Source organism: Carassius auratus, chromosome 6, assembly GCF_003368295.1.
Source record: "Carassius auratus strain Wakin chromosome 6, ASM336829v1, whole genome shotgun sequence".
Classification (NCBI taxonomy): domain Eukaryota; kingdom Metazoa; phylum Chordata; class Actinopteri; order Cypriniformes; family Cyprinidae; genus Carassius; species Carassius auratus.
In genome coordinates, this window is record NC_039248.1 from 22499263 (window position 1) to 22621158 (window position 121896).

At 37.6% G+C, this 121896-nt stretch overlaps 8 protein-coding genes across 12 annotated transcripts in view; 3 read left to right on the plus strand and 5 right to left on the minus strand.

Annotated features, from left to right (window-relative positions):
* jade3 (jade family PHD finger 3) overlaps positions 1-10303 on the minus strand; it is a 10579-nt gene extending 276 nt beyond the window's left edge. The window contains exons 1-12 of the mRNA XM_026265658.1: positions 10048-10303; positions 6886-6948; positions 5679-5738; positions 5500-5579; positions 5253-5410; positions 4981-5171; positions 4684-4895; positions 4139-4306; positions 3796-3912; positions 2441-2899; positions 1759-1876; positions 1-999 (exon numbers count right to left, since the gene is read on the minus strand). The exon at positions 1-999 is cut by the window's left edge and continues 276 nt beyond it. Coding sequence (XP_026121443.1) covers positions 155-999; positions 1759-1876; positions 2441-2899; positions 3796-3912; positions 4139-4306; positions 4684-4895; positions 4981-5171; positions 5253-5410; positions 5500-5579; positions 5679-5727 — 2397 coding nt within the window. The 5' untranslated portion in view covers positions 5728-5738; positions 6886-6948; positions 10048-10303 and the 3' untranslated portion in view covers positions 1-154. The remainder of the gene's footprint in view (positions 1000-1758; positions 1877-2440; positions 2900-3795; positions 3913-4138; positions 4307-4683; positions 4896-4980; positions 5172-5252; positions 5411-5499; positions 5580-5678; positions 5739-6885; positions 6949-10047) is intronic.
* Positions 10304-11848: 1545 nt separating this feature from the next.
* LOC113101542 (protein XRP2) lies at positions 11849-17620 on the minus strand. Its single transcript, XM_026265659.1, has 5 exons — positions 17307-17620; positions 14044-14712; positions 13105-13219; positions 12934-13019; positions 11849-12835 (listed from the first exon to the last, which is right to left on the minus strand). The coding sequence occupies exons 1-5, from the start codon at positions 17481-17483 to the stop codon at positions 12752-12754; spliced, it is 1131 nt and encodes a 376-aa protein (XP_026121444.1). The 5' UTR covers positions 17484-17620; the 3' UTR covers positions 11849-12751.
* Positions 17621-19612: 1992 nt separating this feature from the next.
* Positions 19613-58557, plus strand: LOC113101558 (sodium/hydrogen exchanger 7-like). Of its 3 annotated transcripts, none has more exons than XM_026265662.1 (16): positions 19613-20006; positions 23804-24006; positions 25031-25108; positions 29951-30027; positions 31051-31163; positions 31337-31442; positions 31806-31947; positions 32321-32426; positions 32917-33005; positions 33626-33739; positions 34627-34738; positions 35166-35319; positions 44094-44157; positions 50345-50427; positions 52222-52327; positions 57128-57387. In XM_026265662.1, the coding sequence occupies exons 1-16, from the start codon at positions 19718-19720 to the stop codon at positions 57137-57139; spliced, it is 1848 nt and encodes a 615-aa protein (XP_026121447.1). In that variant the 5' UTR covers positions 19613-19717; the 3' UTR covers positions 57140-57387. The 3 variants fall into 3 exon arrangements, with proteins under 3 accessions (XP_026121447.1, XP_026121445.1, XP_026121446.1); XM_026265660.1 differs by having other exon boundaries at positions 19615-20006; positions 57247-58557; XM_026265661.1 differs by having other exon boundaries at positions 19684-19884; positions 57247-58557.
* A 409-nt stretch (positions 58558-58966) lies between these two features.
* LOC113101594 (carbohydrate sulfotransferase 7-like) lies at positions 58967-64049 on the minus strand. Its single transcript, XM_026265663.1, has 2 exons — positions 62655-64049; positions 58967-60336 (listed from the first exon to the last, which is right to left on the minus strand). Exon 1 carries the CDS (start codon positions 63926-63928, stop codon positions 62678-62680), a length of 1251 nt encoding a protein of 416 aa, XP_026121448.1. The 5' UTR covers positions 63929-64049; the 3' UTR covers positions 58967-60336; positions 62655-62677.
* A 1496-nt stretch (positions 64050-65545) lies between these two features.
* tubgcp5 (tubulin gamma complex component 5) lies at positions 65546-76624 on the plus strand. The gene is made up of 25 exons (XM_026265664.1): positions 65546-65647; positions 65773-65825; positions 65986-66139; positions 66373-66426; positions 66533-66641; positions 66720-66816; positions 66891-66970; positions 67524-67659; positions 67756-67873; positions 68019-68108; positions 68684-68777; positions 69115-69373; positions 69549-69751; positions 69845-69960; positions 72268-72536; positions 73384-73582; positions 73758-73946; positions 74022-74204; positions 74309-74393; positions 74501-74621; positions 74858-75009; positions 75103-75228; positions 75388-75476; positions 75616-75716; positions 75982-76624. The coding sequence occupies exons 3-25, from the start codon at positions 66006-66008 to the stop codon at positions 76026-76028; spliced, it is 3051 nt and encodes a 1016-aa protein (XP_026121449.1). The 5' UTR covers positions 65546-65647; positions 65773-65825; positions 65986-66005; the 3' UTR covers positions 76029-76624.
* Positions 76625-77380: 756 nt separating this feature from the next.
* On the plus strand, positions 77381-115119 carry LOC113101627 (cytoplasmic FMR1-interacting protein 1 homolog). Of its 2 annotated transcripts, none has more exons than XM_026265666.1 (31): positions 77381-77616; positions 83793-83913; positions 84011-84100; positions 85443-85520; positions 85607-85708; positions 85789-85970; positions 87361-87457; positions 87715-87843; positions 88534-88638; positions 88796-88887; positions 89208-89325; positions 90597-90719; positions 92150-92275; positions 92750-92916; positions 93005-93152; positions 94530-94683; positions 95088-95244; positions 95346-95442; positions 95574-95650; positions 95750-95858; positions 95953-96072; positions 96465-96664; positions 98129-98216; positions 101585-101728; positions 102159-102249; positions 107425-107555; positions 111952-112024; positions 112142-112236; positions 113728-113966; positions 114069-114216; positions 114303-115119. In XM_026265666.1, the coding sequence occupies exons 2-31, from the start codon at positions 83797-83799 to the stop codon at positions 114465-114467; spliced, it is 3762 nt and encodes a 1253-aa protein (XP_026121451.1). In that variant the 5' UTR covers positions 77381-77616; positions 83793-83796; the 3' UTR covers positions 114468-115119. The 2 variants fall into 2 exon arrangements, with proteins under 2 accessions (XP_026121451.1, XP_026121450.1); XM_026265665.1 differs by lacking the exon at positions 77381-77616 and adding an exon at positions 82005-82095.
* LOC113101679 (fibronectin type III domain-containing protein 9-like) lies at positions 98223-101251 on the minus strand. Its single transcript, XM_026265670.1, has 2 exons — positions 100658-101251; positions 98223-99775 (listed from the first exon to the last, which is right to left on the minus strand). The coding sequence occupies exon 2, from the start codon at positions 99675-99677 to the stop codon at positions 99015-99017; it is 663 nt and encodes a 220-aa protein (XP_026121455.1). The 5' UTR covers positions 99678-99775; positions 100658-101251; the 3' UTR covers positions 98223-99014.
* A 239-nt stretch (positions 115120-115358) lies between the features above and the next one.
* On the minus strand, positions 115359-121540 carry LOC113101653 (magnesium transporter NIPA2-like). 2 transcript variants are annotated; one of them, XM_026265667.1, is made up of 6 exons: positions 121431-121540; positions 119208-119435; positions 118335-118391; positions 118116-118206; positions 117107-117267; positions 115359-116421 (listed from the first exon to the last, which is right to left on the minus strand). In XM_026265667.1, the coding sequence occupies exons 2-6, from the start codon at positions 119344-119346 to the stop codon at positions 115766-115768; spliced, it is 1104 nt and encodes a 367-aa protein (XP_026121452.1). In that variant the 5' UTR covers positions 119347-119435; positions 121431-121540; the 3' UTR covers positions 115359-115765. The 2 variants fall into 2 exon arrangements, with proteins under 2 accessions (XP_026121452.1, XP_026121454.1); XM_026265669.1 differs by lacking the exon at positions 121431-121540 and adding an exon at positions 120225-120366 and having other exon boundaries at positions 119208-119433.
* Positions 121541-121896: the final 356 nt, after the last annotated feature.

Sequence of the window (121896 nt, forward strand, 5' to 3'; positions counted from 1 at the left end):
CTTGCCAGGGAGAACTTTTTGGCACACTGTACTAAAAATCATCGGCTGATCCTCAACAGAGGAAAACAGAATCTGGCAGAATTCTGAATACCGCCAGAGGACTACAGTAATCTGTGGCAGTGGGTTGGAGAAGTTTTTAATGCTGTGCAGATTGTCACCTTTGAACTGATGTCCTAGAGCCAAAAGACAGTTTTGCTCGGCTGGTCGACTTTATGTAGTTTCCAGCAGGTCCTCTCTGGTTTTGCCTCCTCCCTCCCTGTCGACACTTCCCTTTAGCCTCGGGCTCAGAGTCACTGAGCTCTGCATCCGGGCAGTAACCGTCGCTCTCCTGGCACGGTTTGCTGCCCCCTAGCGGTCGCTCATTGGAAATCGGTTTAGAGAACCCGGAGGACTTGCGTGCGTTCTTCTCAAAAGCACGAAGATCCTCAGTCCGTACTAAACTGACAGTGGCCTCCTTGAGGGATCGGCTGAAATGCTCAAGAGAGGTTTTGTGGAATCCTCCTGACTGACTTTTCGCTGAAATCTCATTGCATGTGTCCTTTTCAGTGGGCGTCTGGCAGGAAGTGTCTCTTTGGAGTACGGGCTTGTCCATAATGCCGTTGGATTTCAATTTTTGGCGGGTTTTCTCTGGTTCGGGCTTGCCTTTCCGATTGGACGACTGTCCGTGGAGGGCAGCGTGCAGAGCTAAAGGTTTGCCAGAATGCTTCACGGCCAATGGGGGAGTCCCGCCGTCTCGTCGAATGTAGATGGCGGCTGGCAGGAGACCATTGGCACGCTCCTCTATCCTTAAATTTCCAAGATGGAGTTGCGGTTTGCCCTGACCTATGCCTCCTTCACCAGTGTCATACATGTTACTTCTGTTATCCGGACACAGGGGGCCATTACCTGATTTGGAGTTGGTTTTGCCATTGCCAAGTGACACTTTAGGCATTTTGAGTTTTAGGGTTATTCTAGGAGGGTGGAACAATGGGTTCTCTAAAGACGAGGACACTGGGAGCCCTGCAAATAGAAGTAGAAGTTAGTCAGATATTCAGTGGAGCAGGAACGTCAAAACAGTACATTTGAACTCACTGGATCTCTTTGACCATTTAAAAAAAAAAAAAAATCAACTTGAACTATAATAAGTGTAAAATTTAAGATATTACTCCAAAATTTTACTCTATTTTATTTTTCATTCTGAGCCCAGGTTATTTGGCTGACTTGGATGGACATATGAATGCCTTTATCATTTTATTTAGTATGCTAAAATACTCACTACATCAAAAACAAAAATGAAAGAGTCTGATGCCAAGAAGTGACAGAAAAATGTATCTGAGATAAAAGAAAAACCAACCAACATGAAATTTATTCTAAATATGAACATTAAGGTTTGACATTTCTCTTCACACTCTGAAGACAGATGGAAGACAATTTCAGTTGCACAAGCACACGTTCTTTTCAACTCAAGCATGCCAATTTTAACATTAGCAAAGAAGTTGAAACAAGGCAGAAGGAAGAAAGACCAAATAGATGGAGGAACAGAGAAAAAAACACAGGCAAAGAGTCAGCCAGACATCAGAAGCTCAGAACAGTCAAACACGATTTGAACTATAATAAGTGTAGAGTTCAAAGTTAAAAATAGAAATTAATTTAACTGTATTTGAAATATAAAATAGACATTTACATATATTAAGTTATTTCAAAGCTGAAAAAAAAATCTAGAAATTAATAAAAACAAATCAAAAACATAAAACAATAAATACAGAAAAGGGTAATTACCTGCAGATAACTCTTGGTTGATGAGTTTGACATGTAGATTGAAGATCTGCTCCTGAGCTTTACTCTGGGACAGCTTCAGTTTCTCTCTTCGACTCACCATGTAACACAAGTTTCTCACCTGACGAAATGACACACACATAAGGATCATAACATTAAAAATCTCCCAACATAACACTATTTGTTTAAGCATGCAACTACCGCTGAAATATATATATTTTTTCAGAAATGCTAACAAAAACATTTAATTGTGTTACAAAGCATTTATATATACGAGCATAAGAGATCTTTCAAAAGTATTAATACACCTTTTGAACAATAATGTAAAAAAAACAAGCTGAACTGTGTATTTATTCATTTTAAGAGAAGTACATGAGATGATGGGTATGTGCAAACACACATTTTCAAAACTGACTAGTTGTGGACGTTCTTGACAACTAGCTAAGATTTGTGCAGTTCAAGATAGCTTAACTTCAGTAGAAGAAATATTCTACAATATACAGGCAGTGTTCCAGACTAAAACAAAATGTAACAAGCATTCAGAAAGAAAACAATATTTAAAAAAGAAAAAAGCATGAAATATTACAAGAAACAAAGTAGGTGAACAACTAGCATTTTCTAGAATGCAGAGAACAGAAAAACAACACAGATCTCCTCCATGATGATGAGAGACAAGAGTACCCACCCTCTCCAGGTCCTGCCGAAGATGCATGAACATGCGCATTCGTGTGTGGATGCTGTCCTCCTGTGGCTGCAAAAGCAGGTTCTCTTCATCTTCTTTAGGTGGCAGCAGGGCCTTGTTAAAGTTGATTTTCCTCTTCATCTTCCAGTACTGAAAGATAAAGTTCAGCAGGTTGTTTGGCATTCCAAGGTCTTGGGCCACTTCTTCAGGATGAACGAGTGTGTAGAACTCCTCCTCCAGCTCCTGAAGCTTCTGCGCCCTCAAGCCCAGTTTCTCAGTCTCAGTGGGAGGTTTGTGACAGGCCGGACTCAAGCCTGCTTCTCCTGCTTTGGGTTTGCTATGCTTCAGACAGTAGGATTTGAACTTGACCTCATCACCTTCATCCAGGATGGTCTTCATCTCCAGGGTGTGTTCAAAAGCACAAGTGACGTGGAAAGGAATGGTACAGTTCTTAACCGAACACTGGAAGATGAGAGACACCGTTTATATATGTATGTGCTTATATATAAATATAAAAAACAGTTTGGAAGACGAAACAAAAGTCATTCATTTGATAAAAGGTTCACCAAATTATTTCTTCAATTAACTTGGAAACTTACATCGTAGATTTTTATTTTATTACATTTATAGAGGTATATTTGGGACTTTTTAAATACCCTTTTAAGACCAAGTTTAGAACTTTTAAGGAATAAATTGAAAGGAACATTATCTCTAAATGTAAATGAGTGTATTAGCAACATTTCAGAGCTTTAAAATACAACTTTCTACTCCAATTTTCATTACATTTTACAAAAAATAGCTTGAGGAATGAATATTTCTGCACCCAAACAACTCTACGAATGTTTAGATACTTGTAATAGAAAACAAGACAAGGGAAGATATTATTTTGGCAGTGCATGCAACAATTAATAACATGACTTTATGAATTTAAGACAGCTCGAGACATTTTTAAGGCCTTAATTTGGGGAAGGGTGAATTCAGATTTTTTTTACCTGCCAAAACCCTGATATTAAAAAAATATTTATGTATGCTATATATTGTGTACAAAAAGGTTTAAAATAGTAGATTTAAAAAAATTAATTAGTAAAAATAAATCACTCAAAAATATCACTAATTGCTTATTAAAATGAAATAGAATTCAAATTAGACTTACAATTTACAACCAGCAATGTTTTAATTGTAATTGCACTGTTAAAATGATGTCACCGAAGGAAGATCTCTTTCCTAAGATCTTATATCCAACTAATCAATAATTCATTTCCAGACTGATATTATTATTATTATTATTAAGGAGTTATTCTTGCACCCAATTAATCAGTAGAAATGTTGACACACTTCTTTGCCCTATAAAGCATTACCTGTATACAGGCTCCAGTCTTGAGTTTACAGAGACTGCAGATGAGCGACCAGCGACTGGGAGGAATATGAGACACTTTGGTGATGGGTTCCATCCTCTCTGGGCATGCAATGCTCACCTAAAGACAAATATAAATTCTCTTAAAAAAAACAAACTCAAAAGTGAAGTTTTATGGCTTTTAGACCATGTCTGTTAACTCTATGCTACTTTTAAATAATACCAACAAACATGCTGTCATAGGAAAGATAGCTCAATTGCGCAATATTATTAATGAAACCACATCAAGAGCATACATACATAACAATAATGCAGGTGTAATTCCATCCTTATGACACAGAACTCACCTCTGGTATCCAGAGGGCACAGCTTACATGAGCCCATTTTGTGCCCGCCCTGGTGGCTTTCATTGCACCCCCGCTTTTAGGACACAGAAGGCACTGGGGATTGATGCCAAGCACACACGTCCTGCACAACCAGTTGCCATCTGGCACTTTCACAATACCATAGCAGGCCTGCAACAGAATAGGAGTGTGATGAGATTTAGCACAAAGCTATCTGCTTCTGTGCTTACCATAATTACAACAACAAATACATTTGAATTCCAATTTTAATAATTGCTTTTATATAGACCTATTGTTTGATGTTGACAAGATTTTCTCATCAATGTTGCGTTTATATTTAAAAAAAAAATTATATTACAATTTAAAACAGCGGTTTCTATTTAAAACATTTAATCTATTCCATAGTAGAAAATGTGATACCTTTCTGGAATTTATTTCAAATATAACTTTTTTGTAACATTAGAAATGTCTTGTTACATTTGCATTTAATGCACACTTGCTCAATATAAAGTCTTCTGATTTTCTACCGACAGTAACACAGATCTCACCTGGTGCACACAAATGTTACACTTGTCACAAAAGACCATGTCATTGCCCTCCTCGCTGTCAGGTGAGCGACATACATCACAGATGACATCCTCGTCGTACTCTATTCCCAACCCTTCCTCAGTCTCGATGGCGTGGTTCATGTTTTCATGGCACTGTCTCTCCAATGCCTCCATCACCCGCTCCATCGTCAACTCATCCACCGGCCCGTCACCTGAATGGAACAAACAAAAGGTACTGAATCCCCTGAAGCACGTCACGAGACCAAATCTTCTAGGGAAGCATTTCTTCTCGCTTACCCATCATCCCAAGTTCTGCATTGAGCTGCTGAAGCCAGTATAGGTCCATATCGTCCAGGTCGTATCTACACATAGCTTCTGCCAGCTCCTTGATGTTAACGTAACCCGTCTCCATAGAGTCCTGACTCCAGCACTGAATATATTTCCTTGGTTTGTTGAAGAGGACATCCTTTGGCTTCTCTGCTATTATCCTACACACACAAAAAACCCAACTTTAGTCACATGCAAGATGGTACATGTCCAAAACCCTGTTTTTATTCAAAGTGACAGACCTCACAGAGGGCTTAGGGATAGTGTCTGGACTAGCGAGCACTTGTACACCCTTTTCCCATTCCTGCTTCCATGTGTCCGCCAACAGGTAATAATCCTCAGGAGAAATATGGTGAGAGTCTGGAAGCTTCATGGCACTGATCAAGTCTTTTCTGAACACCTACAAAGGAGAAATAACCTTAATGAGTGATGAAACCAAATCTCTCATTCATAAGGCCGATTCCAGGAGGTGTTTTCTATTGTGCTTACCTCTGCTGGTTTCTTCTGAGCAGAGGCGGGGGTGCCTGGTTTGCTTCCATACTTGTTCGAAGAAAACGATGTTGAGGGACCTTTATGATACAACAACGGAGTGAGCAAAGAATAAACATCTTTGTTCTGTATGAATCTAACATGTAGATTCAGAATTTTTTAAGGCATATTTTACTTACTCTCATTGTCTGAACTGTCACTGCTGCTTGAAGTCCTGAGTCGTTTCATCCTGACGTATCCTGCAGTGAAAGTTAGAGAAGTACAGCTTTAGTATATCTTCAAATTAATGATCTGCTTAAACCATTAAGGTACAATGCTTTCACATACATTGAAACAAGAGAGCGGTTTTCACATAACAGAAGAAAAAGAAATATCAAAAAGCAGTGGTTTGCAAGCACTAGTAACCAGTGTTGGGCAGGAACACATGATCCTTCAGAAATCATTTTAATATGCTGATCAAGAAACATTATTATCCATGTTGAAAACAGTTGTGGTGTTATTATTTTAGCTGGAAAAAGATATTTCTTTTAGGAATCTTTTTATGAATAAAAATTTCTAGAGGCCAACATTTATTTGAAATAGTATGATGAAATATTTCTGCATCCTTTCTGAATATTGTCTTTAAAACTGAAAAAAATAAATAAAATAAAAATACTACTGACCCCATACCTTTGAATGATAAGTGTAAATATTGCTCTTTATTACAATGCATTGTTATTTTGTGGCATATCAAAGAAATTATATAAATCCAAGAAAATATTATAATTCAGCTTTGCATTTACTCTAAAATATTTTTTGGATAGTTGTTAAAATAGGTATTATTAATGACCAATATGTGCCCCTGGACCACAAAACCAATCTCAAGTAGCATGGGTATATTTGTTGCAACAGCCAAAAATACATGGGTCAAAATGATTGGTTTTTCTTTTATGCCAAAAATCATTAGGATATTATATAAAAAATAATGTTCCATGAAGATATTCTGTTAATTTCCTATTCCTACCGTAAATATCAAAAGTGCATTTTTGATTAGTAATATGAATGGCTAAGGACTTCATTTAGTCAGCTTTAAAAGGCAATTTTCTCTATTTCGATTTTTTGCACCCTCAGATTCCAGATTTTCAAATCTTACCAAATATTGGTTTATCGTAACAAACCATACATAAATAGAAAGTTAACAGGTTAATATTGCATTAAATTGCATAAAATTACTAAATAACATTGTGGTATTATACATTTGATGGGTTTTTAAATGTTCAAAGATAAATTAAAGTACCACGCAAATATGACACACGGACATGATAATCATTCAGTACCCTGAAATATGTTATTACCACATAGGACAGCTTTAATGAATTTCCTTTAACGGAGCAGTTATTCACTCACCATAAATTCAAAGAGCATGCTACTGTTTTCCTCCACTGTGCTGCTTCTGCCTCTCGCTCATGCCTGAAAACAAAAAACAAGACTTGAGAAGTGAACACATATGGTTCACAATCTGAATGAAAATGTGGGGCAGTAAAACAGGCGCGGAGGGTAAGAGAGAACTGATAGACAGCCAGCAATGCACAGCCTGGACTGTGATTTATTATGCACCAATACCTGACTGAGAGGCCTCCTTAAATAAATATTAACCAAGCTCACTAGGAGCAATTGCAGCCAAACCACACATACGAAACTACGCTCAGACACATCTTAAATGGACAACTCATAAGCAAGGCAAATTATCACAAGTGAGGATATTTCGGTTAAATGAATTCACTCACTACCAATTCAAACTGTGCACTGACAACTATTGGACAACCACTGAATTGTTTGAGCAGGAGTTGCCTATTTTGTCCAAACTCTTCACTTGGTTAACATAATTCTAGTGTCATCCTTCATTATCAAACTGATATGGATCACCAGTACTATACAAAACGAGTATTTTGTAAATGATATAAACTCTACAACTGCTGCATTATGACTGCTGCACACTGCAATGTCTCCAGACAAAGTAAACAGAAAAGCCACTCAGTGTGCCTCTTCAATGCTCCAAGAAGGACTTTTGACATGGATCTAAAGCCACATTTGTGACAGTAACAGACTGGCTTTCAAACGCACAGAGGAGCATCTGCTTCGGACACACACTCTCCCATTCGTACAGTGTGAATGTTTTTAAAAGGAAGCATTAATGAGACTGAAAAGGTTGGTGTGACTTGCTCACCACATTCTGAATTAGGCGTTGGGCCGCATCTATCATAATATCAAAGAATTAGTATTGTAGCGCCACAGAAATGTTGCACCAGATCCACTTAGATCAAGTAAGCTTTGTGTGATTGACTCTTGTCTGTAAGTAAGACTGTTAATCAAGATCAATGAAGAACGTAATAGAGGGCTTTTCTCAAATCTGTAAGGCTTTAAGTCAAACTACAAATGTGTTGAAATGGGACGCCTGAATCTGATCTGGGTGGTCTTGCTTTGTGGTACAAAATGGCAAGACAAAATGACACCGTTCTAAAACCAACCCCCACTCCTACTGCGCCACGATAAAGCACAATGCTCTGCCCAGACAGACCACCCCACCCCACACCCCAACACTAACAGATCAGCGGCTGCTGAGAGTACTCCCCCCACACCCGCCTCACACTGGCCTAGTGTGCCAACAACCTGTCCCATTTACTGACTCTAGTAGAGATACAATGCACAAATCATCTTTGATTTCAATTTCTCTTCTCTTTTATGTTGAACTGACCATTTAGAATTTTGCAGACTAAAGTAAAATCATTTAGTGGATGTTACTGTTGACTTCCATGCACTGACTTGTATTTTTCATTCATTTCCTGCTTTCAAAGACACTGCATTGTGAACCAACAGTTTGAGTACAGACAGAGAAATATTTCATGGACCTGCTGAAAGCATGTCTCTTCACTAAATGAATGGGTATTATGAGACTGGGAGCAGCACTAACAAATTAACTAGGGCATCTTGTCTGTTTGAACAAACTGGGATATTTTCTTTGTGAATGAGAAACTGCTATAACACAGGCCAATAATGAAATTTCATTTGTTCATTTTGTCATTTGAGTCAGTCCATATGACCATACACAATAAAATGATGTAACTTTCTTAATTTAGAAGAACATGGGTTCCACAAAGACCCTTTCAGAGAACAGTTCTTAAAAGAACATTTTTTATTCATAAGGTGGTTTCACATAATCAAATATTTTACAGGCAAAAATGTGTTGTCTTTTGTCAGAGTTCAATAATTTATTATTATCTCCTAAATAAATCTGTTTTATACCAAAGCTCTCTGTTGGTCAACAGACTTTCCTGAACCTGTTGTAAATCTTTCACTGGATTCATATTAAAATGACTGAATTTCACCCACTAAAATTTGCTGATCAGTAAATGTGACATCTTTAATGTGTGGAGATCATTTTGATAAATCTAAGGAACATATTCCTAACTCACTCTGGCCTAGTCTACAAGCAAACATTTATTTACGGAATATTAGAAGCACTATATAACTGACCTAGGCAAAGTTACACACATCCCAACATTTGTTAATATCTAGTTTAAATATCTTAAATGTTTACAATTTATAAAAGTCAAATTAACCATACACTAAAAGCATGGAGATGAATTCCGGTGCCCAGGGATTTCGCGGGAAGCAGTGGGTGGGGGGAAACGGAAGCTCGAGGAGGGCATTCCCGCATTCCAACAACACTACTTCCGCTCCAAACTTTGTTGCACTCAATGCACTTTGCTCCTTCTGCTTCAGAATGAAAACTAGTCATACTGTTTTCGTGACATTTCTTCATTTGCTTTTTACAGAGTGCTTGCCATTGTATACACGTATGCGTTCTGTCGGTTGAATCATTCATTGCGCTAAGGACTTAGCATTTGTATTATTTACCAAACGAGGAAGAAAGTTGTTTCATTACCACACGGTTTGTATTCATCACAATAAAAGTGGGCGACAAACTCCAGCGAATACATATAGAAGTGTAATTATGTAACAACCCAGTGTCCATTCACCAAATGCACATCGCCTCTTTGTACAACTGATGCATGATGCAACGAAAAGAAACATTTAATGAGCCCTTGTGTTATGTCATTATTCCCATGTTGGGTGAACAGATCAACTCAGCAAGTCCACACAACTAAATAAAGAATTGAAGGTTGAACACAGCAATGCTTTACCGTAAAGTCTCACTAAACAGCACTATGTTACTGTGTCTGTGTGTGAGCATGCTGGTTTCCTCCATTGCTGTACGCGCGAGGGTTTCTGACGGCCTTGGCGCCAAACTCGAGCCGCCCTACACGACGAACCCCCTCCAGTCTACAGTAGTACACTCTGCTGTTATAATAACACTTCCTGTAGCTATATAACAACATTCTTTAACGCGAGGATAATGTTGTCGCTGCTATCAATATTGTCCCAGTTATCTAATATGAAGGTAAAACCGTGCTCGTAAGGGATCTGTAGGAAGCAGCAGGCCTGGATAACTGGCACACTGAACCATGTGTAAAGACACGAGCAGTATTGTCCGTGCTGCACCCTTACCTCTCATCCAGAAATCCAGAGTGTTTCCACACGATCCCACAAAGCGATAGACTCCGCAAGGCCGTCTTCAAGTCAACAGTCCAGAGATGCGGTATATATTGGTATTTTGGTTGTTTTTTTATTTTCTGTCCCACTGTCAATATCCCAAAAGCAGAAATAACCCTTTTACCACGACACACAACAGCGCTATTGTACTACCAAACCACTGGGTCCTAAACTCCGCCGAATTCATGACCCTACCGAGCGCCAGTGGAAACTGGAGTATTTAGCATACTTCGTTTCAGTGGTAGTTAAATATCCTTTAGTTGCAACTATGGAGGGCTGTGATGTAGGTTAGTTAATTATAACGTTTTTATAGTAAATGGGCCATTCTACAGAATTGGCGCAAACTGACACAAAAACCACCAAAAAAACACATTTAATAAGCATTTAGGTTTTCAAGTCTTAGATGTTTACTAAGATCCTTCTATTATCTATTGAAACCCACAATATTTCAAATATTAGTGAGCTTAAAATACATAGCGTCATCATTTATTGGGTACTTTCAATTGGGCATCATTTATTAGATACTTTTCTAAGGATGTTGAAATCTATTTTGGTATTTTTTCCCCCCAAACCATTGTTGTTTAAAAAAAATATTGTTAGATTTTTTTAAGAAGTGAAGTTCAAAAAATATGTATATTAATTGTATATGTTCTTTGTAAATTTTGCATGTCACTACCGAAACAGTATTTGTTTTAATGTAGTCCATTGGCTGAGAATAATTTTTACCCAACATTTATGGTCAGAGAATATTTCTGTCACTCTTTCTCATAGCTAGATGGTGAGGAAAGAGGTCCCATCATTTTGAGGTAAATGTGTTCAAAATCTGAAAATTCTGCAAGTTTATGCACCTTTTTTTAAGCAAACTTTTTTGAGAGTTATTCCATAATATTTAGTTTTTATATGTGTACCACTGTTCAGAACTATGCTAGCTAACCATGTGCTGATTAGCATCTTTGAGCTAGGTTCAAAAGTATTTAAAACAGTCTTTACTGAAACATTAGAGTTTCGGTAGTGACAAAAGGGAACCCATAATCCTCAAATTTGGGGAAAATAAAAATCTTTTTAGTCCAGTTATGAAAAAAACAACAACAATTGTTTAAGTATAACTTACAATTCTGTTATGTGATATGGTTGCTACCGAAGCATTATTGTCACTACAGAGACATGGGATGTTTTGTCAAAAATAAAGTGTATTAAATTATCCACTAAGATTGTTTTGAAATCAGTATGGTAAACTTTTTGCCTTTTACAAAGAAAAAAAAAATACAACAAATCATAAATTACACTTGAAATATTGTTAAAAAATGTAATTGTTATTGATTTAACTCTTGCATCTACCAAAAATATGTTATACATAAAATAACGTCTGTGACAAACGTTATATGGCAGATATAAATCTTACTCGCAATAATTACAACTTCTTCAGGGATGTGTTTTTGAGCTTGACAAATCAGACCACTGCATTTCTTATTTAGCAATTTGTGTAATTTATGTTGTGGAAAACATAAGTAATCCTTACCACATAACCAATCCTAAATTAGCCTTCCAGGTTGGCCTTCAAACTGTTGGCATGTTTCTGACATTATGTAACACTACTTAACCAGATTTTATAGTAACTTGCTATCTTTTTCTGTAATCAAATATGTACTCAACTCAAAACTATTTGCACCAGTTGATATTCATCTGAATACATAAGTGTAGTAAGATGCAGTCATATCAGATCTGTGTCTGATTGCAGATAAAAAGAGATGACACATAACTTTTGACTAAAATGAATGTATTGAAAAATCACAGCTTATATTTAACTCAACAAAACTGTCTCGTACAAATAAGAACCATTTAGAAATTAAAAAAAAAGTACACTGCGATTCTCTCAAATGTTCAAACATTTTTTGGTCACAGGAAAGTTGTGCTCGCTTAAACGTTCCTACAAAAATAGAGAAGTGTAAAGGAGACAACTAAAGCTCCTTTTAGTAGTACATTCAACATATCAGATGAAACTTTCTTACATTCTTATCAGAACAGTGTTACCTTAAAAACTTATATGAACATTATAATGTTATTTGTTTACAATAAAAAACAAAATACTGAAAAAAACATAGAAAATACAATTTGGAGACAAGTCAAAAGCCATGATAACAAGAAAAGAAATTAAACACATGGCTATTAGTAAATATATATTTCTGTTAAATATATATATTAAAAAAACCTGATTCAACAATTCATGTTTTCTGGCATTTTTTACAACTACCTATTATACACAAACTAAACGTCTATACAATATGTACTGAAAATGTATACAAGCATAGGAGAATAAAATGCTATTTCCAGCTAGGGAAAAACCCATTCAATAAATATCTTTATAATCGAATTCATTATTTTCAGCATGAGGGATAAATTGTCTACAGCAATGTTTGATTAGGCTAAAGTTCCAGTTCTTGATTTTGTTCTCTATCTAAAGGCACTAGCCTTCATGATTGATACCAAATGTTAAAATATTTAGAACACAGAGCAAATATTTCTGTTAAAATAGTGGTTATAAACGTGTTGAGATATCAGTAGCTTCGCATATGTAATTCCAATTAAATGAAATGACAAAACTGACATAACCAAACAAATATAAACCCACATTCATTTGAGGTGCTCCTCTGCGCCAGTTTCACAGTCCCATCTGCATGTCAGCAAAGTTGAAAAAGTTGTCGACATCACGCGAGGATGTATTTTTGCTCTCAGAAACAAACAGCTGCAGGAAAAGCAGTAGATAGCATGAAAAACGTTAGATGATCAGCGCAAATCCTCAACAGATAGACTTGAGAAGTAATAGCTTCCTCTTATATTTACCTTAGCTCCATTGAACACTTCGTTAGCAATGGACCGACACGCCTCCACCACACCATCTCCATTCAGCTCAAGGGCTACCACAGGACCTGCAGGAACACAGATCAGGTATAAGAGACATATATATTTGCCTGTACATGTTCTTATTTGGTATAACACAATGCATTACGGCACCTTTGGTGATCCACTCAGTGAGGCTTTCTGCATTACTCTGGAACACTCGGTTCACATCCTCAGGACGCATGGAAACCTCTTTGGTCTGAATGAGGACAAAGCCTTTGGTGGTCGCCTGCATTAAGGTGGATGCAAAAAATGTATGCCACAAAATTAAAGGTTTTTTGCAAATCAGTTAGATTATGCATTGGTGAACAGACTAAAGTTTTTGTGCTTTTTTTTTTAAAACTGAGAACCATTAAAATAAAACAATCACCACCAATATAAAGTTATTGATTTCTACGCAAAGTCAGTAACAAAAAGGTGAAACGCATGATGCTTTGTCTGTTTCTTCCTCACAATTTCGCTTTGACAAATCCATATAATTGCAGAGGGCAAGGATAGTTTAGGTACAAAATATTGCTGTAGTTTAAAGCCACGTGAAATCAACATTTCTTTTTTTTTATTGCACATTTGTTGTGTAAATGTTATTGATTCATGCGAATGATGTGTTATGATATTAATGTTTCCTGTTTTTTTCAGTTACTTCATTAACTTCTGAAAGTAAGAGCTGATATAGAGGCTTTTTTTGGAGTCAAAAGGTTAAGTGAAGTTGGAAATAGTATACATTTCTATACATTATTAGTAGTATATAAATAGTATACATTTTCTATTTATATAGGTGGAGTGACTGAAGAAAGCTGATTTAATTTCCCAATTAAAATGAAAAACTTGCTTCGAACAATGTTTTTCAATTAGACGCTAAACCAAATAAGCAGCACACGGCTTTTCTTTAGAAATGCCACTTTAGGAAATGTTGACTCATTCTGAATAACTTTCCTTGTTGAGAAACCTCAAGCTTGTAACAAATAAGTTTCAGAGATGAACAGATATGCTCTACGTGATGTCGGTTGTGAATGATCAATTACATAGCATTAACTCTATCAAACGAGTTCTAACCTCATCAATAAGCTTGCGTGCGTTAGCAGTGGTGTAGTCTCCAGCGAAAAAGACAAACAGGCAGGATTCTTCGCTCTCGGTACGGCGCCCTCCTTTGGTCAGGGGCACTATGCTCCGACTTGCTTCAGTAGAGATTCTCACAGACTTGAATTCGGACTCAGGATCTGGTAGAGGCACACACTCCAGGACAACAGCATCTTCTGGTAGGAGACTCCAATTGGTTTCCCCAGAGACAGGTGTGAAGTCGTGAATATTGCTCCAGTTGTTGTTAAAGATGCTGAGGCCTGCGTCCTTAAAGTGGAAAGCCAGCTCGGGGTAGTAGTACTGGTAGCAGCCAAACTTCATGCCTGTTGAAGACTCAATGATGGGCTGGGTGGCGCAGCACAAAAAGACATCCATTTTCTTGCAGTCTCTGGTGCGGAACTGCTGGCAGGCCACCACACACTTGATATCTTTGCAGTCACGGAAGAACACGCTGCCTTTGACCGGACCTAACATAATGCGGCAGTTCACGCAGTCGTCAATGGTAATGGTCGCCGAATGGTCGAATACGTAGATGTTACAGTTCTCACAGTCCTGAATAACAAACTGCTGGCCATTGAGTTTGCCTGGCAGCCGGCCCACTGTCTCATTCTTGAGGCCTGTCAGCATGAAGTCTTTTGGGTCAACCTGCAAAAAAAAAATAATTATAATAATTTGCAAACATGTTAATAAATAGAGAACTTATAAAAGCAATAAAACCATTATCAGCTATCTTTGCTCTCTAGTTCCCCTCACACTCTGGTAACAGGACGTTCCCTCCATCAAAATGTGTGTTTATTAGTTAGAGACATTATGCTTTTGTAAAAAAAATAAATAATAATAATTCTGTTGTAGTAAACTATACTACAACAATTATACTAAAATTATATAACTATACTATAAAAAAACTAAGTATTAACACTATAAAGCCTAGTGTATAATATTTGATAACAATCATTTCTAAGCCCTCTAAATTATCAGCATGATCAAAACTTTGCTAAAAAACATTCTGTCCTCTGATTGATAGTTCACATTCTCAAAATTCTTAAAATCGTATTCTTAAAATCTTCACCTTCAGGTTGTGGTACAGTACATATGTCTGTTTGCTTTAATATTTTTAATGATTTTTATAATGAAACATGGGAATAGCTTTTGTATTGTTTTAAGACGAACATAAGGGACTGCAGTGACTTTGTTTACCTGATTATCAATGCATCACATTTAGAAAAACTTGTTAAAATGTAAGTTTCAAATGTGATACAACAGGCTTCTGAGGAACATTTAGTTTGTCTTAAAATCATCATTGTATTGCACTGCATTTTGTTGATAATATTATATACCCAGTAAAATTAAAACCACAAAGCTCTGAACATAAATCTAATCTTACTAAGACATAATATTGGGAGATGGAGTGACAACTAATATTTATATGCATTTTGTGTAAGTATTCTGTTATATATTTATATAATTCTAGTTGATTTACATTACAAGCTATCAGAATTTTATCTTACCTTTTGGCCACATAAGTAACAACATCTGCACCCAAATGCATAATTTTGCTAGTTTGGGCTTCCAAATAAAAAAAAAATTTCCCTACCCCTTGATCTCCATATTATCACTATACTATATGAGCCATAAAAGCCTGATGTATCGGATACTATACAAAACAAAACACATCTGAAACCTTTTTAAGATTTTCTTTGCTAATTTTCAACTAAAAAAAAAAATCTATGGTTTTATGTCAAGCTTTACAAGGTTACACTTCAACAGGAAATTAATTCTGCATTGTTTGAAATACAATGAAATCATGCAGCATGTTTCAAATTAATTTTCATCAGGCAGAAGATAACACACAAAATGGAAACAACAAGAAGGTGGCACCTGTTCTGTATCTGGGGAGAGACTATTACAGAAATCAAGAGCTTTTTTGACTTGGGCCAGTATGTAAGCACCTAACAACCACTTAAAACACCCTGGCAACCCTTATTGAGTTTACAGAATTTAAGTAATGTGATGAAACCTTTTTCTACTCTATTGTGACATATATCAGAGATTAGAGGATTATAGAAAACATGTAAGGCGGAGGCTTGTTCTATGCACCGGCTGTCATTCTACTACAATATATATCATGCATTTAGAAAACATTTAATGCAAATTTTCAATTCAAGCCAAAATTTAACCCAAAACAGCCACAGAAAACTCATCAAGGAACACACTGTTTTAAAACACTAATTCCCAGTCAGGTTTTAGGACTAAAAACTGAACAGAGCCATCAAGTTTGAGTAGTTTTAAATAAATACAATACGTGACCCAAGTTTTGATATATTAATTGTTGAAAATGTACAAAATGGAGCATTATCTTTACTCAGTACCCTAAAGACTTTTGCCATAAAATAAAAGTTTATCATTTCGACCCATACAAGGCATTGTTGGCTATTGCTTTAAATACACATGTGCTACTTATGACTGGTTTTGTGGTCCAGGGTCACATTACATATACAAATATTTGTACATTTATCTTGTGGTGTATCTTGTGGAAGTTTTCATTTCTTAACTCCTGCCGGTTGAGAACTACTAATCTAATCTATTAGATCAGACACTGCCTTTGACAGACCATTAGAGAAATCTCCAACTGTTGAACAAACTGTTATGAATTCATTGCCGTTAATTCTGCACTTGAAAGCATCGACCAAGGCAATATTTTAACATAAAAGATTTCAACTTCCGGACACTTTTGAATGCTCTCAACGCTTTGTAATGGGGTTGGAGGGGCGGACAGACACTCCCTCCTACCCTTATTAATCACTCTCTTCCTCCCTCTGGTACAGTCAGTGTCATACATGTTGATGGCGACACCACAAATGTGCTAATCCTTTACACAGCGTTATCTGGCAAGTGCCAGGCTAACAAGTTGCGTGCCCTGACTTTAAGCCGATAATAAGCTCTGTCTATGTACCATAGCATTTTAAAACCTATAACCGCCCCCTGAGAGACACTCGTATCGATGGTCAGTCGAAGGCAACATCAGGAAACACTCAGAGGGGGCCAAACCCATCGCTAGCGCGTTGTGAACTGCATAAAATGGGCTTAACAATGCGAACTGAGCTAACGCACATACACAAACAATAGCTATTTCTGACGGACTCTGGTTGGAGTTAATTATGTATCACTCCTAAAGAAATTATGCAACGTTATGTAGTGCAGTCTAGTTCACAAAAACGGGTTCTAATGCAGCGTCGTACCTTTTCTCGTTTGTCCCAGCTGTATTGCTTGGGAGCCTCCTGGTTGTTGTCGCTGCCCAGCGCAGTGTTGTTGCTTTCTGGGAGGTCATTGCCTGTAGCGCTCTCGTCCCCATCGGGCAAAGCAGAGTCTTTTTTAGGAGATTTTCTCCTCGATTTTTTGGAGAAGAAGCACCCCATTTATGGACGATCAGTCGTGTGATATGTCAGCGCGCCCCTCCTGTTGTAAATGCCACGCGTTTCTGAAATAGTCTCGATCAGCCGCAGCAGCGCTGCTTCTCTCTCGCCCTCCCCAGAAAGTAATCAAGAACGCGCAACCTGTGCGCTTCCCGTTTCCTTGACCCTCGAGTCAGCCAATCACTACAGCGCAGCGCGTTACTAGGGAACAGCGAATCAAAGCTGAGCCGTATCTACGATGTCTGACCCCTGGCACATGCAAATAAAGCATTTCGTTCGTGCGTTGTGTAAACTCATCTTGGCATGTGAATAATTCATGTGAATTATAATATTTGTGCACTCCGATTACACTGTTGGATATTTGTATTTTTGCATATAGTCTTACATATCTGTGTATCATCATGTCCCATTATTGTTTAAAGATGAGCTTCTTTTGTGTAAAATGTTTTGCTTTTATTGGCGACATTTAAAAAAAAAAATGAATAAAAATGAAAATAAAAATTGAAAAAAAGAAAAGAAAGAAAGGCAAGTAACATTGAGGCTTCCATTTGTATGGAAATGCAGTAAGGCCATATGTTTTCTGTGTGTTTTATACCATTTTCACTCAGGAACTGTACGTTACATAATTAGCACTCATTTAAAAAAAAATTATGTTTCTGTGAAAATGAAATGTAAGTGGAAGAAGTACAGATTTCAGTTTCTTTTTATTTGTTTGCCAATAAAAAACCGGAAAGATGTTAGTTAAAACCTTTTATGTAAACCAGTTGACTTTTTTTTTCCTGTGAAATGTGGTTTGACAGAGAAAACTTTCAGTCTCTATTAAAAGATAAACATAAAAAGTATTTTGGGCTTTATGGTGTGTGACTCATCACTTACGTATAAATTTGTACTCAGTATAGGCCTACATGTGACACACACAGAAAACACATTAGCATTGCACTTGGCTGTTTAACTGTTGTGTAAGCAACATACATATAAAGTTCTTTGGTAAACTGCATGCATGGACTCATCTGTGTGATGGAACATGTCACCTGATAACAAATTAAAATGACTCATAATTAAATAAATAGCATTGATAAATATGCAGCTTTCAGAACTGATTGTCAAAAAGTTGCTGTCTAAAGCACTGTGACAAAATTCTGGAAACTTGATCTAAACTGACTTACACTTGCAAACTCTGCATAAGTGAAAACAACATTTAAATCTCAAATGTCTGATTATTTTTGGGTAATAGTCATTACTGTACTACAAAGATAGTTTTGTTCTCAGAACCAGAAAATGATGACTTTCCATTTCTCATAATAGCAAAGGAAGTGTGATACATGCAGAAGAGCAAAAAGGAAAATTTTAATTCCTGTTTATTTCCATCAACGTGACAGCTAGACCTGAGGTCAGTAAAACTGTAGGGTGTCACATTCTTCAAAACAACTCAGTTTTCAGTTATCTAGACTTTGCTTTAAATGTTTGTATCCCTGTTGAAATTTTAACACATCAGATATCTATATCACCTCTTCAAATTGTCGGTTCAAAAATATTAGCATATTTACAGCAATAGCCAACAATACATTGTATTGGTCAAAACCTTTATGCCAAAAATCAATAGGATATTAAGTAAAGACCATTTCCCATTAAGATATTATGTAAATTTATTAATGTAAATAAATTAAAACTTAAGTTTTGACTAGTAATATGCATTGCTAAGAACTTCCTCTCAATATTTTTTTTTTTTTTTGCACCCTCAGATTCCAGATTTTCATATAGATGTATCTCTGGCAAATATTGTCATGTCCTAACAAACCATACATCAACGCAAAGCCTATAAATCTTAATTAAAAATAAATAAATAAAATAAAAATTTACCCTGAGGTCCAGGGTTAAATTAATTTAAGTATCAATAACTACAAACCAGAGTAAAACACACAGGCCTACTGGGTGACAGGCAGCTTGCTTCTTTTGTCTTCCTGGGGTATAAAATCAACACTTTTTTAGGTTAAACACCTCCACTGCTCATTTGTTGAATTAAAAACACAAAAACAAACACTTCATTGAAGGGGTTCAAGCACTGTTTTGCATGACTCGTGGAATCAAGGTACTAGTAGAGTGAGAGTAGAGTATTGGTGTGCGTGTCTCTTTAAGAGCTTGAGCCGTGGTCTGCTGTGATACCTCTCATTATTGCTCTGGCTCTACCTGACGCAGCTGAAGCGGTTTGAGGAAACCCGCCACCAGCATCCCGCACCATGGAGGCGGCCACAGCACCAAAGCCATGGACATTATATGCATTAGGAGGACACGGTTCACTGTTTCCTATTTTAATGTTCTTTTTAAACCAATGTTGTCAGATACGAGCAGATGACGGCGGCATGGAGGAACTTGCCACGGAGAAAGAGGCAGAGGAAAGTCACAGGCAGGACAGCGTGAATTTACTTACATTCATTTTGCTTTTGACACTCACTATTCTCACAATATGGCTCTTCAAACACAGAAGAGTGCGCTTCCTGCACGAAACAGGACTGGCTATGATATACGGTAAAAAAAAAAAAAAGAAAAGGAAAAAAAAGAAAGTATTTTTAACGTTGCGAAATGCGTTCGGCATCGTCTGTGTCTCAAAACCGAATGAACCGCTGAGCTCGACAGGCGATAGCAGCATTTTTTGGCCCATAGTACCTAGTCATCAGAGCTGAATCATTTTTAGTCACGTGTTTTTGCGCATTTTCTGTCTAGATAGGCAGCTCACTAGGTATTGAGACACAGCCATGATGTAAATTAGCTAACGTTAAGCCTCATAAGAATGACAGTGTAGCCTGCTAGCTTGAACGAGTGCTAATACAAACCTTGTGCATCGAATGTCATTGTATTTCAGTGTGGTTTTTAAATGGCTGGAATAGATTGAAGATCTTGAATGCACCAAAATAGCTGACACGTGTATTAGCCCATATGCAACCCACAGTTTTGCTATTGCATAATATCTTAATGTGTGCATGATTTTACACCATCACTCAGACTCGGGAGTTTCGTTTCTTATTTTGTTTCTGTTATCCTTCCTGTTGAGTTCCTCATATTAGCTTTGATTAGTGTGACAGCTTTTGTATTTCAGGTTGGATCAGTTTAGTAACATGATGTTATGTCTTCTGTGTCAAGACTGAGTCCTCCTCTATAAGCTCTACTTTAAGGGAATAATTCACCAAAAAATACATTTACTCTTCCTTGTGTTGCTTCAAACCTTTTTTTTTTCTGCTGTGGAACACAACATTTTGAAAAATTATACTGGTTGCTTTCCAATGCACTTGCAATTAATGGCAACTTTTAAACGACAAAAAACAAAACAAAATAAAAGCCCTCTAAAGCATCAAAAATATTGAATTGTACACTATAGTCCTCCTGGTCTTTTGAAGCCATGTTACAGCTTGGTCATTATTCATTGAAAACATTGACGTCAGCCCTAGTGTTCATGAGAGAAAGAGTGATCACTGCACTTTTGAATCTGAATCATAAATTGCTCTTTTGAAACTTGAGTTGGTTTATCCAGTACACAGAATCTAGTTGCGGACAGATAGTCAACAGATTGCTTGGAGTAAAGTTTATCATTGCATCGCTTATGACAATTATTTTTACGATCATTTTATGGCAGTCTTTTTGAAGCTTTTACACTCTCTCCCCATTCATTGTAATTGCATGGACAAAGGGAACAGTGTGTTTCATCAAAATGTAGTCTTTTGTGTTACGCAGAAGAAACAACATCATATGGATTTGAGAGTAATATGAGGATGATTAAATGAAGACAGTGTTATTTTTTTATGTACTGATTAATTAAGTGTGAAAAAATCAAAGGCCTTCACTGAGGTCAGTAAACAACATCGGTCTTGACATGCCATGCTTCAGTGAAAATGAGAGCTCTATCATCAGTGGTTGCTCTGAAGTTCAAAAGCATTACTTGGACACGAGGAAAAGACTGGGTTGAGACAGTAAATATTGAATAGATGAATATGACAGGCATTACCATGTGCATGCATGTTAATTGATGTCCTTGGGTTTTTTCTTTGTGTCTGACCGAGCACATACATGTCTGACATATTGAGCAGCAGTTATGGTTTAAAATGCATGGCTTAAAATGCAATGTAAATTAAGAGCCACATTCAGCACATTTACTTTTTTATATTAAACAGCATTTACAACAGTTCACCAAAAGTCTTGGGGACTTCCAATTCATCTTTTGCTCTATTCTTACTGTGAAATTAATAATAGGGGATTTTATAATAAATTCAGTAGACAGTAGCTGGTTTTCTGTGTGAAGTTTAAACAGAACTACATACACTACCATTTAACAGTTTGGACTCCGTATAATTCATTTAAAAGAAATTAATTATTTTATTCAGCAGGGGCACATTAATTTCATAATAAGACAGTGAATACAGGGAATTTTACAAAAAGCTTTTATTTTAAATTAATGCTGCTTTATGTTTTGAACTTTATGTATGAAAAAGAATTAATGAAAAATTATGATTTCCTCAAAAATATTAAACTGCACACGTTTTCAACATTGCTAGGATCGTTTCAAACAATACATGTACGTCAAGGCTATTCTGTTTCTACTAGGTTATTATTTTTTTAAACTTTTTCACGAATTGCACTCAATCACAATGCAGATTTGACTTCAGCTGCTGCGTTGAATCAGTTTGGCTCAAAATAGCATTTTTTTCCTTGTTGAATCAAGATTGACATGCTTTGGCTCTCAGAACAGAGACACCTGTTCACTGGCTGGACAGATGGGAACATTACAGTTGTTTACTTGGGTGTTTTTTGTTTTTATCTATCTGTATTTCCTACTGTATATTACAGCATTCGGACCGGGCTGTCAGGGGCTCTCCTATCCCTCCTGGAGAACAAGAGAAGCTCCATGTGATGTGTTGTAATTGTATTTTGGTTTGGTCTGCTGTGACATATGCAACAGTGGAGGGGAAGACAAACACTAGCATGAGCTGGATTCTGATTGGACTGGAATGACGTGGTCATTCATTGTCTTTGCCAGGTTCTAAATGGGATGCTAACCCTATTACTAATGCCCTGCACGTGCTCATTTAAGCTTTACTGCACACTGCATGTGTGTGTTGTTTTGTTCTTCAGTTGTAAACGCACTCTTCCGTATGTTAAGTTTAGTGCTGGAAGTCGTACTCTGGCTTGTCTAAATGCTGATGACCACTGTAGCCTTCGGGATTTGTGTGCTGTTGTTGTTACATTGGCGTAAACACTCTCTCTCTCACACACACACACACACACACACACACACACTTGCTTGTATACAAAATATACAAGAATAAGTACGAATGACATTTGATCAGTGTTTCTCGTGGTCTATGCAGGTTTGCAATCTCTCATAAGTGCGTATGGCCAAATAAAACATTCAACCAACAGGAAGTGGTGTGAAGAAGTGTGAAAAATTTAGTTTGAAAAATTCTTTAGCTTCATGAGGGAAAAAAAACAATCTAGTTACTTTGTTTAACTGGTTAGCAGCATTTAAAAACATTTTGAACCAAAAAAAAAGGGGGGGGGGATTTTGTTCCCCTGCCTTATATTGTTCAGCAAAGTGATGTTTTTAGTATCTTTGAATGGAATGGAATGGAACTGGTTCATGCTAACCTCAACTCTTGACTCCCTGGAACCTGGCTCTGGATTGTGAATCTGTTTACATACAGTGTGTATTTTCTGAAATGTCTGGATTGCAGATTTTAGCACAGAATTGATTGTGTGTCCTTTGATGTTAATTAATTTGTGGCCAATGTAATTTTGAAACTGACTTTAAGATTTTTTCTGCATGTGAGACATGCACTGTCAGGGTACTGTATCTGGTAAAAAAAAAAAAAAACTGCAGATTTCTGTTGGTTGTTCTCAAAGTGAAATGTGTTAAATCCACATACTCCCAGAATAAATGTGCACAAACTTTAGGGTATGTATTTGACTCCACAGAAATCTGCAGATTTTCCCTATGAAATCAGTACTGTCTAGACCTAGCATTGATTTAAAGTAGTGTAATTTGCCTGGTTTTAGGTTGTGGTTGTGCGATTATGGTGTTTTTTGCTTCTGTTCTTGTTTCACAGCCCATGCTGTGTGTGCTGTTGACTTCCTCTGGCGCTTCATTAGTATGGAAATACCCACCAACAGATTTGACACAGCAGGCTCTCAACTCTACTCCCTGTCATCACACAGAAACCAATCTGCTTATACTGTGTTTTTAAGGAAGGAAGTGTAATTTCTGTGCCACATCAAAAATGGTGTTTTCCTTTTTTCACAAGTGTATGTGAGTGGTTTGTCTTTTGTGTGTCGAATAGGTCTGTTGGTGGGTGTTATTTTGCGGTATGGCATCCCCTCCACCAGTTACCATAATAAAACCCCTCCGAGTTGCACCCTGCAGGAGAGGCCTGTCAGCACGGTGCTCCTCAATGTTAGCGGAAAGTTCTTTGAGTACACACTCAAGGGGGAGATCAACCTTAAAGAAATCCACAGTGTGGAGCAGAATGACATGTTGCGCAAGGTATGTCAGCAACGTCATACATGCGCGCATAAAACCGGTTTATCAGAGGAAGAAATTTTATTTTGAGGTTTTATTTCTGTCACCTGTGCAGCAGGGTTGTTGTTGTTATCTAAAACTTCATCTAATAAAATTGTGTTTTTTAGTTGAATTAAAATATAATTATAAAATTAAACAAAAAACTTGAAACATTATTAAAACTAAACTGGAATAAAAAAAATGAAGGAAAGCTAAATAAAAACATAAATGTCATAAAATGACTCAAAAACTGAAAATATAAAAATTAAAGATACATTAAAATATCAATATACACTATATTCACTATAATAGTAAAAAATTGTAAATTATATTAACATTGTTGTGCTTTAGACTTCCAAAGCAATAGCAAGGTCCAGTCTTTAAGACTAAGAATATTTGTTTAAGAATTTCTTTGTCCTTATCCATTAACTTAAAGAGATAGTTCACCCAAATTTAAAATACTATTATCATTAACTCACCTTCAAGTTGTTCCGGACCTGTATGAGCTTCTTTCTTCACTTGAACACAAAAGATCATTTTTTGAAGAATTTGAGTAACTAAACAGTTTCTGGACCCCATCGACTTCCATAGTATTTTTTCTATACTGTGAAAGTCAATAGGAGCCAAAAATATTTTGGATACATTTGGTCACGTTCTTCCAAATTATCCTCTTTAAGTTTAACTCCATAAAGAAACTCAAAAGTTATACATTTATGAATTAAATGATAAATATCCTTTGCTACTGATCTGAACAGCAAAGGTAAAAACTGTATATTAGTCATTAGAAAGCCTATCATGACACCTCAACCTCCTCCTAATTTTTGTATAAAAAGACAAGCCCCAACAATGGCTCTCCACAACTTCCTTTTTCTATAGAAAATACACCAACAAACAATTAGCAATTGCAATTTTAAACTATTTATGAAATCTTTGACAAGATTATTAACATTTGTTTATTTTCATTTTGTCTATTACAAGCAATTGTTTGTTACAAATATTTTTCTTCCAGGTGACCTTTGACCCAGAGGTGTTCTTCAACATTCTGCTACCTCCCATCATATTCCACGCTGGATACAGCCTCAAAAAGGTATGCATTTTATTGTGAACTGAGATTTACCTTTACTCCGTTTGCTTGTTTAGTAGAGCGTTCATCCAGTGCTGCTCCTTACCACTTTACGTTATGAAACGTCGAGATATGATCTAGTCTAATGCAACCTGATCTCTGCTTTCTCATCGTTTTGCTACAGCAGGAAGTTAACCATAGAAGAGAAGTGAGATGCAGACCAGAGGCCGGATTCACGAAAATCTTCTTAAGAAATAAATTACGAAATTTCTTAAGTTCGTAAGAATGTTCTTAAGTGCAATACTTGAAAAATTCTTAATAAGTTCTCAAATATAATCTTAAGAACATCTTACTTTTTTCTTAAGAAGAAAATAACAGCCGTTATCTGAATGAATTCATGACGCACTGCTAAACTCGCACAATTGTCTTTTTGCGCTTCTGGTAGATTACCCTAATAATCATAATATGCACGCACCATAGACTGTATATTTTCGTTGCGACTTCGACTGGCGCTCAACTTCACGGTTTTAACGCGGCCTGTTTTTGAACAGTTACTTTTAAAATAGCCAGTCTCAAGCCAGTCTGCACTTCTATAGCAAATGCGTCCTGCACATTCATATGCGCTGAATACTGCCAAAGATTATGTATTTATAAGCTAAAATTAACGACGTTCACTTAAAGCTCCCTATCTGACTCGTTTTAGAGTTGCTAATGAGTTTTGAAGTCAGCAAAAAGCAGCGTCACACACAGGTCTAATCATGAGCGATCATGTTAACATTAACAGTCATCACCGTCCCTTCAGAAGACTCGTGCACATCCCTAGTCCTCCTGTGTGTTATATGTAGCTGTTGTTGTAATGCTTAAATATAACAATTAATGTGAAATTACCCAATAAATTCATTAAATAATTATTATTGTTTGGGATTTAAGACAAGTCTGGGGCTGTCCTAAATTTAAGAAGTTATTTACAATGTTTTTTAAGAAGATTCTTTTAAAGAATTTGAATTCTTCTTAGGATTTGTCTTAAGAACAATCTTAAGAAAAAAGATAAGAACATTCTTAAGTAGATTATTTTGGGGAATACAAAATATTCTTATCTTTTTTTTTATTAAGTTAGAAAATAAGAAGAAATTGGTAGTTAAGAATAATTTTATTCTTAAGAATGTTTCGTGAATCCGGCCCCAGATACTCATGATCAAGTGTGTCTTAACAGCTGGTCAAACTTCACTTAAATTACACTGGCACCTTTCAAATTATGTTATAGTTAAGTTAATATGTATTTAACATGGGACGTCAGATTGTGACCTTTGAGTATAATTTATAAAGCCAGGTTTGGTTTTAGTGCTCACTAGCATTATTGTTCCTCATGACCTGTAATTCAGTGGTGTACAGTGTTACTTTGGGCTATTTATAGAAGAATTACAGTGCTTTTTGACAGTAAACAGTAATATGTAGTGTACAGAGGCATTGCTTATTATTCTGCTTATTGTTTTTTATTTTTATTTTTACTTGAAATCTTTGAAGTTTTAGTTCATCCAAAAAGAGATATCTTGTTTTGTTGGCCGGGTACTTGACCACCAAGTACATGAAAGTATAATGTATTGAATAGGGCTGCACGATTAATCGCATGTGGCACGCATGACAATCACATTCAAAGACGTCACTGAAGTACTCTGCCATGTAGACTGCAAAGCATAATTTCACCATTTGCAGAATCTAATTTAAATGAATGTCCGTACATTATCAACTCAATTCCCATTTTAGTTTATTTTACTGCAGTGTTTATCAGATGGATATCATGTTTATCCCTCCTGGATTCCAGATATTTCAGGTTGTGCTGAGTGTGCAGGGGCGCCTGAGGAAGTGAGAGGAACAAGTTTCTGCCAGCTGTGTGTGTGTTTGACACACAAGGCTACATGGTTTCCTCTCTTTGAACCACATTAGACTTTTCTGATGGACCTTACAGAATGGAGGAATAGCGTGTTGCTCAGAGATTAAATGAATTTTGGCAGCAATTCAAATTAAAATGTTCACAGCACCAAAATTTCTGAGAAAATCTTTGAGAAAACTCCCCTTAGTTTCCAGGAATTGCAATTTCTATTTTAAATAATCAAAATTATTATTATTTTTTTGTCTATATAAGTTTTTGTCCTGATTTTAAGGGATAAATAGTCATTTTTATCCCTTAAAATGAGCACAAAAATGTTGAAAAACAGATAAGACGAAGGTGTAAGAATGAAGGTGTAAACACAGGCTTAAAAAAATACTATCTGGGTTATGAACAACAATGTCTATAGTATAGATTTCAACTAAAATGTGTAACTGATGAGCGCTTGCATAAGATTTAATACCGTTTACTCGGAGGAACTCTTGTGTTCTCCGATCCTCTTCTTTACCTTTCTTAGTTTTGTGCACCTCACAGTACTACTGATCTTCTTCTCTCTCTCGGTATGATAATGGTTTCGTTTCCTGAATGTATTTAAAGAACTGCTTTCATATCTGCGCTCCCAAGCAGTTTATTTTGGGTAGCAAGAAGGTTTTATTCTGTAAATTGACTATCTCTATCTTAGTGATTACTGTCAGTTCCCATCTTGTCCATGCACAGCCACAGAAAGGCCACAGTCAGAAAATGCAGGGCAGGAGTTTACAAGAGCTAGAACAGAAGAAGCCCTTTTGACAGTGAAGAGAGAAAGAGAGAGAGAGAGAGGTTTAACATCAAATTGTTTTGTAGTTGCTGTGCTTTGTAGCAGCAGAGTGACTTAGCATATTGTGACTGATACTCACATAGGAAAAAATCTCTCTCTTGCTCTGTAAACAAGCGAGGATAGAAAAATAGAAGAATAAGAATGACAGTGTGTCGGGTCAAGTGTCAAGATGAAGACCAATTGTCTTGTGACATTTTAAATCATGTGAAGGGAAGTCAGATTTATTTAACCTTTGATTTCTCTGGATAATTTGTGTTCTATGGGAGTTTTTGCGTTTGTGTTTGTTTGTTTTTTCAATAACATTTTTTCCTTGCCTAATAAATGAATACTTTTATTCAGTAAGGACACATACATTTGCCTATCATTTTTAATAAAGACATTATAATGTTACAAAAAAAATTTTTCATCTAAGTTCCATCTTTTTTTTAGCTTTCTATTCATTAAAGAATCTTGAAAGAAAACTGTAATACGGTTTCCACAAAAATAATAAGAAGCTATTTTCGACTTTGGTAAGAATACGGTTCCACAATATTACAGTTTTTACTATTTCTTTAAAGGGATAGTTAACCCAAAAATCTAAATTCTGTCATTAATTACTCACCCTCAAGTCTTTCCAAACCCGTAAGATTCATCAAGATTCATCGTTCATCTTCAGAACACAAATGAAGATATTTTTGATGGAATCTGAGAGCTCTCTGACCCTCTATAGACAGCAAGGATATTACCACGATCAACGCACAGAAACATAGCAAGGACATCGGTAAAATAGTCCATGTGACCTCAGGGGTTTAACCGTAATTTTACAAAGCTACAGGAATACTTTTGTGTGTGCAAAAAAAACAATAATAGCATAATTTATTCAACAATTCTTCTCCCTGAGTCACAGTCTTTAGAGAGTACTCCAGAACATGATCACGGAATAAGCATCGTTTATGTTCAGCAGTGTTGGGCAAGTTACTCTGAAAATTTAATCAAATTACTGATAACTGATTACTTTTAGAAGTAATCACGTTACTTGTTCTGATTACTTTATTTCAAAAGTGATTAGTTACATTACTTTTTTTCTATGAAATGTATGAAATCCCAGCATACACGCTCCTGATATATATTTTTTTATTAAAGCATCAACATTCACAGAATACTGTTATTTTTTACCTAAAGCAAGCGACTGCTGCGTGCAGGGCTTGGCAGAGTGCCAGCAAAGAGTTCTGTATTTATTATCTCTAAAATACATCAGTTCATCGCAATCTCACAAATCTCTGTTGTATCACAATAAATATATGCATAATTAATATTTCATAATGTCTACAATTCATGTGTTATAATGAGAGGAAACGTGAGCAGGCAAATTTCAGCACTGCATTGCTCAACACTGCAAACACGTGTTTTAAAGCCTAAATAGAAACTCTGCATACACTTGCGCCTGCTAATCGATTATATTTTATATTAGTTCATGTTGCTTTTGTGCAATATATGAATAACAATTTATTTGTTTTAGATATTTCATGTTTAGATATTTCTATTTACTGTTGCGTCGGGTCTCATGGGAGCGAGTCTTTAATCCACTGGCACTTGACTTGACAATGCATGTGCTACATCCTTTTTACAATCTGTAGATAATAAAACACTGCATTCTGTCAGCAATGTAATGCGGCAGTAACGTATAGAGACTTCGGTTTGTAACTACACTCTAGTTACTATTTTGAAAATGATAACGCATTACATTACTCCGTTACTAAAAAAATGATGAAATGAACGCGTTGCTGCCCAACACTGATGTTCAGCATTCGTGTGCTGCCTACTAAATGTACACTACATTGATTACGTTGATTTTGTTCTGGGGTCCTCTCCGAAATGGGGTAATATCCTTGCTGTATGTGGAATGTCAGAGAGCTCTCAGATTCCATTAAAAATTTCTTCATTTGTGTTCTGAAGATGAACAAAGGTCTTATGGGTTTGGAATGACTTGAGAGTAAGTAATTAATGACATAATTTCAATTTTGGTGAATTAAACCTTTAAATGCAGCTTTTGCTGATATAGTATTTATTACATAAAATACATGCTACAGAGAATGAGCTGTTTTCTAAGGACAAGGATATTTTTACACTTTTTTTTTTTTCGTTTGACATGCTCTTAACATGCTCTTCCTTGTTCCTCTAGAGACACTTCTTCAGAAACCTAGGATCCATCATAACTTACGCGTTCCTGGGCACGGCCATTTCCTGTTTTGTCATTGGGTAAGTCACTTAGGTTCAAGATATTCCCACAGACCATGAAATATTTTACTTAGAGACAGTGGATCAGCCATGACATGCCTCCAGAAACTTTTTACAGATTTTACAAATGAAACATAGCTGTTCTATGGAGTGACTACTTTTGATTACGATTTAGTGAACTTAAAACCAAAAATACAAAAGGTGGCCAGTTACAGCATGTAAATCTATACACTTTCTAACCTAAACTATGAAAAAGGTTATTTGTGTGCTAACCAGTGACATACAAGAGCCAGGTTCAGACATGTAGTGGAATTTATGGCACCAGTAATCAGCCACCATCAGATTCATTTCTGCATTTGCTGTCAGATGAGCTCCACCTTCACGCTTTGTACCTTGAGCACACATTTGTGACCCTGGACCACAAAACCAGTCATAAGGGTCAATTTCTCGAAATTGAGATGTATACATCACCCGGAAGCTGAATAAATAAGCTTTCCATATATATATATACATAATATATATAAAAATATAAATACTGAGAAAAAGGTCTGTATTAAGTTCTTAGCCATGCATATTACTAATAAGTAGGAAATGTACAAAATATCATCATGGATCATGATCTTTACTTAATATCCTAATGATTTTTGGCATAAAAGAAAAATCAATAATTTTGAGCTATGCAAGTTTTTTTTTTATTATTGCTAAGAAGTTAAGGTTTTTAAGTTTTGTGGTCACAGGGTCATATTTTGTCCGGCAATCCAGTGTGTCAGACATGTTTAAAAACTGGTTTAATATCAGCAGGTTCATTTGTCACATTACACATTGAAAATTCAACTTACATTGCATTGTGGGATACAGTATTCTGGCAGTGTGTTTTGCTGTATACTCCCACATTTTGGAAAATGTAGTTGTATACCTGTTTTTTTCATATAAACAAGGAACATTTCAGTACAAAGCAAATAGCCTGAATATTATTGTAATATTATTGTAATTCCCTTTGAGTTGGGGTCTTATAAGTCTTTTTTGTGTGTGTGTGTTTTTAAGAAACCTCATGTACGGCGTGGTGAAACTGATGCAGGTTTTGGGTCAACTCACTGAGAAGTTCTACTACACAGACTGCCTCTTCTTTGGTGCCCTGATATCTGCCACAGATCCAGGTATTTTATCTCTCTCTTCCTCCATTTTTGTCTTTTTTCTCTTATCAGGTCAAATAAACTTGCTGTTGAATGCTGAAACCTTAGCATCTTCAATATGAACTGACTAGTATTGTGCATTAGCATTCAGGATTTCACTACGTTATGTTGCTGATTTATATGTGTGTGATTTTTAGTCACAGTGCTTGCGATCTTTAATGAGCTTCATGCTGATGGGGATCTCTATGCACTGCTGTTTGGAGAGAGTGTCATGAACGATGCAGTCGCCATAGTCCTTTCATCGTAAGTCCCAATTTCAAACAGTATCACTTTCTTGTTCCCTAAAAGTTGGTGTGGGATTTCCCAGTAAGCCAGCACAAGAGCTGAGGACATTTTCACTGTAATGCTGAATAGGGAAAATAAAAGATGCTGTAACTCCAGTTGTGTTTCAGGATGGCACTCTTACTCCCTCTTTTGGACACAATGAGCTAAAGCTGATTGTTTCTGAATTTCTTTTTCGGGACCACTTACACAATTTGGCAAAAAAAAAAAAAAAGCATGCATATAAAAAATTCTTTTTTAATAAAATGTGCATTTTCAGGCAATCTGTGTAATCGCATAGCATGTTCATTTAATGATTTGGATTGTTTTGTCTTTGGTATGCAGGTCAATTGTGGCATATCAGCCTTCAGGAGCCAACACACACACATTTGATGCCTCTGCCTTCTTCAAATCGGTGGGCATCTTCTTGGGCATCTTCAGTGGCTCTTTCGCTATGGGTGCAGTCACTGGAGTGGTCACTGCCCTCATATCCTTTTCCATGCTGTCATTAAATCAGGCTAAATGTATGTAGGTTTTTACTAATAAGTTGTGTTGATGCCCTTTGGCTTCGTTGTGATGTAGATGCTTTTACCTAATTGTAAAATTTGTAACACTGTAGAATTATCCTCTAAACAGTGGCTGATTTCTGTCAAGAGTACCTAGTTAATACAGTTTGTACATACATTGTTTGTACATTCATTCAAAATTCAGTAAGAATAAAAATAGTTTTTTTTTTTTAAATCAAAAGTCACAGTTAAACGTACAAAAATCTAATTCATGTGGAATCATGTGACGCCCAATACACTTAACTGTCTGATTATTTAATCAGATATGTGGTTTAAATTCTTAACTTTATCCACGTGACAAAATTCACCAAGCTGCACTGTTTCCCTCTGCTGGAGACTGCTCTGTTCTTCCTCATGTCTTGGAGTACTTTTCTACTGGCTGAAGCTTGTGGATTCACAGGTGGGTGTTTTGTGTGGGCTGGTAATGAAAGCATAGTGGATAATCTGCTGGGAAAAGCAGAGGTCAAACTATAATATAATAAGTATAATATGAAGTTGCAGCTGCAGCTGCTTCCCCTCTACGAACAGCACAACACTTCCTGCTATAGTTAAATATCATCTGCAATAATACCATCATTTCCATGTGTTTAGAAAATCATCTGTTCAGGTTTAATGTGCTTTATTAGCATGACAAAAACTTCAGTCATGTTCATGCGAAATACTTTGCATACAGTTATGCAAATAAAATTCAAAAACGTAAAAGTTCCTCTGTATTGCTGTTCCTGGGCAGGCCGTGTTGCTGGATGATAACATCTTTGATATGTAAATGTGTTCATTCATTTGCACTTATCCTCTGGTTGTTTCATTAGTCACCTGTACTGAAATTGCATCCCATCCCCCACTTGAAAGAAAAAAGGCACACGTGACGCTGATATCCTTTACTATTTTAGGTGTTGTCGCTGTGCTGTTTTGTGGAATCACACAGGCCCATTATACCTACAACAATCTCTCTGAGGAATCCACCAAACGCACTAAACAGGTAAAATATTTGAACTTTTTTTTTTTTTTTTTTTTTTTTTTTTTTTTTTTTTAAGTAAAACGTGTCAACCGTATGACTTGTAGTTGCTTTCAGGGCAGCTGAACTGTGTCGAAGCTGAAAAAGTAAAGTATGTAGTAGAAAGTAACAAGGGGGGATGGGAGACCTGCATATTCTTCTTCAGAAGATGCTTTGATGCAGGGGGGACACAAGTCGAGGGATAGTGCTTAGTGGATTCCCAGCACCCCTGTGGTTTCGTCAGAGCAGTGCAATGTGTGATGAAGTCAAGTGGGGTGCATACAGTAATTATGACACCCCTGTGGCACTGGATTTGTCTCCAGGGGGTCGGTCTCACTATTATCAAAGCTCCTGTCTATAGAGAGAAGGGTTAGAAGTTATATAGTCACAGGAATTGAAGATATTGGTCTCAGCTTTAGATCTAACACGCATTACAAAAGTCAATGTACAGTATACAGAAGTGGAGCACAGATTTCTAGTACTTAGGATTTTTTAAAACGTGTCATTTTGCTTTTGTAAATGTTGTTTCAGCTGTTTTGTTGACCAAATGTGCTGATGTCAGATGCATACAGCTTCACGTGTGACATGTTTCTTTGCTGTTGCAGTTGTTTGAGGTGCTGCACTTCCTAGCAGAGAACTTCATCTTCTCATACATGGGCCTGGCGCTCTTCACCTTTCAGAATCACGTCTTCAGTCCCATTTTCATACTTGGAGCCTTTGTATCCTTGTCTTTCAGCTGAAATGAAAGTTTCACTTAGCAGCTTGTACACGAGGAGCTGGTAATGTGCATTAACCCCTAGCATTCACCCGCGGTGAGATAGTAAGAGCTTGATAGCATTTTAGAGATGAACCTGCGGGCCAAATCTTTTTAAATGCTCAAAAACATCTGGAAAAGTTTATGGCTGTTTTTTTTATTTATTTATCATCTTGATTTAAAAAAAAAAGACCACTAGGAGGCGTTATGTATAGGTTTTGAAGGAATTTTAAGTTAGTATTCTGTTGTATTATCATTACATGTGTTATAGTAGCTGAATCTGTGTTATGAACTTTGTTTTCGAAACTTTTAACCATCATTTTTAAGCAGCATAATTAACAATAACGTTTAAACATTGGAAGTCAATACAATTTTTAAAAATGTTTTTGACAGTCTCTTATGCTCAACCAGGCTGCTTTTATCTGATGAAAAATACAGTACAAACATTAATATTGTGAAATATTATAACAATTTATAAGAACAGTTTTTTTTATTTTAATATATTTTCAAATGCATTCATATAATGACTATTACTCCAGTCTTCAGTGTCAGATGATCTTCAAGAAATCATAGAAGCTCAAGAAACTCTCCCTATCATTATCACTGTTGAAAACGGCTTTGCTGCTTAGTGTTTTTGAGGAAAGTTTTTTTTTCTCAGGATTCATTGAATTGTAAGTTCAAAAGAATAGTGTTTAGGTGAAATTTAAAACTTTAGTAACAATGTGAAAGTCTTTACTGTCACTTGATTAAAATGTTAATGCAAACAGTTTTGGACAGTAGTGCAGGTCTACATTCCTATTAACTTAATATGCCATATGTGAGAACCATTTTCTTTAACATTTTGACTATTAGATAGCCATCTTTATCGGCCGGGCCTTGAACATCTATCCTTTGTCGTTCCTGATTAACCTGGGCCGAAGACACAAAATCAGGGGAAACTTTCAGCACATGATGATGTTTGCAGGTTACTTCCTCTTCTCTGATGCTTGCATGACATAAAAAAATACAGAACCATTTAATAAATACAGTGAAGTGGAATATAAATCAGTGCAATCAGTTTTGTATCGTCCTTTAGTGTCAGACTCTTTGATTTTGAACTCTCTGTAGATTTCAGCAGCCCGCTGAAGCTTCTCGAGATCTAAATTAAGAGTGAAATGAGGCATCAGAATCAGAACGTCTCTAATAACAGCTCTTGATGTGGAGCAGCTCCCTCCAGACCAGCAACAGCACCCAGCTAAAAGGGCAGCAAAGTGCAGAGCCCCTAAAACACAGCTGATCGAGTGTGATGGCTGTTTGCCTGCTTAAGTGCACTTCCATTCTATTTGTAGCAGGGCTGTCATTCTTATTAAAATCTATTGTGACTGCTGTGTGTGTGTGTTTGTGCTCTGCAGGGCTGCGAGGGGCAATGGCATTCGCTCTGGCTATCCGTGACACGGCCACATACGCGCGACAGATGATGTTCACAACGACCCTGCTCATTGTGTTCTTCACAGTTTGGGTGTTTGGAGGAGGCACCACGCCAATGCTGTCCTGGCTACATATCAGGTCAGAGTTCAAGAGACTTGATCGGTGTCCCATCCGACCCGTTTTTAAGAGTGAGAGGGATTTTGGAAAATGTTTCATTCACAAGAAGTTAAGGGTCAGATTTAGGGTCAGATTTACAAACAGCTTGAATATGCATTTGTAGGAGTTTCCTTTTCCTGATGCAAAATTTATAGGAGGAAAGTATTCAAATGAATAACGCAACACGATTTACTAAATTTGCGCTTGCCAAATTACTGGTATTTGCGGCATTATTTAATGCCCCAAAAAAGCATGCTTTAAAGCCATCAGTAATTTGCGCAACTCTTGGTAGATTGAGCTGGTCATCGTGGAAATGATCTGGCTGCGTCTGTGTTCTTTAATGTGCATTTTAATGTTGGTAAATCACACGCGTAATTTTCCACATCACATCAGCGCTTTTATGGAAATGCACTCTAACGTTAATTTGCCCTGTTTAGTAAATCTGGCCCTTTGTGTTTGCATACAGGATGGTAAAGCCTACACTGTCCTTACAGAAAAAAAAAATGTCAACTGTGGTTGGCAGAATAATCTGTACATTTTAGTTTAAAACTGTAATTTACGAAGAAAATTACATTTTAAACCAGTAAATCAAGCAGTCATTTTCTGCTAAATTAAGCCACACTGCTAGTAACATCTGAATTGTGCTTTAAACATATACTGACAAAGTAAACGATGAAATTGAGTTAATCCTAAATAGCTTTTCCTCCAGTAAATACTAATGTAGAAGACGCACACAGTGTCACAAACACAAAACACCATCATGGTAAAATGCACGATTAGATCTAATACACTTTCTCAACATATGAAGTAAGGGAACTACCTTTTAACCAGTTAATAGGGTTTTATGTGAAGCATGTTTGAATGTTGGATGGACTCAGTCAACTTCGAGAGAAGACTTCCACAGTCTGTCCAGCAGGTGGCAGAAAAGCACGTTATTAATTTTATTAATCAAACCGATTTTGACAAGTAAGGTTGCATTTGATTTCCCTAAGTAATATCGCTTATATCCCTCTTGTGGCATCATAGAGGGTTTTATAGGCATTTTAGATGGTGGCTGTATTCACACGTTGTTTGTTTGTCAACTCTGCACTCTTCCCTTTTGGTTTGTTCTGAGGTGAAATGTTCTCAGAAAACGAACCACTCAAAAGCAGATGGGAAATGAGCTGGGGTTGTTTATGTGGCTAAGAGCCAGTGTTTGTCTGGCCGTCCTCAGCAGGGGCTGGCTGATACGGCACCATTAATAAGTGCTGCTAGTTTGTCAGAATAAAGAGGATTATTGAGGAGCAATGCTGATGGCAGCTGCTGTAGAATGAGATTGAGAAGGTCAGGTTATTATCTGCAAAACTGCTGTGCACTCAATGAGTCGCAGATATGCGTAGGGTAACCACAACGGGGCGAATAAAACAAGGACAAGAATCTGAGCAGCGTTAACAACAGTATTTCTGTAAATGAGTTGCTTTTGTCCGATAATGCCAACAAATCAGGGCGATATGGGTTTATATTTTTTTTCAAACACCAACTAAATGGCTTTGAGAGCTAATGACTGGCTTTATGTCGGCTGACTGGAATTAAGACCGGATAGGAGTAAGAATAGATTGCGTTCATAACACTAATTGTCTCGAGTCTCCTGCTGCTACGTAACACTCTCAATGGAGGCTTTTTTATGCATCATGTTCATAATGTACTAACATTTGCAGAGTTTTGCATGTGCACTGAATGCCGAGCAGCCATAAAGATAACCGGTCAAATGCATGAGGAATTTCTTTAAATAGATAGTTCTGCCTAATATTTAAATTCTGTCATATACACACCTTCATGTTACCAGAACATGATTCAATGGTTGTTGTTGTTTTTTTTGCATTGCAACCAGTGTTGTCATCGTTAACTAAAACTATAAATAATCATTTTTAATAAAAACTGTAATAAAATGTAAATATTGGATGCCATGGCAATTAACCGAAATAAGTAAAATATTGTTATTACTAAAACTAAAATAATTATTTTTTTAAATATAAATATATGTATAAATATAAAACTTAAAATTAAAATGAAAGCTTAAACTATAAAATTGAAAGCATTTTAAAATATTAATAAATACTGTAAAATAACAACAATAGGGGATACTTTACCTAAAGTACGTGGCAATAATTGCCAAAAATGAGAAAAGTAGACCATATACTCCATATCTATATATATATATTTTTTTTTTTTGCCACATCAGAATGACTAGGTTTGTGTGGCATACCAGTAAACCAATATTTAAAAAAGCACAATGTCAGCATTTTAGTGTGTGTTGCTTTTCACATCACAGTTGAACAATAAGCAAAGTTATAATGTAGCATCAAAAAAGAAAAGGTAACTATCAGAGCTGTGCATTACTGCCCTTGAAAAAACTTTTCATGTAAATTGCAATAAGACTTCACTGATGTTATGTGAATGGGTAAAAAATTCCACATACTAACAGTGATATGTATACCACAGCATGGAAATGCACATGGATCATATGCAAAGCTGAGATTTAAGAGTTTCTGCAGTGAAACAATGTAATGGATGCTAATATTGATTTCTTTCAGAAGGGCCTTTAATTTCCCTCTGTATGCAGTGAGGGCGGTTGCTCTACAGCACTATAGTTGAATTAATTGTTAATTAGCACAGGTTGAGTGGCAAATGTATGTTGTTGCTTCATGTTAAATGACAATACAACACAACTGAACAACTGATTTTTACAAAGTGACAGTACAGGGATCAAATAATTTTCACTTAGTATAAGAGCATAGCAATTTTAGTTTCATGAATTTTGCATGTAGGACAATAGTAAGACAATTAAACAGGCGGATTAAAGAGACATTTTGAGTTTCTCTTATTTTAAATTCTGCACAGCAAGACTAACAATCCTTTGGTCACAGGGTGCATTAGTGTATTAACAGTAGTGATTTTTCTGCCAGCTGTGCTTCCTGAGCATTTAGGGATTCCACCGCTGGCCTTTTGTTGTTCTACTTTTCAGTTAAATTTGATCGAGGTTATTCTCTCTTATTCTCTCAACCCTCAAAGGGTTTCCATTTCCAGAAATGCACTACAGTTGACCCCTAGACTGGCTCACGCTTCATTTTTCCATGTTGAGTGAGGGATGCTCTCCAATACTCACACGTACACACTATTCTTAACTTGACTGTGGTTGTCTCCTGCTTTGGGCAACTGCAGACTAATCAATGTGCAATTAAAATAAGCAATCAGATAACTTGTTGAAAACAAAATGAGCAAAGCTACAGTACTTAAGTGTGGATGAAAGAATAGGCTCACGTTTAGCTCAAAGACACAGATGGGGTGCCACTGCTTTTATTCAAGAAGACCAGGTCCCCTGAGATTACAGAGAGGCTTTTGCATAGCTCCCTTTTGAAACTGGAATCGATGGTGTACTTTAGGCATTTGTCAATGTAGTGTCTGAGTGCTGCAAAAAATAAAACGCATCAGAATGCAAAGCATGGCTACTTTCAGATCCACATTTAATGATGTTTTTCATAAAAGTATTCATTTGACCATTGCATTACTTTACTATTGATTTTATTTTAATATTTCAATTTATATTATATTATTTTATTTTAATTTATATTATTAACATTTTATATTTAATGTTATTCTCATTTGAACAAACTGCTGTATGAAAACTTAAAAAAGCTTATGTAGAGTTTGGAAATGGCCTGACAGTGGTTGGAGGCTGTCTGTTGCTCAAGACCTTAGCCAGACGATTCTCTTCAGCACTGGTTTAGCTTATTTCCTCTGTGCTGGCCAGTTCTGCCTTTTCTAGAAAAGTCCCGGGAGGTTCTGCTTGCTCTCTAAACATTGAGCTCAGTACACACAGAGAGCCAATTCAGAGCTGGAATGTGAAGGCCCAAACATACTTCATGAATCAGAAAGGAAATGGGAATGTTTTACAGAAAGAGTTTAAATGTCGTTTGACCTACATAACTTGACTTCTGTCTCTGTTCGGCAAATGCCTATGAGGAGCATTTAACCATTATATCACTCTTTTGTAAATTAATACCTTCATGTGTACAGAGAAACACAAATACCAATACATAGACACAAAGACTGATCTTTGCATTCAGAGAGTCTTTTCTCAGTTGAACCTATAAGGATGTTTGATGTTTTCAGGGCTGGTCTCAAGAGTTCTGTGTTGTGCTCCGGCTCGGAGTGACGTCTGCTGCAGAGACTGTGGAAGTACATCAGGTGATGATGGACTTTGAACACTTGTACAGGTGGTGGTGACCTTTTGACTTCACCTGGTAAATGCACATTAGAAGCAGTCGTTTGCGTTGGAGTTTGACACTGTGATGTCTGGGCTTCTGCTGTAATTAAGCACATATTCCTATTGTACACCTATTTCTACAGTAGTATTCCTGCAAATCGTTTTTGCTTTTGTTCCTATCCTGTAGAGAAATGAAAATTCCTGTCTCAAATCAACTATTTTGGACACTGGGCTGAAAATATCTATGCAAATATCTATAGAAATTCTTATTAGAATCTTTTTTTTTATTTGGTTACAGATGGCACAAATGTATATTTTCTATTTGTAGCTTTTGTTTGTTTTCTTCACAAGAGTCTCTCCACAAACAAAGGGTTTATACACTAGTACTGTTAATTTTTTTTTTTAGGCCGGAAAACAAAAATGGTGACTGGAATTTCAATGCAAACATTCTAGTCTAGTCTAATCTAATATATTTTCTGCTTTATTATTTTAAGTTAACTTCCTTTGCACACTCAAATATTTGTTCTTAGTGGTTAGTCTCCATGACGTGCCAGTCCATTTCTTCCAGGGCTGTATTTAAAACTGGTGGGAGTCACTTTGAAGAATGTGTGTGTGCTGTCACTCCTGTTCTCACATTGGGGTGCTAAAGGAAATCTGGACACAAAGCTCACTGGAAAAGACTCGACATCCTCCTGGCTTAAGCCTGCAGCGGAGTAATACCAAGGCATCAAAAGAAAGATTAGTCTTTCGAAATGAATAAGCTTCTTCTTAAACCTGCATTCAAAACAATCTGCCGTCCTTGGCTTGCTTGGCTCTAGTACATTAGCAAACGCACACACAGGCTGACAGTGAGGACTGCTTTGTCCTGGAACTGGCTCCTCTGACCTCCGTGTGGCCATTAAATGAAGCCCACCCTCCAGCTGCAGTAGCCAGTATTACTTAACTTCAAGATATTGTTCAATTTCCTTGTATTACATTTCCTGTTTTGTTGTCTCTTGCTGTTCTTTCTCTGAGACCCTCCATTTTTCAACTCGCAAGTCTTTAGCACAAATAAATAAATAAATAAATACAGATTTTTAGCTACAAACATTCCTTCAACAAAGTTCAAGCTCCGTAATTCGCCACTGTTTCCAGTGTAACTTAAATTGCAAATCTTTCCCTGATCTGTAACCCAGAGCTGTAAGTCCTGTTTGGGCAACTTGGGCACCCTTTCTATAAACCACTAGGGAGGAAACTCTTTTTTGTTTAACAGACAGTTCTCCTCTAGACGTGATAGAAACAACAGCAGCTTGTAAAGACACCCAGTCTGGCACCTAGAAATTAAACCCTGGTATTGGCAGAAGTATGTTAACTGTTTTTTATGTTAACCCACGTTTTGGGAGACAAATATTCCTTGCTGACTCTAAAAAGATAAGATGTTCAGTAAAGTTTTAATTGCTTGTCATTGCAAAGACCGATAATAAGTCAGCTCTTTCTGTTTTCACTGGCACTTGTCCACATGGGCTGCACTAGAGGCTCAGAACGCCTGAGCATCTGCTAACCCTCAAGCTCTGTCTGACTTCACAATGAAGTCTCTGTTGATCCTTGTGGTTCAAAAGCCAGCGGCCGCGTCATATCCACTGTTCTAATTGAGAGGGAGAATGAAAGACGAGCCAAAGGATCAAAGATTAGTAAATGTACTTAAAGGCCAGAGTGAAAGTTCACTAGTGTATCACTTATCTCAGCAAAGTCTCACCCTCTGAGCTCTAAAGGTCTGCTGGGTTCTCCTCGTATTTCAGCCAGTCAAGCGAATGGGAGAACATGTCTGGCTCTCAACACAAGTTTGTTCCGCTTTACATTTGTTTATTCTGGCCAAGGACCGTTCACTTACATAGGAAAAGGCAGTTTTGGCGTAAAGCAAACAGGGATGATCTGATATTAAAGGGATAGTTTACTAAAAAAATTTAATTCTATCAATAATTATTCACCCTCATGTAATTTCAAACCCTAAGACCTTTGTTCATCTTCGGAACACAAATTAAAGGGATACTCCACCCCAAAATGAAAATTTTGTCATTAATGCCATTCCAAACCTGTAAAAGCTTGGTTCGTCTTCGGGAACACATTTTAAGATATTTTGGATGAAAATCGGGAGGCTTGTGTCTGTCCCATTAACTGCCAAGTAAATTACACTGCCAAGATCCAGAAAAGTATGAAAGCATCATAATGTTATGAATCGACGAGAATACTTTTCGTACGCAAAGAAGTCAAAAATAACGACTTTATTCAAAAATACGTCTCCTCTGTATCTCTATGCATCACCGTAGTGCCATTCTGGAGAACAATTACACTGAACGCAAGCAGCGTATGCTCTTCTGTGTCAGCTGCGACACAAGTATACGTTTTCTATGTGTATTTTCACTTTAATTTGAATGAAAAAGTGCATTTGTGCAGCGTGGCTGAAACAAAGGAGCATAGTTACTTGCATTCATGAGATGCTCTCCAAAATGGTGCAAAGGTGATGTGGAGAGACACAGAGGAGACTAGTTGTTGAATAAAGTCATTATTTTTGTTTTCTTTGTGTAAAAAATAATAATTTTGGGGTGGGGTATCCCTTTAAGATATTTTTGATGAAATACGAGAGCTTTCTTACCTGACATTGACAGCAATGCAACTGACACGATCAAGACCCAGAAAGGTTGTAAGGACATCATTAAAATAATCCATGTGACATCAGTGGTTCAACTGTAATGTTATGAAGCTACGAGAATACTTATTGTGTGCAAAGAAAACAAAATATATTACTTTGCATGGATTTATACATGTTTTCAATTTATATTTAGTTTTAGTAATTTTGTGTTTTTGTGTTTTTATTAGTTTTAAAATATATTTCAGCTTTAACTTAGTTTATTTCAGTTTTAGTAAATTTAATACTTAAATGTTTTTTTAATCTGATATTGATATTTTATTTGACCTTAAAAATAACACCAAATAACACCAAAATGGTCAGTATTTTATACTACATTCGACTTAAATGTTTAAAGGGGGGGTACAATGCTATTTCATGCATACTGAGTTTTTTACACTGTTAAAGAGTTGGATTCCCATTCTAAACATGGACAAAGTTTCAAAAATTAAGTTGTACGTTTGAAGGAGTATTTTTGTTCCCAAAATACTCCTTCCGGTTTGTCACAAGTTTCGGAAAGTTTTTTTCGAGTATGGCTCTGTGTGACGTTAGATGGAGCGGAATTTCCTTATATGGGTCCTAAGGGCACTTCTGCCGGAAGAGCGCGCGCTCCCGTATAGCACAGCACTGAGAGCACAGACATTCACTGATCAGAGCGATTCACTGATCAGAGCGAGAGCGTCGCGAAAAGTCACAAAAGAAGTGTGTTTTTGGTTGCCAGGTCAAGACAACCCTGCACAGATTACCAAAATAAAAAACAGCATTAAGGAACCAGTGGACGGAGTTTATTTTTACAGAGCATCAACGGAGTTGTGCAAGTGTTTTTGTTTGTTCCCTGCATTTCGAAAGATGCTTGTTTTACAAACAAGGCCCAGTTTGACGACGGATTTGCGTATCATTTATTTCTTAAGGATGATGCAATCCCAATGGAAAAAGGGTCACGATCGTGTGTTGGAACCGCAGGCGGTGAGTAAAACTGCTTCAAATATCTCTGCCTCCTTGTTATTGCGTCCCCTTCCATGCCGGAGACCCGGAGCGAGTCGTTGCTGCTGCTGCTTTCGTTCAGTTTCAGCCTCTGGATCTGATTCTGGATCATAAATAAACGGCTGAATCTGACTGTAAGCCATGGTTTGTTTTGGATGATGGTTTTTCCCTCACGGTAATGTCACAGCTTCCAAACGCTCTCAACGCAAAAGCCTACTGGCGCTCATGATTCTTTAGCTCCGCCCACACGTCACGCCTCCAGCCGGTCGTGTTTTTCCGGGAAAAATCGGTACAGACTATCTTTCTCTTATGAATATAATAAAACTAAAGACTTATTGGAGTTATGAAGGATGCAGTACTACTCTATAGGTACTCAAGATTAACAGGATATTGAGTGAAAACGGGCATTTCACCCCCCCTTTAAGCAGCTTCAGTCATGAAGTGCATTTATACTTGTTGTGTATTCTATATTATGTACTTTCCTTCCATGTATTTAATATATCAGATATATTTTCAATATTTTGTTCCTTTGTTGATTTTGTTTTTACATGCTATTTTTGGGTTGTTTTATTTTAATGAGATTGTCAAAAACTAAATGTTTAAGCCTGTGACTAGCTGAGTAACTTCTTCTCAGTGGAAACCTTGCCTTGCTGCAGTAGGCATGTTTTGTGAAATGATATTGTGACATGATCAGTATAGCTCTGCTTAAGTCAATTTCGCCTGCTCATCTTTTCGTGCTGCTGCCGTTTGTGGGCTTTGCTTAAAGGTTGTGATCTATTTGGCTGCGTATGTACTGTGGGTTAAAAGCTCATATCACAGATGCACACAGGCAGACTGATGTGCAGTTTCTCTCTCTTTCAGAGTTGGAGTGGACCCTGATCAGGATCTTCAGCAATGTGGGGACAGCTTCCAGGTCCTTCAGGGAGTAAGTCTCTCAATATGTTTCTGTCCTCCTGCCAATGAAGCTTTTACCAAGTATTTTATTTTTGCTATAGAAAAGTGATGCTTCAAACTGTACAACAAAGGAAATGTGATCTAGTACTTTTCAAGCCATTAGTCTTATAATGTTCTCTAGACATGCATTAAAGGAAGAATTTTGCAGTGCCTTAGAAACCACGTATTATGGTTCTGCATTGTCAATTATCAGCAACATTACGAATATGTGAAGCTCATGTTCTGAATTGCTGCCACGTCATTCTGTTCCTTTCACACTTAAGACCTCATATGTAGCTACCAAAAAAACCACACACAAATTTATCCTTCCTGTTTTTGGCCTCTTAAAAAAAGGTGCACGCTTGTCATTTGTGGAGCGATCTTTCATAAGATAAATTCAACCCCTTCAAAAGTGACTATTTAAACAGCCTTGACACCTCTGAGCTTTTCGCATGTTGTGTTGAAAACCGTGGGTGTGTTTTTGAAAGTACGAAAACATGCACCAATAAAAGTGGTTAAACAGATCATCGTTGATCTGTGATCTGTATGGACCAAGACCCGAGGCTTGGCACACATGTGATCCGCGGATTAATTGCAAAATTTAAAGGTGCAATAGGTGATTGACTTCAGAATTTTTTTTTGCTTTAATGATCGAAAGTCTCTTCACATCCCGATAGCAATCATCAAGTTAAGTGGTGTAAATGTATTTATATATTCTGTGGAAGGCGTAGGACCAAGATATGTACATCCAATCAAAACATTTTATCCGAGCGTTTTAAATAGCTTTCCTACCTTTCTGTCAACGTATGTATCTGCTTACCCTGTGAATGAACCGTGTTCCAATCGATTTGATCCCTACGCCATGTTCATTGGTCTCTACTCCCTGAGCAGGGGTTTACTTCACTTCAGAACATGGACTGGAATTGGGAAACATTGATGTAGCCTATTGTAGTAATGTTGTCTTTGGTATTCTGGTCTGTGAGCATACATGTGTTCTGGGGGCGTGGCTTTGGACTGGAATTGCAGAGAGGGTGGAACGTTCGCTTTCAGTGCTATCAGGCTAATGTTATCATTTTCTAAGATCTCCTATTGCACCTTTAACCATAGTAGAGTATAAGTTTATCATTTGTTCATATTAACACAAGCAAGCGGATTTTAAACAATTCCAAAGAGAATAGGAGAAAGGAAAATCGATTCGTTACTCTCACGGTGTTCTCTACGTGCTCAGCCGCACACACATAAAGCGTGCACATGCATTTTAGATGGCGCGTGAACACCAAACTGAATCCTTTTCTGAATCTTCTGAACAGACACATAACACATAAAATGAATACAAAATACCCATCTCAACAATTATTCAGGTAAACGCAGTCAGTTATGTCTCAAGTGGATAAAAACAGCTGAGAAAGAAATCAGATGTGATGGGCATCATTATATCGGTTCCGTGCATCAGGTCTTAAAGGGACAGTGGCCTATAAATATTGCTGCTGATGATCATCAAACTACAAAGCAGCTGTAATTAAAAATCTATATTTAATTTATAAAGTGAACACTCTGCTGTGTTATTTTCTGTAATTATGAAATTTCTGTATTTGAATACTATCAACCTTATTTTATTTGTAACACATTCTTTTATATTTATATTTTTTATATTCTTATTTTTTTGCTGGCTGTTCTTTTGTCTCTTTAATCATTTTTCAACTTTCTTAGTTAATCTAGTAGTATTTGCTGTGGTGTCAAAGAAGCAATTTGCTTTAAGTAATAAATGGAAAGCAAGTTAAATTGTAATACTTTTCTTTTCTTGCTGATCTGAAAATTGATCCGATCCGTGGGTCAGAAACCATGAGATTTGTGATCTGTTGAACCACTAACCAATAAAGAGATAAAAGGTAACGCAGACTTCATGCACTGTTGATATAAGCACTAAGGACCTCAAAGTACTGGTACTTTGGTACAAAGTTGATGCAGAAATAATAAAGATGTTGACAATTGCTTGTGCTTATGACTGACCATTAGTGGTCAAATGCATTTCTTGGTACATTGGTTCATAGATTCATGAAATAAACACTCTGGACCAGATTCACAGAAGTCTTCCCAAAAGGATAGCTCACCCAAAATGTCAAAAATCTGTCATCATTTGCTCACCATTAATTTGTTCCAAACCTGTACGAGTTTCTTTTCAAATAGGTAGCCTTTGACTTTCATAGGATTTTTCCCCCCATACTATGCACGTCTATGGCTTTCAGCAACTGTTTGGTTACCAACATTCTTTAAAATATCTTCTTTTGTGTTCAACAAAAGAAAGAAATTCATAAAGGTTCAGAACAATATAAGGGTGAGTAAACGATGACCATATGTTCATTTTTGGGTGAACTACCCCTTTAAGAATACAATAAACTCGGGAGAGAGGACCTTTTAATTTTCCACTGTAAATTATTACTCAACATTAATGCCAGATAGTAAATTGTTGAACAGACATTAGTTTGTTTCTGGGAAGTCTTTATTACATGAAGAAAACATGCTTAGAGGCCTTTCTGTCTCTCTCTCACTCTCTCTCTCTCTATAGCTCCCTTTTGAAAACCCTTGGTGTTTCCATCTTGAACACAAGCATCTGATAGAGTTACAGTGGGGGCTCAAAAGTTTGGGCACCCCTTGCAGAATCTGTGAAAATATGCATAATTTTCAAAGAAATAAGAGAGATCATACTAAATGCATGTTATTTTTTATTTAGTACTGTCCTGAGTAAGATATTGTACATAAGATGTTTACACTTAGTCCACAAGACAAACAAATTGCTGAAATTATTCAAATAACCTCAAAAGTTTGGGAGCCCTTGGTTCTTAGTACTGTGTGTGGTTACCTGGATGATCCACGACTGTCTTTGTTTTGTGATGGTTGTGCAGGAGTCCCTTGTTTGTTCTGAACAGTTAAACTGAGAACTGTTCTTCCGAAAAATCTTTAAGGTCCTGCAGATTCTTCAGTTTTCCAGCATCTTTGCATATTTGAACCCTTTCCAGCAGTGACTGTAGGATTTTGAGATACATTTTTTCACACAATTGTCCTCAGTTGTCCACTCAACACAACTATTAAAAAAAGGTTCAAACATTCACTGATCCTCCAGAAGGAAACAAGATGCATTAAGAGTTAAGAGAACATGATGAAGGTTTTTCAAATTTTTCTTATTTTGTTGAAATATATAAAAAATATATATTTAAAATATATATTTTTTCCATTCAGTTCTGCCCTTCGTAAGCAACAGAAGATACTTGTATGTTTTCCGGAACACAAATTAAGTACAATTTACCGTGATCTTCAAATTCCAAAAGTTTTCACCCCCAGCTCTTAATGCATTTTGTTTCCTTCTGGAGCTTCAGTGGATGTTTGAACCATTTTTAATAGTAGTGTTTGAGTGCCTCAATTGTCTTCAGTGTGAAAAGATGTTCAGTTAATAAATATAGATAATATTAATCAAAGAACAATGTTGAAATTTTTTATGAAAATAGATTTGTCTTTATTATTTCATTCCATAGTTTTAATTTTATTAATATTTATGCTAATATTGTATTAATTTTTTTTATCAAGTAGTGTATTTACTAGCATATTACTTATTGCCGTCATATAAACATTTTAAAGATTTAATGAATTTTTTGGTATAATGACAACCCTATATAACTTGTACAGTTTTATTTTGGTTAAAGTACATTTTTTTTTATCTTTGTCACGCATCTTATCTTATAAACAGTGGTCCGCACTATAGTATTAACGCTAAAGGAATATAGCAAGCTTAGGGTAGGTTGCAGTGTAGTGTTACTGTGAGCTTGTTTGTGATGGCGTTAATCCGTAATCTCTTTAAGTGCATTGAAGCTGATGTTGAAACTGAACTCGTGACATTAGATGAACTGGAATAAATGTACTGGAAAGAGGTTTTTACTACATGTGCAAATTGTGGATAAATTATGGATGAATATTGAGTGTGTGTACTGTGATTTAGGATAAACCATTAAGTATCAGGTTCTGTTCCACTCATTTAAAAGTTTGCAGACCATTTCTCCATATGGCCTGGTATTTATGTGACCAGTAGTGGATTAACGTTTGATGACGCTAAAGGTGTAAAAAGTACCCATTTTGTAATATAATATAATATTATAAAACATAATATAATGTCTTTACATTAAAAAAATTAAACCATTTTTAGCCCTTTTGCCAAAAAGACAGACTTTTGACATTTAAAGTATCAGGTTTTGACAAACTCAACATGAAAAACTCCAGATTGACAAACTCCAAATTGACAAACTTGATTGCAACATGCATTGTTGTTTGCTGTACGCTACTGATGGGGTGACAATATAAATATATATATATATATATATATATATATATATATATATATATATATATATATTTTTTTTTTTTTACATCTGTTCAACTATTTACTTGTTTGCCACAATAATGAATTGTGTTTTGAATTGTCTTAATTGTTCAATATTTGCTAAAGCTAAAGTTTATTGCTCAAGTGGTAGAGCAAGCGCAAGGTTGGGGGTTCGAATCCCGGGGAACACATGTTAGGAAAAATGGTAGCCTGAATGCAAGTAGCGTCTGATAAATGCATACATTTAATTTAAAAGTGTGTGTGTGTGTGTGTGTGTGTGTGTATATATATATATTATACTGGTCCCTTATACTGCTTTTAGATCTTTGTTTCAGTTGTTTCTGTGATGTACTGAAATATAATTACAAGCACTTCATACGTTTCAAAGGCTTTTATTGACAATTACATGACATTTATGCAAAGAGTCAGTATTTGCAGTGTTGGCCCTTCTTTTTCAGGACCTCTGCAATTCAACTGGACATGCTCTCAATCAACTTCTGGGCCAAATCCTGACTGATAGCAACCCATTCTTTCAAAATAACTTCTTGGAGTTTGTCAGAATTAGTGGGTTTTTGTTTGTCCACCTGCCTCTTGAGGATTGACCACAAGTTCTCAATGGGATTAAGATCTGGGGAGTTTCCAGGCCATGGACCCAAAATTTCAACATTCTGGTCCCCGAGCCACTTAGTTATCACTTTTGCCTTATGGCAAGGTGCTCCATCGTGCTGGAAAATGCATTGTTCTTCACCAAACTGTTGTTGGATTGTTGGAAGAAGTTGCTGTTGGAGGGTGTTTTGGTACCATTCCTTATTCATGGCTGTGTTTTTGGGCAGAATTGTGAGTGAGCCCACTCCCTTGGATCAGAAGCAACCCCACACATGAATGGTGTCAGGATGCTTTCTGTTGGCATGACACAGGACTAACGGTAGCGCTCACCTTTTCTTCTCCGGACAAGCCTTTTTCCAGATGCCCCAAACAATCGGAAAGGGGCAGATGCACTCACACCAGCAAGCTCTGCACTGGTGGCACTCCGATCCCGCAGCTGAATCATCTTTAGGAGACGATCCTGGCGTTTGCTGGACTTTCTTTGATGCCCTGAAGCCTTCTTTACAAGAATTGAACCTCATTCCTTGAAGTTCTTGGTTATCCTATAAATTGTTGATTTAGGTGCAATCCTAATAGCCACAATATCCTTGCCTGTGAAGCCATTTTTATGCAACGCAATGATGGCTGCACGCGTTTCTTTGCAGGTCACCATGGTTAACAATGGAAGAACAATGATTTCAAGCATCATCCTCCTTTCAACATGTCAAGTCTGCCATTCTAACCAAATCAGCCTGACATTATGATCTCCAGACCAGCCTTGTGCTCGTCAACATTCTCACCTGAGTTAACAAGACGATTTCTGAAATGATCTCAGCAGGTCCTTTAATGACAGCAATGAAATGCAGTGGAAAGGTTTTTTTGGGGATTAAGTTAATTTTCATGGCAAAGAAGAACTATGCAATTCATCTGATCACTCTTCATAACATTCTAGAGTATATGCAAATTGCTATCATAACTTAAGCAGCAACTTTTCCAATTTCCAATATTTATGTAATTCTCAAAACTTTTGGCCACGACTGTGTATATATATATATATATATATATATATATATATATATATGTATATGTATGTGTGTGTGTGTGTGTGTGTGTGTATAGACACACACACACACACACACACACACATATGTATATGGACATGTGAGTTTGCATAACCCTGCCATAGATTAAACAAATCACACTTACTTCCTCTTTCTGTCCTCAGGATGGAACCCAGTCCGAAGAACAGAGCAAGACCAAGCAAGAGAGTGCCTGGCTTTTTAGACTTTGGTATACTTTTGACCACAAGTATCCTTTTCAGCATGCCATTCACAACAACACACACTTGCACGCTTTTGTGGTCTTGTCATTAGAACCTCATGCACGGTTGAGCACAACTTCTCTTTCACAGTTGCTCTTCCATGAGCCTAGCCAGTGAGATTACTTTGGCTCCATGCAAATGACTAGGAAAAGACATCTGCTCTCACACCACATACAATGGCAAAAGAGAGACACATATTGATGAAACCCCAGATCTAGATGAATATAAATGCAGAGTGAGGAAAGGCTTAATAATTCTGAGATTTCATAGGATAGTTAGTTTTGATCAGTGTTGGAGTTCCTCTGAGCCTCTAAACCCCCGAACTGACAAGAATCACCCTCCTTACGCAACTCCCACTCCAAAAAAAGCTCCAGTCTGAGCTCCTCACCTCAATACGAGCCGCTGGAAATGTCATTACTGAAATTCTTTACACAGAAAGTCAAATGAAATGGCTGCAGTTTATTTTCACAAAGCTTTCGAGTCCTGAATGAAGCTAATCGATGGTTCCTGAGCTCTCAGCAGGGCTCGCCCACTGCACTTATTTTGTGCTGAGAGGTTTACTGTAGCCATATCTTTTCAGTGAGACAGTCGTGGGTGGTGAGAGGAACAAAATAGAAAAGAAATGGTTTTTTTTTAGCTCACGGATGCCAGAAATAATGCTTAAAGGCGAAAGTGACACACACACACACACTTCTCAATCCACTTCCTGTACAGCCAGCTTCTCATGTGGGAACTCACAGGTCCTCAGAGCTTATGTCAGATGTTTATTAGAAATCTTAGCTTGTGATTTTTCTCTGCGCCCACAGCCATGCTTGTCAGCTTACAAGTGTGTGTCTTACTGTCACAACAACCTACACAACAACATTCAGTTCCTTTTGCACATACCCTTAGGAGTGAATTAAAGGATGTTTGTGTGCTTTCCAGAAGGCCTGCTGCCTGTTTTGTTTCTCTTTGGGTGCAGGACCATGCTATTGGACATCCTACAGAGGTATTTTGCAGTCAGTAACTCTTTCTAACTCTGTAGGGGACATCCAGTTTAGGTCCCCCTCAAAGATATAATATGCTTCCAAATCCATTACGGGGTGTTCTTGGTTTCAAGCCATCGGCACTTAACTGCTGCATTCTCTATTTTTATCCCCGTCTATCAAAAATAAAAAACCTCTGTATTGCTGCCAAATGCGCACTAGCTGTCCTGCTTAGATCTGTGTGCTGGACTCTGGGTGAACTATTTAAGGGGATGATGATCTGTTTATTCCATGATTATGAGGCTGAGTCTCAATCATATCAGTTTCGAGATGAGCGCTTGCTGCTGCCATGCTGAGTTTTTGTGAGCTTCCATTATAAGCAATGCTATTTTTGAATGGTTTGAATTGATTGCCTGTTTTGAAGTGTTTGACCTGGATGAATGTTGAATGTCTTGCAGTCATTGTTGATTTGTGGCTGTTATGAATTAACTAGTTTAGCCAGAAAATATTTCATCATTTACTTTACCAGAGGACTGTCCAAGATGCTCTTTTGCATGCATACAGTTAAAGTTTTTTTTTTTTGGTAGAGAACTATAAGCTATGATTAGCTAATGTGAGTACTCTACAAGCTACTACTGCATGGCGTTGACTTTACCATACCTGCATGCTTCCAGTTGTTTTTGGAATTGAACATACATAATGTTGTAAGAACTGTTTATATCCACCATATTTCAGTCCAGTGTGTGAATTCTTCTTGGTTCATGTCTGCTTGACATTGACACTTCAGCAGAGCTTTTTCCCTTAACACAAGAACAGTTACCTGAAGCCTATCCTGACCCATAGCGGTCCCCCTTTGACCTCCACTCTGCCGGCCTGCTGCGGTCCTCTGGCTCGGTGTCTGACCAGCCCCCAGGCCTATGAGGTAAGACCACATATGCACACACATTTATTAAATCAGTCTTTTTGCTATATATATATATATATATATATATATATATATATATATATATATATATATATATATATATATATATATATATATATATATATATATATATATATATGACATTTATAAAATAAATTATTTTTGAACAAGTATTCATTTATTTCTGAAATATATATGTATGTTTATTCATCTTTTTCAAATTAATATATTTGCACTATTTTCTTTATAAATATAATAAAAATTTAAATCAGTTAAATTTAGCTAAAGTTACTTTTCAAATCTAATTGATTATTTTAGTCATTTTTGTTTATATTATTTTTAAAATGTTTTCTATATAAAATCAGTTACATTTGAACGATTATTTATTTATGAAATAGATTTGTATCTGTTTATTAATTCTTTTCAAATTTTTATAAATTGATTTGAATTGAAATGTAATAAAAAATATCCGTTTACGTTTTCAAATCGAATCGATTTTTTTACTTTTTATTTAATAGATTTTTTAAATATATTTTTATATATAAAATCAATTAAATATGAAAATGAAAAAAATTGTTTACTTTTTAAAATAAAAAGTTTTAAAACATATATATACACACATTTAAATTATCTGTTTTTTAAATCTAATTGATTTAAAATTGATTGATTCTTTTTATTATTTATTATTAATTGATTTTTAATAAATACCACCCTTAATTTTTCTATATTAATTCAAAGTATCCACTAATGTAAATCCAAACTGATACATTTTAGAATTAAGCCAATTCCTATATTATCAAAATGGCGTCTTATTTGCTAGTAGATTGCTTATAACTTCACACTGCACTCTGCCATGTTTCTAAGGAATTGGTTTATTCTGAGTTCCTCAGCAGCACACTTTGGTTTCCATAGCTTGCTTCTAATGTTGTTGCTACTCTGTGAAACCGTTTGAAAAGAAAAGAGAGAAAGACAGATGCACAAAAGCACTGGGGCTTTTAGACTGGACACAGAACCGAAGGAAGACGCATTCAGTGTGCGCCCGGTCACAAAAGAGCCTTTCATCATTCACCACTCTGATGATGGTGAGCCCGAGAGGCCTTCCAGTATCTCAAGCATGGAGAACAGCGTTATTCACAGCAGTCACAGGCCCATTCACTCCTGCAAATTCCCCCATTCATCACAATGTTAGTACTGTAGCTCGGCCTGCTTGGCTGTGCTCACAAACATCTTACAGTCTTACTTTCTGCTTTTGGGTCACAATGAGCTAAATGTCCTGCAGAACTGCTTGACCGCCCCCCTCTCTCCCACATAACACCGTTATGCCCCTCATAGCTGCAGCGAATGGTATGGTATGAATACCAGCAGAGAGTTTTTTGTATAATGAAAATAGTTTATGAAAACCTCAGAACATGTTTGTTTCATACATCCTTTTAAATTGGGTCAGTTCATCTAAATACCCCAGTCTGTCTGGATATATTTCTATTCTTTCTTTTCTGTCTTGATTGTTCAGCTAATACCTGCCATATGCATCTAAGTTCACTCTCTTTTTTTCTTTGAATTGCTTTTTTTTTTTTTTTTTTTGCTGTTCATCTTTTTATTTTACCCCAGTTCTCTCTCTCTGTTCCGCAGTCTACGTCTAGATTTCATTTTCATATTCACTTCCTCCATCATTTTTATTAGTCGCTTGCGCCTTAAATCTAAAAAGAAATGTATTGTCTTAAGCTATTCCTCGTTTTTTTGGTTTTATTTTGCTGCCAAAATGTTTTCTTTGGCTGTTATTTAGTTCCTCTGGTTAAGTCCATTTTGTATGGTATTAGATATGAATAACAGGCCTTTATATTCTTGCAGTTTCCTCTTTGTTTAAAGGTCTTTTGAGTTTAACTTGTTTTTTTGTTCCTATATCACTTTATTTTGTAGAGCACTGTTGTCCAGAATAGTTCTCTTGATGATAATAATTCATTTATGGAGGTTACGTATTGGATAATGTACTGTTTGCTAGTCAGTGATGCAAAATATGCAACATTCAACAACTGTATTTTGATGAGGCAAGAATTGTTTCCAAGAGTGACTTTTACTGTTTTGATTTGGTTTCTTATGGAACCATTTTCAGTGACAAAATAACTGTCCATACTAGTGTAGGGTTCTTGAACGTATTAATGTGCCCTTTCAAATATTAATGCCTTAAAAGTCTTAAATTCGTAAAGTCAAGTATAACATTTGCCAATATAAATATCTAGATCTCCTTAAATTAAGATACACTTACAGATGCAAATCAAAGATTTTTTTTTTTTTGAGAAAAAAGGGGTCATATGACGTTGCTAAAAAAAAAAACATTATGTTGTGTAATTGGTGTAATGAAAGATAAGAAATACAAAGCTTATCGTTCTAAAAAAGCAAGATGTGCTCTGATTGGCTAGTTATCCAGCGCATTGTGATTGGCTGAATACCTTAAGCGTGTGATGAAAATGTTACGCCCCTTACCATACTTTGATGCCATCTCCCAGCAGAACGAGACAAAACCAATAAAACACATTACAAAAGAACCATTTGTTGCATCCAATGGGGACATAATTAATGATTATAATGACTTATGCTGTCTTTTTATGCGTTGTTGCATACTCCGCTGTTTAAACAAAACCATGTCTGCATTTGTGAATGGAGGAATGACAAACAACAAGCGCTACTCTACACTGCTTAAAATTTGCGTTTGAATCATCAGTGGCAAATTCTATAAATATAAGACATGTACTTACAGGCTGTGAGTCAGAAGTGCCAGACCACACGAGAATAAAATTTTTTGTGTGAACATTTGGGCGGCGTTATACAAATCTTCCCACATAATGACGTAGACATGTGGGGACGTGTTAGAACGAGCCATTTTCGGTTGACTTATAAAGATTATCTCTTTGTATTTAATACTTTAGTCTTTGCAACTTTACAGTACAGATCTTCTTGTAGAGCTTGTAACAATCCAAAGAGAAAGGAAACAATTTTAATTGCATCATATGACCCCTTTAAGTTCTTGTTTAATCAAACTTACTCCATTTTGATCAGTTTCTATTAAAACAAATAAATGTACGTTGATTTAAGAATCTTTAGACTTTCGAACTCAAAAACAATACTGGATACTAGTTAAAAAAATGTTTTTTTTGCAGTGTGATAGTAATCAAAATAAAATTAATTTTGAAAAATGTACATTTTATATTTTTTACTTTGAAGTGTTGCTAATACAAGACGTTAACATTTAGAGCCTATATTAATGTTTTTTGTTGCATTCAATTTATTTCTTGAATTCTCTTACTTGGTCTTAAATTTACCTTCAAAAACTGCAAAAACCCTGTAGTATGTATGCTGTTAGCTATGCGTTCTTGCAAAATAGTAAAAGAAAAGTAAAAATGGTCAAATAAACAAAAAAGGCAACAAAAAAAATTTGAGTTTAAATTATGCATAAAGATAGTACAAGGAAATTGTTGCCTGGGACTTAATTATCCATTTAAATGGTAATTATGCAATCAGTCAATCAAAAAAAAAATATATATATATGGTGCTGAACTGAATATGAATGAATTTTCCCCCGAGAGCCGTGCAATAAGAAGGAAAGAGTGCAGGTCTAGAGCATTTGAGAGCTTAAACAGGTGATCTTCACAGACTAAATCACACCACCTCAAGCCATTAACATGGAACAGGCATTATTTAGATCCTTCTCAAAGGATTTAACAGCAGCTATATGTGAAGCTAACTGTTGCGTAACAGAGTTTAGTTTGTTTGATCTGTTGGCACACAGTGTAATCCTCTGGTGTAATTGTGCTTCAGTGAAAACCCCCTTCAATAGTGCCCAGTGATTCTATGAAGTACCACTAAACCCAGTGAACTGTGAATGGCAAGCCTTTAAACTGTGGGAGATGCTTTATTGCAGAATGTTTCTTACATATGCATCATGTGAACCGAGTCGTGTGAATTTGCTGTAATTTGTGGTAACTCGCGTTCAAAACAGGAAACAAGATAAACTAAAACTCTAAACTCACAAAAAAACTAACAAAAAATATGATCTGCAGCAAATGGTCTTTTTTTCTGTGCAGAAAGCAAAAGTAAATGTCCGTCACGTTTACAAAACCAATATAATCTCTTATGAATAAATACTTTTAATAAAGGAAAACCAAACATGTGAGTCATTATCTTACTTTACATCACTTGTTTTATAAGCTTTGATGTATATGATAGTAATTATTAATGATGTTGTAATATAGCCAAAAACTAAAGGGTGTGTATTATTTTGCAACCATTAAGCATTTTAACCCAACGTGGCCAAATCTTTTTTTTTTTTTCCTAAAGACCTTATAGTTCTTTCAATTTCAACAATTTCTCTCTTTTTTTCTTTTTTTATTGAGACATGTTTAGTTTTTTTGTTTATTACAAGATTTATTTATTTAAATCAAGTTTTCAAGTTTTTTTTATCTCAAGTTTATATCAAGTTTTTTTTTATGAATAATATTTTCTTTCTTATTTGTTTTATTTTTTATAATCCAAGCATTTTTTTTCTCCTTTATTTCTAAAACTCAAGAAATAACTTGACAGAAGAATTTGCTACTATCTACACTGCCCTTTTAATATCACAATTTTACTATTGTGAATATTGTGTTTCCATTTCTAAATTCATGTACACATAACTTGTAATTACAATATTCCCATTGGTACTTGAATGCTGTGTTACACAGGTAAGCGTAGATTTTTTTTCCCTTTTCACAAGGACATTTAAGTGTATTTCTCTCTTTACCCTGTCTTCTTGTGACTCCACAGTGTCCCTCATGAACCTTTGTGCTGCGCTTGAACTGTGTGTGTGCGTACATGTGTGTGTGTGTGTGTTGAAGCATCCCTTCCTCCTCCCTTCATGTCCGACTTGTCACTGTGCTCCGCAGAACCACGAGCCGCTGCGAGACAATGACTCAGACCTCATCCTGAACGAAGGAGACCTGACACTGACCTATGGAGACGCTCACATCACAGCCAACGGGGCCTCGTCCTCCTCTGGCCCCGAAGCATCGGGCGGCAGCTGGGGTGTGAACGGCAAACGCAGCGACAGCACGTCAGAGGATGCTCTAGAGCGAGAACTGGACACGCGTGAACATGAGCTCTTGAGCCGTGGCACACGTCTCGTTTTCCCCATGGAGGACCACGCTTGACCCCGCCTCCCAAACCTTAAACCACGCCTCCCTTCACTCCATACCTCCACTTTCCTTGCAAATTGACCCACGACACCTCCAAAGATCTCATGCAGGGGGTCCGAACACACAAGGGAACAGAAAGATGGAGATCAGGAGGCTTTGTTCTCAAAGAAACGAAGGAGACATAATTGATGCTGTGGCAGACTCTGATTCCTTGTCTGCCCTTCAAAATGTGATTTGCAGGAAAAAAAAAAAAACCTGCATTTCGGACACTTATTTTCCTTATTGCTGTCATTTGCGATGAGGTATTGATGCCGTACGATCTCTGCTGCCCTTAACATTCACATTCATACGATCACTGCCCGCCGCATATTAACATTTTACCTTAGTCATAATTTGTTTTCTATTAGCAATGCTGCTACAAGCTGGAGATATGATTGATAAATATGACTGAGCTAGTATTTCTTGTATGAACAGCCTGTATTATGTAATTTGCATTCAAATGCTGGTTTTTGCCATCAGGCAAATAAGCGAGCAGCTCATAAGGTTTGTAAATAACCATGGCAGTGGTGTTCGTGAAAGCTCACAAACACAATGGCAGCATTGACACGAGTGCATGCTCATCTCATGACTGCATACGGGAACCTTGTAATATGTAACTCTAGCGTGTTGGAGTTTACACTTCTTGCAAGATCTTGGTTGTACGAATGCCAAGTTGCCAAGCAGTGCGATTTATTTTATTTTTAATTTTTTTTAAACAGCTGGATGTAACAAGAGTGTATGGGCCATGCACTTTAGCTGTAGCCCTTGCATGTTTTGCTTTATTATATTAGCATATTAACCATTGTACACTCTCAGCCAGAATTTGTGATGCAGAATGATGTAATTAACCCTCGTTAATTAGTTAATTTCATATCTGCATCAAACATGTCTTTTGCGCCTCCTCACATTAGAATGTTCTTGAAGGTGGATCTTTCCATCTGTATGAGTTGCTGCTATATAACAGTCAGCGATTCTTAAATCAGGAATATGGAGTGTTCGGCGTGATGTTGACCCGGCTGTTTATCTGTTCATACGGTAATCTTGTGGCCTTGTGCCAGTAACCGCCAATGTGCATTCCTTCCGTCCTCCGTGTCTGGAAAAGAATGATGTTAATGAGTGCAAGTCTGAAGTCCAAAGTTTAGTTAATAACTAACTTAGAGATGTCTGAAATAAGACATAATTCAGTCTGATTTTTACTCAACACAATAAACTAACTTTGCACTCTTGCCATTCAGAAACCTTTGCAATGGTCTGCTCTTGCGCCTGTCTGTTTGCTCGAGTTGTGCAAGGAAATGCATCACTTCAGTACAATATAGTTCAACATCTGATCAGAAGAACATGTATGTGGAGTTTCGGCTAGCGGATGAGCTTCGTGGCAAAAGACTGAATTCACAGAAGTCACTCCTCCTCTGAATGACTCTTTCAACTTGTCTGATAGCTTTTTTTTTCTGACCACACTATGGTGGATTTGTGTGTTCCTTCAGGATATCTATCTACATTCATCTTTTACTTGCTGTTCTGCATGTCAGTATAGAAACAAATGACAAAATCCATAATCGAGCTGCCATTTGTTTGTCTGTGATGTATGAAACACCAAAACCCTCTGTTTTCCCATTTAAATCCCTATTAAGATACACTCTGCCTGTTAAATAATGTGAAAAAAAACTGTGGTATGGATTGTAGTTTATCTATTGTACGTTTATAAAATAAATAGCATATGTATCAAAAGTGGGCTACAGTAGCAATACCTATCTAAGGTATTTGATTTATGTCATAAAATACAAAAGAACAATAAAACAAGAAAACTAGTGTTTACAACAAAATTGTATGTTCAAGTTTTATTTATAAATAACATTTTTTTTCATTGATTAATTCTGACGGTTCACGTCAGAACTTTAGAGTAAATGTTGTTTAGAATGACAAAACCATGTTAACGCAATAATAGTGTGAAAGCAGTTGAGCAGTAAAAGCACAAAAACACCTGTATCCTCAAAGAATGATTGTGCGTTTTAGATTTAGATGAGACGTTCTGCCTGTTTAACTATTCAAATTGCAATCCTATCCTCTTCATACACAAATGAACACATTCTGCACAGCCCAGTGCAGACTTCGTACAAAAAGAACAAACTGGTGATGTCCAGGGGGAACTGGGGAATCTCACACCAGGGTTAAGACCTAGGGGAGAGAGAAATCAGAATTTTCTAAATTCTTTCTCCACCCTTCAATTTCTCTAGAACTTCAGCTCACTGAATTGCACTTTGTGCTTCACAGACAAGTTGTGCATTCATGTTTTTATTGGGCAGTACCACAGAAACTGGAGTGTCCTTAATGCATAATCCTCTTTTCATACATGGTTGATGAATGCCTAGGAATGTTTTGATTCTGAAATCCTCCCGGTGAATTGAACACTCAGTGGGATGTCTGTCTGTCTGTCTCCGGGCCTGGTGCATGTGTAACAGCACGGGTGCACGTAAAGACCCGGTCCTGTGTGTCTGATTATGGGCTGCTGGGGATTGGGCAGGGATTACTGCGGATGAAATCTGTCTGTCAGGCCGTTTCATTCTCTCTTGCTGAATGTGTTTCCCCTCTTGTTATTGTTAGTCTTTTTCTTACAGGAGTCTTGTCAGTATCAGTTGAGGTCGATGGGTTTGTGAGTGTTTCTCTTCTGTCGTCTACTCTGCACCCTGTGACGGCAATGTGAGGGAGCTCTCGGGGTATTGCTCCTCAGCTCCGTCCGTGTGTCGTAGCTTCATATTAGGCTGTTCCCCCTCTGTCCTCCTGTTCCTCCAGCACATCAGGCTTCTACAGCGAAGAGGGAAGAATAACTTAGTTTTTTTTTATTAATATGGACAAGAAGACATGGGGATGTTTACTGAAAACAATGATTTTGTATAGAATGTAAACAAAGTTCAGTCATAAAAGCACAGTGTGTCATTTCTGCATCGCTAGTATTTGTCACAGATATTCAGCGTGTTCCTATAGGCCTACTCATACTAAAGCAAATATTGGTTTAATAGTTATTATTGTGATATGAATAGCTATATTATTTACTAATAGTATTTAAATTATTATAAATGTATATAAATATAATATTATAATTTATAATTTTTTGGTTTGTTTCTTTTGGTATTTTTACCCTGTAAGACAATGCATTATTATCAGTAGTAGTATATTTTAATTACATTATTACATTAATACAATATTAGTAATACTAATGTTAAAATATTATGTAATTAATTAAAAGTCGCTGTGTGCGTCTGGTGCCATCGTGTCTGTGTCGTCATGACAGAGCCCTCCCAGATCGAGCTGGTGACAGGCTCAGCTCAGGGAGCATTGGTCCCTCCAGGGCCTAACCAAAACAAAGCAGTCCCTATTTAAGCCTGTTCCAACCACGTGTGGTCGCTCTGTTAGGTCACACCAGCCCCCCTCATCACATGATGCTGATGGGGATGACAAAGAAGCCTGTATCATGATCCATCACTCTGTTATACAGCAGCGTTTACAGGCCTCGCCATGAAATCGGACTCGAGCATGATGGCTAATTGATTTGACACATAACCCAGTCTGATATTTTTACAGGTCACAGTGTGGAGAGGATATTTATGATATGATGTGCTGACTTGACAGCATTTTTAACTATTATATCGGCTACAGTAAAAGTAAAACTGGTCATTTTACTGACCCTGGTCCATTTGGAAATTATAAATTGCACCACCATATAACTTCCACTTCCCCGAGTTCAGGAGGACTGTATTTGTTTCAGAATGGATCAGTGACCCTGGCTAACCTCGACTCTATTCTATTGTCTCTTTTTAATGTTCATGATGCACTGCGCACTGATTCTGTGTTTTTAACAATTACTGACTGAGATGGTCCACAGTAATCCAATGTCTTGTATGTTGACATTATTCTGAAAACTAGCTAATATAACAAAAAACACTATTTACATCATTTATCTTGGTTAAAAATTCTACATATACAAACATTAACATTAGACTAGTATATTTATAAATTAATCTAACTAGAAACCTGTTGTTTATGATATAAAATGCATTATTTAATGTTAATAAATTGAACCTTGCAAAGCGTTTCCAATGGTAAAAAAATACTATTTCGTATCTGTGAATCAATGATGTTGACCTATTTTAGCTATACGAGAATCTATAACTTTATAAAACATCACGTTTTCTCTTCCCAAGAGGTCGTTGAACATTATAAAATCAAACTTGGTTCTCTGAAGACAGATTGTGTGTATCATTGTACAGATCAGAACGGACACCTTCAGCCTTTGTTATAAAGCTGTCAGTCACTCGGTGTATGTGCATGACATTCACATATAGCTACTGCACAACAGCACACTGCAGATAAAATCAATGTTCATCTTTACAACTACACTAGTTGCATAATCAATCTGGGACTCGCACTCTTCTCATCTAATGGGCGGAAGCATTAATGTGTAGACAGACGTACTAGCTGAATGTAAAACCAAAACTCACCCATCGAACAAATTTAAACTCAGCGCTATCTAAAGCAGCAAAACAAAACATTGCATTTTGCACACGTCTGTTTGATGTGATAAAGAAGAGTAGTACAAAAGTTTGGGGGTGGCAATTTTATAATTATTTTTTTCTCTTATGCTCATTGAAGCTACATTTATTTGATCAAAAATACAGTAACAACTGTATATTGTTAAATATTATCATAACTTCTATGTGACAACAGTCTTCAGTGTCACATGATCCTTCAGAAATCATTCTGATTTGGTGCTCCTGACACATTTATTTTTATTATCAATGATGAAAACTGCTGAGCTGGTTACTGCTATTGTAACAAGTGTGATATTTTGTTTTTTTTCAGAATTCTTTGATGAATAAAAAAAGTTGTAAATAGAATTTTTTTTAAACAATATAAATGCCTTTACTGTGCCCTTGCTGAATAAACGGCAATAATAAACTTACTGACCCCAAACGCTTGACCAGAATTATTAATAATATTGCAAAATGAACACTAATGTGAAGTGTGATATACTTAGTCGTCATTGAGCCCAATTACGTTATTATTTCACTAAGTTCTGGGACCATTGGGGACTGAACTGCTGACATTCAGACAGGTACACATACCATAAAGCAATGTTTTGGTGGTTTTAGGTGTTGTCCATGTTCCTCTTCTTATAGCCCAGCTGTCTCATGACCTCGCTGCAGTAGGCTTCGACCTGGTTCACCTGCTCCACGTTCAGCCGTTCCCTCCAGGCGTAAATAGCCTCCTTGGCATCTCTGGATGATATGAGGAAAGGTTTATCCGAGGAATAGCCCTGTCCGTGGGTCATGTTTATCACAAACTTCTCCATGGCCGGAGAAAGGCTGAGGTTGGAGAACCGATAGAGTTTCTGGAGCTCGTCCACGGGTCTGAGGACCAGGTCCTCGTATTTCAGCTGCATGTAGTTTCGCTTCACCCACGGCGGAGCGTTCATGACGAGCAGCATGTCGTTGAGCCAGTTATCGCAAATTAGCTCCATCGCGCTCGAGACGTAATTCTCTGCACGGTGGACCCTGTTGCTAGGCACCAGAAGGCGCTTGTATTTGTCGCTCTGCTTCTTGCTCCTCAGCACCTGTATGCTCTCCTTCACCAGAGCCAGCTTAGACTTCAGCCGAGAGTTATGAACGGCCCGGGGGTCGCGAAACAACTGGACTATCTGGAGGTTGATGGCGGGGTCTCGCATGAGGGGAACCAGAACCGACAAATCTAAAACCCGCACGTCTTTGATGACCATCACAGGGTACTTTTTGCACTCTTTCTCCAGCTCTTTGAGATCTCTGTGGTGGCATTTGCTACACACGTCTCCTTGAACCAAACCGATTTCGTGCTTTTTGTACGCCTTGCAGAGAGGCTCGGAGCAAATGACCTTGTTGGTTTTCCAGCCGAAAATAAAAGAGGTGGTTACGTTGGACGAGCCCGCGTAGAGTTTTAACACGGAGAAATCGCATCTAAACAGAGAGTTCATCATGTCTCTCACTGCTCCTTGTAAACTGCCCGCATCTCCGGGATAAAGCGCCTGCCACATATTCCACATGGGCTCGTATAAATAAAACACATCGGGATGCTGATTAAATAGTTCCCCTAAAAAAGAAGAGCCTGTCCTCCAGGTTGCGTGGAGGTATATGTGCGTCCTGGACTGACTCCTGTTGCCGAAGTCCTCCACCTCCGTTGAGTTGCCCGATCTGGTGCTGCTCCACAGGGCGATGGTGCTCTTCAGATCGGGACACTTTTGTTGCTGATATCCATCTTTAATGTGGGACGATTTGCTCCGGTAATCTAGTACGTAGGGGATTAAAAGCAGCACCACGGAGTATCCTAGAATCAAGATGATGTATTTTTTCTGAAGCCTTCTCTTCATGGCCTCATCGGAGTGAGAGACGCGGATCTCGGCGAACTGAGGCGCCTGCCTCGAAGGACACTGTTAGATTACAGCAGTAAAGTTTGGAGGGTGGAATCTTTTCTCAGCCGTGATGCAGAAAGCCCCGCCTCCTGTGCCAGGATTGGCTAGTGGGAGTTGCTCATAAGTGGATTGTGATTGGATAGTTAGGATGTCACTCACATAGGCTCACGGGCGGGGGGGGGGGGGGGTTACACCAATTTACATCAACTACCTAGCAAATTATGGGCACAGTTTATTTGTATTTAATTATAATTGCCCCTTATGAAAAATAATTAACATCACTGTGCGATTTAAATGTGCCATATTTTGATATTATTAAAAGGGAAGGTTAACATACAGGAACACCAAACCATTGTTTGGGCAAGCTAAGCAATGTAATTATTAAGTACATTAATTATATAATAAATTGCATAAACATATAAACACATGTGATAACTTGCCATTATAAAATGTAAAAATAAGCAATAAAATCTATAGCCAAGGTATTAATTTTATTCATGATTTACTGGATGATAATGTTTTTTTCTTATCTTATAATGATTTCATTAATAAATACAGATTTAGAAATAAAAAAAAGGTTATAACAAGGTATGCAATGCTATACCCACTGGATTGTTAAGAATAATCCAAAGCTGCCACATATTCCACATGGGCTCGTATAAATGAAACATCTAAACTTGTATCTTGACTGTAGTTTCTCTTCCCTCTTTGAAAATATGAAATGTTGACCTTTTAGACAGTAAGTGTATTAACAAACTTATTTACAAAGAACTTAAACATGTTATCACTTATGATTATCAGTGTCATTTTCTGGGAGATGTTGAAAAGACAAAGCTTTTATCTGTTATATGGCATACCCAGTTGCTCCAAAGGTCAAGGAGACTCATTACAAAATGATGTTCAGGATTTACCAAGTTATTGACTTTATACAAAAACCATTTCATTTCGAGGTGGATCCTTGTGGTTTCTGTTCTTCTTTTCCTGAAACACTTGATCACATTTTCTTTTACTGTAAGGCTTCTTCTAAATCTTGGTTGGATACATAGCTAGTTGTCAGTAAAAATTGAGACAATTCTTAACTCAACAAGATGTCCTCTTTTTTTTTAAGTGTGATTTAAATTCATCCTTCCCCGATGTTGTAAATTTAGTTTTGTTGATGGGTAAATATCATATCCATACTTGTCAATGGAAGAAATGTAAACCGTCCTTCAATATATTTCTATGTGAGTTTGCTAAAATGTTTCAGAGCTGTAAATGATTCCAAAAACATAATAGAAAATCTGAAAAGTTATGCTTCTCTTTGTCAAAATATTTGTGTGTGTGTGTGTGTGTGTCTCTGTGTGTGTGTGTACACATGTCTTTTTAGTTTTTCTCTTAGGAACTTTTAGAAAAAAGTAAAATACTTTATGGGAGAATGCTTCGCAAACAAAAGTTTTTGAAATATTTTTTTGTAAACTTAATGTATTTTTCCTGGACTTTTATGTAGAGGAGATTTGAAGTGAGAACGAATGTTTTTTTTGTCTGGCAGTGTTGTTGATTTGTCGTGTCGCGTCATGTTTAAGGCTACTCGATAGGTGGCAGTGAAGCTCCCTCCGGCGTTGTTATTGTTCACGCGACACCAAAGAAGTAGCATCTGGAGGGATGGAGGCAGCAACAACAGGGGAAATGATAATAAATGTATTAATTCTAATAAAATAAAATTCGCCATTCGCAATCGGATTATATTCGAGAGATACACGTATATTTTCGACCAATCTCTGACATGTAGCGAACACCTTTGTCATGGTTTCTTGTTTTGCTAGCCGCAGCTGTTGACAACGACTCGCTACTGTCAGCATCACTATCACAAAAACAGGTTTGTGCTCATAGACATCTATCTATCTATCTATCTATCTATCTATCTATCTATCTATCTATCTATCTATCTATCTATCTATCTATCTATCTATCTATCTATCTATCTATCTATCTATCTATCTATCTATCTATCTATCATTGTTTTGCTTGTGTTTCAGTTGAAGCTTGAATCATCAGAATGGCTCACTGGAGCAGGTTTGAGAAGGAGCTGGAGCTTGAGACCAAGAGACTCATCTCACATTATACTTCCATTCAGGACGAGGAAGATCAGAACTTCCAAATGGCTCTGAAATTTGCCTGGTCCAATTTCAAGTAAGTATTTTTCAAGTGAATTTACTTAGCCATTTACTTATCACTTTAATCGTGGCTTGTAGTTTATTTGTGAAAAGGACCCTGAAGAAGAAGTGGAGGGAAAAGAAGTGTAAATGAGTGTGGAGCCTTAGCTTGTTTTTCATTTTGCAATTAATATATCTATAATATATATTTTTTTTTTTTGCACATAAAATCTAAAGAAAGCTCACATCATATTTTTCTCCTCTGGATAGGTTTCATCGTTTCCTTGATGCCAACACACATAATGTACAGCGCTCCATTAATGGGTTAGTCTGAAGCTTTAAACAATTCTGGGCACTCTTTTGTGATCTGCTGATGTTTTGATATTACGGTATTTTTGTTATTAATTATTCCGGTTTCTCTTTTTCCCAGGATTCATGAGAAACTCATGATCCACTCGGACTTAAGTAAAGCAGAGAGTTGGTTAAGGCTAACTGAAGAATTTCTCAGTTCTCCTCTTCCTAATACTGAGGGAACCAAGGTAGGATAACACTGACATCATTCAGGCGATTCTTAGATCCCTTCATGTGCTGAATGTCTTTATTACTCTGTTTTTCAGACTGATGTCCACTATAGTGTGTTGGCTTTATTGCTCCATCTGTCTGACTCCCCATCCAACACAAGCTATTGTGAAAGACCTAGACCGAAAGAAACAGGTTCGGCTTTTCTTTAGTTTCAACACATGCATACTGTTGGACAATACTACTTCTACTAATGTTTATTTCTACAGAGAAAGAAGACAAGTTTGATTGGGCCAAGTACCTTATGGAAGGAGAGGATCTTGATACTGGACCCTTTCCAGACACTCCAGTGAGTGATCGATATTACACTGTTAGATCAGATCTGGTCTAGCATCATATACTAAAGGTCTGAGCGATATGGCGTTTAAATGATTAGTAGATACATTTCAGCTTATTAATCTAATTATTTATACTTGCTCTTTAATGAAATGGTTGATTTATTTTTTTAGCAGATGAGCCATGGTTTTGTACTTTTGAAGTAGATGTAAAATATTTAAAACATACATATTTTTATATTTTTATTTGAAGTAAAATACTGATATACTAATGTTGTTTTTGATAACATGTTTATTTAAATTTTGGTTGTTATTTTAGCTCGTTTTTTTTTTTCAAGCATGTTTTGTATTTATTTCTCTTTATTAGATTTAGTTTAGTTTAGTTGTTGTTACATGTAAAGTTAAACTAAACAAACTTGGTAAATCTTTTTTATTTAAAGTAAATCAATTTATTTTACGTAACTATAATAACTTCGATGAATGAAACATTTAAAAACTGTTCTGTACTATATTGACTATAGATATTATCCATAACAGAGCAGCACAGATCATTTAATCTCTTGGCAGGAGTGGTCTGAGGATGAGAGTGAAGAAGAAGATAGCCAGCAGCCCCTGAGCAGAGAGGATTCTGGTATACAGGTGGACAGAACACCTCAGGAGGACCACGAGCAGAATGACAAGACTGTCCAAGTCACCTGGACCGGTATGGGACAGTATCCGCACATTTTCTCATAGTAACCCTCAGTTAATGAAGTCTGTTTTCAAGACTCCTGGTTCTTACCGAGTCTTGTGTTTGTAGTGGGTGATCCAGACTCCAGGGCTTGGCTGGAGCAGCATATTGTCACTTCGTATTGGGTTCCCAACTCTCCCCGCTTTCCACACAGCCTCCACCTGCACTCCAATCTCTACAATGTCTGGTAAGGCATTTAATGTCTTGTTCACTTACTTCACAAGGCCATTAATAAGGACTTTCTTTCACGATTTAATACGATTTTAGAAGCAAATACTGTTTATTTGAGAGTAGAATGTTGTCATTGTGCATATCGCTCTCTTTCTCTCCAGGGATCAGCACCTGTATAACACTGGGCCTCTTTACCTGCCTGAGGAGAAGTCTTTTGTTACAGAGACACAAGTGATTCGGGAAACTCTTTGGTATGATTATATACTGTATATATACCATTCAGGAGTTTGGAAGTTTCTTATTGTTCATAGTCTTTTATGCTCACCAATAGTGTATTTATTTGACATTATAAAAATTTCAAGGAACATCAGAATTAATTTTATATATATATATATATATATATATATATTTTTTTTTTTTTTTTTTTTTACATTTTTAGCAACAATTAAATCAGTCTTCACATAATGCTTTAAAAACCAGTCTTATATTCTCATTTGGTGCTCATTTATTGTCAGTTACTATTGGTGCTCAGTTATTATGAGAAATATAAATCTCTCTCTCTCTTTTTTTTCTACATATATATTTACATATATACTGGGCAGACATGTTTTTTCCAAAAGGAAAGTGCATGTGCTAAATTTGTGAAAATGACATATGTGGATAGAGATAAGAATGCTTCACACCTGTTGAAACCTGCAGGGAAAGAGCAGTTCTGGAATGGAGTTTTGTCTTCTCAAGATCAGATCTGCTCTGGTTGCTAACACATGTTTGTTTACTTGCGCAGAAGAAAACACATGCTCACATGTTCATTTCTGCCTCTCCTCAGGCTCTTCTCCGGCGTAAAGAAACTTTTCATTTTCCAGTACAATGATGGCAAGGTGACTGTGAGGAATGATGTGGTGGTCACACATCTAACTAACGTGAGTGGAGACAGTTTTTCATTTCTGTATTTATTGGGATAAACTCGAACACTGGCATTAATTAATACAAATATTACTCTACAAAAGCCAAATGACACATTTTATGAATATGTTTTTATTTTATTTTACAATATATCATTTTTATTGAAATATTTTTTTATTTATATTATTGACTAAGGCACATTTAGATGCTTTTAGTTTTTTTTGAATAAGCTGTTATCCTATTACGATAATTAATGAGAGTCTGTTTAATTATATTGTTATTATGAATACTTATGAAATTGTGCAAGACAGGTCCACATGGCTTTTTTTGATGCACGTATGTGTTTTTGTACAGAACTGTCTTCACTCTGTACTGGAGCACATAGCAGCCTATGGGCAGGCTGTTTCCCGACTGCAGAAGTTTATTGATGAAGTGACCGGCCACAGTGCAGAGCCTTGTCCTCCAGGACTTAACTCTTCCTCCTCCTCATCCTCCAAGAAGAGCTCTGATCCTCCCTTTAGGACCTACCAAGCGTTCGTGTGGGCCCTGTATAAATACTTCACCAGCTTTAAAGAAGAGCTCAATACTATTGAGAAAGACATTATTGCCAAAGGTCAGATTTTCTTTGTGCCTGCGCTCTGAAAAATATATATTTTGAAGTTGTAAATAAATATGTACGTTTTATATGAAATGAAAGTTAATCCTACAACGTTTGTTTTCAGTGTGCAAATGTATTCTCAGTTATTTTTGTGTTGTTATAGTACTGATTCTGTGGTGATTCTTCATAGATGAGACAGTGACTCTGTCTTTTGTGCTGGAACGGTTGAGTCCTCATCTGGCTCAGATCACCATGCTGCACAGGGTTTTCTGCACAGGAGTGGCTGATGTGCCGCCCGGAACGCCCAATGTGTTAAGAGCCTCACATTTACTCAACACACTCTACAAGGCCATAATAGAATATGACAGCGTGGGTGAGGCCTCCGAGCAGTCTGTAAGTGTGTCTGTTTTCAATGTTGAGCATTAGATGCATACATTTGAACATTACCCATGTATCTCTGATGCCATTTTTTCTCCTTCCTATCAGGTGGCGCTCCTTTTCTCTCTCTGGGTGGAAACAGTCAGGCCATACCTTGAGATTGTAGATGAATGGATTGTTCACGGTCACTTATTTGACCCCGCTAAAGAGTTCATAATTCAAAGGTACAACAGCATTTTAGTATTTTATTTTTGTGTGTGTGTACACTGCCATTCAGAAGTTTAGGGGTCACTTTTAAAAAAAAATTAAAAGGAGTACGATTTTTTTTTCCGTAAAGATACTAATACTTATATCCAGCAAAAGACAAATGCTGTTTTGTTAAAACAAATAAAATGATTCCAGAAGAACTGTTTTCAACATTGACAAGATTAAAGAAATGTTTTATTGATCACCAACTATATATTATATAACCAGTGCTTTAAGTGGCCCAAAAGAGGTGCCGGTACTCTATTATAGCCTTTTTTTATATAAACGGGGGGGTGGTCTTGGGTGACGGGATGGGGGGCTTATGATATTAGACTTCGTAGCCTATAATAAAAGATAATGACTTTCAAACCTTAACTAAACACATTTTTATTCAAAGATCAACCGTCTGTCATTACTCTTTAGTCTGCCACAAGAAACAACAACATTAAAATCATGAACTCAAATGTCATTGTAAAAAACAAAAAAAACAATGACTGTTATAACAGTGCGTAAATCAGACCTTTCTGTAACGCTAACGTTAATAAGCTTAAACGAAAATAACGAAATAATTGTGTAGCAGAAGCGGAGTATTTTTTTGTACACAGTGCCGCTGTAACGCTGTCAGAGTTGTAAGTCTGCCCAGGATGAATAGAAAAAGTCAACGCCAACGATGGTAGTTTCACGAGTCTTTATATAATTCCTCTCAGTTAAATGCACTCTTCGCATACATGTCATAGAGCGAATATTAACAGGGGAAAAACACTCTGAAAACACGCTACAAATAAGAGTAAAATAAACAATAAATCAAAGGAGCAGTCGGTAGAGCGGTCACCTCTCTCCTCTCGCGAGCAAAACTGTACTCTCACTGCGCACGCGTACACTGGAACAGCGCGCACACAATAACGTGTCATCTTAAAGGCATACAACATTCATGTCATGAACATCATAACATTAGGTGGCCGTTACACCGCGAACTGTCAATCACTCCTGTACGCGTGCATCACTGTCCTCCTCGCAGCTGCAGCAACTTGCGCTCTCTTTATCAAGCTTTAAAACAAAAAGGGGACAAAAAGATCATATTGTCTTTGTGCATAGGCTATAGATTAATTAGATAAATGAATATCTAAATTTGTGCCTTGCCGTCTACGGTATTTTTTTAGAACTTAGAAAAAAGATGCTGCAGCCAATGAGACGACTCAACCTCGGCAGACAGTTTTTAATGTTTATCAGACAATAAATACTCAAGATTTTGCTTTAGTATAATTTTCAGGACAATTAGGGCCAGATTCGGGAGTCGGGACGACAGTTTAGATTTCGGGACTGTCCCGAATTTTTCGGGACGTCTGGTCACCCCACCTGAAAGAGCTGCATTACTTCATTAGCTTGAGTCTGACCTGCAGTGATATCATTCAAACTTGGTGAGGTGTCAGTCAGCGAATCATCTTCTTCTGATCTTGTTCTTTCGGTATTCAGAGTCTGAAGCCAAGAGAACATATTAAGTGCTGTTAACTGTATTTGATTATTAACAGTACCGAGTGTATACTCATAAAGACTTGCACACACCTTCTCAGGCCACTTTGAGTTGTTGACACTAACAATGGGAAAAGCGACACATGCGCTATTCACTTGTATAATTTAAGGGTGAATGGGTAATGTAGTTTCTGCTCTCGGTGGGATGAATTAGGAAGCTTGCATTGTGAAGGGCGCTCTGAAAATCGGCAGTGCAGGTAAAAGATTAAAATCTCTGTTAAAACAAATGTCCAAATGAGCGTCCCGCTACGCTAAAAGCACGTTCTGGGCGCACGGAGAGGTGGCGGTACTGAGTACCGGTGAGTACCGGCCCACTTAAAGCACTGTATATAACATATTTAGAATGATTTCCGAAGGATCATGTGACAGTGGACACTAGAATAATGGCTGCTGAAAATTCAGTTTTGCCATCACAGGAATAAATGACATTTTTAAATATATTAAAATAGATTACTTATTCAAAATTGACATTTTTACTGTGGGCAGGCATGATAAGAATAAAATGATTCTTTCAAAAACATAAAAAAATCTTACCGACCCCAAACATTTGAACAGTTAGGAATTCCATACAGTCAGCTGGTCATTATCGCAAAATCAACCACTTTTTAGGGTGATGCAAGACCCCTCAGTGTCGTGTCAGGGTGCTTTTCACTCTTTTGGGGTCTAATTTGCGCTAACCACCATCTGCATCCACCTTATCCTGCTAAATACACACCTGCTTATCAAATGAATAAATATATGGACATGTTTACTAGGAACAAAGATGTACCAGTAAACCACAGGGACTTCTGGTACGCCACGTACACGCTGTACAGTGTGTCTGAGACGGTGGAGAGCGAGGAGAGGCTCAGCGACGCTGCCAGTGGAAGCTCTGGTGGAGAGCAGGCGTCCAGCAGCAGACAGCACACCATGGTGTCCTTCCTCAAGCCTGTGCTCAAGCAGATCATCATGGCTGGCAAATCCATGCAGCTGCTGAAGAACCTGGACTGCAAGGAGACCGAGCAGCCTGATGGATCCTCCAGAGGTCAGTGTCAGAGAGGATGACCCTTTTTTTTCAGTATTAGTTTCAGTGCTTGTCCTGTATAACATAAGACATTTGTTCCCTCTGCCTATGATGACACATGCAGAATAATACTAAAGTTGTCAAAAATAACCATACAGCGCTGTAGCAGTTACTGACAAGGACATGTGCTATAACTGTACCAGTGCTGCTACAATTAGCAGTAACTTGGCATCCATGGACACGTATGATTCAGCATCATGAACTTCATCTACGTAGATCGAGCGTCAGCCGGAGGGTGCGTCAGAGAACAGCTAGTCACCAGTCTGTGTTCATGGCCATTAATTTTATACTGATACACACTCAGTAATTCAAATTTCTTAAAAAAAAATGAAAACAAGCAGCCGTCATTAAAGCAGATACAAGGAATGTCATGGCTTACGTGCTGGTAGTCCAGCGTGATTAAAAAAGTTATAAAAATGTCAATAATTAATGATACGAACGATATGAAACATTATGTCGTTGATGTATTTTGTAGCTATTATCACCCAGCCATACTTGCCTTTTCTTCTAATTTAGTTTTTAGACAAAAGGGGCCTTGGAGTCAAAAATTTTGAGAACCATTGAATTAAATTAGATGCTAATTTAATTTGTAATGTCTTTACAGTGTTACTTCTCTGCAATTCTATTTTGACTTCATCCATATTGTTTTCCAGTTTCAGTTAAATTTTTTGTTGCATGCTCATGTTTGTATATTAGTAACATTTTCAATAATGATAACCTTTTGTTTTGTACGTTTACTTCATTTTCAGAATGTTTCTTATTGCCTAATATGTCTTAACATTGATGACAGTGAATTGTCTCTCCGCAGATGCCGAAAGAAAGAGTCTGTACACGCTCTTTTTGGAATCAGTGCAGACACGTCTTGGGCATGGAGAAGACTCACCCACCAACACGGTAACCGAGCAACAGGCCACTAAAAAGAGTCTGATCAAGATGCAGTCCATTGTAGCACGTCATCTGGAGCTGGACGACATCCATGACCCCCTGCTGGCCATTAATTTTGCAAGGTGACAGCAGAATACAGAATAACTGATTTGACGTCACTGAAGTCCACACAGAGATGTTAAAAATAGATTTGTGTTTTCAAAGATTTCAGTGATATAAAGGCGCTAAACTGTGTTTGGTCAGTCACAATTTCATTAGCTTGTTTTCCATGGAGGTAATGTGTGTTATCTCTTGCAGGCTTTATTTAGAGCAGAATGACTTCCATGAGAAATTCTCTGGCAGCGATGTGATTTTGGACCGCTCCTCTGAGTCTGTGACCTGTCAGACGTTTGAGCTCACGCTCCGCTCCTGTTTGTATCCACACATTGAGAGGAGATACATCGAATGCTGTGGGAACCTCATGAGAACCCTGAAAAAAGACTACAGGTGAGATTGAATCCTTTGTGCAGTGTTGCTTTGTAGCGCATTTCTCCTTAACCCTCTCATTTCTTTTTATCTTAGGCTTCTTGGGTACTTGCAGGCCATGAGAAACTACTTCCTGTTGGAGGCTGGGGATACTATGTATGATTTCTACACAGCCATCTTTGACAAAGTCCTGGAGAAGGAGAGCTGGCAGCAGCTGGCGTTCCTCAATGTGCAGCTTCAAGAGTCTGTTGGACAGCGCCACCCAGAGGACAGCAGCCGGTACTGCACACAAAATCTCTAGAGATCCTGTGGTTTACCAATCAACCCTGCCTGATACCACTCCATATCCTGTGGTTGTTTACACATTTTTCTCATGATTCCAGGTTGTCTATATTTCTTGAAACTATTGACCCTGCAAGAAAAAAACAGCCAGTGAATAACCTTGATGGTCTCACGCTGAGCTATAAGGTTACGTAACAGTTTTTGCTTTTTATGGTTTGGAGATTGTGACAACACGACATGATGTTTTTATATCACGCATGTTATATGAACGCCTTTTTGTTTTCTCTCACCAGGTTCCATGGCCTGTTGATATTGTTATAAGTTCAGAGTGTCAGAAAATCTACAATCAGGTCTTCCTACTGCTGCTTCAGATCAAATGGGCCAAATATAGCCTGGACACTTTACGATTCAGTGGTGAGTTATGATTTCTCTTCTGAAGTTTTCATCACTTCTGTGTAGTTGTGATAAAGTTAGTGGATATTATTACAAAAAGGATATGCTATTAAATGTCAATGAGATATTGATGTACTGTACTTCGTATTTATGTAACTTCATAGTTCCATTGCATCTCATTTTAGTTTAGTACTTTCAAATCAGGATGGTTTCAATTCACTGTTTCAGATGAGATCTTATATAGAGTCTTCCCACAGATTTGACAGTCGCCGCTAAGAGGCAAGAGGGAGGCCACTCCGAGGAAGGCACAGCCAAAGAGCCCGTAAACCAGCAGATTCACAGGATGTTTCTCCTGAGGGTCAAACTCATGCACTTTGTCAACAGCCTCCATAACTACATTATGACAAGGGTAGGTCTGATGTACATCAAATTATGTATTTGTTCATTTGAGTTCAGACTTTCTTAGCTTGTAGACATACACCTTGCTACATTTCATTCGCAGATCCTGCATAGTACAGGTCTAGAATTTCAACACCAAGTACAAGAGGCGAAGGATCTGGACCAGCTCATCAAAATCCACTACCGATATCTGTCCACCATTCATGACAGATGTCTGCTCCGAGAAAAAGTAAGAGGGATATATACAAGGCAAAAAAATTGCAGTCGTTTTCTTATTTATTCCGTAAGCTGTCTTCCCCATGATGGTTGGCCTAGTTTTTACTTTTAAACTGTTATAGATGTCTGTGTTATTTTCGATGCATCAATTCAGGTTACCGTGTCTTTGCAGGTCAGTTTCGTCAAGGAGGCCATCATGAAAGTGCTGAATTTAGTTCTCATCTTCTCAGACAGATGGCAGGCTGGTTTTGGGGCCTGGAAGTAAGTTCAATACTCTTACATCATGTTTGGAATCTCTTTAGATGTTTCAGTCTAGCTGCTTGTCCTCATCTTGCAGCTTCCACTTCATTCACTTTTTCGGATTTTACCATTCGTTAAATATTTCCTTTTCTCCCCCCAGAATCGAGTCGATTGACAAAATGGAGTCGGACTTTAAAAACTGTCACATGTTTCTGGTGACTATTTTAAACAAGGCAGTGTGCAGAGGCTCATTTCCTCATTGTAAGTCATACAGTGCTGTGCATTTTCAAGAAACTGTGAATCTCACTATCCCTGTTCCTCTGTATTTAACTCCAAATGACAATATACAGTAATGCAAACAAGAGCAGTGCATTATGGAAATACAGTAAAACAAATGTCCCAATGCAAAAACAGATGACATTGTAACATCTTTAAAATTATTTCTTTTTTTCTTTTTTCAGTGATTAATGAGTGAAGTCAGAAATATTTAGTTTTACTCACCATATGTCCCTGTTTTCTTTCACAGTGGAGTCCCTGGCATTGTCGCTAATGGCTGGATTTGAGCAGTGTTAACAGATTGAACATGGATTCAATCCAGAGCACCGAACACAAGACAGATTATTTATTGTACTGCTGCATGACGGCTACTGTACTGTTCTTGTTCGTCTCTACCAGGATATCTGACATCATAGCACATGAGAGAGACAAAATCACAATAGCACTACAATAGTACAGAAGTAGCACTTTGTGTCTATAAACAGTGAGACTTGTGTTAAGTTGTCCACTCTGTCTACAGCACAGTTAATGCATCAAGATACTTAACGTAATGTTTTGTGGACAATCTGTTTGTATTTCATTGTTGTTGGCCTGTGTTATGGCTCAATATGTCAGATGTAAATGTAAGTGTCCTTTACATGCAGTGGATATGTGAAGCGTACATGACAAGCAATTTCATTTAAAGGTGATCTAATTATGTATATTACATGCAACAGTGAAAATAAACCTTAGACTTCTAGTTAAATCTTGTACATAATATAAACGAACTGAAAAATGTACGCTACATTTGTATGTAGTTCAAGCCTATATTTGTATTAGTTGTAGTTGCTTAATGCCTTTTTTATTGTGCTGAATGGATTGCATATTTTACATTAAATTGACATCACTTGCAATGCTGCCTCATACTTGTTTTATAATTCAGCATTTAAAAAAAAAAAAGAAATTAATACTTTATTTTTTAGTGAGGATGCATTACATTGAAAAACCTTTTGGATTTTTTGTTATTATTATATTTCAAATAAATAACTTTCTATTGATCTTAAAATGGTGAAAAAAAAATGATTTCCACAACAATATAGATTAGAAATAAATACATTTTTTAAAGTGACACTGAAGCAATGGCTGCTGAGAATTCCGTTTTGCCATCAGAAGAATATATACATTTTTATTCGTAACAATATTTAGCAAAATTTGTATTTTAACTGTATTTTTGATCAATAAAAACAGCCATGGTGAGTGTAAGAAACGGCAACAAAATGTTACAATATTCCAACATGAAATACTGCACTGAAATACACAAAGGAAATGTAAAAGCAAAAAAATAAATAAAATAATTGAATGGGTAGAATTTACAAGATTTAGCATACATATAGTTTGGATATTTAAATATTTACATTTCACACTATATTCTACACAATGGAAACTATGCCTGCGTCCCAATGTGCATACTATCCATCCTGTGAAATTAGTCATTTTCAGTACTATTTAGGACAGATAGAGTGGCTGGAATGCATTTCACATTTCTAAATGCCGCTTCCACACTCACTCACGGCTGTTTTATTTAGTGAGTATTTTTCCTGAAGGACTGTGTTCCTGAACGCCCCCTGTTGGAAGTGCGCTGTATTGCGGCGCTGGAGTTTCCTGTTGAATCTCCCTGTAGAGCGCAACAGGAACTTCCAGCCCGAGCTGCGCCAGCGACAAGCACTCACCGCGAGCAGGATTCCTCCGCAAGCTCCCTCAACTACTCCAAAACCGCCACATATTAACCACCGAAAACGGCCCAACGGGTTTCCTTCACCCTCTCAGCCACACCAGAACTGGAAACCACAACATAAAATGCATGAATGAATAGTTGAAGCGGATTGTTTTGTCCTGGAAAACTCTAGTAAGTTGTGCAGCGCTGACTAACTTTCATTCTGGGTGTTGTCTTTTTTTCAACCGCTGTATTTGTAGTTAGTCAGTCAAAGTTTGTCGCCGTTCGCGTAGTTTTGTTCTGAAATATGTTTGTTTTAGTATGTGACAGACCGAATGGAAAGGTATTTTAGGGTTGACTTTCTCTGAGCTCTTTGAACTTTTACGTTGTGGGTGATGTGGGCCCGCACGCGACTGCGCAAAAATTAGAACGCTCATATTAAAATAAACGAGGCTGTCTGAACTGCAGACGCGAGAGAACGCTTCGGAGCTTGTAATGTGTGACTTATGACGCGTAGCTGGGGTGAAATATGTGTATATGTCAACTGTTAGTTGTGTTTCTGTATGTTCTATTGTCGATCAGCAAGTAATGTAACGTTAGTTATTTGGAAATCTTTATGTAAATTATTTCTTGTGTCTTAACATTTTAGATATTATATATTTTGTCATGCTTGCCTTTTAAATACACTCACGCATAAGAGCATTTTTTCTGTATGTCTGTCTAATAAATCTGCACATCCTTTTGGGAAAAATGACCCAGATATGTAAAATATAGGTCTGAAAATATTGGTTTGACACTTCAATCTGTAGATCTATGTAGTTGTTGTGTTAACTGAGTGCTGAATGTGAAAATAATAAAAAGTATTGTTTGAGAAAAATGCCCCTGACAATGAGTTCAAGTATATGCAAATATTGCCCTTTAGTAATAATAATACAACAATCAATACATTACATATATAATATGTTCCTTACGTTTAAATGTTTTATTTGACATTACATTTTAAAATGAAGGTTTACAGAAATGGAAACCTTATAATCAGAGCAATCAACTTCAGTTAATCAGAGCACTGTAAACTTTCAGATTGTCTTTTAAATCCATGCAGGTTTGCTTCTTTGGTGCAGATTAAGACTAAACATGGATTAAACCTCTCTGTCAGGGGTGGTTGACATCGAAAATCCCTTTAGTCTAGAACTAGGCTTAGTCTAGTCTATGTCTGTAGTCGTACTTCTTTTTGGACTGAAAATGACTTAGAGACAGAAAAGAGGGGAATGTCTTCATTGGCTGGAGGTCAGTGGGATTATTGGAAGTTCAGGCGGGCCGGCCGTTCATCAGCCCACACCCTTATGAGTTTCTGATAATGATGCTTTAGGAAGTCATTTGTTCCTCTGTGGCAGTCTGAGTGGGTTTTATGATTCAGCAGATCATTTAGAACAAATGAAGCCACCAACAAACAAAGACCATAGGTCATTTATTTCTACTGGCGAAATTTGCAGGGTGTTCTTCCCACCATTTGTGTATGCAAAATGCTTTTCAAAATATATGGACCATTTTCACAGGCTGTGAATGTAATTAACATTGTTAATAAATCTTTTTTTTTTATTTATTTTGATTAGTTACCATTTTTTAAGTCTACAATTATATCCCTATACTTTGTGTTTTATTACCATTGCATTAAATAACAGAAAACTGGCTAACACTGCTGTCGCTGCATGAGGGATTGACAGTAATTGGGAAAAGGGTCCATTGGTGGTCATTTGATTTGTGTGTTCATTATTTATTATTTTCTAAGGTGAGTAAGTGGAGGGCCGCATCACGCCTGCCTCTAGGAGGTGAAATGCAACAGTCATACGCCAATGAAGCGCCAAAGGGTGTCTTTAGGCTTAATAGATTCAATCAAGTTGGTCACAAGTCTACTTTGATGTACTTGAAAAAATGTTTGTGTAATGCAGCAGAATATGCTGTTGTTCGTTCTCACATGCAAATTGAGTCTGTGCATTTTTTTAGTGTGCATACTGAGATGTGAAAGTGGCATTAATCAGAATAGTTTTTTTTCCAGTAAGATAGCACAACCAGGGTGTGCTTCAAGTTGTGAAGTTTTTGTAGATGTGCCACCACCTCTGCTGCTACAAGAGGCAAATGTGAGTGTGAAGATCTATGCAGGTGTTAAATCTGCAGAGAATGTGGTGCAGAAAAGGCCTTTTTCATTCTGTATGCAGCTGGAGTTGAGGTCATGTTTTGGCATGGCCAGATATTATGCATCAACACGCGTGGAAATCTTCTTCTTAGTGTGCTAGAGAGCCGCTGTTCTTTAATTCTGACTTTGTGGACGTCAGAGAATAAAATAGCTCAGGGCAGGCGGCCAGACCAGGGCATATGGGGTCAAACTGAACATGGCAGAATGAGTCTCAGGGAATGTTTAGCCTGGCTGGTTTTGAGATTTTGAGATTTTCAAAGGACTTTGTGACTTCAGAAGGGACAGTTCACCTGAAATTGAAAATTCTATGATTTACTCACTCTCTGGTTGTTCCAGATCTGTATGAGTTTTCGGTCACACTTTATTTTAAGGTCCAATTCTCACTAATAACTAACCATTAACTATGACTTTTGCCTCAATTAACTCCTGATTTGCTGCTTATTAATAGTTTATAAGGTAGTTGTTAAGTTTAGGGTATTGGGTAGGATTATGGATGTCATGCATTATATGTACTTTATAAGCACTAATAAATAGCCAATATGTTAATAATAGGCATGCTAATAAGTAACTAGTTATTAGTGAGAATTGGACCCTGTACTAAAGTGTTACCGAGTTTTCTTCTGCTGAAAACAAAAGATCATGTTTTAAATAATGTAGGTAACCAACACCTGGTCCCCATTGACCTCCATAGCATTTTCTTCATTACTGTGGAAATCAGTATGTTCAACAGAAGAAAGAAGGTTTGGAATAATTTGTTGCTGAGCAAAAGATAACAAAATTTCAATTTGTGGATGAACTGTACCTTTAATGTAGTGTATACTCTTTCTCTGCACCCAGATATCCAAGTTTATTTGTTCGCCAGGTGACTCAAAATGGGTAATATTTTGTCTTTTGACAACTCCAAGGCTTTTGCTAAAACTACAGATTGACCTGCTGCATTTTTGTACTTCCACCCTAAATCTGTTCGTCCAAAAGAACAGATTTTACAGAGCAAATGTTTTAGCAGGTTTTCAAATTTTCTCTAATACTTTGTCCCTATTTGTTTGACTGTGCTTGATCATTACCTGCCCCATAGAGAAATGTTCAGATGTGAAGAACTTCAGTGACATGATGAGGCTTGTAAAGCCTGTGGAATGATTGTGGCCTCTAAACATCATTGCATTGCTGTATCTGCAGTGGTCTGATGGAGCTAAACACATCATTATCAAGGACCGGACCTCTAGGCCTAATGATCTGCCATGATTACTGCCATTAAGTAATAACAAAAGACAAGATTTCTGATTGCATGTCAGCATCTTTTTCGAGGAATGAGTCAACTGAAAAATGCAATCAGGGAACTACTGCAGTGTTAAAGAGGAACGATGTTCAGCTTACTTAAGACAACTTCCTTTTTGCCTCACAGCGATTAGCATAGTCAGGGACTGTAATCCCAAACATTTATGGATTGTGATCATTTAGATCTGCATTATATTTGAACCTAGAGTGAAATGCCCTAGACTGTTTATTCAGCTACGACGTTTGTTCAATTTTCACAGATAAAACCACAATATTGTTCTGACATTTTCTTGTTGTCCACAACTTCTTACCCACTTCCTTTTTGATGAAAGAAACTGACCCTAACGGTTTCATGCTGTTAAGCTTACAAAAAAAAAAAAAAAAAAAAAAAAAAGCATTTTGACAATTTAAGGGACAGTAGTTTGCATCATGGCTGGATTAACTGCTCGTTTATGAATATTCATAATATGAGTTTAATAATAGAGCAGGCCAGAAGTGGGTGTAACATGCCTTAGGAAATAATACCAGCTGCTATTACAGCAACAGCTGTCACTGTACATTCCTACACACTAAGAGCAGAGTAATCATGTGATGTCAGTTCTGAGTTACATCACTTTATTTGTGTAGATCCCGGTTCACTGTGAAAGCTCAGATTGCTGTGATGCATTTCTGTTTGGGTTTGATAGGTTCTGTTAGTGCTGCATTATGACAAGTTATAATTATTGATTTAAAAAAGGACAAAAGCTGTCACTGGTGCCGTGAACTGGGGCATTATTTACCCCTAATGCATGTTAGTACCTTACCATAAATGTAATTACATACCAGATTCTAATCTGGACATTCTAATGTGTGCAGTTATGTATGCAAAAGTAGTTCCAGGCTGGTCTTGACCACACTACATGTCCATATCACTTTGCCAAATGATTTCAGTTATTTTACAGCAAAAGAACAAGCAAACACACACATGCAGTAGATGGACACACACGGAAACATACTTACACACACAACAGAAACGTGCTGTTAGCACTGCTCTCATGATTTTATCAGTAAAATAGTTTAGCTATTTAAAGCTACATGACATTTGTCACAAGCAAGGTAACAACTGCGCTGTTCTTGAAGAAGATGAACTTTTCACTATTTGACAGTTGCGCTATTAGTAGAGATGCTGCTACTGATCACTGCTCAGAGATGCACAGACTCAGGTAATTCTCTCTATTTATCTCTCTATCTATCTGTTGGTCTATCTCTATCTATATTTAACTTCATTAATGACTGCATACGTCTGCTATCAATGGCTCAATACTCTGTTTCTAGGTCTAAAATGACGTTTAGAGGTTGGATGAGCGTAAGAAACATATTCTGTGGGTCTTTAAAAGTTCTTAAAGAGTCTTATTTTACCTGTCCCCAAATGAAGGCTTCAAAGTGAAATTGGAGGAGAAAGTTAGGCTGATTAACTTTTTGTGTTCATCTAGATATTAACATTTAGAAAGAATATTTCACAAAACCTGCAGAAACCCTGTGTATGTGTGTGTGTATTTATTTTTTGTAATAGACATAAAAATTGAGTTTAATCTCAATAATCAAAAGTAGTGTTCTATCTCAAATTTCATCACCTTTGACTTAAACTCTGAATAGCAAAAGTAATATTATCCAAACAGGTTTCCAAAATGCTGTCCCTTCTGTCCATCCCCCATCTGCCAAAGGAATAGTCCGTCCCTGTTTACATTCTTCAGGAAGTCAGTCTACAGGTGGATCATACTTAGTTTTCTCTGCACATTGCACAGAGATGTTAACATTAAAACAAATGATGCTCTTCAGCTTCGATTGAGTGTGTACGATTTGCATTTAAAAGTACAGCTGCTCACTCAGTCAAAAGCAGCTGCCAGTGTCAACCGCAGCAGTGTATGTCTGATAACATCACTGTGTTTCTCTAGAGACTCGCTGTTCTTCATGATAGACTGCAGACCCTACTCTTTTCTATTCGCTTGCTTCCTGATAATGCCTCCTTCTGCTTTTTTTTTCTCTGTGAAGTTCTCTTTTAACTCTATAAAGTGCACCACCATGATCAGCTACACTTTTACTTTTTAAATATGTCTAAATGTGTGTCAGTAATAGCCACAGCTCACTATGGATATCTACAGTGTTTATCTGTAAGAATCTCTCCGAAACCACAGCAGCCCCTCTCCATTTCCTCTGGCTTTCATCGCGTTTCCTCTTTTGATGTCCTTTAATTGTCTGTCAGCCACTTCTGTGTGCTTGTGGCCAGTATTACTTTCAGCAACAAGCAAGCAATTCGTTTTCCTTCTAAATGTGAAACTGCTATATAACATGACACCCAATCACAGTTAAGCAGATGAGGTTTGTTCCATCTACAGGCTCTGGACCCGTGAGAAAAAAATCGAAATCATTGTATGTCAGTAATTTGTTTTCAATGTAATAATAGTTGGAATTTCTAGCAATTTAATTACTGTCAGCATGAAAGCCTCTAGTGTATACAGTGAAGTAGTATTATTATTTTTGTTGCATCGTGCCAGTTTAGCACACATATGAGGTTTTGCCCCACAAGGGGAAGAGAGGAAGTAGGAGCACTTTCATTCTGACAGTCGATGCTGTGAGGTGTGAAAAAGTTGCCCAGTTGCAACGATAAGGGAGAGTTTTTTTTGGTTGTTTTGAGGTTTTATATTTTTCCTGTCAGCTATAAACCTCTCGCTTGCCTTTGCGCTGTTGCTATAGTTTCCAAACATTGACTTTATTTGTTAATGTTTTCCATTTGTGATATCAAATATGAAACATCTTTGACAGTATGAAACAGTATTGCGCAAAGACAAACGTGTGAATGGAACTGTTCTGATGAATTCCTCACTTTTGGGTGAAATGGAAAGTATGTGTTTGGTTCCAGAGTGATGGCGTCCGCGGTGACTCTGGAAGATGCTCTGTCTAATGTGGACCTGCTGGAGGAGCTGCCACTTCCAGATCAGCAGCCCTGCATCGAGCCCCTGCCCTCCTCGCTCATTTACCAGGTGACAACCCACCTAGACCTTCAGTTTATTTATAGAAATAAACCCAAAATACCTGAAGACCGTGCATAACCAGGATTTTTCTTTTTACCACCCTTAGCCCAACTTCAACACCAACTTTGAGGACCGCAATGCTTTTGTGACAGGCATTGCACGTTACATCGAGCAGGCCACCGTCCACTCCAACATGGTAAGATCTTCTCAACATTTCCACACAATCAAGCAGCTGTTCAACTCCACCTTCTCTAGCTAACCTTCTTTAAATCACTAAACCTCGTCTCCATCACATGTCTGTTGAGCTGACCATGACTGTCCGAACCAGTCCACCGAGCCAGCCTTCTGGTAGCCCTTCTAAAGGAGTTTGTCAGGGGTTTGAATGGATTTAAGAGAGCCCATTAGAGTCTCTCATTGTCCGAGTTCACCGTGCCCATTTGAGGAGCCTGGCCAAGCGGACTGGGCTGCTCTGAATGGTTTTTGTATTGAATGTGAATTGCTGTGTGCTCTATTTTTGAGAGGTAATAGCTGTCAGGGACTGTTTTGCATCATTTGAGGAATTGAAGAGTGTGTGTGGAAGTAGTGTGGTGCCACACCCGCACCCACAGAGTTTCGGGGTGTCTATGAAAGAGCGTTTCGTTACCCTAGGGAAGATTTTCTTCAAAGTTTTTCTTTAGAGAGTTCTTAAGATTAAGTAGGTTAATCTGTTCTTTGGCATTACATTCATCATGAGATAAAGGTTTATTGTAGAAGCTGTATTTGATGTGTAAATTGGGCTTTAAAATTCTGAGATCACTAGTCCAGCAATCTGTTTATTTTGCATTGTTGTAAATATTATTATTTAGTTTTTTTATTATGTGCTTATTAATTAATAGAAAATGTTGAATTAAAAAATAAATGACTAGCATCACAATTTATGATACCTGAAAAAAATGACAGTATTAAAATGTTTTTATGAATTATTGGTTATTTATCATTTATTTAGTATAGTTTGACAAAGTTTTAACCTTGAAATATTGTAGATTAAATCCTAAATATTTCAGCATTTTACTTTCTTGTTCATTATTCTAAAACAAATTAGAAATAATAATTTTAATATAATCAATCAATTGATATAATCATTTACATAGAAAATTTACATTAAAGATATCATTCATATTCAGAACACAAATTATGATATTTTTGATGAAATACAAGAGCTTTCTGACCCTGCATAGACAGCAGTGTAACTAAAATGTTCCCAGGCTCAGAAAGTAAGGACACTGTTAAGATAGTCAGTGGTTCAGCCGTAATTTTATGAAGCAACGAGAATACGTTTTTGCTTGCAAAGGAAACAAAAATAACAACTTTATTCAACAATTCTTCAAAATATCATCAGAAATATCTTAATGTGTGGTCTGGAGGACAACGTGATGGTGAGTAATTAATGACAGAATTGTAATCTTTGAGTAAAATTCCCCTTTCATCTTTTGTCCCCACTGTGTGCAGAACAAGTCTGTGTGCTTATCATTTCACGGGGAACTTTTGCTGTGTTACAGAATGAGATGTTGGAGGAAGGACAGGAGTATGCCGTGATGCTGTATACCTGGAGGAGCTGTTCAAGAGCTATTCCTCAGGTAAATTAGTCACGCCTAAAGCCACTCAAAAAAACTCACACACCATCAACACGGATTGGAAGTATGTTGTTTTGCCCCTCTCTCAGGTGAAGTGTAATGAACAGCCTAACAGAGTGGAGATCTATGAGAAGACAGTGGAGGTGCTCGAGCCTGAAGTCACTAAACTGATGAACTTCATGTACTTTCAGGTAAAGATGAATGCTGTTTTCTAGATTTCAATATAAGATGTTGTAAGATACACTAATGCTTCATTTTACTTCATTCTCAGAGGACAGCAATAGATCGCTTCTGTGGGGAAGTGCGTCGACTATGTCACGCCGAGAGGAGGAAGGACTTTGTGTCTGAGGCCTATTTGCTCACGCTGGGGAAGTTCATCAACATGTTTGCAGTACTGGACGAACTTAAGAACATGAAGTGCAGCGTCAAAAATGATCACTCCGCCTACAAGAGGTAACTGGGAGCCTCGTCATTAATACTTTCATCCTCTAGATGGCAGTCATTCTACATCTCAATTCTTCTGGTCAGTGTTATCACTGTACCATACACACGTTTTTGGCATTTTACAGACATTTCAAACTAATAAAATATTTAAAGCATTGTATGTACCAGTATGATTTTTAAATATTTTTAAAATCAGCGAGGATGCATTCAGTTTGTCAAAACTTGACCGTAAATATATTTCAAATGTTACGAAATATATATTTTATTTTTTTATATTTATATTTCAATTTAATGATGTTTCAGTTCATGAAAAATCTTTTTTTTTTTTTATGATGGTTTCCAAAATAATTTCAGACATAATACTAACAAGAATAAATGTTTCTTAAGCACTAAATCAGCATATGATGAATGACTTCTGAAGGATCATTTGACAGTGGAGGCTGCTGAAAATAAATAATAAAACAGAAATTGTTTATTTGAAATAAATGCGGCCTTGGTGAACATACAAGACGCTTTCAAAAACATAAAAAAACTACTTTTTAATGTGTACGTACTTGTACATCATATACAAAGCATATTTTGTATGGACCTTTTCCAGGTTGAAGCAGTAAAATGGGATGTTGTAAGTGATATATTTTTGTTCATTAGCTGCATACTCATTATCTTATACAGTACTTGTTGAAATAGCTATACAAGATTCCACAGTGTCAAAATAAAGTTATGTTAAATGGAACAGAGTTGCTGCACATCTATGGCTACGTTCACACTATCAGTTTTTGGGATTGACAACCGCATTCAGTGACAGGTGTGAGTCTCAATGTCCCGTTCACACAGCAGCTTACAGTTGCGTCTGGAATACTGTATGAACGTGAAAAGGGAGTCAAGCCCGTATTCCTTACCAGTAACAATAGCGTCAGTGACCAAAGAAAAGCCAAAGATGGCAACGTCCATGAATGTCTCAATCGAGCTGCGAGTTCTTCCATCAGATCTTCCATCAACCGACCCACCTGCTTAACACTTTTTACGAAATGTCAGATTTGTCAACCACCCATCCAGTTTTCAGTTTTCACCCATCTCATGTCTTCAAATGCTTTTCTTTCATTCTCTTGCTGTCTTTCTCGATATCTCTTGTCTTTTTCTGATTGTGTTTTTCTTTCTAGTTTAGATTTCTTTTCCTGCTGGGCCATTAGATCAGATTTACTGCCAATATTTTCCCTGTTCCCTCCATAAAAAAACAACAACATATTTTTATATGTGTCAGACACTAATTGTATTTGTCTAATACAAGTATCTATTTATAGTTGTTTGTCATAGTGACACACAGTGTTTAATTTGGCCTGATTGTGATCTGTTCTGTTGGTCTTTTCTTTGCTGATGTTTTTCTCTCTCTTTCCATCAGAGCCGCCCAGTTCCTGAGGAAAATGTCTGAGCCATCCTCCATTCAGGAATCTCAGAACTTGTCCATGTTCCTGGCCAACCATAACAAGATCACTCAGGTAGCACACCGTCTTCTGTAAACTAACACCTAATACTAAGAAAGTGCATTGACTGTAACGTAGCTACATAAACAAGATGTGTTAATTTGTTTTGCAACTGTTGTGAAGACATATTTGTGTTTTATGTAGACCAGCTCATGAACTCTTGACATTCACTAAACTGGATATAACAGCATAATAAACACAAATACATGCAGCAGGGCTTTAGACACGTTCTGTGTATGAGTTGCTGATGTTGACGGGCGTCTCTGCTTCAGTCCCTACAGCAGCAGCTTGAAGTGATTCATGGATTTGATGAGCTGTTGGCAGACATCGTTAACCTGTGCGTGGACTACTACGAAAACAAGATGTACCTCACCCCCAGTGAGAAGCACATGCTACTCAAAGTAAGCATATATTTTGAATCTTTTTGAAAGGAATCTTTTTATGCTCACCAAGGCTGCATTTATTTGTTCGCGAACACAGTAAAAACGGCAATATTGATTAATATTATTACAGTTTAAAAAATATTTTCTATTTTAGTTTATTTTAAAATGGAATTTAGTCCTGTGAAGGCAAAGCTGAATTTTCAGCAGCCATTACTCCAGTCTTCAGATGATCCTTGAGAAAAATCAATCTAATATGATGAATTAATGCTCTTTTATATATATATATATATATATATATATGGAAAACAGTAGCACCACTTAATATTTTTGCTTGAACCTTGCTTGAACCATTTTGTTCAGGATTATTGGTGAATTGAAATTTTAAAAGAACAGAATTTATTTGATGCAGAGATATTTGATTAAATGATTAAATAAATTTGTCCTTGCTGAATAATAAAAAATACTTGTATAGTATAATATTTACAATTACAGAAAAATGGAAAAAATTGCCTCTGCATTTCTAGTTAAGGATAGTACTATGTTTTTTCTAGTATTTCTTAAACTTCTGACAGTATTAAATGTGGATCATAATCTTGACCAAGTAGTCACTGTTCCCAAGTAGTACACTGTTTAATGTAAAAATCAAGATATTAAGGATTTTAACGCCAGTTTTTCACATAAAAAGTCTGGTGTGATTATGTCTTGTAGGTGATGGGCTTTGGTCTCTATCTCATGGATGGAACCAACAGCAGCATCTACAAACTGGATGCCAAGAAGAGAATCAACCTCACAAAAATTGACAAATTTTTCAAGGTGTGTGTCTTTCTGTGTGCTTTTGGTAATAAAAACAGACGTCAGATTTCTAAGATTTACAGATGGAAATGCATTTAACATGCATGTTAATACCTGGTGTAAACCACTTTTATTGGAGGATTTTAAATTGATTTGACCTTCTGCCATGCCATTACAGCAATTGCAGGTAGTACCTCTGTTTGGGGACATGCAGATTGAGCTGGCCCGCTATATCAAAACCAGCGCTCACTACGAGGAAAACAAATCCAGGTGGGTGTCCTAGGATGCCATATTTAAATGTGAACACTGTCTATGTAGATTGGCATTGGCTTAATCCAACATGTAAATCTGCCTTTCCAAACTCATGTAACTTAAAGATATGTTTAATAATGTACCTTTTTTCCAAGACACCAATAAATGAAGAGTTAAGATTGCAAAACCATCATTAAAATTCTATATGTCCACATCCTTTTGGCATTGCGTAATTCCAAATTTTCTGAAAGTTCACCAGAAATGAAAATAGCCAAATGTTGTTCTGTTTACTGGACCCTTCCATGTTTTTTAATTGCCTGGCCTCCTCCATCCTCTAGGTGGTCGTGCACATCTGCAGGCAGTAGCCCGCAGTATAATATCTGCGAGCAGATGATTCAAATCCGTGAAGACCACATGCGCTTCATTTCTGAGCTGGCTCGCTACAGCAACAATGAGGTGAGAAGTTTTCCAAAAAGAAAACTGTCTTTTCATCACCGTCTTTATAAACAAATGAAGCGCAGGCTCCCCAGTTGCCATGCACTGACTCATGCTGCCAGTGACGTTAGGGGATGAAATGTCTATTACCTAATATGCCAAATGACTTGCTATTTCTAAACATAAGACCTCTGACGAAGTTTGTTTTCTGAGTAGCTCTTTGATTCAGAAACTGGCAAAAACAAACGTGTTGTTTAGCGTCACATTCAAGCAGTTGATGCTTATTAGGGTTGGATTTAAATCACAATGTTGGCTTCAGTAATGTTAATTATTTGCTCAAGAATACAGTAAACATTCAAGTTGCGAAAATAATATAACTGTTTTCTGTAAAATAACTTTTGACATTTTACGCAATGAAAGTCACATCAACCTTCAGAAATCATTCTAATATGCCGATTTTGTGCTCAAGCAACATATCTAACTTTTATAAAATGTTCATATTTTGTGAAAACCATGAAATACTTTTTAAAAAAAATATTTGCTAATTAAACTGAATAAGCCTCTCCCTAGCAGATGCTGAAAAATATACTTTAAAAGTGTGTTAATGGTGGGAATCATACATCTTAACAAGAATCAGAAGCTACAGTGGCTTACATTGCCCTTGTTGAGTAAGTTTTCTCATGTGAGTAGATTTAATAAATATTTATTAGCAATGGGAGGGCGAGCAGCTCTCGCTTCATACATGATTCCCTTTTCCTTGGCTGAATGGATTCAAGGCTCAATCTCTGCAACTCTGCAAGAGTTTGCATTCAGAAGCATGGGGGCTGTATTCTTACAGATAAATATGGAAATGTGACTGGAGGATGCCAGGCTGGGATTGAATTAAGACATGGCAGCAGCACTATAATGAAACCGTACTGGCAGCTAGAGGACAACTGGGGTTCGCTATCAGTGACAGCAGCCTGGTGACAAGGAGGAAACAGGGGAGGAATTTGTTTGTTCATCCACAGCCCTGGTTGTCAGATGTCAGGGGTTTCGACACACAGTGCTTGTGTCATGTGTTGTCTTGGATAGCTGAAACAAGGGCACAGAGACCGGGTTTTGCATTTCCTCCTGTGTTTGTTCATTTCGAATGCAGCCTTTGCTTCTGTAAATGCGGCAGGGATCCTGGAGTTTTGTGTGAAGAGATCTCAGTGGTTCATTAATTTTCTCTCTTATTATAGCAGTTGTGTTGGATGTTATATTACCCTGTTTGCTTGTTGTGTCATTACCTTCTTTTCTCGTTTTTGCAGGTAGTGACAGGCTCAGGGCGTCAGGAGGCCCAGAAGACAGACTCTGAATACAGGAAGCTGTTTGATCTGGCTCTGCAGGGTCTGCAGCTGCTCTCTCATTGGAGCGCTCAGGTCATGGAAGTGGTGAGTGGCATTGTTACACTCATATTTATGTATGTGACCACCAACCAGGAAAAGCTGAACTCCAAATGATGAGTAGTGGTGATTATGTGGGTGACACATGGCTAGATCCCTGGTTTCATACTGTTCTCTTAGAAATCTGCCTGATAAAAGACAAAGCCCCCAGAATCACTTAAAAACAGTCCAATAATCTCTTAAAAATTACCTAAAACTGTTTCGTGCTAAATAAATGTAATTGTTTTCAGTTTTGAAATTTTGGAACAAGTGGATACTTTTGCTTGCAGTGGACATTTAAAATCTGGGATTCAAGATTAAGAATAAGATTTTATGCTCATATATGGTATGGTGTGCAATAAAATATAAATCTTTATTATATCAAAGTATTTCAAATATCCTTTATCAAATATGATTTGTGCATCAGCAATGAGTAATTTTTTTTTTCAGTTATGTCCTGGTTTCTTTCCCCTCTCTCTGACTAGTTTCCAGTGACTCTCAACTGTTGTTTAATGACAAAATTACAATAATAAAAAAAAAAAACAGAAGCACACACATCACTGGTAAAATTCTCAAACAAAAAATATTGATAATGAAATAGAAAAATATTGGCACACCTAGGCTCCAAAAAATACGTAAAAAGTGACATAATATCACCAGTCTTCAGACTTACCGTGTTCCTCCCTTTCAGGCATTTAAGAGTAAGGAAGAAAAAGAAGCCATATTAAACTTGAGATGCTTAAGTTGTCGGTCAACTCTAAAATGTTTTTGTGTTGGGCATACAGTATACAGTCTTCCATAAACAACATGCCAAGTTCTTTGAAACCGTCTATCATCAGTAACAAACACCAGCCTGTCACAAACTCTTTTAACGAGTGCTCTCTGATAGAAGTCTCTGAGAGCTGCTTAACTGAGTTGCTCAAAACGGAAAAATGTATTTTCTCAGAAATGAATTTGCTCAGGTCCTGCTTCGTGTATGTGGAAAGACATCTTGAAAGACATCTTGTCGCACATGCTAAAGACTACCTAATCTCTTTTTTTCTCCAGTGTCGGCGACCCACCCATTCAAGACAGCTCTTGAACTCATTCATTGAATAGACAGGGCCTGTCAGTCCCCTGGTGTGCACTGCTTTTTGTTTCCACAAGGCCAGCAATGTTTTCACCTTTCATTTGAATCACTTTAATAGTCAATTCCAGCTCTACTTTTTTTCCCTACTCTGAACAAAACATTTTATGCTGTCGATCTCGTGAAATATTGTTGCCATGGAAACGGGTCCATTCTTGGCCATTAGTGAAATGGATTTTGATATTTGTAGCAAATTAGGCTGGGGGTTTCTGAAATTTGTGAAGTAGCTTTGAAGTTGTTCTTACATCTCTTGCAGAATAATCATCACAAGCAGTTATACATGAAAGATTGTCAAATGTTTTCCTTTCTGCAGTATTCCTGGAAGTTGGTGCACCCCACAGATAAATACTCCAACAAAGAATGCCCAGACAACGCTGAGGAGTACGAACGCGCCACCAGATACAACTACACCTGCGAGGAGAAATTTGCTCTGGTGGAGGTCAGTACAGCTCAGCTTTGATTTACAAGCTCAAATAAATGAACAAACATTTTAGAAGTCATTGCACCTCATGACCTCCACTGAAAATACATTTTTTGGATGATGAACAACAATTAAATCGGTCATTTCTTGAATAGATTCATTAACTATATAATTAAATTTTTATGTAATGTAATTGATTTAATTTGTAGAATTATTTATTATTTAATTTTACTTTGTTTTACAAATTTTATTTAATTTTATTATTTAGAATGACTACAATTTTATTATTTAACTCTGTGTAGGCCTGTGTTTTGATTCAGTCCTTCTCTGAATGAGCTCACTGAATCTTATCAGTGACTGAATTGATTTTTGATTCTAAATCAATAACTTTTCTCATCTTAATGTTCATAAAATTCAGTGTCATTGACTGATTGTTTAATGTGTCTGAAGTAAACTCAGAAGAGTGCGTGTCTTCTGTCTACATGTGTTTAGGTCATTGCCATGATAAAGGGCCTGCAGGTTCTGATGGGTCGTATGGAGAGTGTGTTCAACCACGCAATCCGTCACACCATCTATGCAGCTCTGCAAGACTTTGCCCAGGTCACGCTCCGAGAACCGCTGCGTCAGGCCATCAAGAAAAAGAAGAATGTCATCCAGAGGTACAACAGAGCACCAAACTGAGTGATCTTTTTGTCTTATAGCTCTAGTTGTTTAAGTCTGTTTTGGCTGACCGTGACATTGTTGCAGCATCCTCCAGGCCATCCGTAAGACCATCTGTGATTGGGAGACTGGCAGAGAGCCACATAATGACCCAGCCTTGCGGGGTGAGAAGGATCCTAAAGGGGGATTTGATATCAAAGTTCCTCGTCGTGCCGTAGGACCCTCCAGCACTCAGGTGTGCAACTCTGTAATACCCAATACATAGGCAATTTGTACATACAGAAAATGTTTGACGGTAAAAAAAACTCCTTCAGATGTCTGAAGTTATGATTTGCATTCTGAATCCAGCAGCATGTAATACAACTCTTTACCTGAAACAACCTAACCAGCCATACAAGCAGAGGCAGTGCAGAAGCTGTGCGCTAAATGTGCTGTTGTGGTGTTCATTCACATTGTTTCTACAAGTATTGACAGTGACATAATCTAGAAACAATGTGAATGAACACCACAAAAGCTAAAGTAGCAAATTTAGCAAAACACAAAATTTGTGTCACTGCCAATACTTTTGGCCACGACTGTAATCTGTTAACATGGGTGCCTAAAAAAAAAATACATTGTGCTTAGACGTGTAGTGTGAAACCGGGGTTGCACACACACACGCACATACATACACACACAGCTCCCCCGGTGTCATTCAGAAGAGCTTGTAATCTTCCACTCGCTTCTGCCACAGATGTTGTATGAAGCACGTTTGATCCGGTGTGCCGGTGAATGGTGTCGTATTGAATGTCAATAGCGCCTCGGGGATTTGAGCTGTAATTGGTGCTGCCACTCAACGTGATCTCAGTGCTCTGCTGCTTGAATCATAGATGTTACAGTTTAATTTGATAAAGTATGTGTTGAGGATTGTTCCCATGCTTTGTTTTTAATTTAAATTCTTGACTCAATGTTTTTGTTTTAGTGTGGATTGATTTCAAGCTTTTCTGCCATTGCCTTGAGCTCTGTAATGATTATGGTTGAATTTCACCACAAGAGGTTTCTGTCGAGACACGGTTCTGAACTAGGGTTGCAAAGATGCCTAAAATTGTGGCTTTAAGTATGATACCTCAGTGAGTAGTTTACTATTATATACCTGCTTGTTAATACAGACAGAATCTGATCCATTCATGTCTCCATGTTTTTCAAACGGGGACAAAAGGGAGATAAGTTTGTTTTCTTTTGTATAATCCACATTTCATTAATGAAATAAAGATAAAAGTAAATACTTTGTTCAAGACAATTTGACCTAAACAATGACTGAGCATTTGAATCGAGTGCCAGACGGACACACACACACACACACACACACACAGATGGAATCCAAGGGGAGAGATACAGACGAGCACTTGACATCTCCAGGGAAGATTTGACACCTCTGTGCCCTCCATCAGCACATTAATGCACACGGACCAGAATGCAAAAGAGATCCTTCCATCTGTGGAAAGATGACCAGAGCAGAATCTGTTTATGGAGCGGTGGATGAATGTGCATGTGCAAAAAAGACTTTTTAAGGAGTAAAGATCCAACTTTGCACAGTCTTTCATCTGCTTCCTCTTTCTGTGTCTCTGTGTAGCTGTATATGGTCAGGACGATGCTGGAGTCTCTGGTCGCTGATAAGAGCGGTTCAAAGAAGACTCTGCGCAGTAGTTTGGAGGGTCCGACCATCCTAGACATTGAGAAGTTCCATCGCGAATCATTCTTCTTCACTCACCTGCTCAACTTCAGTGGTAAAGAACAGTTCACACCAATCTAGCCATTTGTTACAGCATTCACCATTTTAACAACAGTAAAATGATTACAAACTATACAGCTATACTTTTGTTATTTAACCAACCATTCTGCATCAATACCCATTCCTGAGCTCTTCTGTGTCCACAGAGGCCTAAAGAAATGTGTGTAGACACTTAAAAAATGTCATTCATTTATTAAAGGCTTTTATTTGAAAGAAAAATATCACAAATACACATTCCTATTGGACATCAAATTAACGTTGACATTAGATGTTGAATTGACATTGTAATTTAGTCATCTGACGTCACAATCGAAATTGAATCAAATATCAACATCTTGTGACATCGTTGTTGTGCCTGCTGGGATGTTTGGTCTCTTACACACTCGTGATGTGTTGCAGAGACGCTGCAGCAGTGCTGTGATTTGTCCCAGCTCTGGTTCCGGGAGTTCTTTTTGGAGCTTACAATGGGTCGCCGCATCCAGTTCCCAATTGAGATGTCCATGCCCTGGATCCTCACCGACCACATCCTGGAGACTAAAGAGGCCTCTATGATGGAGTGAGAACCACAAATACAATTAACACATGAATTGCCATAGTGCATGTGCATAAAAGAAGGCTTTTATGAAATGTGCTTCTGAGTATGTCTGATCTCTTCAGGTATGTGTTGTATTCATTGGATCTGTACAACGACAGCGCACACTATGCTCTCACAAAGTTTAAAAAGCAGTTTCTTTATGATGAGATTGAAGCTGAGGTAAAAACCCTCTTGACCTTCTACATTAGCGCTAAATAAAATCCTTTGAGGTAGTTATTGCATTGCTAATTTCATTTGATTTACTCAAGTTTGAGTGTTCTTTTAAGTGATTTTTCTTCTCTTTCCCCCAGGTGAACCTCTGCTTTGACCAGTTTGTCTACAAACTTGCTGATCAAATTTTTGCCTACTACAAGATTCTTGCCGGAAGGTTTGTTAACTCCGAATCTGTTTTCAGAATAAACATGTAAAAAAAATTCAATTGTACTGCAAGTTACTTTGAGGACTTAAAAATGTGCTTTATTTTCAGTCTCCTCCTTGATAAGAGACTAAGAGCCGAATGTAAGAATCAGGGTGCCAATATCCCGTGGCCTTCCTCCAATCGTTACGAGACGCTTCTCAAACAGAGACATGTTCAGGTAAGGACACCTGCTCTTCTGTTTTCATTTTCATTACTGTTTGTTAATGCTGTCTTCAAGTCCACACATCCTGTTTTGTCCTTTTCTCTTGCAGCTCCTTGGACGATCGATTGATTTGAACCGTCTGATCACCCAGCGAGTGTCCTCGGCACTGTACAAATCCCTAGAGCTTGCCATCAACCGCTTTGAGAGCGAGGACCTCACTTCCATCATGGTGCCTTATCCTTTAAAATCTGTTTTCATGGAAACCCTGGATTTTCTCAGCTTGTTTTATCTCTGTATTTATGTTCTGTATATTTGCTGTTTCAGGACCCATCTCTCACAGCTAAATTTTAATTCAGTGCAGCAGAAATAATTTAGCCTAGTGTATAATTTTATTCACGTTTGTTTCCTGTTTGTGTGTGCACGTTAATGTGTATATATCTGAATAGACACGTGCATTCCAAAAAGCCATGAAATTGTTCCAAAGCTCATTTACACAACTTGTTGTTGGAGGTCTGTGTGTGCATCTGAATAGAAATGCATTGTTAAATGTCATTGTTGTGTCAGAAAGTGAGAGGGTGTTTTGTTTTGTTCCAATTGCTCTTCTTTTCTGTCATTGATCAGGAGTTGGAGGGGTTGTTGGACATAAACCGGATGACCCATAAGCTCCTCAGTAAGTTTTTGACACTGGACAGTATCGACGCCATGTTCCGTGAGGCAAACCACAATGTATCTGCGCCCTATGGCAGAATCACACTCCATGTCTTCTGGGAACTCAACTATGACTTCTTGCCCAACTACTGTTACAATGGCTCCACGAACAGGTGTGTCCGAGGTTTATTTAAAAGTTGCTTACTTATTTCTTTTAAGCATAGGTAACAATAATGGTTATTTTTAAAGCTCAGTTTGGACATGATGGATTTTAAGACATCTGGATTTTTTTTTCTGTAACAAATTGGCACATCTGTAAGTGACTAAAATCACAGAGAATTAATTATGGTAATTACTAGCTTTTAATATAAAATATCAAATATAAATATGAAAAAAAATGTGCAGGCTCTACTAATCTACTAATGACAGGTTTTTGCAATAATATAATTTCTAATGTCATAAATAGGCAGAATTTTAACAGCTATATTAGTGTAGGCAGGAATTTCAGGCTTCAACTGATGGAATATGTATTCATTCATCCATATTTCAGTTTAACAGACGTGATTGAGATTAAAAGTCAAATGGAGAATTGCTTTTGTCTTTAATTTTTTTGAAAATGGTTAATAAATAAGTTAACTCATTATATATTTATATTAAGTCTATGCTTAAAGTCTATGCTTATTCCAACCAGGAAAAGACTGCTATTTTTCAGATACATTTGATACATTCTAGTTCATAGATTCTTGTTTGCAGCTTTTAAGAAGTATGTAATCTGCAGCAAGTCGAGGCAAATCAGTTATCTTTTTATCCGTTTGTTTTCTTCCTTTGTCAACTTTTTGTCTTTTTTACTGTCAAATAGCACAGTACGATCTTTTTTTCTGAGCATAAGGTACAATCTGACCCATATATCAAATATGACGACAAGTGAGAAAAAAGAAAGAGAGCTTTGTAAGGAATCCTAATGAGGTGAGAAATATAAGACTGAATTTCAAGATGGGCTGTATAGGATAGACGTGAAGGTAGGCCATGAAATAGTCTGAATGTGGGATGAAAAGAAGACTAAAGTTCTCTTTACACTGTCAGGTTAAGATGGATTCAACATTTCATGACCTTCATGAGGAAGATAGACATGTTGATGACAAATTTTATGATAAAAGGTACCCATTTAGTATAAAAGTGAACTAAGTGAACTCAACTGTGGCCTCAATACAGCTCTTAAATGCTAGAAGGATGTCATGAGTGTTTCAGGTTTGAGAGACTGAGATGCATTATTGGCTTCAGTCCAGCTTTTTTTGGATAAAGGGTGAATAACTCATTTCAGTCATTGTGTCTGCTTGATTCTCTGTAGACTCTCAGAGTGATGGATTGGGTACACACCTGCTCCTGCTGTATTACACTCACACCCACAAGTCACAAGTGACTTTAACCAGAATACTGAGAACAGCACCTAAAAGTTGGTCATGTCACAGCAGATATTTGTATTTATTTGTCATTTTCCCTTCGAAACATGTTCATTTGAAAGCTGTGGTTTGACTTGTGTGATGAGTTGTTTTTTCACTGTATTGTTACCTGTGAATAGGTCCAGAGTGGACATGCTGAGGACAGCCTTATTAAACAGAATTTTCCCCTTCCTTTAGGTTTGTTCGCACTGTGCTGCCATTTTCACAAGAGTTTCAGAGAGACAAGCCTCCCAATGCCCAGCCACAGTACCTGTATGGCTCAAAGGTGGGTTTGCATGAGTTTAAATGACACACTGCCATCTTTTACGTCTCCAGTGCCTCTCACAATCCATAACATACGGGGAAATGTTTTTTTATTAAGCAAGATGGATAGATAGGTAGGCAAAGTACATTTCAAACATAGCAGGATTTCAATGCAACTAACACAACACAGATTGGCTATCAACTCACAAAGACATCAAAATCAGCACTTTTACAGCCTACACTTTTGTTGGCTCTTTTTTTTGCCTTGCAAAACCAGTAGGGCAGTGGTGTTTAACTTTAAACTGAAACTACAGACACGATTCCAACATTGTAGGTTGACAGGTGATCTAAAATAAATTATGCTTCTGATGTGAATCTTGTGTGTATTGGACAATTTTGTACTATTTCTTACTATTTCAGTACTGTAAAAATTATCATTTTCAAATAATGATTATTATTATTATTTATAAATTATAAAAAGAAGTGTGTGTGTGTGTGTGTGGATGAATAAAAATACTTATAAATAAGATAAACCTAGATTCATTCTAAAACCAATTGAATTAACTCATGTTAACAAATGGAACCAATGTAAAGGCATACCAAAAAATAACTGCAGTTTGTAGATTTGTATGGAAGCCAAGCAGCCTCAGGTTCCTTGTTTAATATGTTGGTGATATTTTCATCTTACATTTAAATGTTAATTTAACCCCGTCTGTCTCCTTTCCTCAAAATGGATTCAACCCCGGAGATTGTCCTCATTGTGTAAGTTCTAATAGTTAAAATTTTTGGGGTCAGTGCATCAAAGTAACAATTTGGTGCCCTAGTTATTCTGACACAGGGCCAAATTATTACTTGGTGATAGAAGTTCACAACCCAGCCCGTTCGCCTTTTCTCTGCCATGCTCGACTCGGAAAGGATTCTCAATCACCGTTGCGTTCTGAGAGCCTTCTCCGCCACAACCTGGCGTGTACAGACTTTTTCTTCCATTACTTCCCATGTTCCCGCCCATGGGAGTCAGAGCCAGGTGTGGAGGGTTTGGACCTGACTGACTGCCTCTTTCTGGGTCCCTCTTGGCTGGACACATGGTGTGCAGACATCCCCAAAGCAGAGCCACAGCTATGATCAGCAACAGGATGCTGCTGGCCAGCCAGACGCCCATTGCCAGCTCCCTGCCGCTCTCTCCGAGCTCCGTGCCCTCATCTAGGGTACTGAAGACCTGGCACTGCTCTCTGGTGGGGTTGGCGGACTGGCAGGTGACGCAGAGGATGTAAGTGGTCTGTGGACTGAGGTTGCCCAGACTGGTGGACGTCTGGCTCACAGGAACCCTGTCCTCCCGCAGGAAGCTCTTGCGTGTGTAACCCATTAGCAGGCTGTTCCAGTTAGGGTGATACATGACACTGTAGAACGTGTCCACGCAGCCTGGAGACAACGGCCAGCTCACGATGGCAGAGGTGGATGTGATGTTCTGAATGGTGATAGTCATGTTGAGTTTGTTTTTTAGGTTGAAACTCAGGTCCTTACGCACACAGAATTGGATGATGTAAGCTGGTTTGAGATGACATGCAATGATTTTTGAAGAATCTGGAAGAATAGAGGGGGGGGAAGCTTTCATTTAGAATTTAAGGTCAATTCTGGATACAGAACAAGGATATAATAGATTAGTAATGGGCTTGCATCTGGCATAAAAGCACGTTTTATTTATTTATTTTTTCTTTTTTAAGAAATGTCAAACTTGAGTTGTTAGTTCCAGTATTGAAATTGATTTAGAATTGAAGTGCTTTGTCAAAAGGATTTAAATAAAAAACACTGGCTGAGGACAAGTGTGTGTGTATATATATATATATATATATATATATATATATATAGAATGCAGCTTTGCTATAAACTGCAGATGTTTTGTGTTCTGAGCTGTTTTTTCTGTCTAATTTGTCTTTCATATTGTAGTAATGAACACTGAGAATGGTTGTGTAGGTAACACACAAGGTGGCTTTTTTCAGGGTTATATCCTCTTTTGTAATTTCAATTTTCTTTTGTATTCAAGTACAATTGCCCTGCTCTATCACGGTGTTAGGAAAAGCAGATTTATCTAGAGGGGAAAAGCACCAGGTTATTGAATACAAGAACAGATTTTTATTTATCCGCCTTGATTGCTTTGTATGTTTTTTTTCTCTTCAGAACTAGGTATCTAAAGCAGGATTATGTGAATGAATTGAAGAGAAATTTCCAATTGACATTACATCCATATATATGCTTGCCAAGAAAAAAGTTCTTAAGAGATTCTCTCAAATCATTATAAACCGATAACATTACAGTCCAATAAATTATAATAAACAATTATTTATTTATTCAGTCATCTGCCATGCATTATGCATAATCTACAGCTACCCCCCCAACCCACCCCAACAGAGAGACAGCTGTCACTGGGACAGCTGACATTGAGATGTAAAGGAGCAAAAATCTTACCGTAAAAGATGAGAAGAGTCACTTCATACAGAGATTGTCTCTCTGTTGCAGACAGAATCCCCCTGAAGCGTTCCGAGAGTGTGACCTGTAGCTGTCTCTGTTTGGCATGGCTCAGGTCTCCTGCAGAAAGAGCTGCACTTCCACACTGCTGCACAGAAAAGCTCTTCTATCTGATTAGAACAGCAGACAGCAAATAAAGCAGAGTGAGAGAGAGAGAGTGCAGTGGGGAGGTGGGGACGATTCGTCAGTGTTTTGCATAGAATGCAACTCTCTCGTTTATCCTCGATCTCTTACACATCCTTGCTCTCTAAGTCATTGGAAAAACACATGGATCTTTTCCCTCCCCACTCTGCTCTCAATTACTCCGTCAGACTGGTGACCCGTCTCCCCTGACTCACTGCCACAACACCTACAGACATGTATACTCATGAATTTATGATTACTCCTTTATCGGTCAACTTGCAATTCTTGCTTCTTATTAAGAGAACCGAAGGAAGCTTATTTCTTTCATGTTTTGTTACCAAAATATTTAAGACTGTTGGTCATTGTTTACATTTTATTTATTTATTTTAAATTAATAAGAAAAGGCATATATTTTGATTGAATTTTGTTTTTTATTTTGTTTTTATTTTGAATTTTGTCCTTTTATTTTTTATTTTATCAAAGAATCCTGAAAGAAAAGTATCATGGTTTCCAACATTGATAGCAAATCAGCATATTGATAATTAATAAATCAGAATATTTTCTGAAGGATCATGTGACACTGGAGTGATGGCTGATGAAAATTCAGCTCTGCATTACAGAAATAAATTGTTTTAAAGTACATTAAATACTGCTGTTGGCTTACAGCAAGATAGGTTTAACATGAAATCTTGAGTTTTGTTCCAAGCACTAACTTGCTCTCTTGTCTTTTTAATGATGGTTTAGGCTTTGAATTTGGCGTACAGTAGCATATACAGCCTCTACCGGAACTTCCTGGGACCTCCACATATTAAGGCTATTTGCAGACTTCTAGGATACCAGGGCATCGCTGTGGTGATGGAAGAGCTGTTAAAGGTCGTTAAAAGCCTGGTATGTACATAAGCATGCAAACAAAAGTTTATTAATTGAGATCTGGGGCATTTTGCAATACCTTTGACATGATCTTTTCTCTAATCAGTGGCTCTCAAACATGAGAAGAAATGCATGGTGTACTATTCCTACTAAACCTTCTCAAATGATGACTTAATTGTAGTGGTTTCAACACCAAAGTCATGGGTTTGTTTCCAGGAATGCATGTACTGATATGGTCAGTACCAAATTTCAGTTTAGATAATGCGATAATGAGATAATTTTTAAGGATCTTAACTAAAACAGATCATTGTTGGAGCAAATTTTTTATACTGCTTAATCTAACTTTAAAGGATAACGAATAAAAGATAAAGTTCAGGATGTGTGGGCATTAGCAACATTTCTGCTGAAATCACCTTGTCATCTTGTTTTTTTTTTTTTTCTGGTGCAGCTTCAGGGCACCATTCTGCAGTATGTAAAGACCCTGATGGAAGTCATGCCCAAGATATGCCGTCTGCCTCGCCACGAGTATGGCTCTCCAGGTGAAAATTGCACTTTTTTGGACGCTCCTCAGCAAGCCTTTTATTTTCTGACCCAGGGGAGCCCTTTTGACCCTGTCTAAATATGAGCTCCCACTATCACCAATAGAAGATAAGCACTGAATTATTAAGCTTTCATAAACCCAACTCTGCAGTGTGTACACTGGTGCTTTTAGCAGAGCTTACGCAGCAGACGCTGTGTGTTTTGTAAGACTTAAAGAGACCCCCCTTGACTTGAGAAGGTTTAGTAATTGCTTCTTGCTCTCTTTTTCCCTTTATGTGTTTGTTATTTCGTTCTGGGTGACCATACTGAGAGGGTGTGCTCCACACTGAAACCATGGCTGTCTGATTATGTGGGCTTCAGTCAGCCTGGACAAAAATAAATGAAATGAAGTGGATGGAGGAGAGAGAGGAAGGCAAAGGGTAGAAAAACGGCAAAGGGTCTCTACATGTAGTTAAAGGCTTCTGCTTGTAAGAGTATTACTTATTTTTGGGTTCTTGGATGTAGCTGGTGACCAAAAAAAATGTAAACTTGAAACCAGTCAATATTGTAGATACCAACTGTTATTCAGAAATTTCAGAGACTGGGTATATAAAAGTGTGTGTGTGTTAGGGCTGTCACTCTTTATTCGATATTCGAATATGCATTTGAACATGATGTGAAATATCCGTAATCGAACTATAAATAAAATATCAGTTTTTTAAATGCCATGTGTAGCGCATTTTTTACAGTCTATGATTAGACCGTTTGTTTTTTATTTTATTCTTTGCCATCTTATCCAGTAGAGGGCACTCTAGACGTATTGTAGCGTAGGCCCATGACCAAATCAAGCGAATAAAGGCTAGTAGCCAGGCACGTGCGCTCCGAACGTGTGTTTTCCACCGCGGGGAACATTGTAAATAAAAAAGAGAGCCGCACTTAATCCAGAACAAGTTGATAGCAGCAGGAGTAAGGCACATAGCCTAGCCTAATTCATTTCTTAATATTGTTTGCAAGAAACACCAGTCTGTTTAAGTTGTCACATTATTGTTTGTGCCTGTTCTGAATTTTTTTTTTATTTATTTTTTTTTTATTTAGCCTAATGTTGTGGGATATGCATAGTGGCACTTCATATAAGTTGAAATTCTAAGTTGATAACCTGCTGTTTCAAACATTAAGTAAAAATAAACAGATAGTCCTGTTTATGACTCACTGTTAATACATTTGTGAATGAATCTCCTTTAGACTATGGTGTTTTTTTTTTTTGTTTTTTTTTTATGCGCGTGGGGGCGGGCACGTAGATGTTCGAATATATTTGAATACATTGCATGATATTCAATATCCGTTTGAATTAGATTTTTCTCAAAAGTGACAGCCCTAGTGTGTGTGTGTGTGTGTTTGTATACTTAAATTCGTTAAATTGAAAAATGAAGTGAGTTTAGGCTTAAATCAAAAACGAATACTTCACTGGGGTATAAAAAACTTTTCTTTGAATTAAATCGTTTTCTGAGATTTGTCCTTGATTGAATCATAAACTCGATTTTGATAAACATCTCATCTTATGTAATTTACCTTCTCAAATAATTAAGCTTAATTTAAAAATCTAAACATTTGCACTGGAAAAAAAGACAATTATGATAACATGAGTGAGGTATCTCACTATGGGACTGCCTCAGGGCGTGGCTGATCGCAGAAGTACCTATAACACCACGTCTGCCAACCATAGCAGACCAATCGCTGCAGTGATCAGGGAGTCCTGCCTCCCTGTATATAAACCTCAGCTACCTGCCATTTCTTCATTTGAGATTATATAAAGAGTGCGTTAATGCGGCCTTCACTTTCTGAATTGTCTCAATCACTTTTGGAGGTAACCCAGTTGCATTCAGATTTAGCCTCTCACGGGCCAGGCCCAGAGAGCTAGTTTCTGAGGGGAGAGGTGAAATATTTCCCATGGCTGTCATAGAGCAGTTGCGCATTCTCTGCAACCCAAAGTTTCCCCGGCCAGTATGGCGTGATCAGAATCATTACATGCTTTAGTTCCCGAACTCTTCATAGTCTTTGCTCGATCAGACTCAATGGAGGGAAAGCATAAAGTAACACGTCTTGCCACTCGTGGGCTAGCGCATCCATTCCCAATGGTGCATTGTTGCCCACTAGAGAGAAGAAAAGGGGACATTGCGCATCTCCACGTGATGCAAAGAGTTACAGAGGATTCCCTCTGGACAGTAAATCCGCTCCCCTGTTCATTATTCCTGGAACATGCGTCGCGCGTAATGACAGGAGGTTCCTGCTGCTCCAAATGATCAGTTCTTTTGCTAACAAGTGAAGCTTGTGAGAACCGCTCCTCCCTGTCTATGTAGGCTGTCACCATTGTATTGTCTGTCCTGACCAATACATGATGATTCTTGAGAAAATGCACAAAATGTCTCAGAGCTAGTAACACTGTCATTAGTTCTAGAAAATGTATGTGCTTCTCTCTCAGTGCCGGAGACCAAACTCCCCTCACTGTTCTGCCCTCGAACACTGCTCCCCAGCCCGGGAGAGATGCATGTGTTGTCACCACTTTTCTCAATAGTACTGGACCCAGAGGACATCCTGTCCTGAGAAAAGACAGGGCTCCCCAATGATAGAGAGCGCTGGTGAGACACGCACTCTGTGCCTGAGACGGCTCGTGGGGCGAATGCCCTGTGACGCTGTCCAGTTCTGAAAATCCCACATTCTCAACAGTCCCAGGGGAACCACTGACACTCTTGAGGCCATCAGACCCAGTAGTCGAAGACACATTCCGAAAGAGACTAAACTCCCTCATTTAAAGAGGGAAAGGCAGGTGAGAAATGTCTTGATGCGCTCGAAACCTCACTGGATTTAACCTGAGACCCAAGTAGACTATTTCCTGTGAAGGATATAGACAACTCTTCGTGTTCTTTTTATATTTATCCCACTATGTGACCTCAGCCCTTGGCTTGGATGTGTCAGAGAAAACTTTATTTGTGATGGGATGCTTACAAACTTTTGTCTTTCCTCCCTCAGAACAAAGCTTGTAAGTGGAGGGAGAGACAAATCTTTGGTGGGCGCCAGGGGAACATGGGCCATTTTCCCATGAACATTGGACTTTGAACTGCCCACATGAACACTTTGCACTCTTAAATTCCTTCTCCATTTCCCCGTGGGAGGGAGAAAGGAATTGTTTTGAAGGGATGGGACAGAGAAACCAGTGCTGTCTCCAAACCCTTCTTGTTGCTAAACTGATGTCTCGGATCAACTGCCTCTTTTTGTTCCACTGAGGGGGGGCCGACCAATGTTTCGCTGCTGCGAACGATTGTTTCGGTTTCACGAAACCAGACTTTGACTGAGGGGCCGCACTTCCCGGCTGTGACCTCCTCTACCTGAAGACCTGAAATTCGGACGGCTAGGGTGATAAGGACAAGCTTAAATGCTTCTCCCTCTATTTTTCTGCAGGTCACATTGCTGACGCATAGCTGTTACCGTCACACCGAACATGGCCTTTGAAAAGAAAAAAAGAAAAAGTTCATATATCATAAAGTCCTATCGATCATAGGGGCATCCAAAAACTCCAAAAACGTTTTCATTGTCAGAGAGGCCTGACAAACCTAGCCATAGCAATCTCTCTCCCACAACGTCAAACCCATACTCCGATTCAAATGATTCGTCACAGATGATTCTACAGGGGAGGATCTGCCACCCCCAAATCCTCCATTCCCTGGACATCTAGCCTCGAGAACCCCTTAACAGGTACTCAATGGGAAAAAAGGCTATTCCCAAAACCTCTTCATTTCAGCCACACAAGCCGGGACGGCTGGAATAAACTGCCTCGCTGGAGGGAGACCTGACTTAAGTCTCTTTCCGTCATACAAGTCTCTTTCAGCACCTTTTTCTGCTGGTTGGCATGGCCAGTCAATCGACAGTCTAGCCGCGGCCCTGCGACAGACCTCGAGAAGATCTGCATCCGTCTGTACAGGGGAGGGTGAGCTCTCATCCTGTGCACTCGGCGGACGCGACTGCATCGGGGGAAGAATAGCATCTTCATCGTCGTCAACATCCTCAAGGATGGTCGCTAAAACTTTGTCATCTTCCTCTCCTGCTAACGGATCTTCAGACAGCGGGGGAAGGACGGGTGACACCTTCTCCATCATCTCACCCCAGGAGCTGGAGGCCTGTGGACAATACATCGGTTCCTCTCTGGGTTGAGCAGAAAGGCATGGGTTTGACTTCCCAGCTACTGCAATGCGAAGCCTTCACTTTTGGGTTTTGACCAAGAACATTGCGCAGTGGGGACAGCCCTCGGGGTTGGACAAAGCTGCCTGAGCGTGTTTAACGCCCAAGCAGGAGATGCAGAGAGCATGTTAGTCTTTCGCAGGAATCCACATTACGCACACATACGAATGAGAAGGAGAGCCCTTTCCTCCGGGGCTCTCCGACTCTTTTGCAGTGGCCATGAAGCCTACACTGTGCTGCGACAGAGAGATTTTTTCCTACTTTTTCGTGCGTGGTGAGAACGCCAAAAACGTAAATAGAAAAATAAATAGAAAAAGAAAAACTTAAAGTAGAAAAATGGCTTTAACACGTTAGTTATCTTACTCTATATGGCAAGTCACTCGACAAGTGTTAAGAATCTATTGCGTTTGGCATGTTACCTAGTGGCTCCGTCGATAAACTGTTTAGCAATAATTCCCAAGGTCTGCTGAGGACAGCTTCCGAAATCTTCACAGGGAAGAGACCAATAATGACAAAATGGCAGGTAGCAGTGGTTTATATACAGGGAGGCAGGACTCCCTGATCACTGCAGCGATTGGTCTGCTATGGTTGGCAGACGTGGTGTTATAGGTACTTCCGCGATCAGCCACGCCCTGAGGCAGTCCCATAGTGAGATACTGAATGAATGTTAGAAAGAGAACCTGGCTTTTTTTTACAGTGTAAACAGAAGGTTCCTCAAATGTATTCTTTAAATTTCTTTACTCGATCTTATAGAGGTCTTAAACTCTTAAATTTATCTTTATTAAACCTTCAGAAACCATAATACATGCATGTGCTGGTCGAGTCAAGGTTTGTTTTAGGGCCTGGATCAATATTACTGTCACCTAGACATCCTGATCTATTTTTGTTAATCACTATGCATTTCTAAAAACAACCAAAATGAGGCATTCTAGTGAAAGTATGACTTTGTCTCCTGGATGCAGGTATTCTGGAGTTCTTCCACCACCAGCTGAAGGACATTGTGGAGTATGCTGAGCTGAAGACTGTGTGCTTCCAGAACCTGAGGGAAGTCGGAAACGCTTTGCTGTTCTGCCTGCTGAGTGAACAGAGCTTGGTATGACCACTGAGCATTCACACTGAACTATAGAAACCATGCCTTAAAATGGTACTGACCAATCCTACCTTAGCAACTGTTGCCACCTGCCATAATCTTTTCTTTAAAGAAGAAATTCCAGCTTATGTAAGAATATCTATTATTTTTATTACCACTTGCAGTATTTTTTGCAAAGCAGAGGGTCAGCGCCATCAATAAACAGATCTTCAGCAGACTGATAATGTGGTTTTGAGAGTGAAGAGTGTGGAAGTGAACTTTATTCATTCATTTTGTCCTTTGTGGTTTGGCTCCTTTCATATTCTAATATCACCGTGACAAGTGACACACAAGACGCATAGCTAAAGTCTTCAATCATGAATGAATCTCTTAATATTTTAACTTTTTATAAATTATTCAGGAGGCAATGACAGAATGGAGTGATATACTGTATAGATGTACTGTAATGTGTTAGTTAGGTGTGATTAATTTAGGAAAACGCACCCTGGCCCTGCACAGACCTCTATCTGACATGGCATACAGCTGTTGACACACATGATGCAGGGCAATGACTGACTGTGTATTTAACACAATAATGACTTTATCTTTGTGGGTCATTACTCAGCCCAAACTGATGTGATTAAATTAGATTAATCAGCACATCGTGCAACTATACATATATATTTACACACTATACATATTATATATATGTGAATATACATTTTGTATAAAAGTACACAATGCAGGTGACTTCCATTTTTAAATCTGTCACCTGCTCAGTGTTTAGGATCTCTGACTCAGACACACTGTTGTCATGGGAACACATCTGCACATCAGCAGTGCTGTTAATTTCTCCATGTCAGATTTCAACCCTTTTAAGATACAGATCAGCTTCAAAAACATTTTTTTTCTAATCTTTTGTTTTTGAACCAGCCCCTAAAACCGTCATGTGCATATTTTTCTCAAACAATGTGATCTTGCTGTTGCCTTGCTTATACCTTGCTTATCATTCAAAATCTGAATGATAACAAATCACTTTAATCAAAAGTAAAAGGCGAAAAAACACAGCTTGCTACTCACAATAAATAACAGTCAGGGGTAGCTGAGTCCAAAGACTGACATCATAGCCACAAGTTTACTTTTTGTTGGTGTAGTTAACAGCTTTAACTTTCAACATTAAGATTTTAGGTTACAATGAATTTCTGTGTATATTTAGGAGCTTTAACTATTGTTTTATTATTGTGTGATCGCACAGCTTTTTTTGCAGTTCTTTAACACATTGCACTTTTAAAACCAAGAATGCTTTAATTGAAAATAAAAATAATACCACCAATCTAGCACATGCCATGTATGAATTTATTATTTATTATCAATTTGATTAATTGAGTTAATTATCAAGAATATGTGACTGTCCAATCACTGTATAATGGTTGGAACGTCACTGCAGCATGGTTGACAATATCTGACATTCATCCAGACACTCAGGAGACTCTTCACAGATGTGATGAGATGCTGTTTATTTGTCATCCATTTTGTCACAATTATGAAAGTTACCCAAGGAGATGCTGTCTTCCACCACCATCCACATTAAACATCAAATTATATAGCGTCAACAATTAAGGGTTGTCTTGTAAAATAAAGTTTTCTGTGCCTGTGTGAAAGTACCTGCTCTGCATGATGGCAAGGTCAGTGTAATCAGAGCTGTCGGCTGTAATTCTCTGCATTTTAATTTAAATGTCAACAGCCTCATCTGTCATAGCTCCTGTCAGTGGTATGTGACTGCATGGCTCCATCTGCTGGAACCGTACCCATAGAAATCTGTGTCAAGGATTTCTAAAAGGCTTCATTGGACATGTATTTAAACTCCTCTTTTTGAAATGAAGTGCCATTTCTGTTTTTGTGTTGTCTAGCCAAATCACCCCTCTGTGCCACGAAATAATTCCTCGACACAGTATGAATAACTCATGCCAAATACTGAAGGGAGGTAGTTTGACGTCAGGATATACATAACATTTATGGTTAATGTTAAATTTTAATTTCTACATATACTCTTTTTTTTTTTTTTTCAAGTTACATACCGTATTTTCCGGACTATAAGTCACACTTTTTTTCATAGTTTGGATGGTCCTGCGACATAGTCAGGTGCAACTTATTTATCAAAATTAATTTGACATGCACTAAGAGAAATGAACTAAGAGTCATGAACCAAGAGAAAACATTACCGTCTACAGCCGCCAGAGGGCGCTCTATGCTGCTCAGTGCTCCTGTAGTCTACACTGAGCAGCATAGAGCGCCCTCTCGCGGCTGTAGACGGTAATCATTTCTCTTGGTTTTAAATAAATGTGACTTATAGTCCAGTGCGACTTATACAGTATTGTTCAAAATAATAGCAGTACAATGTGACTAACCAGAATAATCAAGGTTTTTCGTATATTTTTTTATTGCTACGTGGCAAACAAGTTACCAGTAGGTTCAGTAGATTCTCAGAAAACAAATGAGACCCAGCATTCATGATATGCACGCTCTTAAGGCTGTGCAATTGGGCAATTAGTTGAATTAGTTGAAAGGGGTGTGTTCAAAAAAATAGCAGTGTGGCATTCAATCACTGAGGTCATCAATTTTGTGAAGAAACAGGTGTGAATCAGGTGGCCCCTATTTAAGGATGAAGCCAACACTTGTTGAACATGCATTTGAAAGCTGAGGAAAATGGGTCGTTCAAGACATTGTTCAGAAGAACAGCGTACTTTGATTAAAAAGTTGATTAGAGAGGGGAAAACCTATAAAGAGGTGCAAAAAATGATAGGCTGTTCAGCTAAAATGATCTCCAATGCCTTAAAATGGAGAGCAAAACCAGAGAGACGTGGAAGAAAACGGAAGACAACCATCAAAATGGATAGAACAATAACCAGAATGGCAAAGGCTCAGCCAATGATCACCTCCAGGATGATCAAAGACAGTCTGGAGTTACCTGTAAGTACTGTGACAGTTAGAAGACGTCTGTGTGAAGCTAATCTATTTTCAAGAATCCCCCGCAAAGTCCCTCTGTTAAAAAAAAGGCATGTGCAGAAGAGGTTACAATTTGCCAAAGAACACATCAATTGGCCTAAAGAGAAATGGAGGAACATTTTGTGGACTGATGAGAGTAAAATTGTTCTTTTTGGGTCCAAGGGCCACAGGCAGTTTGTGAGACGACCCCAAACTCTGAATTCAAGCCACAGTACACAGTGAAGACAGTGAAGCATGGAGGTGCAAGCATCATGATATGGGCATGTTTCTCCTACTATGGTGTTGGGCCTATTTATCGCATACCAGGGATCATGGATCAGTTTGCATATGTTAAAATACTTGAAGAGGTCATGTTGCCCTATGCTGAAGAGGACATGCCCTTGAAATGGTTGTTTCAACAAGACAATGACCCAAAACACACTAGTAAACGGGCAAAGTCTTGGTTCCAAACCAACAAAATTAATGTTATGGAGTGGCCAGCCCAATCTCCAGACCTTAATCCAATTGAGAACTTGTGGGGTGATATCAAAAATGCTGTTTCTGAAGCAAAACCAAGAAATGTGAATGAATTGTGGAATGTTGTTAAAGAATCATGGAGTGGAATAACAGCTGAGAGGTGCCACAAGTTGGTTGACTCCATGCCACCCAGATGTCAAGCAGTTTTAAAAAACTGTGGTCATACAACTAAATATTAGTTTAGTGATTCACAGGATTGCTAAATCCCAGAAAAAAAAATGTTTGTACAAAATAGTTTTGAGTTTGTACAGTCAAAGGTAGACACTGCTATTTTTTTGAACACACCCCTTTCAACTAATTGCCCAATTGCACAGCCTTAAGAGCGTGCATATCATGAATGCTGGGTCTTGTTTGTTTTCTGACAATCTTCTGAACCTACTGGTAACTTGTTTGCCACGTAGCAATAAAAAATATACTAAAAACCTTGATTATTCTGGTTAGTCACATTGTACTGCTATTATTTTGAACAATACTGTATATGTTTTTTTCCTCATCATGACATATTTTTGGACTGATGCGACTTATACTCAGGTGTGACTTATAGTCCAAAAATATGGTAATCAAATTTAACGTTAATGTATTTTGAACATTTGGGAAAAAATGTAAGTTATTTCATGATATCAACATTATATGAAACAGCATTATTGTAAAGTCTTACCAAGAACTGCCCACAGACATTAAGCTAAAGACTAATGGAATCTGTGCTTTTCTAGTTAACCAGATTAACACAATGCAGCAAAACTCTGTGATTTATGTAAATACATGACAAAGTGTCAATGTTGGCTTGTCTCAGATTGCTTATTTGAATTGAACTCATGCTTTGATCCCACTGTTCCATTGATTACTTTGCTTTTTGCCCTTGTGGTTTTAGTTTCTGAGTTTGTCTCTTTTCCTACAGTCTCAAGAGGAGGTGTGTGACTTGTTGCATGCAGCACCCTTCCAGAACATCTTGCCAAGAGTTCACGTTAAAGGTAAGCTCATGTTTATGGATGTCTGCTAAGGATATGCAGTATTTATTTTTAGAATGCTTTATTTGAGCAATTCCTCATACATATCCAATAATCCCTCTACAACCCACACTTGAGCAGAAGGTGAACGTCTGGATGCAAAGATGAAGCGTTTGGAGGCCAAATACACAGCGCTGCATATGGTGCCTCTAATTGAGCGTCTGGGAACCCCTCAGGTGGGAAAAACATCACGGCGCTGACAGCCGCTTTAGTCGTGCTCTGCTGCTTTGCCGCCTCCAGTACACACATCTACTTATTGTCATTAGCATCTTCAATTACACACCTAACTGCTGGTTTGAGCTCATACCTGAGCCTTCAGCGTTCACTTTTTTATTCATGAGCTGTGTCTGTGGTAAAAATTTTCTCTGAAGTTTGCTTAAAGAATTTAGTATTACTTTATCCTGGTAAGACCGCTATTTTTTGTCACCTTTGTTACATTAATTGGCATTTCTACAAATGGAATCAGTAACAGCATTTGTGTTTTTTCTAATTGATTCCGTGCTTAAAAGATAAAGAAAAATTAAGTCCCAGACCACTATTATATATGGAATAGGTCTAAAATTATGAGATACAAAGCCATAATTAAGTTGGAACAATGAAGTCAAAATGAAAATGCCTTGCTAAATCATGCTAAAATTCAGAGATAAGCCATAATTAAGTTGAAATTGTGAAAAATGAAATTATGAGATAAAATCAACTGACAAATCAATATTATCATGCTACAGTAAATAATGTTTTTGAGCTAAAGGTCTAAAATTAGGGGGACTGTGTGGGAAGTTGTAGCCTAATGGTTAGAGAGTCGGGTGAGTTCGAGTCTCGGGCCGGCAGTAATTGTGGGTGGGGGAAGTGCATGTACAAGTTCTCTCTCCACCCTCAATACCACGACTTTGAGCAAGGCATCGAACCGCAGCATAAATGGCTGCCCACTGCTCCGGGTGTGTGTTCACTGCTCTGTGTGTGTGCACTTCGGATGGGTTAAATGCAGAGCACGAAATCTGAATATGGGTCACTTGGCTGAATGTCACTTCACTTTTAATTATGGGAGAAAAAGCCATAATAAGGTTGAAATTGACATAAATTGAAATTATGAGAGAAAATCATAACTATGACAAGTCGAAGTTATCATGCTTTTGGTAAATGCTTTGGCATTTTGAGATAAAAGCCATAATTATGTTTACATTTACATTAAAAAAAGTTTAAAAAAGTACATTATGAGATAAAAAGCTATAATTTGAAATTGAGATACAAAAGCCATAATTAAATTGAAATTGTCATAAAAATTTAGAGTTAAGAGAGAAAAAATAATTACGCTGAAATTGACATTAAAATTTGATACATTTTGGAAAAGTTGATAATTTCAGCTCTGTATCATAATTGAGATAAAGTCAGAATTGGACATGCCATAATTGTGAGATAAAAAGTCAAAATGATCACATCTCAGTGGTGATTTTTATGCCATCATTATTCATTGTTAAGATTTAACACAAGACTGCATAATTGTGGTGACATCGCCATCTACTGTTCAAATTTTATTAACCACTGTAAATATGATTTGAAGGACAAATCACATGCTTTGACAAAACAAATACCATCGTAAATCTTGACGCAGACTTGAGTGACCAGTACTGGTCTGATTTTAATCAATACCCTGTACAATCTCTCCTCAGCAAATAGCCATCGCCCGTGAAGGTGACCTGCTGACTAAAGAGCGGCTGTGCTGCGGTCTCTCCATATTCGAGGTCATTCTGACTCGCGTCCGCGGTTATCTGGACGACCCAATCTGGCGCGGCCCATTGCCCAGCAACGGTGTGATGCACGTGGACGAGTGTGTGGAGTTCCACAGGTTGTGGAGCGCCATGCAGTTTGTGTACTGCATCCCGGTGGGAACGCACGAGTTCACTGTTGAGTGAGTGCAGACTGATCGCCTGTTTTTCTCCTCATGTAGAATGGCTGTTTGCAGTGAGATTGGGATATTTGTGCTTTGTAAAGCATATTGATCTTCTTCTAGACAATGTTTTGGAGATGGTCTGAACTGGGCTGGTTGCATGATTATCACATTGCTTGGACAGCACAGACGCTTTGATATCCTGGACTTCAGCTACCATCTCCTTAAGGTGCAGAAACATGACGGCAAAGATGAGGTCATCAAGAGTGTGGTGAGCTTTTCCTCAATGAGAAGTTTTTATTTAACTTCTGTGGTCAAGGCATCAGCTTAACCTTCCTTTTCTCTCTTTTTCTTTAGCCTCTAAAGAAAATGGTTGATCGGATTCGCAAGTTCCAGATTCTGAACGATGAAATCTTTGCCATTTTGAACAAGTACCTGAAGTCTGGGGATGGAGAGAACATGCCAGTCGAACACGTCCGTTGCTTTCAGCCTCCAATCCATCAGTCATTGGCCAGTAACTGAGATTGGCATACATTTGCACCAATCAGGAGTGGAAGAGATGGTAGAGAGGAACATTAACAACAAGTTTAGGACCAGTTTCACTGTCACATTCTACATAGAGACTCCTTTCATACACCAGCAGCCTGTAGTGTTCACAGAGCCAGTAAGTTGCCTTGTGATTAGTCAAGTGTGTTGGAAGCATCACTCCATTGTACCATTATTGGTTTTGCACATCTCAGGCTTTGGTAAATTAGGCCAAAATATGTTTTAAAATGATAGACAAACAGCCCAGTTTTGCATAGTGTCTTTCAGGATGATTTTATTTTGTACACACACTCGTGCCTTATCTTTTATATGTTAATGATAGCACAGCACTACTCATTTTCATGTTTTTTACCAGTGGAAAGCAGTGGGAAAAGGTTGGAAAATGACCAAGTGGGTTTTATCAACTGATTATTTAAGCTTCTGCTGAGAGACCAGTGGTTTATTTCGATGTTGTGTTTTTGAATGATTGCATGCAAGATTATTTTGCTTCTATTATCCTGAATAATATTTTAAGCATAACCAAGTTCTTACTCTCAGTAAACATGCATTTTTGTATTTGAATTATGTAATCAGATTTTAATTCAATAAATATGAGACTGTGTGGTTTCCTGGGTTAATTTTCAACAAATTAAGCGAGTTGAGTGACTAGTTAACTCAAAAATAGTCATCGTTTACTCAGTTTGAGAGCTATATAAAAACTAGATCAAGTCTTCAGTGGTTCTCCTGATCAAAAGCGCCTGAACCAGCTAATCAAGATCTTCAGGACTGCTTGAAAGCCATCTTTGAAGATGTTGGAGATAAATTTTGAGGACAGTGGGTTGCCAGGAAGATTTTTTGGTCAATAACCCCCAAAAATAAATCACAGCACTGCTGATGAACTGAGACCGTCTTCTCATCATTCCACTTGGATGTCTTTATTACAAAGTCAAAGCAACTACTGATTTTATAGAAAGAAACTCAGTGCATGTAAATACAGATATCTGTACATAAAATATAACAAAAGTCTCTTAAAATCGCAGTTGTGTATTTACAGTGCTACATGAGGAATGAGATGAAGATTACCATGTAGTCTAGTCTGAAACGAACAAAACGAAAATGAGCCAAACAAAACCCTTAGTACAATCGATTGGTCCATCTTTTTTGTTTTTGCGTTGAGAGTTGATTGTCTTAGGTTTTATAGTTTTATCAGTAAAGAAAAGTAAAAAGCTAAATGTCCATGGAGCAGCCAAAACATTTTCATAGACGAACTGCTGCATACCGGCTCCCCTTTGAACCTACGAGACCGTCATCGTGCCGTTTCTTCTAGAGACGCTGTCGAAAGGCAACCCTGACTCTATGTCATCAAAGTCCTCCGTGACTTCGTTACGTAGCAGCTCGTAACTGGAGTGGTTGTGAGCTGCCATGCCATTTAATAAAGGGCCGTTCTTCTCGTCCTTCCTGATGGACACGGCCAATGTCGCCAAGCTAATGCTAACGTCCTTAAAGGCGTGCAGCAGGAAGATGCCCACGATAATCGTAAAGAAGCCGCTCAGTGTGCCAATGATGTCATCGGTGCCCATGTGTTCCCATTCTTTGAACAATATGGCAGAGCAGGAGAGCACCGAGGTGGTGAAGAAGACGTAATAGATGGGCGTCACCAGGGACGTGTTAAAGATGTCCAGTGCTTTGTTCAGGTAGTTGATCTGTGTGCTAACACAAGCTATCAGGCTCAGCAGCAGCAGCCAGGCCAAAGGTTTTGTCAACACTGGCTTCCCAGCGATGGCCTCCTTAATGGTGATGCCCAATCCCTTCACGCAGGAGACGGACAGAGCACCAATCACAGAGCAGATAGTGATGTAGACCAGGATGTTGGTTTGACCGTGGCGAGGGCCCAATACGAAGATGAAGATGAGTGCTATGATGATGACAGCGGTGGCGAAGACCACGAAGCCTGGAGACAGATGGAAGAAAAGATGAGTTATTAGTTATATAAAGCAGTCAAAAGACAATCAGACTAATCCCATTTAGCATCAATATAAATATGTAGACAAAAGTTTAGAAAAAGACAATTATATTCTGCTAGGACGCATTAAATTGATCAGAGGTGATAGACTTTTACACTGTCAATTTTTTTTTTTTTTTTTAAATTCTTTAATTTTTCCAAATCCTGTCAAAATTGATGACCATTCCCACCGAAATATGCAACAGCTTTTCAACATTAACAAAAAAATTCAAATGCCTTGAACACCAAATCAGTATATTAGAATGATTTCTGAAGGATCATGTGACACTGAAATCTGGCTCCTGAAAATTCAGTTTTGCCATCACAGGGATAGATTACATTTCTATTATATTAAAATAGAAAAAAAAATACATTTGAAATTGTAATCATATTTTAAAAATATTACTGTTTTTTTATGTATTTTTGTTCAAATAAATACAGCTCTGGCAAGCGTGGGAGCCTTTTTTTTTAATAACAGTGTCCTTGTTACACATTACATGCACTAACTATAAAAAAAAAAAAAAAAAAAAAGGCTGATCCCAAACTAAAGCCACTATTTTATTTCAACTTTCTAAGACTAAAGGGTTATGCATCTGGCCCCAGGAGGTCCTTCATTCTCTTTACACATCATTACCTGGATCAACCAGTTTTTTGGCCATGTCTTCCAGGCTGTCGATCTCCTCCTCTTGCGGTGCATGTATCACCATGGTGGTGGAGCCCAGGATACTGAGCAGACAGCCAAGCTTCCCGTGCAGGTTCAGCCTCTCTGTCAGGAAGTACGAGGACAGAACGGCACTGCAAAAACACCCACGCATTAAACCCTTAAAGATACTGTTTACCCAAAAATAAATATTCCCTCTTTATTTCCTCACCCTTAAATAAAAGTACTGTAGTTTTTTGTAAACTAAAAAATGGATTCATACTTTAGAGATTGCATATTTATCATCTAGATCACTTTTTTGATTCCATGACCCTCCACATTATTCACAGAAAATTGTCCAGGTGTTGATGGTTTACGGAATAGTTTTTCTTTGGCTACTATTTTACACAAAAATAAATAATACAATCTACCCAATAAAATATTTGAGTTTGGCATGCCTGGAAAAAATTATTTTCATAAAACATATAAAAATACCATTGGAAATTATTAATCTCATGACTTTTCAAGTTTTAGAATTTTTAAATAAAATTCCAACCCTGGTTCCCAGTTGCTGAGCGGGTTTATTTTTTAGATTTCTATTTTAGATATTTTAATGTTTGCTTGGTCTTAAATCATCTTAAGGTCCTAGAAGTTTGTACTAAATATAAAGTAACTAAGATGAGACTGTGACCCATGTTGAAGCTTATTTTTGTCCTTTTGAGAAGTTAATACCTTTAACACCTTGGCATTGAGCACTTTGTGAAGTTGATGCATGCAACCACTAAAATGAAGGACGTACTTGTTTTAAAAACAACAAAAAAGGAAACCACAAGAATTACTGCTAAACCACCCACACGAACCTCTAGAGTTCTGAGTGCAAGATTTCTGAGTGTAACATTTTCTCAAGCAAAGCTGCATTTCATACTTTCCACCTGCTGTCTGTCCCATTAAAAGAAGCAACGGTCTTTTATAATTCAGAGAAATCCACGGAAGGTTTACAGACCTGACTAGCACGCTGAGAGCCCCGAGAGGAGTGACGAGGGTGGCGGGAGCGAAGGCGTATGCAGCAAAATTGGCAGCTTCGCCGGCCCCCACTGGCAAAGCAGACAGAAGTCAAATTGTTACTTCCCAAAAGCCGAGCCATAAACATGATAAATATACATTGTACGTGAACAGCTGCTCTGAGCAGATGAAAATGAGTTGTTTCATCTGTGTCACTCACTTGATAACAAGCCAGCCCACCAAAGGCATTCTTTTAAGTATGCGTGACCTCCTTGGCCTGGAAAGAGAGATCAATTTTTCCACATTGTTCAACAATATGTCAGCAAATATTGTGTATGACACATTTTCTATAATTAAATTGCACTGTATATAATATATCGACCCTAGATGTAAAAAAAAAACACTCATTGGTGACTACTTGGTAGAAACATACGAATCCCTCAGAAATGATTGAAAATGTCAACAGTTAACCCTTTCGAGTCGATTAACGCATACATCTGAATAGCTACAGCAAGGTTAAAGGTAAATGACATCACAGTTAGTGCCAACACTGAACTTAGTATCGACGCTAAACAGAGGATCAGTATTTCCTCAAGCTCTGCAGGAAATACACTACGATTCAAACGTTCGCATTTCCTGAATCGGTCCCCTAAATCAAACTGAACGTTTAAAATGTCACAAATGCTTCAAAAGTCTTGTACTGCTTATGTTCGTTGTCTGACAACCAAATAATGCCAACACAAAACCAGAATGTATAAAACAGTGACACTTTATAAAAAGCAATTAGTTATAGCTTTTGTCTTTTTACAGTAAGACTCATTTTTGTTGTTTTTAATAAATGGCACGAGTCCATACAGGGTTAAATATCTCCGTACGGTGAAGTCAATGACATGGTCACGGAGTTAATCATTTCTAAAAAGTGTGCAGCAAGTGATCTGTACAGTGCTGCACCTTTATTTTTAAACAATGAAGGCTGCAGAACAGGTGTGTGGCAATCATTTTCCCACCCATACCAGTTAAACCTCTCTGACGGAGCTAGCGGTGTATGTTTCCTTGATACCACTCGATCAAAAGCTTACAAAAAGAAACATACCTGCCCGCATAGAGCCCTTCCTGGCCAGTCGAAGGAGTCCTTTCTTCTTTAAGATGAAACTACCGCCAATAAATATACTGGAACTTACAGCCAAAGCGAGGCCTATATAGAAATCGTACTTTCCTCTGTCTTGACCCATAGTGTCGTTAGTAGAGTTCCCTCGAGTCACATTGACATGCACACACCAAAGATTCAGTCCAGAGGAACAATCCTGGCCTACTGCAAAACCTGGCAAGAAAAAACTAAAATTACAAATCATAATTTTAGGATTAAGTTCCTAGTTTGGGGGGGGGGGGGGGGGGGGGGGAGAAATAATAAGCTTATACCATTTTTATAAGAAACACCACACACATTGCAGCTCAAAAAATCTGAAGTTACATTCATGACAACCCACACACACACACAGTTCAGAGGGAGAATGAAGAATGATAGTGTGTGTGATGCACAATAAGTGACATCATGTCATGATAAAGGAAACGGCACTAAACACGCCAGCTCGAAGTCCTGCTACCTACATGTGTTGACATTAGGAAAATATTATCAGCATGGAGTCCAACCGAGTGATAAAGACTCACTTCCGTCTATTTCATACAATGAAAGTGAATGGTGACTAAGATTGGCATTGTGCACCTCTGTGTGTGTGTGTGTTCACGGAAGTTATGCATTTAACGTTAGGTTTGAATCAACGGTGGGTGAATGATGAAGGGGTTATCATTTTGGGTGAACTAGCCCTTTAAGTCGCGAGACACGAGCATACAGCTGATCCAGCAAACTTTAGAGTACAATTAAGAGCGATGACTGACTCGTATAAAATCCCATGTCCATTTTTTCTACAGACATAAACTAGTTGTCTTATAAGAGTCAGCGTTTGGTTGTCGAGGCAGTAGGAGAGATCATCTTGGCATGATCACAATTACCTCATTCATACAGCCAACCCCAGCCGGATAGCCTAGCCAATTAGCTTCATAATTCACAACACACGCGTGACTAAAAGAGGTTATGAAGACATTAACAGTACCTAGCTGTTTTCCTGTGATTAGCTCGACATCGTGTCCGGTCACTGATATTTCACGGTTTTGACTTTTACATTTTCTCGACACCATGAAATGCAGACGCGATGTTGACGCAAACCCATGCAGATCCACCTACACGGTAGCGATTTCTGATTCTTGAGAGAATAATTCTTTTGAATCGAATCTTTTCAACCGAATCAATCTTTCACCAAACATTTTGAACAGTTTTTCTCATTAATTCGATTGGATCCTTTTTTTTTGGCAAAGTGAAAATATACATGCGCTAATGCAAATGCACTGACTTAGTATAGTACATATAACAAGAAATTATAAGCACAACTTATACAAAAGATAATAAAGAACATACAAATAAAATATTGCTTTTCGATAAAATATACTGCATATTTTAACAAAATAAATTTAAAACGCAGCACACTTTTACCATATTTTTTTATTATTTTTTTTTTTACACTTTTACCATCTTTGTTTTTTTTTTATGCATATAACATTTAATACACATGACCACTTTTACCATCTTAAGGGGTAACCATATGCCGTAATTACGTCATGACGTAAACGAATCACTGAATTGTTTAGAAGAGTCGAAAAGCGGCAGTGAATTGAATCAGTACAGTGAAAGGTGAAGCAAGTGCGCACGCGCGGAATGTCTCTTTTGATTGGTCTTTTGTCGTCTTACGTCTTCTTAAAGTCTTCTTTTCGTGCGTTTAAACATTGTAACCTAATGTAAACCGCGTTTTGACCATCAATATGAAAATTAGTTGTAGTTATAAATATAATAAATCTGAAATGGTACTTTCCTCACCGAGTATCAAAATATAAAAATGCAGTATGTTGCGCTTGTGACGTAGATGCACATAGGTAAGCGTTGAGTCAGGTGTAGTAACCACATATAAACTACAGGAATTAATCTTAACACTAAAATGACTTATATTCTACAGCTAATTAAAACAAACATACAAAGCAATGTTGTAAATTATAAACATATGTTCTTAACATGCAGTATGTAAAAATATAGGGGTGAACATCGATACAAGCACACTCGATCTCTTTCTGGTCTGTTTTCATAAGGCAAACATTCGCATCGTTTATTAAACGATAAAGTCGCTTACAATATAACGTATTAGAATGTTAAACTGTAAATACAACATTAATCCACTTAAGGGAATACATAAAATAACGCACAACCTACTCTGGGATGAAAATGATTTGAGTTCCTTTGGAGGGACGGGATCAGGATACAGGAGAGTCCTTCGACTAGGAAGTTGCTGTTGTGAGCAAAGGTAAAGAAAACAGCCCCTGCTGGCCATCATCTGGCCATGCTTTCAGTTACATTCAATTATTGATGGTAGACTGACCAAAACTGTCACCATGGAGTAATTCCAGACGGAAATCCTGCCAGTATTTATTTCTAGTAACATGGAAATCATTCTTGTTTTTATTTTATATTCACCTGGTTAGGTTTTTCAACAGATGTTACGTTTTAAAAAGTGGGCATTAAAACCACGATGACCTAATTATGTTAGCAAAAAAAAAAAAAAAAAAAATTAATAAAACATGTTTATAATTACTTATATTTACAGTCTGTTGGATAAATAGTTTTATACATAGCTGACTATATATATATATATATATATATATATATATATATATATATA

Bases quoted from the DNA above. Each gene is read 5' to 3' on its own strand.
- tubgcp5 (XM_026265664.1), top strand. From the start codon at position 66,006: ATGGCTCACTGGAGCAGGTTTGAGAAGGAGCTGGAGCTTGAGACCAAG. The intron at 66,427-66,532 runs GTTAGTCTGAAG...TCTTTTTCCCAG, and splicing joins GTACAGCGCTCCATTAATGG to GATTCATGAGAAACTCATGA. The intron at 75,010-75,102 runs GTAGGTCTGATG...TTTCATTCGCAG, and splicing joins ATAACTACATTATGACAAGG to ATCCTGCATAGTACAGGTCT.
- LOC113101627 (XM_026265665.1), top strand. From the start codon at position 82,016: ATGAACTTTTCACTATTTGACAGTTGCGCTATTAGTAGAGATGCTGCT. The intron at 87,844-88,533 runs GTAAGCATATAT...TATGTCTTGTAG, and splicing joins AGAAGCACATGCTACTCAAA to GTGATGGGCTTTGGTCTCTA. The intron at 113,967-114,068 runs GTGAGTGCAGAC...ATCTTCTTCTAG, and splicing joins ACGCACGAGTTCACTGTTGA to ACAATGTTTTGGAGATGGTC.
- LOC113101542 (XM_026265659.1), bottom strand. From the start codon at position 17,483: ATGGGGTGCTTCTTCTCCAAAAAATCGAGGAGAAAATCTCCTAAAAAA. The intron at 14,713-17,306 runs GTACGACGCTGC...TTTTTTTTGCAG, and splicing joins GCTGGGACAAACGAGAAAAG to GTTGACCCAAAAGACTTCAT. The intron at 13,220-14,043 runs GTTAGAACTCGT...ACCTTAATGCAG, and splicing joins CACGCAAGCTTATTGATGAG to GCGACCACCAAAGGCTTTGT.
- LOC113101558 (XM_026265660.1), top strand. From the start codon at position 19,718: ATGGAGGCGGCCACAGCACCAAAGCCATGGACATTATATGCATTAGGA. The intron at 25,109-29,950 runs GTATGCATTTTA...TTGTTCCTCTAG, and splicing joins CTGGATACAGCCTCAAAAAG to AGACACTTCTTCAGAAACCT. The intron at 30,028-31,050 runs GTAAGTCACTTA...TGTGTTTTTAAG, and splicing joins ATTTCCTGTTTTGTCATTGG to AAACCTCATGTACGGCGTGG.
- LOC113101594 (XM_026265663.1), bottom strand. From the start codon at position 63,928: ATGAAGAGAAGGCTTCAGAAAAAATACATCATCTTGATTCTAGGATAC.
- LOC113101679 (XM_026265670.1), bottom strand. From the start codon at position 99,677: ATGACTATCACCATTCAGAACATCACATCCACCTCTGCCATCGTGAGC.
- LOC113101653 (XM_026265667.1), bottom strand. From the start codon at position 119,346: ATGGGTCAAGACAGAGGAAAGTACGATTTCTATATAGGCCTCGCTTTG. The intron at 117,268-118,115 runs GTCTGTAAACCT...GTGTTTTTGCAG, and splicing joins GCTCTCAGCGTGCTAGTCAG to TGCCGTTCTGTCCTCGTACT. The intron at 116,422-117,106 runs GTAATGATGTGT...ATCTGTCTCCAG, and splicing joins CAAAAAACTGGTTGATCCAG to GCTTCGTGGTCTTCGCCACC.